The following is a 144,179-nucleotide window of genomic DNA, read 5'->3' on the forward strand; positions in this document are numbered from 1 at the left end:
TGGGGTGGCAGGAACAACAAGATTGGGTGGGAGGAGGGGGAGCATCAAGAAGAACAGCTAATGGATGCTGGGCTTAATACCTTGGTGATGGCATGAGCTGTGCAGCAAACCACCATGTTACATGTTTACTTACGTAACAAACCCGCACATCCTGCACATGTACCCTTGAACTTAAAATAAAAGTTGAAGGAAAAAAAAGAAGACTTACTCCTATTGTTCTAGAGAAAGAAAGAGTGAGAGTTGCAAGCAGCCGATTTCAACCCAAGGTAAGTCAATTCAATTCAATAAGTATTTATGATGTCTAGTATTTGCCAGAAATGTTTTCCGGCACTGGAGATAAAGCAGTGACCAAAATGGACAAAAGTTCTCCTCTCATTGAGTTTACATTAATGCAAGAGAGATAAACAATAATACATAAATATATAATATGTCAAGTGTTGAGGTGATGATGTACCCTGAGAAGAAAAATACAGCAAAGTACCAGCAACAGTGAATTGAGAATAAAATTTTTTAAAGATGCCAAATAAAATTGCATCAAAAAGCATCAAATATCTAAGAATAAATCCAGCAAAATATGTGCAAGACTTCTACACAGAAAATTGTATAAAGCATTAGTGAGAGAAATTAAAGAATACTTAAATAAATAGAAGGCTATACTGTGTTTGCAGATTGGAACTCTAAATATTATCAGGATATCCATTTTCTCCAACAATCGACCTATAGATTCAATGTAATTCCCCAAAATTAAGGGGGAGTGTGTGTGTGTGTGTGTGTGTGTGCTGATCAGATGATTCTAAAAATGTATATGAAAGTAAATGGCCATGGAGAGGCAAGGTGATCTTAAAGAAGAATAAAGTTAGAGAACTTATTGTACCAGATTTCAAGACTCATTGTAAAGCCACAATAAATAAGACAGTGTGATATTTCGGCAAAAGAACAGACAAACAGGCTGATAGGATACAATAAAGAGTAAAGAAACAGACCCACATGTATACTGGTACTTTATTTATGACAAGGGTGACACAGAGCTGTAGAGAAAGGTGGATATTTTTAATAAATGGTGCCAAGTCAATTGGATATTCATTGGAAAAAAATGAAACTTCACCCATACAAAAATCAATTCCAGGTCGATTTTAGATCTTAATGTAAAAGGCAAAATAATAAGGCTTTTAAAAGATAACATTGGAGAATATATTCCTGACTTGATGTAGACAAAGTTTTCTTAAGCAGGACTAAAACACACTAACCATCAAGGAAAAGATGAATAAATTGGACTACACTAAAAATAAGAACTTCTGTTCATAAAAAGGCATATTAAGACAGTAAAAAGGCAAATCACAGAAATGGAAATGATGTTTGCAATATCTATAGTCTTAGTAATTAAAGGATAAATTTTAAATGTTTTCACCACAAAAAATGTTAAGTATCTGAGATGATGAATATGTTAACTAGCTGACTTAATTACACACATTGTATTAGTAAATTATAAAATCACTTTGTACCCCATAATTTATATAATTATAAATTGGCAATTTACAATAAAAAATCTATACTTGACAAATAACCTATGCCTAAAATATAAAAGGAACACTTACATATTAGTTTTTTAAAAGAGAAATAACCCAATTTTTTTAAAGGAAGGAGAGAAGGAAAGACAGGCTTTTCATTGAAGAGACTATCCAAATAGTCAATAAACATTGAAAAAGGAATTCAGCTTCACTAATCATCAGGGAAACACAAATTAAAACCGCAGTGAGATACCGCTTTACACCAGCCAGAGTTATAAATAATTTTTTTTTGTTTTTTTGTTTTTTTGTTTTTGACGGAGTTTCACTCTTGTTGCCCAGGCTGGAGTGCAGCAATGGCACGATCTCGGCTCACCACAACCTCCGCCTCCTGAGTTCGAGCAATTCTCCTGCCTCAGCCTCCCGAGTAGCTGTGATTACAGGCATGCACCACCACACCTGGCTGATTTTTTTGTATTTTTAGTGGAGACGGGGTTTCTCCATGTTGGTCAGGCTAGTCTCGAACTCCTGACCTCAGATGATCCATCTGCCTCGGCCTCCCAAAGTGCTGGGATTACAGGCATGAGCCACTGCGCCTGGCCATAAATAATCATTTTTTAAAAGATTATACCAAGTGTTGGTAAGGAAATGGATACGTAAGAACTGTCATTTGCTACTGGTGGAAACGTAAATGAGTATGACCACTTTGGAAAATTCTTTGGTAATATCCTCTAAAGCTAAACATGCATACCTTTTGACCCAGTAGTTCTACTGCCATATATTGCTCAACAGAAATGCAAGCACAGGCACACCAAGAAGTAGCTACAAGAATGTTGATAGCAGCATTGTTCGTAATAGCTTAAAACTGGAAGCAAACTTGAATGTTCATCAAGAGTAAAACGGTTCAATAAATTGTGATAGTCATACAACAGAATATTATATAGCAATGAAAAGGAAAAAAACTACTGCAAAATATGGTTGAATCTCACCAACATTGTTGAAAGAAGCTAGACCAAATGAGTATTTAATAAATAGTTCTATTAATACAAATATAAATGATATAAAGTGTTATAAATCAGGTTAGTGGTTACTCTGTGGGTTTCACAGAATGAAAAAGGCTATGGAGGGTTTCTATAGTGCTATTCAAGTTGTACAGATTTCTAAATGTGTGCTATATTTCAATAAAATAAGTACACTAAAACAAAACCGAAAATAGGCTGGCACCTGAGTTTCTTAGAGTAATCCAAGATGAGTTAGGGCTGTGGGTGAAAGATTGAGAAAACACTACACTTATGAGACAAGAGACTGGGAATCCAGGAGGAAAGATAGTCAAGGAGAAATTCACAGTAGCTGGATTGCCTAAAGGTTTTTAAAGAACAGAGTATTTAATGTTCACTTTAAAATTGTGTTCTATTATGCCTGTAATCCCAGCACTTTGGGATGCCGAGGCGGGTGGATCACGAAGTCAGGAGATCAAGACCATCCTGGCTAACACGGTGAAACCCCATCTCTACTAAAAATATAAAACATTAGCCGGGCGTGGTGGCGGACACCTGTAGTCCCAGCTACTCAGGAGGCTAAGGCAGGAGAATGGCGTGAACCCGGGAGGCAGAGCTTGCAGTGAGCCGAGATTACGCCACTGCACTCCAGCCTGGGCAACAGAGCAAGACTCCATCTCAAAAAAAGAAATACAAAAAAATAGCCAGGCATGGTGGTGCGTGCCTGTAATCCCAGTTACTCAGGAGGCTGAGGCAGGATAATAGCTTGAACCCAGGAGGTGGAGGTTGCAGTGAGCCAAGATTGTGTCACTGCACTCCAGCCTGGGCCACAGAGTGAGACTCCATCTAAAAAAAATAACAAAACAAAATTTAAAAATTAAATAAAATTGTTTTCGATGCTACAATTTGCTCTAACCACTCTGTGACTCCATCTCCACCACCAATTTTATTGTTCTCAAGCCATCAGTAAAGTTTACAACACCCCAAAAACGCAGGGTAAGGAAACAGTGATGGAGTAAGATGAAAGAGGGGCTATGTCATTTATGAGATAGGAAAGCCAAAGGAATACCTCTCTGAATAGAGAGCAAAAGAAGGGAGGGATCACAAGGTCAGGAGTTCGAGACAAGCCTGACCAACATGGTGAAACCCCATCTCTACTAAAAATACAAAAATTAACCAGGCATAGTGGCACGCACCTGTAATCCCAGCTACTCAGAAGGCTGAGGCAGGAGAATCGCTTGAACCTGGGAGTCAGAGGTTGCAGTTAGCCAAGACTGTGTCACTGCACTCCAGCCTGGGTGACAGAACAAGACTCAGTCTCCAAAAAAAAAAAAAAAAAAAAGAGGGAGAAGAGAGCCCCAGACTGAGAGAAGGAAATGCAAAGGTCCAACACAGGGTATGCTGGGCACATCCAAAGACCAGCAAGGAAACCAGTATGTGTGAAGACAAGGAGGCTGGTAGAGAGATCAGAGACATAGCCAGGACCCACATGATGATGGCCTTAATGGGCCATGAATTTTACTGAATTTCACTCTGAGACAGGAATCCATTACAGACATGGTTTTGAGCAGGGAAATGACCGAATCCAATTTTATTTTTAAATGTGTCATTGCAGTTGCTTTGGGAAGAACAGCCTGTAGGAAGGCAAGGTCAGTGCAGGAAAACCAGATAGGAGGTCTTCTAAGAGAAAGATGATGCCAGCTTGGATAGGGCTGGTAGTGGTGGAGGTAGGAAAAAGAGGTTGAGTCTGGATGTATTTTGAAAGTCAATCCATCAGGACTTGTAGATGGGTTGGAGATAGTAAGTGAGGAAAAGAGAGGCATCAGAGGTGTCTCAGGAAAGAATTTCCTAATCCAATCGAACAAGCTTCCCCTGATGTAGCTCCTCCAGTGGAAGCATTTAGTCCTTTCACTGGACTGTCTGAATGGTCTTTTCCCTCCAGCTTATCTGCCCAATAGGTTCCCAAGTGGCTTTCTGTTCGTAGCAGTCAGGGGCCCAGGTGATGTCTACTCACCAAATATTCTAGAACCATAAGGCAATCATATTATGGTTTTGTACATTATGGATTTTCAGACTTTATGGTTTCAAAATAAATTTCCTATACCAAAGATACTTTTTAACTGCTGGGGACCCTATAAACCCTTTTTTCCCCACACATCCATTTTAATACTGGTCCAAAGGGTTAAAAAAATAGCAAGGGGAGCTGCCTTAGGGGAAACAGAGGCCACACGATATGGAATTTGGGGATGGGAAATGCTGGAACATGAAAGGAAGGAGGAACAGCCCCATCATCTTGGCCCTCGGGGATGTTAGGAATAGAGGGTATACCAGAAGAAGGTGTAAGGGAGTAAATGATTGAAGTGTAAACCTCCCAAATGTTGTCTCTTTCAAAAGTTACCTTAGAGAGAATCTGCTAATGCTCTGTTAATTATACCATGGTCACAGAGGTGCTGCTATTGTTCTGAGCTTACTTGGAACCCTTTTTTGGGATCTGTCCAAAAGGAGTGAATGTAACTTGCTCCAAAATCTGTGTTTCTAGAGGTTAGATACCTGAGAAGCCCTGCTGTCAAGAATCCCAGATTCTCCTGGTTGGCAGGAACTTTAAAGCTTCTAGCCATAGCGTTTGAGCTCCCAAGGCTGTCCTTCAGCATCTTCCCAGGCAGCCCTGATTCATTGTGGACTGAAACCTGCCTGTCATTCCTTCTATCCACTGGTCATAATAGAGTATGGGCTTGTATTTCCAAAATGTAAATATCACTGGTCCTATTAGTTCTTTTAGATCTTTCTTTCAAGTTGTTCATTTTTCTCACATAAGAAAATTTACCTTAAATGGAAACCACATCACTTTGTCAGTGGAAAACTATGTCAATTGGAACTGAACTGCATAAGAAATAATAACAGATGGAAGAGAAAGCGATGATATTAAATTCTACTTAGGAGCTGCTGCCTAGCAAAGGTTCTGAGTGAGAGGCAAGCTCTGTCTTTGTTAAAACAGGAGATTAGCAAGTGTTACAGAGGGGTGCAAAGACAAATACTACAAAAATGATACTCCTTCCTTGACATAATCCATAGGAACAAAAGAAGTAAAAAGGGCATATCTTTTTTCACCTTGCGATCCACTGTTATCTAATTGTATTGTCTGTGTACCACCCAATACCATGCTTCCAATCTCTACTGGAAGATGTACACACTGGGACACACTGGTAAAGTGATCAAGCACCAGGACTGTAAGTCAAGCTGATCAGGTTCAGCTCTTGGCTCTGCCAACTCCTAGCCACCCAACCCTAAATACCTGAAACTGTATGCATCAGTTTCTTCGTCTTTAAAATGGAAGCAATAATAGATCTTCAGAGTAATACTTTCTTAAAGATAGTGCCCAAATTTGGACATTATGCCCAGGTGTAATCCGACCAGTGAAGAGCATCAGTTCAGCCTAAGATTGCAGCCTCATTCGGGTTTTGAACTGAACTCATTCAGCCTTTGGGTGTTCACAAAGCTGTACTTGTAGCCAACTAAAATAAAATCTAAGGTATTTTGATAGGCACCACTACTGAGCCACATCCTCCATTACTTACATTGCTGGGTGTTTCGGCCTGAGGGAGGACTTCACGTTTATTCCTATTAACCAGATTTTGCCCCTTCACTGGTGCTTTAGCATTTGCTCAGCTCCTTCTCCTACCCTGTATTTGAGGGAAAGGAAGCCAAATGGGCAGAACTGGGCCATAATGAGGATGTGTTTGACATGCTAGATTTGAGTCTGTGTTCCATTGAAGAAAAGAAATGGAAACTTTGTTGAGTATCCATTCTATACAGGGCACTTTCCTTGACTATTTCATTTAACACTCCAAGGACCCCTTGAGGTAGATGTTATCGCCATTTTGCAGAGAAGAAATCTGCATTTTTATTTGAAGTTCTTAAACATGGTAAACGACCCAATTTTCTGCTTTTTGCTTAACAATATTTTGCAAACATTTTATCATGTTACTTCATGTTTTCCTTTTTTTTGCTTTATAAATAAATACATACTCCCTCCTTATTCTAAAAAGAATTTGAAACACTTCTGTCTTGATGTTTATCATTTTAACGGTTGTATAATGTCCCATTAAGTCACCCTAATTTATTCAACCAATTTCCTACTGTTGACAGTTTGGCTCTGTTTGCTTTTTGTGGTTTTTAAAATTATTTTCTGTAACAAATGATCCTGCTAAAAAAAAAATCTCCGCACGAATATTATTTTGTTCTGGAAATTTCCGCAAGGGTGGAATACTGCATTAAAGGGGATAATATTTTTGGTGTTTCTTTATAGAGCCTAGCAAATTGCCCACCCAAAGGAGTATGTTTTATTTGAGAGTAAAAAGCCGAAAACAAACAAACACATACAAAAAAACTGGTTTTCTACAAAAGAAATTAATTTTCTACTTATTCATAAAATATTCTAGTGCTGTGATGGGTGGCAGGCACCGTGCCAGGGGCTAGGGACAAGGATAAGCAAGGCCAGGTCCGGGCCTCCAAGCAGCGCGCTGTGGAGTCGGGTAGAGTAGACCAAGTGCAACAGGCACCTGGCTGCAGCCAGGAAGGACCGCGCGCCCTTTCGCGCAGGAGAGTGGAAGGAGGGAGCTGTTTGCCAGCACCGAGGTCTTGCGGCACAGGCAACGCTTGACCTGAGTCTTGCAGAATGAGTAAGAGTTTGGGCACGCGATTTGTATTTATTTTACTGTGAATCTCTGGCCTTATATCAGAAAAAAAAAAAAAATTGTGCCACCCTCGGCACAGAGAACGTTGGTGGCGTCGTAAGCGCCCTAAGCTTCTTTCCATCGCCAAGGAGTAGGGGTCAGGGAAGAGGACAGCGGGAACAGGATTTGAGAGCCGGGAACCCCTGGCTCGGCACGGGAGAGGGCAGGAGAGGACCTAAGCGCGGGGCTCGCCGTCTGCTGGGGACCCGAGCCGGCGTGTGGCCCTCGGGGAACCGAAGACGCGCCCTCAGCGACCCTGAAGAGTCAGCTAAGCTCTCTGCGGGCTAAGGAGACGGTGAAGGAACCGGGACTAACTGGTGTAGGGGTTAGAGGGCAGCCCGCGAGTGGGCTACGACGGGAGCTGGGCTCGGCAGTCGGGGACCCCGAGGGGGCAAGCGGGCGGGGAGCAGGAGAGGGGCGGAGCTCCGGGGCTGGGGCCGGGGCCGCCGCGGCCGCCCAGAGGGTCTGCGGGGGCTGCTGTGGCCGGACCCGAAGGCGGGCGCCGGGAGCGCAGCGAGCCAGACGCGCCTCTCCAAGACCGTGACCTTGGCATAGGGAGCGGGGTCTGCGCGCCGTCCTGAGATCAGACCCGAACCCATCCTCGTGGAGACCCACGGCCGAGGGGCCGGAGCTGCCTCTGTGCGAGGGAGCCCTGGCCGCGGCGCAGGTAGGACCGGGGAACCCAAGGAGGGCGGGAGGAAAGCGCCCCTGGTGGGGGAGGGGCCCTGGCGGGGTCTGGGGGCCAAGGGCTCGGGGCCGAACGAGGGGCACACGCCGGAGCAGCTCCAGCCTGGGAGCATTGGGCGTGAACGTGGGGGAAAGTAGGGACCAGATTACAGGATCGAGGCTTTCCCCGGCTCAGAACTGGATTGTTCAGTGCCCCTAGAAGGGGCAGCGGGTCGCCCACGCGAATGAACGGGAGCGCGCACCAAAACGCCTGCTGTTGGTAGTTTCTTGTGCCTCTGCCTTGTTTCTGCCTGTGATATAGTCAGAAAGGACTCGCTTGCCACGTGTTAACAAGGGGACAGGTAGCTTTTACAGAGTGTATGAATATGGAGGGGAGGGCCACAGAGTCAGCTTTGGCCCCAGGGGCCGTCAGTGCCCCCACAGGATTCCTGGTCCAAGCTACCAGCTGTCTTGGGAACTTTGCTTCAGTGGCATCAAATTAGATTGTCAGTTCCCGGGGCCTGAGCACCAGCCTCCATGTGTATTTCCTGGGGAGAAAAAAAAAAAGGCATACCAGACTGATGGAGTCTTATCATTATTTTAACATTATAGCTTTCAATAGATAACATGCATATGTTTCTTTTTTAAAGTCAAATAATACAAACATTTATCTTCTAGAAGCAATGCGTGCACTAGCATGTGTGTCTATTGCTGTCTCCTTTCTACACCCATAGCCTTTCCCACTCTACGTGTTCTGTCGCCGTCTTTTGATTCTTTATCCAGAAAATGATGTCACCACCACTGCCCACATCCCTTAATCTCCAGTGTTCCTTCTTGCAACGCCTCTCTTGTCCTCAAATATTTTTCACAAGGTGATCCTCAGGGTAGGGAGCCCACTAACGAGAGGACATTTCGTTTACTTGCTTCAGTTATCCCAGAGATTTGAAGAAAAGGCACATTGGGGAAAAGTCCATGTCAAGTTCTAAACACGCTTATCTTTCCCCTTAAACTGGATCTTCCAAGTGCAGTTTAGGTAGTCTGTTACTGAGAGAAATCATGCAGGCTGTTTTCTGAAATGCTCTGGATTTCCAGAACTTAACACCACAGTAGTTCCTATTCCTTAAAACAGAACTTCATCAGTCACACCTTGCTGTTGCTTTTCCCATCTCCACTCCAGGATTCCCTAACTGGCATGCCTAGGATTTTTCCTCTGTAGGAACCTGGGAGAGCAGGTGCTTTATACCTGCCTCCCAGGTGTCCAATGAAGGGGCTGAGGGACAAAGCTTTGTGGTGGACAAAAGGGGAGGGGAAGATGTAGGAGAAGTTGGAGGGGAAGTAGGAAGGAAGAAGCAGGCCAAGACCCTTGAGTAGAGAAGACTCCTCAAGCACAGAGCCCTGTCATTTGGGAACAGTCTCCATATAATTTCTAAGAGACCACACATGCGAGTTACTTCCTGCCAATAATCAGCACAGTCAGCTCTGTTCCAAGACTTCTTCTATGCTAGACCAAAACATAGTAAGTGAAAAAAAATCAGCAAATCAACCAGTTTTTGTCTCTATGATAAAACAGAGTGGTTGAAATTAAATTAGCTAAAAATTTTCTTTTTTACTGAATTAGCAGGTTCTTTAGGAGCTGTGTCCATTGTTTAAAATCACCTAATAGGTACTCCAGTATCCACATTTTTCCTTTATTTTGTTTATCTTTTCATATTGCATAACCTTGAACTGGATCCCAACCATGTCAGAAAGTTCAGGCTGATTAGAAGCTGCCACTTCTAAGACTTTTTGGTGGAAGAGAGTGGGGAGGAGAGGGTGAGAAAATAATGATTGATCCTTGTGATAGGGTAGGGGTATAATGAAGAGGAAGAAGTTAACTACAAGTTTGAGACTGGTGAGGAGTTGCATATAATTCTTAAGATAACACGGCAATAAGAGGTAAAAAAATCGTTCATCATTCATCATTCAAAATGTTTATAGAGTGCCTGGCTATGTGCCAGTCACTGGGAACTAACTGGTATATAAAACCAGGTGAGGTCCCTGCTCTCCTGGAGCTTACAGATGCTTTGGGGTGGCAGCTGTTAGGAAAATAAATATTGACTGTATGTTATTACAAACTAAGATAAACTGTCTAAAGGAAAGAAACGAAGTTCTTTGAGGGTGTATACAGACTGAACTGTGAGACCAGGGAAGCCTTTCTCAAGGAGATCTCCCTTGAGCCAAGATTCAAAGATGGAGAGGAAGGTTGAGGATATATTTGTTGTTGACATAGGACCAGAATGTATCCACTAGGAATGGTGTTTGGCTGCTAGTCATTAAGAAGACTAACTGCCATGTGACATTTGCTGTACTACATGAGCACATGTGCCAACTTGGCATTTTTGGCACTTTGGGAAAGAATGCTTTGTTATCACAGTATCAGTTGCATTGTCTTCAGTTGGTCATGGTTTGCCATTGCTGTATTCTTGCTTTATAATTAAATGTTTCAATTAACTTTATGCTTATCCACGTATTTTATTGTGTACAATAAAATGTGTGCATTGCAGTTCAAATGTGAATCATCCATATTCCCATTAATAAGGTAAATATATATATAACCCTGTTACCAAATGTGGTTTATACACTGACTGTTCAATGTTATCACTAAATAGATTCTTTAGTAGGTGAAAATAGGTGTGGCAGGTGGGCTGTAATATCTTCGTTCCATCCCTAGCCACTGCTCTAATTGGGAGGATGCCAGAATTTTTCAATTATTCTAAAGCTGCATGATCCTTTTCAAAGATTCATATACAGCTCTTTAGTAAAGAAAAAAAATCACCAATTGCACTGAAGCAACATATTTAACATTCAAACAAATATTTTTATTCATTCGACAGTGTTTACAGTAAACCTTGTATGTGCCCAGAGCTGTGCTAGACAGTATAATTAAAACTGATTACTAGGACAGAGTCCCAACATTTAAGGAGTTAATAGAAGTCTGAGAGGGAGTCATGCTCATCCATGTGCAGGTAGTATTGTGTTCATTACAATGAAAGCATAATCAGGGTACGCTGATGTATAAGGGAAGGGAGTGGTCAATTCTACCAAAGGAGGAAGGGTCAGGGAAAGGTTCTTGGAGGAGGTAACGCTTGAGTTGAATCTTGAAAGATGAGGAGTGACACCAGGTAGACAAAAGAAGAAGGTATAATGGGAGAGAGATTCATGTGCAAAAACAAGCAATTAACAACTACTAAACCAGAGGCATGAAACACCATGACAAGTTCTAGGACCTGCAAGTGGTTCAAGGAGCTGAAGCATAAGGAGCCATGAGGTAGGGAGGCTAGCAAAGTGGCTAAAGTATGCATGATGGGGTCACAGAAACAAAGGTTTGAGTCGTGGTTCTGCCACTTTCTAGCTGTGGGACCTCAGTTAAGTAATTTAGCCACAGTAATTAATGGTAATAAAGGTAATACTTCCCTCATAGGATTGCTGCAAAGATTCAGATAAGATATGCACAGATTATGTACACAGGAATTGTTGGCTATTCATTATTTATTCTAGGGCAAAGGAAGCTGCTGGAGGGTTTTACATAGAGGAGTGACTCGTGAGCATTTTTGCAATCACTCTGGCTGCATGTGGATGCTGAGTTGAAGGGGGGTCATTTGGAACAAAGTAAATATTTAGAGACATTATAACCATTTAGATAATGGTAATAATGGCCTGAACCATGGCGGTCATGGCAGCAACCATGGAGAAGACTAGCTAAATGCTTGAGATATCGTCAAAGTAGACTCCACCACAGAACTAAGTTACTCATTAGATGTGGTCAGTGAGGGAGAGGATTTGAAGAGGTGAAGCCTGAGATTCTGGTCTGTTATCCTTTGACTCTGTCATTCAAGTGATCTTGGGATAGAAAAAAAGCAGTGAGTATCAACCAGGACTGGGGATCAGGAATCTGGGAAGTGCTTGTATACAGAGAACTTCATGATCGGTACCAAAAAAAATGCTATCTCTGATTCAGAAGAGCCCTTGACCATTTCTGTGTCTGAACATAAAATAGGATCAGTTAATCCATACCAAATATAATATCCATCTTCTCTCTCTCTCTTTTTCTCTCTCTATTTCTGGGAGCCTTTCAGTTCAAAGTGGGTGGACATTAGACTTCACCTATTTGTCATTGCCTTGAAGTGACACATGTACCCTCACTCATGCCTGGTACTGTTGGTTCAACTCTTGCCTGACACCAGCCTGATTCACTTTTTTCTCCTTTTTCTCATGTCTTCTCATATACAATAAGCACTAACTGAGGTGTCCACATGGACTTTATTAAAGTCCATGAGAATTAGAGGATTCAGGAAGTTCCTATTTCATCATGCAATGCAGTCTTGGTAACAACAGTATCCATTCATAAGGCAGGAAACAATACAGACATGTGTGATAGTGTTTGTTGAAAAGCTGCCGAGAGCTTTATTACTGTTTCCACCAAAGGTGGATACTAGGAAGTGCTGATTAAGGGTGTGCTTTTGGATTCAGTTGCTCAAACAACTGTATTATTACTCAAAGCCACAGAAATGAACATTATAATTAGGCAGAGCCAAATGAGTGAGATGGTCAAATATGAAATGAGGAAAACAAGGTCAGCCTCTGCCGTGGACAGTCTAGTTTGGTGGAAAGTGGGCTTTCTATCTCTGACCTTCAGCATGACATTAACCTAGCTGAGCCTCAGTTTTTAGTGGTGGACCTCCCTTTGAGATCTGTGAAGCTAAGGTAATGTCTCCTTCACAGGGCGGTTGTGAAGTTTAAATGAGTTAAATGTGCTAAACACAATGTGTGGCGTATGGTGGGTGCTTAGCTAGCTCATATCCTTTGGCTCAGTTAATCCCCAGGGTCTTTCCTCACATTGAAAAAGCAGGAAGCGTGCAGATTTCTTGGGTTAAGTAACCTGAATTAATTTGTTTTAATGTGTTTTTCATCTATGATTGATTTTTTTTCCCTGGGAACCAGGGTGGAAACCTGTTTTCCTCCACCCTCAGTGAATGCTTATCAGTGATGATGGGGCAAAGGTAATATGATACCTGCAGAGAGGAAACTAATTTTAGCCATTCTTCCTTCAACAAGTCTGTCACACACATGCAAGTAAAATTACTAACAAATAGAAAAATTGAGTAATTTGACTTCTTCCTCCCATATTTTCTGTTGGTAGAGTTCCTATTAAGCATATTTTTTGTTTATCTTTTGTTTTTCATGTAGGTAGAAAGAAGCAGGCTCAAAGAAATTGCAGTTGTACCCCTCAATAATTGTTTGTCCTTAGGAACAAAGTTTTGCTTTTCTCCTCTTGACAGAAGTTGATGGTTGAAAGAATTATCATATTTTTCATATAGTTTTTCTAAATATTCTATAATTTGACATAAGCTTTTAGTTTAGTTTTGTTCACCAGTTGGGTCCCAACTGCATGTCAGATGTTGAGTTGGCACTGTGTACTCAGAGACACCAGCTGTGGTGCCCAGATCTCCAGTCTGGTAGCCCTTGTGAGAGAGACTGGGTAGGAAGAGAAGTGGGGTGGAGGGTGCAAGCTGATCTTAAACAGCTGATGGTGGTGGCGGTGACACTCAGGCTGAGGCTCTCTACCACAGCTTCAGGCTTCCAGTCCATCCAATCATGCACTCCTTTGGGTCAGGATCTGGGTCTACTCATCCCAGTGCCCCAAGCCCCTGCCAGTTAGAGCCCTTATGTGCTAAGTGCTTGTCAATTAAGAGATTCGGGGAAAGGTAGTGAGGAGGCTAGGTAATCTTCTCTTTTCACACTCTTAAAAATGAAAATAGTCCAAGTAAAGTTTATACTCCATGCAATTATCAACCAATTTCCATTCATCCTCATCTTTTGAGAGGCAGCACCCTGCAGTGGTAATAGCCTAGGGCCAGGAATTAGACTACCCGAGCTTGTATCTCAGTTTGACAGCTCACTAGTTTCATGACCTTGGGCAGGTTGTCCAACCTCTCTATGCCCCATTTTCCTTATCTGTAAACTGCAGTTATTAACACTACTTACCTCTTTGGTTGTTAAAAGACTTATATGAGCTAATACACGTTGTTCAAGCTCATCAAGCATAGACAGCGTGTCTTATTCAACATTGAAACTCCAGAATCCATCATAGTGCCTGGTACACTGGAGGAGCTGAATGAATCAATGAATGAATGAATGAATGAACAAATGAATGAGTGACTTAGTGAATGAACAAATCTCAGTATATAGACTGGTATAACAGTCAGCAATTGACAAAGCACCCTCTTAATATTAATTCATTTGATTCCCAGAACATGTCAGGAGATAAATAAGGCAGCTGAGCAGGGAAGGTATTATCTCCATTTTACAAATTAGGAAACCAGGGTACTGAAAGGTTGGCTTGCCAAAGAAAGCGCAACTATAAGTAAAAGATCTGGTTAACGTTGCTGATTCTACTTACTCCTAGCTCTCTGCTCTTCTCAAGACTCAGCTGCCTCTCCACCTTATACAGATTTCACAGAACTCAAAGGATATCCACCAGCAAAAATGAACACACATAGCTTATTTAGGTTTCTGAAGAAATGAGTTTCTTACTGTAAATACACTCAGTCAAGTTAAAACTTAAAGTTGCAACTTGAAGTTTGGAATGTTTTTATTTTTTGGAGAGGGGAGCAGTGGATATTTTGTAAGAATGAGGAAGTTCTTTCTGAGTATAAAAGTAGCAGAGAATCATGAAGGAAAATATTGATAGATTTCATTACATAAACATTTAAAATACTTGGGTTTTTTTGTTTTTTGTTTCGTTTTGTTTTTTTGAGATGGAGCCTCACTCTGCCACCCAGGCTGGAGTGCAATGGTGCGATCTTGGCTCACTGCAACTTCCGCCTTCCGGGTTCAAGCAATTCTCCTGCCTCAGCCTCCCAAGTAGCTGGGATTACAGGCGCACACCACCATGCCTGGCTAATTTTTGTGTTTTTAGTAGAGACGGAGTTTTACCATGTTGCCCAGGCTGGTCATGAACTCCTGACCTCAGGTGATCCACCCACCTCAGCCTCCCAAAGTGCTGGGATTACAGGCATGAGCCACCATGCCTGGCCAACATTTAAAATACTTGTATATAAAAGGTTATAATTAAATTAAAATGAAAATAAACTCAAAAAATTTTGCAACAAATATGCCAAAAGGTTCAAATTTGTGAATATAAAGAACTCATAGAATTTAATAGGAAGAACATTAAGACCATGGTTTCAAAAAAGTAGCCAAAGGATGTAATGGTTTTCAAATGAAGACAATCACATGGGTGGTGAAACGTACAAATATTTTAACTTTTCTTGAATAAGGGAAGCATTTTTACAATGATATACCAATTTCCTTATCAGGAACATTAAGATGTTGAAGATAATGCTAGTGGAGTGGGGCACAGTGGAAACTGTCATAACAAATTACCTGGAAAACAATTGCCTTAAAACTGTTCACAGCCTTTGACCAAAGAATTTCATTTTGGGGATTGTATCATTAAGAAATTATCAGAAATATGGTTAAAGACTTATGCCCAATGATGTTCTTCACAGTGAGTATTTGAAACTGAAACACAAGAAAAAGCCTATGAGTCCAATAATAAGGGAATGGTTAAATACAGTGTGGTGGATAGGAAGCAGCATAGGCTAGCAGCTAAAAGCATGATTTTGAGTCTTACCACCTGGATTCAAATTCTGGCTCTGTCATGTAACTGTCATGTAACTCTGCCCTGTAACTCTGGAACCTCTCCAGGCCCTACTTTTTTCATCTGTACAAAGGGGACGATAAGAGTATCTAACATATAGGGCTGTTATGTGGCTTAAATGGGTTCATACAGGTCTACACTTCCAAAATCCTCAAAGCTCTAAACACCTAAAGGTTTTATGTAACTTAAATAGCAACAAAACATCAGTGAACTGACACAGATCTACTTTATTCCATTTACTGTGACTGTATTTGGCAGATATAACCAATGTTAATCCCTTTCCATAGTTTTACCTTTCTTGCAGAATCTCCAAGATTCTCTTTATGAATTAATAACAATCTTACGCATTTGAAAAGACTAATTTTGAAGTCAAAGCTAACTAGAGAGCAGGTATATGTATTTTGAACTAATCTCTTGGCCAAGAAACTTTCCCAAATCTTCCATCCCAGGGCTCTCAAACTTTAAGATGGGGAATATTCTTAATGCGTAGATTACCAATGTCTATCCCCTAGAAAATCTGATTAAGCGGGTCTGGAGTGGGGGCCAAATGTATATAGTTCCTGCGAGCTCCCAGGCAATGATGGTAAGGCTGATCCATGGATCACCTCTTTTCTCTGCTCTTCTCACGATCCAGCTGCCTCTCCAGCTTATACAGATTTCATGGAACTCCTGTCCACCAGCAAAAATGAACACACATAGCTTATTTAGCTTTCTGAAGAAGTGAACTTCTTACTATAAATATGCTCAGTCAAGTTAAAATGTAAAGTTACAACTTGAAGTTTGGAAAGTTTTTAACTTTCGGAGAGGGGAGCAGGTAGCCGCACTCTAATCCACTCCTCCTTTAATTTTCATCACCCCTCACATTGTATCTTTTTATTTGAACCTTTTCATTTCCGAAAATCTTCTACCTTTTTTTTTTCATATTATCATTCTCCTATTCTTTCATTTATGGTTTTTTTTCGTTTGTGTTTGTTTGTTTGTTTGTTTTTTGAGTCTCACTCACTCTGTCACCCAGTCTATAGTGCCGTGGGGCGATCTCAGCTCACTGCAACCTCCACCTCCTGGGTTCAAGCAATTCTCCTGCCTCAGCCTCCCAAGTAGCTGAGATTACAGGCACGCACCACCACGCCTGGCTGATTTTTGTATTTTTGATAGAGACAGGATTTCACCATGTTGGCCAGGCTGGTCTCAAACTCCTGACCTCAAGTGATCCACCTGTCTTGGCCTCCCAAAGTGCTGGGATTACAGGCATGAGCCACCGTACCTGGCCCTATCCTCTCATTTCTATGGGGTGCTTTTATTCCTAGAAATAGTAATGTAATAAAATTATTTATCAGTTTCTGAGTACCTACCATGTGCCAGTAACACAGTTAAAAGTGGAAAGTTTCTTGGCCAAGAGATTAGTTCAAAATACATATACCTGCTCTCTAGTTAGCTTTGACTTCAAAATTAGTCTTTTCAAATGTGTAAGATTGTTATTAATTCATAATGAGAATCTTGGAGATTCTGCAAGAAAGGTAAAACTATGGAAAGGGATTAACATTGATTATATCTGCCAAATCTAGTCACAGTAAAGTAACACAGTTACTACAGTTACTTTATTTTTTTTATCCTTCTGACAACCCTGAAAGGAGGATTATTGGAAGGGTTTTTATACTTTATCCTTTTTATCCTGGAAGGGATAAAAACCCTCCCAATAACCCTCATTTAAGTGATGAGAAGACTCAGGTCCTAGGCCTGAGGGTTTGTAGGTGGTGGAAACTAGTCATCTTGGCCCCAAAGCCTAAGCTCTTTTCGTTTTACTGTCCTGCCCATTTCACATGGTGGTACACATCCCGTGCTCTCCAATCTACACGCCTTCTCATTCCTGCCTCCACTACTTAATTCCTGCAGAGTCCCCAGCTTGGAACCCCCTATCTCCTTATCACCTATTCAGGTACCAATCTAGGCCTTCTATAACATGAAGTGTCCCCAAATATACTTGCACAGCCCACACTCAGCTGCATCTGTTGTTCCTAGTTGGCCTTTTATCATATATGCATTTGTTTTTTTTCACCAAGGGATTTTTGTCTTCCTAACTGGATTTAGAGCTCCTTGAAAACAGGGCCCATCTCATGCATCTCTGGGTCCCCCTTGGAACAGCCATGGTGAGGACTGATTGCCTCCTTCACCCCCGCACTTTCTACTCTTCTTCCTTCCTGTCCCCCTACCCACCACTTGTCCCTTCCTATCTTGGTGAAATCAAGCCACACCAACAAGAAGGCAAAAAAAATAGGCCAGGTTTCACCCTTCCTAATCTCCCTCCCTGTGTGCGGTTTGTTAGTGTTTGTCTTGTGGTTCCACAATGTCATGAGAAGGAAGTCTTTTTATGAGAAGGAGCTTTTCTCATCAATGTTATGAGAAGGAACTTTTCCCCTACTTGGCAGAGAGGTACTAGCCATGTCTTATAACCCTTGGCCCTCTTGAGGGTTTCCAGAACTCCCTTCTTTCCATGTTTATTCAAATTCCATTTTCATTATCGTACTTCCCAGTTTCACCCAACATCCACGTTATCACCCAAGTATATGCCAAGAGTCCTTGCCTGCCCATTCCCAGTTTATACATCTATGGAGCTACTTTCTGCAGTGAGATCTGTTGGGAGCAGCATGGCCAACACATTCATTTGGTCCGTACGCTTTAGTTGTATTCTTCCCTGCCACCTCCCTTCCTCTTCCTCCTCCTTTCTTCTTCTTACTTTTTCCTCCTCCTCCTCCTACTTCCTGCTCCTCCTCCTCCTCCTTTTTCCTCCTCCCTCTCTTTCTTCACTTCCCTCCATCCCTCCCTTCTCCATCTTTCTGAGGTTATTACTCCTATTATTAGTTGGGCAGTGTTATCAACCCACTATGACAGCACTCAACACTCAACTTACACATCCCAGAGCTTGTAATCCTCCTTTTGTAATTTTCCCACAACTTGCCATTTCCTTGTAACAGGGCTACAGAGCAGCTGGGCCTCCCAGCAAAAGGGTGAGATTTCCTGTGGTGCTTTCACTTCATCCCCATCCATTTAGTTCAAAAGTGCTGGTTGTGTTTGTGTTACAGGTTCATGTAGCTACACTGCTACACTGACACCACCACTACTGCAAAATTTCAGATTGAATTAATTTTCTTGTTCAAACGGGTTTTTTCTGACCCATATTTATGAACCAGCTTTGTGGTGTTCTTGATGGTTTCCTTTGGTGTGTTCTGTAATCTGAATTTCTTCTCTTTGGTGCCTCATTCCATGCGCTATTCTTGGTAGTTTTCATAGTGGAACACTAGGGGAAAAAATTATCCCGAGGAATATCATTTACTGTTTATTTAGTGTTGACAATGCGTTAGGCATTATGCTAAAGATTTTATACATTGCTTCGTTTAATCCTATCAAAAATTTTAGGTAGTTATTATCCCAGTACACATGGGGAAACTGAACTTTAGTCAGGTTAAGTGATTTGTATGAGGTCTCATGGCCAGTAAGTGGAACAACCTAAATTCAAAATCAGTTCATATCATTCCAAAGCCCATAGTCAAAAATGTAGTTTATGGAATCTTTTAACTCACCTTTTAAAAATGTAATGAGTTTTTCAATAGCTCTTTCATACCCTGCTGCGAGAGTATAAATGAATACACCCTTTCTGGAGGGCAATTTAGCAATACATATAAAAAGCTTTTTAAAATATTCTTATCCTTTAATCTAACAATTCCCATGCCTGAGTTTATGCTAAGGAAATAATCGTTGATATGTTCAAAGATTTTACCCTAAGGAAATTCAGGATGGCCATATTCATAATATGAAAAATTTGAAACAGGTTCTATGTCCAATAAAAGAGAATTGGCTAAATAAAGCATGATACATAATCAATGAAATACCAAGTAGTAATTATAAATAATGTGGAAAAAGACTATGTAGTGACATAGAAATGTGTTCATGACAACTATCTGATCTTTGACAAACCTGAGAAAAACAAGCAATGGGGAAAGGATTCCCTATTTAATAAATGGTGCTGGGAAAACTGGCTAGCCATATGTAGAAAGCTGAAACTGGATCCCTTCCTTACACCTTATACAAAAACAAATTCAAGATGGATTAAAGATTTAAACATTAGACCTAAAACCATAAAAACCCTAGAAGAAAACCTAGGCATTACCATTCAGGACATAGGTGTGGGCAAGGACTTCATGTCCAAAACACCAAAAGCAATGGCAACAAAAGACAAAATTGACAAATGGGATCTAATTAAACTAAAGAGCTTCTGCACAGCAAAAGAAACTACCATCAGAGTGAACAGGCAACCTACAACATGGGAGAAAATTTTCGCAACCTACTCATCTGACAAAGGGCTAATATCCAGAATCTACAATGAACTCAAACAAATTTACAAGAAAAAAACAAACAACCCCATCAAAAAGTGGGCAAAGGACATGAACAGACACTTCTCAAAAGAAGACATTTATGCAGCCAAAAAACACATGAAAAAATGCTCATCATCACTGGCCATCAGAGAAATGCAAATCAAAACCACTATGAGATATCATCTCACACCAGTTAGAATGGCAATCATTAAAAAGTCAGGAAACAACAGGTGCTGGAGAGGATGTGGAGAAATAGGAACACTTTTACACTGTTGGTGGGACTGTAAACTAGTTCAACCATTGTGGAAGTCAGTGTGGCGATTCCTCAGGGATCTAGAACTAGAAATACCATTTGACCCAGTCATCCCATTACTGGGTATATACCCAAAGGACTATAAATCATGCTGCTATAAAGACACATGCACATGTATGTTTATTGCTGCATTATTCACAATAGCAAAGACTTGGAACCAACCCAAATGTCCAACAATGATAGACTGGATTAAGAAAATGTGGCACATATACACCATGGAATACTATGCAGCCATAAAAAAGGATGAGTTCATGTCCTTTGTAGGGACATGGATGAAATTGGAAACCATCATTCTCAGTAAACTATCGCAAGAACAAAAAACCAAACACCGCATATTCTCACTCATAGGTGGGAATTGAACAATGAGATCACATGGACACAGGAAGGGGAATATCACACTCTGGGGACTGTGGTGGGGTGGGGGGAGGGGGGAGGGATAGCATTGGGAGATATACCTAATACTAGATGACGAGTTAGTGGGTGCAGCGCACCAGCATGGCACATGTATACATATGTAACTAACCTGCACAATGTGCACATGTACCCTAAAACTTAAAGTATAATAAAATAAATAAATAAATAAATAAAAAATAAAACTGCTAACAAGAAAAAAAAAAAAAAGAAATGTGTTCATGATATAAACACATGGTACGGTATGGTAAATAACATAAATATATAGTATGGTAAATAACATATACAACATATGGTATGGTAAATAACATACCATAGGATTTCAGATTCAATCAATTTTTAAAAAATAGATACTACGAAATAAACTCAAAGAGAAATGATATCAAACTAGGACATGAATATGTAACATATATCTAAAAATGTGAAAAGCTGTGAGATGAAGTAAGGTGCTGGAATTAAGACTAATTTTTATTCTTTTATCTTTTTTACTATGTAATAATTAATTTTTAGTTGACATTTACTTTTTTTTAACTTTTTGGTTTTGGTTTTTGGGGTTTGTTTTTTTGTTTGTTTGTTTTGTTTTTGAGGCAGGGTCTCGCTCTGTCACCCAGGCTGGAGTGCCGTGGTGAAATCACAGCTCACTGCAGCCTTGACCTCCCCAGGCTCAAGTGATCCTCCCACCTCAGCCTCCCAAGTAGCTGGGACTACAGGCGTGCCCCACCATGCCCAGCAAATGTTTGTATTTTTTGTAGAGATGGGGTTTCACCATGTTGCCCAGGATGGTGGTTATTTTTTTAATAGGAAAATTGTCTGCATGTTGTCCCCTTTGCTACCCCCAGTTTTACTGAGGTATAATTGACAAATAAAATTGTATATGTTTAAGATGTATAATGTGATGATTTGACATATGTAAATATTGTGAAATGATTACTACAATCAAGCTAGTTAGCATATCCATCACCTCACCTCAGTTACCTTTTTTTTGTATGTGTGGTCACAACGTTAAAGATCTACTCTCTTTGCCAATTTCAAGTGTACAATACAGTATTATTAACCACAACCAAGATGCTGTACATTAGAGCACCAGAATTTATTCATCTTAGAGCTGAAAGTGTGTACCCTTTGACCAACATCTCTTTGGACTTCCATCTTGGGCATTTCCTCTGTTGGTGTTTTTATGCTAACTCCTTGGTCATTTTTTTGCCCACCAACCTGGTGGGCTGAGCTTGAGAGCTAATCATTTGGCCTGGAAATATTGGCACAAAACTGAACTTTTGTCTGGTGCTGTGTATCCTTGTGTGGCTCCAGTGGGAAATTCATAACTTGTTTGAGCAAAGCAAGCTAACTAATTAAATGTCCTTTCCACCTCCCTCTACTAGTTTTGTGAACCCCAGCAGCCCTTATTTTTTCCTCTAGAGTTTAGTAGCTATCTTTCTTTACCCTCACTCACATTGTGAAGGAAATTCTGTACTTTTTTAAAAATTACAAGACCTTTGACCAATATTCATATTTATCAGTGTTCCCATTTTATATTTATAATTTCCCCCATAACCAAATAAGCATTTCTGTAGACACAACATTCTGTCTCCTCAGTTTCTTTAATAACTCTTTTTTTCTTAATTTGGGTTTTCATTTGTTTTTCTTCTCTTTTGACTCAGGGTGTTTTGTTTGATCCAGTGTCAGGACTAGGCCACTTCCCAACTGCCTTGTGCTGTTGATTCATATCGATCTCCTAAACTCATCACATCGCCTCCCCTTCTTTCAGGCTTCAAGATGTCCTTGCAGAGTGCCCCATTCCTTCTTCAGGTTTTCTTTCTGCTGTCATCACTTTGATCATCTGCCTGCCAGCTTTGGCTTCCTTCATTGACCCCCTTTCATTCCTCGCCTATAAAGTCCACCTATCAGTCTCTCATCCATTTTTATTCTTCATTGAGTATTTCAACTGCTAGTCCTGAGTCTAATCATTTAAGCCTTTGATTTGAGCCTTCCCTGAAGCATTTTTTCAGATCTTTTAAAAAATGTCTCACAACTCTGACTTCTCAGAGCTCTGCAGAGCTTTCTGACTCATGCTTTTTTCTTTAGGTCATAATTGATTATAGAAGGAATAATTAACCTCAGGAGATAAAATACTGAAACAACATCAATTAGCATTCCTTCTATTAAAAAAGTTTAGATGAAAAGCAAGTCGTCTTCATAAAGAGCAAATTATCTGTAGCCAACTCAGAGAAAAGGATTTATGACACAGAATTTCCACCTCTCAGAATAAATGCTGAGGAGATGATCAGACAAATGTTAAATAAGTACTTGAAAATAAGTAATTGAAATGTTATTTGTAGTAGTAAAAACTTAAGAAATATCTTAAATGCCCAGCAGTACATGATTGGCTATGTAAATTTTGACTCATGCATACAGTGAATTACTAGGAGTCATTAAATATTATGTTTTTGTGATAATATGTATGTATTTATGATAACAAATATATATTTTGAATAAAAGTTGCAGACCAGAATGTATAATATGATCCCATTTCTGTAAAAATTGTATATGTATGTGTATATATAATCACTGAAATAAGGTCTCTTGGTGATGGGCTTTTTGAGGGAATTTTTATTTTTTGTTTCTTTTTGTTTCTTCTTCCTACTTTTCTACATCATTCGTGTATTTTACAGTTAGGAAATGTTGTTTTTTAGGCAAATAAAACAACTGCTAGTTTCTTAGTGAATTACATAGCTAACTTCATTTTTTGATTGTTCATTTTATATCTTCCTAACATTTTACTATGAAATTACTCAAAAAATTTTTGTCTTTTTATTATAAAATTGTCATTTATACTAGAGATAATATGTTTTATATATACATATATATGAGAGGATATATATATATATGGGGGATAAAGAATAATTATAAAATGGACACCTGTATTCCCAAATTCAGCTTAAGAAAATTAATTCTTTGAAACTTCTTTGTATTCCTAGTCAAATCTTTCCTGCTCTTTCCTCCAAAGAAGTAATCATTCCCAAATTTGAATTTCAAATTCCCTCTTTTTATAGATTTATGATATTTACATATTCAGTTCATTATGCTACTACTTGTGTTACTGTAATGCACATTAGTTCATAAACAATAAGTAAATAAGGGAATTGCGTCAATATACATGGAAGTCACATTGCTTATACATCTTTCCCCATACATAAATGATCTGTACCACCAAGGAACTGCAGCTGCCTGCAGGGTACACTAACACAGCTGAATACAGCAAGCTGTGAATTTCTGTACATGGAACTCATCCACTGCAAGTTCTTCCTCTTGGCTCGCTTTGGCCTTCTATTCAATCTGAGAAGTGCTTATTATATAGTTCTTCCTGATCTTTGGGCATTTTATTCTAAGGTAGCTTCTTCAACCCTTCCTTAAACCTTCTCCTAAGAAATTATCTTCCTTTTTTCTATATGCTGAATTATTGTGTTTGCAGTGGTGTTTATTTAATGTAAATGGAGAAAGTATTTATTAAGAATGTAATTTGCCTTATAATTTTCCCAGTGTTTTATTAGGATTTTTATTGTTTTATTAAGTTCTGGTTACAAAATTATAGAGGATTATTTCTCTTTTTTCTGTATAAAAATAGTCCATAATCTGTTACTTTTAATCCTTAGTTTTGCAGAATGTGAGGGTTTAAAAAAACACATATGTTACCAAAAAGAAAAGACTGATTTCGTAGAAGTAAAATTAGAATAGTGGTTACTATAGAGTAGGAAGGGTGTGGGGGTGGGAGGCGATAACCAGAAGTTGGTTAAGGTATACAAAATTACAACTAGATAGGAAGAGCAAGTTCAAGTGCTCTACAGGACTATACCGTGACTATAACTAACAACAATTTATTGTATATTTTCAAATAGCTAGAAGAACAGTTTTTTTTTGTGGTTTTTTTTTGTTGTTGTTGTTGTTTTTTGTTTGTTTTTTTGAGATGCAGTTTCGCTCTCATTGCCCAGGCTGGAGAGCAATGGTGCAATCTTGGCTCACCGCAACCTCCGCCTCCCCAGTTCAAGCGATTCTCCTGCCTCAGCCTCCCAAGTAGCTGGGATTACAGGCATGAGCCATCACACCTGGCTAATTTTTTGTATTTAGTAGAGATGGGGTTTCATCATGTTGGTCAGGCTGGTCTCAAACTCCTGACCTCAGGTGATCCACCTGCCTTGACCTCTCAAAGTGCTGGGATTACAGGCATGAGCCACTACACCTGGTCGAAGAGCAGATTTTGAAAGCTCCCAACACAAAGAAATGATAAAGTATTGAGGTGATGGATATGCTAATTACCCTGATTTGATCATTACACATTGTATACATGTATTGAAATATCACACAGTACCCTGTAAAATGTATAATTATGTGTCAAATAAAAATCATAATAAAAGCAAAATAGATACACACATACATATATTACCTTATACCAGAAACAGCTGTATCCCTAAACAATATATTGTTTAATGTTGCATTGTTTTGAGTTTTGTACAAATGGAGTCATGCTCTTTGCACTTTTTCAATTTTTTAAAAAATGTATTATATTCGTGAGAGTAATCCATGTTAATGACTATCATTGTAGTTTATTCATTTTTACTGCTGTTTAGAATTTCAGTGTATGAGTATGCCAAAATTTATTTATCTATTCTTCTGTCAGTGGAGCAGTTGGTATTTGTGGTTTCCTGCTGTTATAAAAAATGTTATCAATATTTTCGTATGATTCTTTGGCACATGTACAAAAGTCTCTAGGGAATTATACCTAGGAGTAAAAAACATTTATGTTTATTAGACAATGCAAAATGGATTTCCAAAGTGATTTTACCCATTTAAACTTGTTCATTAGTGTAAGAGAGAGCTCAGCTAAGCACATCCTTGCCAACAGTTGAATCATTGCCAAATTGTTGCGGTTTCAATTCGATTACCAATGAGTATATGCTTCTTCTCTTTGTCCATTCATATTTTTTTCTCCATGTAATGCTTGTGAATATCTTTTGCCCATTGTTTTTCAAGTGGGAGGTTTCTATTTTTCTTTCAATAGGAATGCTATATATTCTGGATACTAATCTTTTGCGTTTACATTGCTGTAACTATCATCTTCCAATTTATGGCTTATTTCACTTTTAGGTTGTTTTTATGAACAGTGCTTCTTAATTTAATGTAATTGAATTTATCATTTTTTCTTTCACCTTTTGTGGTTTTTTTTGCTGTTTAAGAAACCTTTCTTAAGAATAGTTATAAAGACATTCTCCTATAATTTCTTCTAAATTCTTAAAAGTTTTTCCTATCACATTTAAATCTTCAAGGCATTTGCAATTGATTTTTGTGTATGATTTGAGTACAGATCCAAATTAATTTTTTCCACATGGATAACCAGTTGCCTCAATACTGTTATAGAATAGTCTGCCCTTTCTCCTACCAATACACAGTACCATCTGTCGATTATCAAGGTCCCGTGTATGCATGAGTCTGCTTCTGAGCTCTGTTCTGTACTGTTTGTCTTCCCTGCCATTATCAACTATCTCAATTATTCCAGCCAAGTATTAAACTTTGGGAGCAGATAGGGTGAGCCTCCCTTCTGTGTTCTTTTTCTTCTGAGGTATTGACTGTTTCCAGCTCTTTGCTTGTCCACATAACTTATAAGAATCAACTAGCCAAGTTGTGCATTTGCGACACACACATACACCTATTGAGATTTTTTATTAGAACTGCAGTGAATTTGGACAGAGCTGACATTCCAACAATATTGAGCCTTCCTATCTGTATGAACACAGGAGAGACAGTCATGGGTTGCTTTACAATGGGGATATGTTCTGAAAAATGCATTGTTAGGTGATTTCATTATTGTTCGAACATCACAGAGTACACCTACCCAAACCTAGATGGTATAGCCTACTTACACCTAGCTATATGGGTATAGCCAATTGCTCCTAGGCTACAAACCTGTACAGCATGTGCCTGTATTGAATTCTTGTGGGCAGTTGTAACACAGTGATAACTATTTGTCTGTCTAAACATATAGAAACATAGAAAAGGTACAGTAAAACATGGTATAAAAGGCCAAAAAAAGGGTACACGTGTATAATAAGGTATTTACCATGAATGGGACTTGCAGGACTGGAAATTGCTCTGGGTGAGTCAGTGAGCAAGTGATGAGTGAATGTGAAGGCCTAGGACTCACTGTGCACTACTGTAGACTTTATAAACACTGTACACTTAGGCTATACTAAATTTATCTTTAAAAATAAAGTAATTGTACTATGATGTTGGGATAGGTAAGATGTCACTATGTGATAGGAATTTTTTAGCTCCATCATAATTTTATGGGACCACCATGGTATATGCAGTTTGTAGTGTATGACTATATTTAGATTTTCTTTAATGTCTTTCAGCATTTGAATTTTTCCCCATAAAGTTCTTGTACATCTTTAGTTTATTTTCCATTTTTTCATTTTTTTAATTGATGAATAATAGGCATACATAGTTTGTGGATACCTATGATAATTTAATACATTCATGTATCTTGTACAGATGAAATCAGTGTTCTTGGGATATCCATCACCTTAAATACTTGTCATTTTTTAGGCTAGGACCATTCCAATTCTTCTCTTCTAGCTATTTTGAAATATACAATAGATTATTGTAAACTAAAGTCACCCTGCTGATCTATCTAAACACTCTCTTATTTATTTTATCAAACCTTGTATTTGTACCCATTAATCAAGTTCTCTTCATCTCCCAAGCCTCTGGTGACCACTAGTCTCCTCTCTGTTTTCATGAGATCCACTTTTTAGCTCCTATATGTAAATGAGAACATGCGATATTTGTCTTTCTATGCTTGGCTTATTTTACTTACTATAATGATCTCTAGTTCCATCCACGTTACAATAAATGACAGGACTTCATTCTTTTTTATGGTTGAATAATATTCCATTGTGGACAGGCCCCATATTTTCTTAATTTATTCATCCATTGATGGGCACTTCAGGTTGATTCCATATTTTGGCTATTGTGAGCAGTGCTGCAATAAACATAAGAGTGCAAATATCTTCTTGATATATTGACTTTTTTAGATATCTGTCCAGTAGTGGAATTGTTAGATCATATGGTAGTTCTATTTTTCATTTTTTGAGGAACCTCCAAGCTATTCTCCATAGTGGCTATACTAATTTACATCCTCACCAACAGTGTATGAAGGTTCGCCTTTCTCCTCATTCTCACTAACATTTATTATTGCCTGTCTTTTTTATAAAAACCGATTTAACTGGGCTAAGATAATATCATGTTATAGTATGATTTGCATGTCTCTGATGATACATGATGTTGAGTATTTTTTCATATACTTGTCAACCATTTGTATGTCTTCTTTTGAGAAATGTCTATTCAGATCTTTTGCCCATTTTTTAATTGCATTATTCATTTTTTTGCTATTGAGTTGTTTTGAGTTCCTTATATATTCTGGTTATTAATCCCTTGTCAGATGGGCAGTTTGTATGTATTTTCTCCCATTCTGTGGGTTGTCTCTCCACTTTGTTGATTGTTTCTTTTGATGTAAAGAAGCTTTTTAGTTTGATGTAATCCCGTTTTTCTATTTTTCCTTTTTGTTATTTGTGCTTATGAAGTCTTACCCAAAAAAATCCTTGCCCAGACCAATGTCCCAAAGCATTTCCCGAGTGCTTTCTTCTGTTAATTTCATAGTTTCGGGTCTTATATTTTTAAATCAATTTTGACTTGATTTTGGTGTATGGTGAGAGACAGGAGTCTAGTTTCATTCTTCTGCATATGGGAAGTTACCAGTTTTCCCAGCACCACTTATTGAAGAGACTATGATTTCCCCATTGTATGTTTGTGGCACCTTTATCAAAGCTGAGTTGGCTGTAAATGCATGGATTTCTATCTGGGTTCTCTCTTCTGTTCCATTGTTCTACATGTCTGTTTTTTTATGCCATTATGCTGATTTTGTTACTATAGCTTTGTAGTAAATTTTAAAGTCAAGTAGTGTGATGCCTCCGGCTTTGTTCTTTGCTCTTTGGCTATTCAGGGTCTTTTGTAGTTCCTTGTAAATTTTAGGATTTTATTTTCTATTTCTGTGAAGAATGTCATTGGTCCTTTGATAGGGATTGCATTGAATCCGTAAGTTGCTTTGGGTACTATTGTCACTTTAACAATAACAATTCTTCTAATCCATGAGCATGGAATAGCTTTTCATTTTTTGCGTGTGTCCTCTTCAATTTCTTTTATCAGTGTTTTATAGCTTTCCTTATATAGATTTTTCACTTATTTGATTAAATTTATTCCTAGATATTTTATATTCTTTGTAGCTATTATAAATAGGATTTTTTTTATGATTTCTTTTTCAGATTGTTCACTGGTGGTGTATATAAATGTTACTGATTTTTGAGTGTTGATTTTTGTATCCTGCAGCTTTACTGAATTCATTTGTCAGTTCTAATAGTTTTTTGGTGGAGTCTTTAGGTTTTTCTCATTATAAGATCATGTTGTCTGTAGACAAGGCTAATTTGACTTCTTCCTTTCCTATTTGGATGTTCTTTATTTCTTTCTTTTGCCTAATTATTCTAGCCAAGGACTTCCAGTACTGAATGAGTACTTCCAGTACTGCATTCCAGTGGTATAAATAGTCATCCTTGTTTTCTTCCATATTGTAAAGGAAAGTCCTTTAATTTTTCTCCATTCACTATGATGTTAGGTGTGGCTTTGTCATGTATGGTCTTTATTGTTTTAGAGGTATGATCCTTCTATGCCCAGTTTGATGAGGGTTTTTTTTTAATCATAAAGGTATGTTGAATTTTATCAAATGCCCTTTAAATATCTATTAAAATCATACAGTTTTTGTTGTTGGTTCTGTTAATGTGATGTATCACGGTTATTGATTTGAGTATGTGGAACCATCCTTGCATCCCTGGGATGAATCCTACTTAATCATGGTGAATGATTTTTTTAATGTGTCATTGCATTCATTGTGCTAGTATTTTGTTGAGAATTTTTACATCTATGTCTATCAGGAATAGTGGCCTGTAAGTTTTCTTTTTTTGCTGTGTCCTCATCTGGTTTTGGTATCAGGATAACGCTGACCTCGAACAATGAGTTTGTAAGTATTCTCTCTTCTTTAATTTTTTTGAAGTGTTTGGGTAGAGTTGGTATTAATTCTTCTTTAAACATTTGATGGAATTCATCAGTGAAGCATCAGGTCCTGGGCTTTTCTTTGATGAGAGACTTTTGTTATGGCTTCTATTTCATTACTCAATATTGGTTTATTGAGGTTTTGGATTTCCTCATGTTTCAACCTTTGTAGGTTGTATGTGTCCAGGAATTTATCCATTTCTTCTAGATTTTCCAGTTTGTTGGCATAATAGTCATAGCAGTCTCTAATGATTCTTTGTAATTCTTCAGTCTCAATTGTTATGTTTCCTTTTTTTGCTTCTGATAGTATTTAGTTGGGTCTTCTCTTTTTTTCTTATTTACTCTAGTCAAAAGTTTGTGAATTTTGTTTATCTTTTCAAAAAAATAATTTTTCATTTTGTCGACCCATTTTTTAAGTCTCAATTTCATTTATATATGCTCTAATTTTATTATTTCTTTCCATTAATTTGGGGTTTGGTTTGTTCTTGCTTTTGTAGTTCCGTGAGGTGCATATTAGCAAATATTAATAGCTCTAAAGGGAGAGATAGACTGCAATACAATAGTATTGTATTGCAAAGTCCCCTACAACAAGTAGAGGACTTTAACCTCATGCTCAGTAATGGACAGATCAGACAGAAAATCAACAGGAAAACATCAGAGTTAAACTACACAACACACCTAATAGGCCTAACTGACATTTATAGAACATTTCACCCAACTGCTGTAGAATACACATTATTTTCATCAGCACATGAAGCATTCTCCAAATAGACCATATCTTAGGCCACAAAACAAGTGCAAACAAATTTTTTAAAAAATAGAAATTATATCAAGTATCTTTTCTGACTACTATGAAATAAAACTAGAAATCAATGAGAAGAGGAACTTCAGAAACTTCACAAACACATGGAAATTAAACACTATGTTTCTGAACACCAATGAGTCAATGAAGAAATTAAGAAGGACATTTTAAAATGTCTTGAAATGAATGAAAATGGAAATGCAACATAGTAAAATCTATGGGATACAACAAAAGCAGTACTAAGAAGGAGGTTCACAGCAATAAATATGCTTATATCAAAAAAGTAGAAAGACTTCAATGGTTCATTTTATTTTTCAGAAAATTACTTTTCGCTACTGTTGTAAGTAGCAACTACTTATAATAAACTTCCTTCCTAAGAATAACTTCTTTGCTGAGAAGGAAGTAAATAAACTTCCTTCCTGAAAAGGAAGTTCATAGCATTAACTCTGATGTTTCCCTGTTGATTTTCTCTGTGAATGATTGGTCCGTTACTGAGAGTGGGTGTGAAAGTCCCCTACTATTACTGTATTGCAGTCTATCTCTCCCTTTAGGTATAATAATAACAAAATGTGTTATTATTATAGCAAAAGTAGTACTAAGAAGGGAGTTCATAGCAATAAATGAATATCTCAAAAAAGTGGAAAAACTTGAATAGTTCATGTTATTTTTGAGAAACTTTTTATTTTAAGTAGTATCTACTTACAAAGAATATATTTCACTTATCAATTATTAATGGAAATACAAATGATTCTTTTATACTTTATATCAAGCAACTTTGCTAAATTCTCTCTTTGTTTTTTCTTTAGACGGGTCTCACTATACTGCTTAAGCTGGGCTCAAGTGATTCTCCCACCTTAGCCTCTTGAGCAGCTAGGAATACAGTCACCACACCCAGCCTAAATTTTCTTATTAATTCTAATTATTTGTATGTAGATGTTAAGATTATCATGTTTTCTGTAATTAATGATCTTTTTTTCTAAACCTTACATGCTTGATATATTTTTGTTATATTACTAAGCTGGCTGAAACCTCTGGGAAAATGATAAAGAGAAGTGATGATGGAGCATCCTTGTCTTGCTCTTGATTTTTAAAGGGAAGACTTTTAAGATTTTTGTCAGTAAATGTGGTATTGGGCATAGATTTTTTTAATGATCACTGTTTATTACATTAATGATATTTCCTTCAACTCCCAGCTTGCTAAGGTCTTCCCTTGAAAGGATGTTGAATTTTATCAATTTTATCTTTCTCCCCATGGGAGCAGACATCTGAGACTAATGAGTTGGCCTCTGGAGACCTGGAATGTGTGGAAAGCATGTCTGGCTTCTTTCCCTCCAGCACTGAATGGCTATGTATTTTGGAACATGCCTTCCTCATACTGATTAGAAAGAGTGAACCTGAAGTTTAGCCTTGGAGAAAAAGGAAAGAGTGCATGCCTTAGATGTAGATTATTTACGCTAACGTAGTGGAGGAAAAAGATCTTTTGTGTAGTTCACTCTCAGTCACTAGAGTTCGACATTGGGGCTTGGGGGTCTCAGCTAATATTCTCAGTATATACCATTTCCCCTGAAACCTTGAGGGCAGGATTTCTAAGTCCCCAGCCAAAAACCACCTCCTAATGCAGTAGTACTTAAACTCAAGTGTGTATCAGAGTCACACATTGTTGGGCTCCACCCCAGAGTTTACGTGACTCAGTAGGTCTGAAAATTTGCCTTTCTAAGAAGTTTCCAGTTGATGCTGATACTGCTGGTCCTGGAGTCCACACTTTGAAGAACACTGCCCTAAAGCAGTCTCTCTGAAACATCCTCACACCAAAAAAAAAGCCCAGGACCAGAAGGATTTACAGCTGAATTCTACCAGAGGTACAAAGAGGAGCTGGTACCATTTCTTCTGAAACTATTCCAAACAATTGAAAAGGAGGGATGTGTTAGTCCGTTTTCACACTGCTGATAAAGACTGGGCAATTTACAAAAGAAAGAGGTTTAATTGGACTTACAGTTCCATGTGGCTGGGGAAGCCTCACAATCATGGCAGAAGGCAAGGAGGAGCAGGTCGCATCTTATGTGGATGGTGTCAGACAAAGAGAGCTTGTGCAGGAAAATTCTGCCTTATGAAGCCATCGGATCTCATGAGACTTATTCACTGTCACAAGAACAGCACAGGAAAGACCTGCCCCCATGATTCAATTATCTCCCACAAGGTCCCTCCCACAACACGTGGGAACTATGGGAGTACAATTCAAGATGAGATTTGGGTGGGGACACAGAGCCAAACCATATCAAGGGACTTCTCCCTAACTCATTTTATGAGGCCAACATCATCCTGATACCAAAACCTGGCAGAGATACAACAAAAAAAGAAAACTTCAGTCCAATATCCCTGATGAACATCAATACAAAAATTAATAAAATACTGGCAAACTGAAGCCAGCAGCACATCAAAAAGCTTATCCACCATACTCAAGTGGGCTTCATCCCCAGGATGCAAGGCTGGTTCAAATTACACAAATAAATCAATGTAATTCATCATATAAACAGAACTAAAGACAAAAACCACATGATTATCTCAATAGACACATAAAAGGCCTTTGATAAAATTCAATATCCCTTCATGTTAAAAACTCTCGATAAACTAGGTATTGATGGAACATACCTCAAAAGAATAAGAGCTATTTATGGCAAACCCACAGCCAATATCATACTGAATGGGCAGAAGTTGGAAACATTCCCCTTGAAAATTGGCACAAGACAAGGATGCCATTTCTCATCACTCCTATTTAACATAGCATTGGAAGTTCTGGCCAGGGCAATCAGGCAAGAGAAAGAAATAAAATCATCCAAATAGGAAGAGAGGAAGTCAAACTGTTTCTGTTTGCAGATGACATGATCCTATATCTAGAAAACCCCATTGTCCCATCCCAAAAGCTTCTTAAGCTGATAAGCAACTTCAGCAAAGTCTCAGGATACAAAAATCAGTATGTAAAAATCACAGACATTTCTATACACCAGCAATATACAAGCAGAGAACCAAATCATGAATGAACTCCCATTAACAATTGCTACAAACAGAGTAAAATACCTAGGAATATAGCTAACAAGGGAAGTGAAGGACCTCTTCAAGGAGAACTACAAACCACTGCTCAAGGAAATCAGAGAGGACACAAACAAATGTAAAAACATTCCATGCTCATGAATAGGAAGAATCAATATCATGAAAATGGCCTTACTGCACAAAGTAATTTGTAGATTCAATGCTATTCCCATTAAACTATTGACATTCTTCACAGAATTAGAAAAAACTACTTTAGGCCGGGCGCGGTGGCTCACGCCTGTAATCCCAGCACTTTGGGAGGCCGAGGTGGGCGGATCACGAGGTCAGGAGATCGAGACCACGGTGAAACCCCATCTCTACTAAAAATACAAAAAATTAGCCGGGCGCAGTGGCGGGCGCCTGTAGTCCCAGCTACTCGGGAGGCTGAGGCAGGAGAATGGCGTGAACCCGGGAGGCGGAGCTTGCAGTGAGCCGAGATTGCACCACTGCACTCCAGCCTGGGCTACAGAGCGAGACTCCGTCTCAAAAAAAAAAAAAAAAAAAAAAAAAAGAAAAAACTACTTTAAAATTTATATGGAGCCAAAAAAAAGAGCCCATATAGCCAAAATAATCCTAAGCAAAAAGAACAAAGCTGGAGGCATCATGCTACCCAACTTCAAACTGTGCTACAAGTCTATAGTAGCCAAAACAGGAGGGTATTGGTACAAAAACAGACACGTAGACCAATGGAACAGAATAGTGTACTCAGAAATATGACTGCACATCTATGACCATCAGATCTTTGACAAATGTGACAAGAACAAGCAATGGGGAAAGGATTCTCTGTTTAATAAATGGTGTTGGGAGAATGGGCTAGCCATATGCAGAAAGTTGAAACTGGATCCTTTCCTTACACCTTATACAAAAATTAACTCAAGATGGATTAAATACTTAAATTTAAAACCTAAAACTATCAAAACCCTAGAAGAAAATCTAGGCAATACCATTCAGGACATAGGCACGGGCAAAGATTTCATGACAAAAATGTCAAAAGCAATTGCAACAAAAGCAAAAACTGACAAATGGGATCTAATTAAACTAAAGAGCTTCTGCACAGCAAAAGAAACTATCATCAGAGTGAACAGACAACTTACAGAATGGGAGAAAACTTTTGCAATCTATCCATCTGACAAAGGCCTGATATCCAGAATCTACAAGGAACTTAAACAAATTTACAAGAAAAAAACAACCCCATTAAAAAGTAGGCAAAGGGGCCAGGCACAGGGGCTCACACATGTAATCCCAGCATGTTGGAAGGCCAAGGCAGGTGGATCACTTGAGGCCAAGAGTTCAATACCAGTCTGGCCAGCATGGCAAAACCCTGTCTCTACTAAAAATAAAAAAACTAGCTGGGCGTGGTGGCACACCCCTGTAGTCCCAGCTGCTCGGGAGGCTGAGACACAAGAAGTGCCTGAGCCTGGGATGTGGAGGTTGCAGTGAGCCTAGATCGCACCACTGCCCTCCAGCCTGGGTAACAGAGTGAGACCTTGTCCTCTGCCACCAAAAAATAAAAATAAATAAAAATAAAGTGGGCAAAGGACATGAACAGACACTTCTCAAAATAAAACATTTATGCGGCCAATAAACATGAAAAAAAGTTCAACATCACTGATCATTAGAGAAACACGAAACAAACCCACAATGAGATATTATCTCATGCCAGTCAGAATGGTGATTATTAAAAAGTAAAGAAACAACAGATGCTGATGAGGCTGTGGAGAAATAGGAATGCTTTTACATTGTTAGTGTAATGCAAATTAGTTCAACCATTGTGGAAGACAGTGTGGCAATCCCTCAAAGACCTAGAACGATAAATAGCATTTGACCCAGCAATCCCATTACTGAGTATATACCCAAAGGAATATAAATCATTGTATTATAAACATACATGCACACTTATGTTCATTGCAGCACTGCGCACAATAACAAAGACATAGAATCAACCCAAATGCCCATCAATGTTAGACTAGATAAAGAAAATGTGGTACGTATACACCATGGAATATTATGCACCCATAAAAAGAAACCAGATCATGTCCTTTGCAGGGACATGGATGGAGCTGGAAGCCATTATCCTCAGCAAACTAACTCAGGAACAGAAACCCAAACACGGTATGTTCTCACTTATAAGTGGGAGCTGAACGATGAGAACACATGGACACAGGGAGGGGAATAACACACACTGGGGCCTGTGGAAGTTGGGGTCAGGGAGCACATCAGGATAAATAGCTAATGCATGCTGGGCTTAATACCTAGGTGATGGGTTGATAGGTGCAGCAAACCACCACGACACATGTTTACTTGTGTAACAAACCTGCACATCCTGCACATGTATCCCGGAACTTAAAATAAAATTAAATAATTTTTTTAAAAAAAGAAATCAATGAGAATTATATCCCTAGGAGGAGTTTTGATTCCAGATTTTCTACAATTTTTTTTTTTTTTTTTGAGACAGAGTTTTCCTCTTGTTGCCCAGGCTGAAGTGTAATGGCGCGATCTCGGCTCACCGCAACCTCCGCTTCCCAAGTTCAAGCAATTCTCCTGCCTCAGCTTCCCGAGTAGCTGGGATTACAGGCATGTGCCACCATGCGTGGCTAATTTTTGTATTTTTAGTAGAGACGGGGTTTCTCCATGTTGGTCAGGCTGGTCTCGAACTCCTGACCTCAGGTGATCCACTTGCCTCGGCCTCCGAAAGTGCTAGAATTACAGGCATGAGCCACAGTGCCTGGCCGATTTTCTACAATTTTTAAGCAAGTTACTTCATTGTTCTGGGATGCATTTACTCTTGTGAGACTCAAGGTAAAATTACCTAAGCGCCCAGAAAGCAAGGTACAATATAGTTCAAGATAGTTCTTAGAATTGCAGATTCTTCAAGTGGGACATGCAGATCTCACGTCCACACATAGCCAGGGCCAGATGCCCTCTTGGCCTCCCTCAGAGATGATCATTCAGCCTCTTTTTGAATGCTTTTACACCATCACATGTATTTCCATTGTTGCACAGTCCTCATTGTTGGAAGAAGGACATTTTTCTCGTGCTGTTTTGAAAACCTAGTGCATTATTGTACAGATCTCATGGTTAGAAAATTCTTCCTTACATCACATCAAAGTCTGTCTCCCTTTAATTTGTGCCTGCAGCCCTATTGTCCATACCCACCCAGGAAAACACTAAGACCTCTTTCAGCATCCTGCAGACCCCAATCATGTCCTGACTAGAGTTCTCCAGGCAAACTCTCAGAGTTAGTTCCCATAATTGTTTCCTCTTTATGGCTTCATTACCAAGCTTTCATTTTCCAGCTTGGACAAACACTGGCTCGTTTGGGTCCTCTCTCTAAGACTGAAATATGCATACTTGGCACCATACCCCATATGAATTCTGGGCCAAGGCTGAGTATGATACATCTCTTGGTCCTCCTGGTCCTTGTTAATAACCCACTTTAGTAGTTACCTGGACCCTGTGGCTCATATATTGCCTATGTATAATCCAGACTCTTCTATAGTTTTGCGTACTATTTGGGTACAATTACTAAGCCAGTGTCAAAAAACCTAGCCGAATTACTGAAATCAACATCGTTTCAGTGACCATGGCAAAGAGAAGGCAAGGATGATCTGAGATGACTTACTCATACTGGCTCCTGACTATTGCAGCTGTGGTTGCTGAGAGGGACAGCCCTCCACCTGAGAATAGGTTTCTCATTTCTTCCACATGATTGTCTCTTCTAACCAGGATCTGCCATTGTTCTGGACCCATATCAGTGTCTTGTCTGCCAATGTTTAGCTCCTCAACACTTGACCCTGTGTCATGTCCTCTTCCTGAAAACTCCAAGGTGACTGCTGAAAGTGCCTGGGTTTTTGTTGTTGTTGCTTACTATCTCTTTGTCTCTTTGTCCTGCTAATCTCTGTGCCAGATCCTGTCATTGGCTCTTTTAGGTTTGTTGATTCTACTTTATGGCCCTGATTTCTTTTTTTCTACATACAGTATCCGTTTGAAGATTCTTTAATGGAGCGTATCCATTTTTCTCATTAAAGACTTTAATTTATGCTGTCTTGTAAAGGAAAAACAAAGGGCATTCTTCAGAACTTCTTTTAAAATATGCCACAGTGGCTATATAGTATCTCAAGGTGGCGGGGGTAGGGGGCAGTATAGACAAACAATTGCAGAGCTGAAGAGGACCCAGTCCTCCTAATCCGCAGTCCAGAACCATGGAACTAACTCTATGCAGACTATCTCTTCTATGGCTCAGACAGGATAATGAAGGGATGACATTGTTGTTCTCTTAGTTCTGAAGGCGTAAACCTCAGTGAGGAGGTGGGATGGATACAGAAGCAGGCAGATCACTGAGATCATTTAATGCCACATTCTGAACATATCTAAGTCCCAACTCTGATCCAACAGGGAAAGATGTACTACTATTCAGGTAAACTCAATTGTCATTCATTTTGTACATAAACTGTATAGGTACACTTTACAGCCTAGACTCTAATGGCTAGAATTTAGCCAAATAAAATCTCTCCTGGCTGCTAAGGAGTCCTTGGACTGAAAGTGACTAAAAAAAGACCATGTCCCCTAACTGGACACGTGGCAGCAGGGTAGTAAGGCAAATTCCTTGTTTGAAAGCATTCATAGCACAGTATTTTTTCATTGACTGGACAAAGGGTCACATGAAAGCCCATGATAAATGACTTGCTTTTCTTCAGTCATTTATTAACCACAGAAGTGTGGAATGCATCACTGAGAGACTAATCCATGCCACACATTCAAGGGGCTTAAAGCAGAGTTTTCCAGACTGCTAAGGAAGTAGGTAGAAGAAGGAAGGAGGCAGGTCTATCCTTGCTTTTGCTGCCATCTCGAACATAACTGCCTCTAGCATCTTGAATAACAGACGGAGAAAGTCTTTGCCTATGCACTTGAGAAAACTGGGCCATACCATGATTACGGCCCTCTGCCTCCGTGGGTGAACTAAGGGCACAGCTGGACAGCTGGGCTTTGTATGAGGCAAACAATCTGCTGATTTATTTTAAACCATTATGCTGGTATGTGCACGACCAAATGAATGAGGTCCCCTTTTAAGTAAAGCCCCTTGAAAAGCTTTCTGCTTATCCCATGATGCTTCCACGTCACTCAAGAGATTCTTAGGGAGTTGAGTGCAGGAATGCACAAAAAAAGATGACAGCCATCTATCTACATCCACAACTCATAATTAGCTACTGTAAATATTTTGGCCTATTTGCTTCCAACATTTTTCTTTATTTAAGAAACCTCTTTCTATTGTTTCTTATTAAAGTGAAGCACAGATTATTACAGAGATCTCAAATCATGCAGAAAAGAACACAAATTTAAAGGTTTTTTTTAAAAGCACCTGAAAGTTCATCATTAATATTTGGTGAACATTATTCAGGGTAGGTTTCTATATATCCCACTTTTTGGAATATCATCAGTTTTGTCAAAGTTTCCACCTTGGAAAAAGGATTTGATTTTTCAAAATAGGTCAGAGTTGCCAGGAGCCATTGAAGTCCAGTGAATAAGGTAATGATTAAGCCGTGTGACAAGATTTTGGTGCCAAGTCAGGTATAATTGGTTTTCTTGGACAGCTCAGAAATTGCCATGAGAGGCACCCATGTCAGAAGTGACCAACAAGACCTGCCCTCAGAGAGACTGTATCTGAAGGACAGGTGCATGAGGTTGCAGAAGTGTTGGGGATCATAACCACTAGAACTGAGCCAAGGCTGTTTCTTGAGGGCTGTGGACCTCAGTTAGGTCCTTACCCTCACAGAGCCTGTGTTTGCTCATCTTTAATGGGGTGTTCATAATGTCCACTTTTCACAAGCTGTTATGAGACTCAAATTAGGTCAGGGACATGAAAGCTCTTTTGCAAATGATTAAGCCCTATACAAATGTTAGGCATTACTGCTTAAGTATATTTGTCAAATTAATCTTGTTTCTTGATGGGTACACCTCCTACAGACTGTCAGTTCACAGACAGCCACATCATCGAATCCTAACTGGGTGGGGGCTCTTCTTTCCCCTTGTACTCTCCTTGGGCTGCAGGTTTGTCCCTTCAGGGCTACCTTGTCCTTGATGTGATGTCCATTTTACCTGACTTTTCCAGTACTTGATCATGGGCAAGGGAAATCATAGAAGGCAGGGAGGACACAGTTTGAATCACTACCACCATTGTTTCTAGCTTCCTGCAACCTGTGTGGCAAATGACTTCAGTCTGGGGTGTCTATGGAATTTTAGAAGGATCTGGTCAGTTTCCTTAGTTACCTGGAAGTTCTTTTGACATTTAACTTATCAACTCATTTTTCACCAAACAGAGGAGTCTGAGATCTGGAAGGTTTCTCAGAAGTTCTTATGCTGCATAAATAGGGAATAAGGACTAAAAACTATAGTTATCTGTACAAACGAGAGTAATAACTATACCATTCTAATAGTGGTTGAAAGGACTAAACTTCAGGTATTTAGTATAGCCGGGCACATAAAAATGCTCATTAAATGTTAGCTATTATTTTGGGTGTTATTATTATTAATACAAGGACTAGAACTTCTAGGCTCTGTAAGTTAGAAAGATAGTAGCTTATATGTCATGAGTGACTTTTGACACATGAAAGAGTGCCTCATCAACAGTGAGATACTGTTAATCATGCATAATTTACAAATGTAATTTTGCCATTTGGAATGTCTACTTTTTGATTTGTATCCATTCATTCAACATATATTTATTGAGTGCTTACTATATGCCAGGCATTGTGCTGTGCATTGAACATACAATGGTGAACTACACAGACATCATCCACGTGGAGCTGACTGTCTAACAAAGGAGACAAACAGTAAACAAATAACTATAGCAATGAATATTTGTCTAGAACTTGTTTGGAGTGCAGTGAAGGGAAAGTAAAATTTTTTTTTTTTTTTTTTTTGAGACAGGGTCTGGCTCTGTCACCCATGCAGGAGGGCAGCGACATGATCTCAGCTCACTGCAACCTCCATCTCCCGGGCTCAAGCCATCTTCCCACTCCTGAGTAGCTGGGACTACAGGCACATGCCACCATGCCCAGTTAAGTTTTTTGAAGTTTGTTGTAGTTTTTTGTAGAGACAGGGTCTTTCTTTGTTGCCCAGGCTGGTTCAAACTCTTGAGTTCAAGCAATCTGCCTACCTCGGCCTCCCAAGGTGCTGGGATTACAGGTGTGAGCCACCACGCCTGGCCGGGAAAATACAATTCTATGAGGTTATGTAGCTGATGGTACCCAATCTTGTGTGATAGATGGGAAAGGGGCAAGGAAGATTCAGGATGTTTCCCTAAAGTAATTGACGTGTGAGTTGAAATCCAATGAACGAGTAGGAATAATCGAACAACGATTGAGGAGAAGCAGATTCCCAAGAGAAGGAACATGTGCAAAGGCCTTGAGGCTGGATTTTGACATTCAGCTTATCAGCTCATCTTACACCGAACAGAGAAATCTGAGATCTGGAAGGTTTCTCAGAAGTTCTCATGCTGCATAAAAAGGGAAGAAGTACTAAAAACTATAGTTATCTGTACAAATGAAAGTAATAACTGTACCATTCTGATAGTGGTTGAAAGGACAAAATTTCAGGTACTTAGCATAGCCTGGCACAGAAAAAAAATGTTCAATAAATGTTAGCTATTATTTTTGGTGTTATTAATACAAGGACTAGAATTTCTAGGCTCTATACGTTAGAAAGATATTGGCATAGGCATAGTCACATCTAAGCAGAGTGAGGGGGTGTGGAGCAGAAAATGAGGTTGGGGGTTGTAGGAGACTAAACAAGGCAGGCATGGTCTCATCGCAGACCCTGTTAAGAATTGTGCTCTTCACTCTAACAGCAAAGGAAGTCCATTGAAGTGATTCAAACAAGATGAACAGATTTCTGTATTCAAAGATCCTGCCACTGCAAGGAGAATAATGGATTGGAGGGGGGCCCAAGTGGATGCAGGTAGTTAAGTGTAGGAGGCTGTCACAGCAGGCCGTGGGAGAGTTGATGGTAGCTTAACACAGGGCCATAGTGGTAGAGCTGAAAAGAATCAAAAATCATTTACGGGCCAAGCATGGTAGCTCATGCCTGTAATCCCAGCACTTTGGGAGGCTGAGGCAGGCGGATCATGAGGTCAGGAGATCAAGACCAGCCTGGCCAACATGGTGAAACCCCACCTCTACTAAAATACAAAAAATTAGCCAGGCGGTGTGGCAGGAGCCTGTAGTCCCAGCTACTCGGGAGGCTGAGGCAGGAGAATCGCTTGAACCAGGGAGGCAGAGGTTGCAGCAAGCCGAGATCATGCCACTGCACTCCAGCGACAGAGTTCTGGCAACAGAGCGAGACTCTGTCTCAAAAAAAAAAAAAAAGAAAAAAGTTATTTACAAGGTAAAATCCACAAGATCTGGTGGTGAACTGGATAAAGGAGGTAGAAGAAGAAGATGAGGAGAATCCATTTATTCATTCAGCAAGTATTTATTGAGCCCCAGATGCTCTGCTAGGTACTGAGGATTAAACTGTGAACAAAACAGAAAAGTCTCTGCCCTCAATAGGTTACAGTTTGGAGGGGATTGGAACTGAAGAGTTGACAATATGCAAGTAAACAAATAGTGATGTGTTTGCATTGCAAATTATGATTACATATTACAGTGTGGGTGATTACAGATAAGTACTACAACAAAAAAATAAGGGACATGTCAGAGAGAGTAACTCAGGAGGAGGTGACACTTAAGGTAAGACCTGAAGGATGAGAAAGACAGCCAAGAGAGCCAGTGAAAGAGCATTCTGGGTAGAGGAAACAGTAAGTTCAAAGATCTTGATGTATTCCAGGAATAGGTGGGAAATTAGGGTGGCCGGAAATAGTGAGCAAGGAGGAATTGTACAAAACGGGGTGGTAGGTCATTTGTAGGTCATACTGAAGATTTTGGATTTTTTTAAATACAGCAGCTAGAATAACCTGACTGATGTTTAAAAGATTACTCTGTTGTGTGAAAAATGGGGAAAAATTAATTATTTCACACCAAGAGTAAAAGCAGGGAGAACAGTTAGAAGCCAGTCATTCAGGTGATAGAGGATGATAACTTGCACTGGGACTGTGATGGTGGATCAGGGAAAGAGAAACAGATATCAGAGGGATTTTAACAAACTGGCCTCACTGAAGATCCAGATGACCCCTAAAGAAGTGGTGGCATGATTCCGTTGCATAAGTTGACAGCCTGGTGTAACCTACCTATGATTCATCTCACCAGACCCAGCCCAGATCAGGGTTCAGGGACCAAACCCAGCAACAGAGTAGCTGGGATCAGGGCCAGGGGTCATCAAGACCGGGGTCACCAAAGTCACATCAGGGTCTGTAGCAGCTCACAGTGAAGGGAGGAATCTGTTGAGCTGGGTTTCTATCAGTGCTGTTTGCCTGGGGCCAGAAGTGGTAACCAGTTCAGAACCTGGGTGAGGGTAGAGCTGGGTCAACAGTGGAGGTTAAAGTGGCAAAGCTGCCAGTTCAAGGTTACAGGGATGGAGATATGCCACCTATGACACCATTGGATGAGACATTTGGTGGATGAGTCAGACAATGGAGATTTATTTGTGGAATACCAAGCAGTGCAATCTCAGTGTTCTCTAGCTCCTTATGATTTAGACAAGAGGGATCCCTGCCTTGCAGATTTAGTTTGATCTAGAGTGGGAGGCTTTTTGGTAGCCTTACCAGTAAAATACTTGCCTTCTTGATCGTGTCTATTTCTCTGCCATTTCAACATTATTTTCCACATGAGGTAAAATATTCAGGATTCTGTGACAAGTTTCAGCTCAGTTGCTGCTGTGTGGGTATGCCTGCATGCACATATATGTAAGCACATGTTGTGTCTACTGCGATGAGCGTGTGTGGCAGCTGGAGTGTCAGTAATGGTACATCAGGGCATGTTAACCTGCAGGGCCACAAGCATCTCCATTTTTTAAAAAGAGAGAAGAGAAGAGACACCTGATCCCAAGATAGAGACAACAAAGAAGGATGATCCATTCTGGTGTCAGTTACAAAAAACAGCAGCATACCTCTTCCTGAAACTTGTTTGTGTCTGACCACTTCATCCTGCTCTTCCTCCAGTCTCAATCCCCAGCCAATGCTGATTTCTACTCAACAACACCTAGAAGAATTTGGCAATTTATCCCAACAATAAGCGAAGAGACAGTGATATGTCTGAGAGTACTAATTATTTCCAAATATTGGGAATCCAGCTTTACACAGACTGAAAATTTCTGAAGAAATACAGAGCAGCTTCTCTGTTGCCGTATGTCATTACCAGCATCCTTGATAACAGTTTACCACAATGCATTAAATAAATCATAGAACACCAAGGATTTACAGCTTTTTGAGCTTGATATCCAGAAAAAGAGAAGACAGAGTTAAGAAAAGTAACGATATTATTTTTGTCTTCTAAACTCTCTGCTTTGGTTGCTGGGTCCTCTTCTTGGTGATTCAACAAAGTACATTAAAATATTAAGGACTTTGTGCTGGGCATGGTGGCTTACACCTGTAATTCCAGCACTTTGCGAGGCCGAGGTGGATGGATCACATGAGGTCAGGAGTTTGAAACCAGCCTGGCCAACATGGTGAAACCCCGTCTCTACTAAAAATACAAAAATTAGCTGGCTGTGGTGGCAGGCACCTGTAATCCCAGCTACTTGAGAGGCTGAGGCAGGAAAATCACTTGAACCCAGGAAGCAGAGGTTGCAATGAGCCGAGATCGCGCCACTGCATTCCAGCCTGGGCGACAGAGAAAACCCCATCTCAAAGAAAAACGACTTTGATAAATGTTTGTTTATGTCTGACCACTTCATCTTGCCTTCCTCCAGTCTCAATTCCCAGCCAATGCTAATTTCTACCCAACAACACCTAAAAGTTGGCAGTTTATCCCAACAATAAGCCAGGAGCCAGTGATATGTCTGATAGTACTAATTATTTCCAAATATTGGGAATCCAGCATGATGCAGAGTGTAGAAAGAGACATTGAGTTTTATTTAACTGAATTTTTCCATATATTTTTGATCAAGAACACTTTGGGAAATGCTACTTTAAGATTACCATTCATTTTCTTTTCCCCTCACCCCCTTCCTTGGAGAATCATCAATGCTCACTGTTCCAGCTGCCATCTTAGTGCTAAAGTCTCTCTTGTCTCAGCGCAAGCCCCTCTCTACCCCAGCTCTACGACACCCCTGCCCATAGCACACCTTCACCTAGATGGCTCACAGTGGGGCAGAGTAGGAATCTATAGAGGTTCAGAGGAAGTTCTGAATTCATTAATTCTTCATTCAACAAATATGAAAAAATGAAACTGATGGAATGGAAGAGGCTCTACTTCTGCAATTTTTATTAAACCACCTTGAGAACTGAACCCCAAACTCAGTGAATCTTTGGTTCCTAAAGGTGTAGAATCTTTACTGATCTATTGCCACTAGAAAGATAGTAACAACAACAACACAAATCTCTAGTACACCAGTGAACAATGAAATCCCAGTACACCTGGGAATAATGCAATCTAGGTTTAAATAATCCCCCCATCATTTATTACAGCATGACTTGGACAAGTTGCTTCACCTCTCTGAGTCTCACAAAGTTCATCTTGTGAGTAGCGATAGTATCTGTGGAGATTATTGGGAAGATTTAATGAACAACTATGGCAAATGTATAATACCTTTTACCTATTGCTCACCTCCCTCTTATTTCTCCATTTAACTCCCATCCTCTCCCATTTCTTTTTATATCCATTAAGCCAGCACAGTCTCCATAAAAACAACTGAATCTACACATCTATTCAAAGCCTTCCTCCCTGCCCTAGCATATTGACTATAATTCTACCCAAAAGAGAGAACTGGCTGACAGCTTTCTGCCAATATTGGAGTAGGCTGATCTTTTTCTGGAATAGCCTCTAAAAGACAATAGCATTATTTTTTAGTAGATTCTACAAAACAAGATAAAGGGGACTGGAAGAGGCCCTTTGCCCTTGGGAGGGTCCATTTCTAGCTGGGGGTAAAGGTAATTATCTCTGACTTTTGGTCTTCTCATCTGCTAAATAAGTCCTGAGATATCCACCACTTTTAATAGCCTGTGTACTCTGGGTGTATGCATAGAGTGCCTAGCAGCTTGCCTATACCTCTTTATCCATGAAAGATTCAAGAAGAGGGAGGATATCCGTTGAGCACACTACTGCATCATTTATTAGAGAAAAAAATTTCCTATTTGGGGGTTACTAGTCTTATATCACATACAACAGACTTTAAACCAACAACAATCAAAAAGGTCAATAATAATAATAATCCTTTCTTAGTAGTAGTAATAATAAAGGATTCAATTCAACAAGAAGTCTTAATGGAGCACCCAGATTCATAAAACAAGTTCTTAGAGATCTATGAAGAGATTTAGATAACCACGCGATAATAGTGGGAGACTCCAACACCCCACTGACAGGATTAGACAGATCATCAAGGCAGTATCTAACAAACATATTTTGGACGTAAACTCAACACTTGACCAATTGGACCTAATAGACATGTACAGAACACTACACCCAAAAACAACAGAATATACATTCTTCTCATCTGCACATGGCACATACTCTAAATCAACCACATGCTTGCCCATAAAGCAAGTCTCAACAAATTTAAAAAAAAATAGAAATCATGCCAACCACACTATTGGACCACGGAGCAATAAAAATAGAAATCAATACCAAGAAGATCTGTCAAAACCATACAATTACATGGTAGTTTAACAACCTGCTCCTGAATGACTTTTGAGTAAACAATGAAATTAAGGCAGACATCAAAAAATTATTTGAAACTAATAAGACCAGATATACAACATACCAGAATCTTTGGGACACAACTAAAGCAGTGTTAAGAGGAAAGTTTAGAGTGCTGAATGCCTACATCAAGAAGTTAGAAATATCTTAAATTAACAACCTAACATCACACCAAGAAGAACTAGAAAAACAATAGGAAACCAACCCCAAAGCTAGCAGAAGAAAGAAATAACCAAAGTCATAGCTGAACTTGATGAAATTGAGATGTGAAAATCCAGACAAAAGCTGGTTCTTCAAAAAATTAAGTGAGATGGATAGGCCACTAGCTAGATTAATAAAGAAAAAAGAGAAGATCCAAATAAACACAATTGGAAATGACAAAAGTGACATTACAACCAACCGCACAGACATACAAAAAATCCTTAGTGAATATTATCAAAACCTCTATGCACACAAACTAGAAAACCTAGAAGAAATGGATAAAATCCTGGAAATCCAAGCCTCTCAAGATTGAAACAGGAAAAAATTGAAACCTCGAACAGACCAATAATGAGCTCCAAAACTGTATCAGTAAGAAAAAGCCAACCAACCAATAAAAGCCCAGAGCCAGATGGATTCACAGCCAAATTCTACCAGATGTAAAATTATTCCAATCCTACTGAAATTATTCCAAAAAATTGAGGAGGAGGAGATTCCATCCTAACTCATTCTATGAACCCAGCATCATTCTGACACCACAACCTGGCAAAGACACAACCAAAAAAGAAAACTTCAGACAATATTCCTGATGAACATCGATGCAAAAATCTTCAACAAAATACTAACAAACCTAATCCAGCAGCACATCAAAAAGTTAACCCACCACAATCAAATAGGCTTTATTCCTGGAATGCAAAGTTGGTTCAACATATGCAAATCAATAAATGCAATTTCCCACATAAACAGAATTAAAAATGAAAACTGCATAATTATCTCAATAGATGTAGAAAAGACTTTTGATAAAATTCAACATTCCTTCATATTAAAAAACCCTCACCAAATTAGACATCAAAGGAACATACTTCAAAATAGTAAGAGCCATCTGTGACAAACCCACAGCCAACATCATACTGAATGGGCAAAAGCTGTAAGCATTTTCTCTTGAGAACTGGAACAAGACAAGGATGTCCACTCTCACCACTCCTATTCAGCATAATACTGGAAATCCTAGCCAGTGCAATCAGGCAAGAGAAAGAAATAAAAGGCATCTAAATAGGAAGAAAGGAAGTCAAGGTTTCTCTCTTCACAAACAATATGATTCTATACCTAGAAACCCCCAAAGACTCTGCAAAAAGGCTCAGAGAACTGGTAAACAACTTTAGTAAAGCTTTAGGATACAAAATCAATGTACGAAATTCAGTAGCATTACTATATACCAATAACATTTAAACTGAGAGCCAAATGAAGAACACAATTCCACGTACAATAGCCACAAAAAGAAGAAAATGCCTAGGAATACAGCTAACCAAGGAGGTAAAAGTTCTCAACAACAAAAATTACAAAACACTGCCGAAAGAAATCAGAGAAGACACAAACAAATGGAGAAACATTCCGTGCTCATGGACAGGAAGCATCAATATCATTAAAATGTCCACACTGCTCAAAGCAATTTACAGAGTTAATGCTATTCCTATCAAACCACCACCATTATTTCTCACAGAACCAGAAAAGACTATTCTAAAATTCACGTAGAACCAAAAAAGACCCTGAATAGCCAAAATAATCCTAAGCAAAAAGAACAAAGCTGGAGGCATCACACTCCCTGACTTCAAACTATACTAAAGGCTACAGTAACCAAAACATCATTGTGCTGGTACAAAAACAGACACATAGACCAATGGAACAGGATAGAGAACCTAGACATAAAGCCACATACCTCCAACCACCTGACCTTTGACAAAATCAACAATACCAAGCAGTGGGGAAAGGACTCCCCATATGATCATCTCAGAATCATTTACTATTCAGCAAATGGTGCTGGGTTAACTGGCTCGCATAGGCAGAAGATTGAAACTGGATCCCTTCCTTTCACCATATACAAAAATTATCTCAAGTTGGATTAAAGACTTAAATATAAGACCTAAAACTGTAAAAATGTTAGTAGAAAACCTAGGAAATAACATTCTGGACATCAGCCTTGGGAAATAATTTATGACTAAGTCCCCAAAAGCAATTGCAACAAAAACAAAAATTGATGAGAGAGACCTAATTAAGGGAAGAGCTGCTTTCTGCACACCAAACAAAACTATCAACAGAGTAAACAGACAACCTACAGAATAGGACAAAATATTCACAAACTACCCATCCAACAAAGGTCTAATATCCAGAATTTGTAAGGAACTTAAACAATTGAACAGAAAAAAAAAAGAAAAAAAAAATTTAAAAAGGACATGAACAGACACTTCTCTAAAGAAGACACACATGTGGCCAAATGTATGGAAAAATGTTCATCATCACTAATCATTAGGGAAATGCAAATCAAAACCACAATAAGATACCATCTCACACCAATCAGAATGGCTATTACTAAAAAGTCCAAAAAAAAAAAAAAAAAACAGATGTTGGGGAGTTTGCAGAGAAAAGGGAACACTTATGCACTGTTGGTGAGAATGTAAATTAATTTAGTCACTGTGGAAAGTGGTGTGGAGTTTCCTCAAACAACTTAAAATAGAACTACCATTTGACCCAGCAATCCCACTACTGGGTATACACCCAAAAGAAAATAAATCATTCTACCAAAAGGACATATGCACTCATGTGTTCATTGCAGCAGTATTCACAAGAGCAAAGACATGGAGTCAACCAAGATGCCCATCAGTGGTGGACTGGATAAAGAAAATGTGGCAAATATATGCTACAGAATACTATGCAGCCATAAAAAGGAACAAAACCATATCCTTTGCAGCAACATGGATGCAGCTAGAGGCCTTTATCCTAAGCAAACTAATGCAGAAACAGAAAACCAAATACTTCATGTTCTCACTGATAAGCAGGAGCTAAACATTGAATTCACATGGGCACAAACATGGGAACAAAAGCCACTTGGGCCTACATTAAGGGGGAAGATGGGGGGGTAGTGTGTCTGGAATTGGTGGGTTCTTGGTCTCACTGACCAAGAATGAAGCCACGGACCCTCACGGTGAGTGTTACAGTTCTTAAAGGCGGCGTGTCTGGAGTTTGTTCCTTCTGATGTTCGGATGTGTTCGGAGTTTCTTCCTTCTGGTGGGTTCGTGGTCCTGCTGGCTCAGGAGTGAAGCTGCAGACCTTCGCAGTGAGTGTTACAGCTCTTAAGGCAGCGCATCTGGAGTTGTTCGTTCCTCCCGGTGGGTTCATGGTCTCGATGGCTTCAGGAGTGAAGCTGCAGACCTTCGCAGTGAGTGTTACAGCTCATAAAGGCAGTGTGGACCCAAAGAGTGAGCAGTAGCAAGATTTATTGCAAAGAGCGAAAGAACAAAGCTTCCACAGTGTGGAAGGGGACCCGAGCGGGTTGCCACTGCTGTCTCGGGCAGCCTGCTTTTATTCTCTTATCTGGCCCCACCCACATCCTGCTGATTAGTCCATTTTGACAGGGTGCTGATTGGTGCATTTACAATCCCTGAGCTAGACGCAAAAGTTCTCCATGTCCACACTAGATTAGCTAGATACAGAGTGTCAATTGGTGTATTTACAAATCCTGAGCTAGACACAGAGTGCTGATTGGTGCATTTACAAACCTTGAGCTAGATACAGAGTGCCAATTGGTGCATTCACAATCCCTTAGCTAGACATAAAGATTCTCCAAGTCCCCACCAGACTAACTAGATACAGAGTGCCTATTGGTGCATTCACACACCCTGAGCTAGACACAGGGTGCTGATTGGTGTGTCCACAATCCTTGAGCTAGATACAGAGTGCTGACTGGTGCATTTACAATCCCTCAGCTAGACATAAAGGTTCTCCAAGTGCCCACCAGACTAACTAGATACAGAGTGCCGATTGGTGTATTCACAAACACTGAGCTAGACACAGGGTGCTGATTGGTGTGTTTACAAACCTTGAGCTAGACACAGAGTGCCGATTGGTGTACCTACAATCCCTTAGCTAGACACAAAGCTTCTCCAAGTCTCCACCAGACTCAGGAGCCCAGCCTCCTCACCCAGTGGATCCCGCACCGGGACCACAGGTGGAGCTGCCTGCCAGTCCAGCCGTGTGCCCACACTCCCCAGCCCTTGGGCAGTCGGTGAGACTGGGCTCCGTGGAGCAGGGGGCGGTGCTCATTGGGGAGGCTTCCGCCACGCAGGAGCCCATGGTGGGGGGTTGGGGTGGGGAGGGCTCAGGCGTGGTGGGCTGCAGGTCCCAAGCCCTGCCCCGCGGGGAGGCAGCTAAGACCCGTGAGAAGTCGAGCACAGCAGCTGCTGGCCCAGGTGCTAAGCCCCTCACTGCCCGGGGCTTGCGGGCCAGCCAGCTGCTCCAAGTGCAGGGCCGCTGAGCCCACGGTCACCCAGAACTCGCGCTGGCCTGCAAGCACCGTGCGCAGCCCCAGTTCCCACCCGCGCCTCTCCCTCCACACCTCCCTGCGAGCTGAGCGAACAGGCTCTAGCCTTGGCCAGCCCAGAAAGGGGCTCCCACAGCGCAGCGGTGACCTTAAAGGCTCCTCAAGCACGGCCACAGTGGGCGCCAAGGCCGAGGAGGCACCAAGAGTGAGTGAGGGCTGCGAGGGCTGCCAGCACACTGTCACCTCTCAGTAGGAGCACTGGGGTTGAAAGCTGCCTATAGTATACTATGCTCACTACCTGGGTGACAAGATCATTCGTACACCAAACCTCAGCATCATGCAATTTACCCATGTAACAAACCTGTATGTGTACTCCCTGAACCTAAAATGAAAGCCAAGATAAAAACTAGTTAAAAATAAATAAATAAATAAATCCCTATTTTCTAAGGATATCTAAATGACTGTGCTCATGTCAGTATGGCTACTTCAAAATAATATGTCCTTCCTGAGATGTATATGCCTGTGAAGGACACCAGCAGTCTGAGGGAGGAGCGGATTTGAATGGTCCAGTGGAAGAACATTGAATTGGGGATCTGAGAACTGGTTCCAGCTTAAGCTTTGCCAGTTACCAGTTGTTTAGTATTGGACAAGTCACTTAAGTCCCTGACTCTCAGGTAGTTTTGTTGCTGTTGTTGTTTAAGTATCATGGGGCTAACACTAGTAATCTCTTCTTGGTCTAATAGTGCTCCATCTTTTCTTCCTAGGTCTAGTCATATTTTGAAAACAAATTAGTTTCACTGTACATGCTATTTCATAAATTTGTTTTTTAATTTATTTAAATTATCAGCATATAATGAGCATTTTCCTATGTCTTTAGGTAGTTTTATGACATGTTCTTAAAGATTACGTTGTATTCTGTTATGAGACTATACTATCTTTGCACACCAAGCCTCACTTGTGGAACATGGAAATGCCTTTATTTCCTATTAGAAATAGTATTAACCAGGTGCAGATAAAAGGAATTAATCTGGACTTCTTCAATTGAGATTACACCTCATGTGTTTCAGCTACATAGACCCATCTGTCTCTGGCTGGAATTAGGAGCCTAAAAAGAGAAGGGGCTGAAGGACTGCTCACTTAGAAGAGTAGAAGGGGCTGAACAGGACAGGAGGTGCATATGTTTATTGAGGGCTGACATGCCACACACTTACATGTGTTAGTACAACAACCCTGTGAGGTAAGGCTTATCCCCCATTACATTTGCTGTACGAGCTGAACTGAATCCATGCTCACAGCTACCATGTTGAAAGGGGAAGCTGAGAAGGGCCCAGAACCACCGCTGTGCCACCACCCCTGAGACTCCACCATCCTCTCCTCCACACCATGACACCTGACCCTCTCCTTTGCCTGTCCACACTTACCATCTCAATGCCCCACTCTTCTCAAATGCATCCCTCAGATATTCACTGATTTATCCTTTCAGGACTTCTCAATCATGTATTTACCATCTTATTATAAATGATCTGATGCTCAGATTCTTAGGGTTACAACAGTTGGTTTACATAGCCTTGCCTATGTGCAGTTAAGTCACTTCAAGATGGAAAACTCCATGATTAAACTTAAAATGTAGTAATCCCACAACATGAATACTCTGGACTAAGTATATATTTTATTGTAAACAGTCTTAAATAAAATATATACATTGTTTAAATTTGCTAAACACTTTTTACCAACGTCTATACGCTTCCCACCCACCTCCACCCACCCTCAAAATCAGGCCACTCTTCTTGTAGCAAAATTCTCTACTTTCCTACCAGAGTGTGTAGCGTTCATTTGCATTTCTATTTAGGTGAGTTTATTTCATAACAGTCATGGCAGTGGGCAGAGCCCACAGAAGTCTATACCCTTCTCTGCCCCTAAACAGTCATGAACAAATGAAGTGAGTTAGATGACTTCTAATATCCTTTCCAAATTTAAAATTCTGCATAATTTGGCCATATCTTAATGTTCCAATAAAATGCATCTTTCCAATGTGGTTTAGTTTACTGTGTTAAAAGTTTGCACACTAAAAATTAGAAGTAAGAAGGCTCAGCCAAGTATGGTGGCTGACACCTGTAATCCCAGCATTTTGAGAGGCCAAGGCAGGTGGATCAGTTGAAGCCAGAAGTTCGAGACGAGCCTGGCCAACATGGTGAAACCCCACCTCTACTAAAAATACAAAAATTAGCTGGGCATGGTGGCACACACCTGTAATCTCAGCTACTCGGGAGGCTGAGGCAGGAGAATTGCTTGAACCTGGGAGGTGGAAGCCACAGTGAGCCAAGATTGTGCCACTGCATTCTAGCCTGGGTGGGCAACAGAGTGAGACTCTGTTTTAAATAAATAAATAAAAAAGGAAGCCTCCCATTCCTAACCAAGTAAACTATGAAATAATGAGAGACTGTACATTTCTGTTCTACTGCTAACACTACTAGTGTGTGGCCTGTGACTTGGCAAGCTGCTTCCTGTTTCTGAGCCACAGTTTACCTATTTGTAAAATGGAAGATTTATACTAAACATATTCTGAGATGCCTTCTTGGCCCCGGCATTACAGTATTGGATTCTAATCATGTATTCATTCTGCTCAGAAATGTTTGTGCTGTTTCTGGTCTTAAGTTATCAATAACCCCTGGTAGAGTCTGGGACATTGGGACGAGATCCTGCAAGCTCAGCCCAGGCTTGCCGGCAGCTGTTTGAAGGAGTCACTCGCATGGACCAGTAAAGCAAAGGCAGCGATGACGCCTCGCGGTGAGGGCCAGAACCCAAGTCCAGGGAAAACGCTCCTTTAGCGCCACGCATTACAAAACAACCTCTCCTCCTTGCTGACGCTGCCGCCACATCCGGGATGAAAATCGAGCCTAGATCTTTCTGCTCCAGCACAGCCTGGCCTGCAGCGGATGCGGGCGTGAGGGGGACGCAGGAGCAGGGGGGGCGGGGGTGCTGCTGACCGTGGAGAAAGTAACCTCCTTCCCTGAGGGGCTTCCCCTCTCTGCGCCACCATCCCCCACCCCCTGCAACAGGGCAGTGGCTGAACTCATCTCTGTAGGTGGGAGGTGGGATGGGAGGGAGGAGGAAGCCCTCTCACCTGAGCAGGACTTGGAAAGGAAACAGGAAGAGAGCCCACTTCCAAATCCAGTCTCTTCCACTGAGGTTCCACCTGCATAGAAGGGGCTTCCTGGGACCCACCAAGCCCGTGATACCACTTGGTCATCTTACAAGAGAAGACACCAAAGCCCAGAGAAGGAAGCAGCTGTCCCAAGGAGGAGCAGCTAGGTGGGGACTAGAACCACCATCTCCTGGCACCTTCTAGTTCTCTGTCCCCTCCACTAGACTTCTTCAGCCAAAGGGGGTTTCTCTTTTTTTAGTTTCTTTGCAAACCTGCTTCGAAATATTTGCATTGATCTATCGGATTGATACTTAAAGAATCAGGGATTTGTGCATTTGACACCTGAAACTCATCTGTCCCCCAAGGACCTTCTTGTGTGTTCTGCTTACCATCCACTCAGAATTTTTGCAGCTTTTTGAGGGTCATCATCCACCTGCAGTCACTTTAGAGACATCAGAAAGTGTCATGATCATGATCCCCTTGTAGAGGTGAGAAGTGTGTCCTGCAGCTAATCCCATCCACCATGCAGACAGGATGCTAACCAGTCTCAGAGGACACCATTCCTCTGGCCCACCTGTTGGGTGGCTTACCTGACTTTCTGCCCCAGTCCTGTCTCAGCATCATACACTTGCTGTTTGAAGGTGGCCATCCCACAAGTGGGCTAAACTAGGCATTCTAGGACTGGTCAGGAGGTGGCAAGTCATCATGCTGATCAATTCAATTAGTAAAGGCACTGTTTGGGAAGAGAGAGGGGGACACTATCATCATCATACGAAGAGCTAATGTTTTTTGAGCATTTACTATGTGGTAGACTTTATGCTGAATTCTTACAAGTATTGTTTTAATATAATCCTTACAGCAACCGTACTATTGTTATTCCTGTGTGGACACTGAGGAGACAGAGGCACATAAGGAAAAGGTTACTAAATGGGGAATAAGGAAACTCATCTTCCATTCTTCCTCTATCTCTCTGTAATCTCGTGCTAGTCACTTAACCTTGCCTTTCTGGTACATGAAACATCTGAATTGGAAGAAATTATATGCATATGTGCATTTTTCTGGAAAGAGCAGCCACAATTTTCATCAGCATCTCAAAGACACCCATTACCCCCCTCCCACTCACAAAAAAAAAATTCAAAGAACTCTCAGGACTATCTCATTTTATAGCCTTTTTCACACTAAACAATTTACCTTGCATTCTCTTCTAACATTGTAAATACCGACGGGCTTGAGCAGTACTGATAGGCAGATTCAGATTACAGTCACCCCTGAGCCAAAGACCTCTCTGTGATTCAGGGGTGTGAAGGGCTCCTGGCTGTGCACTGGCCTTTCCAGCACACCCGCATGTCCAGATAGCCATCGCAGGAAGGACGACGTGGGGATGGGATCATCAGATTCACCCTCCAGCTACTTGCAACACCTCAGCAGTTTTACTTCAGCTTGTTGTATTCTTTACTTGCAACTGGACTCTAAGTTTATATTGCAACCCCAAGAAAAGATTCACAATCCCTTTTTTTTATTGTACTATAAAAAGATTCTAGTGATAGAACCTCCACAGGGCTTGAAGTAAAGCAGCCATTCATTAAGTGTCTGCTGTGTCCTGAGTATGCCAGCAATGAACAAGACAGACCAGGTCCCTGGCTGCATAAAGAGCAAGAGGGACTGTGGCAGGGAAGTGCCACGCAGATGCAGAGAGCACGAGAGTGAGGCCTGGAGAACCAGGAGGGGCTTCCTTGAGAAGTGGTGTTTGAGCCACTGAAGGATCCCTGAAGAATGCCTCATCCCTGATGGATGAAGAGAAATGAATTAAGCAAGAGGCACAGGTCAGAGGGGTGGAAGAGCATTCTGAGAGGGATGGGAAGGGCCCAAGGCAATAAAGAACTTGGCCACTGGAGGAACTGAAGGGAGGGCAGGCTAAGTGCCAAGAGAGGGAGAGTGGTGTGGGAGACGCAGCCGGAGAGGAGGCAGGGCCAGTGTATGCAGGGCCCAGGAATCGCCAGGTGGGATGCTAACTGGCTGTGGGCTGTTGGCAAGGCAGGTAACAGCTCACATGTTCCATTTCCTTATCTTCAAGGTGAGAGTCTTCAATTAGATGATCTCGAAAGCCCTTTCTGACTCTACTATCCTGTGATATTGTGACTTCAAAGAAAGTGAAGTGATTGCTGAGAAAGAGAAAAGTGGCCCCTGACAACCTGGATCTGGGTGGTCCCATAAGCTAGGCCTTGGTGTTCTCCTGTTAAACATAAACAACTTCACAGAACATCAACAGCAGGCAAGATGTCTCTGTGACCATGATAAAGACAAAAATAAGACCACTCCACAATCATGTCTGAACACAGACAAAAAACATTAACATTGTCCAAACCATGGAACTAACCAAACATTTCCCTATTCTGGCTCGGAGGAGTGACTGCTACTCCTTTACCCTTATAGCTTCAGTCTCACTTAGTCTTCCTCCCTTCTAGACAAGATTTATTAAGATATGGAATCATAGAATTTACCCCTGCTTCTGATAGCATGCAAAGCTCCACTTCCTTAAACCGTCCCCAAAATCGCCTACCACAAACCCCACTCCTGTAAGTCCTTTCTAACACCCTGTTGGTGAGACACCCCACCGTTCTCCTTCTCTGCTATGTCCTGTCCAAGCACAGGGTGTTCCTCATGCAAGTGCAGGGCTGGCCATGAGAAGCAATGCCACCCTACACTTTGCTCTCCTGGTGTCTCTCTTGTCTCACCGGTTCCAGCCCAGTCCTGGGGGTCTTTGGCTGGATGGGGTTGACATCAGTCCCCTCCCCTGCTCTTCTCTAATCTCACCACACGTACCCTGCTCTGGGCCTCGGGGTGTTGGGGAGTAGAGCTGGGAAGTAGCGGAGGAGAAAATGAGGAAGAGAAATGCAAGAGGGCGACTTCACAGGGGAATTTTGTCCACCTGATGATGTGGGAACGGAATTAAAACTGTCTCCAGAGCGAATGTTTCTTCTCTCGCTTGAAGTCTGGGCTTCCTCCTTTTATGTCTATGCCCCACCCAGATTACGCATGGGCTACTTGGGCGGTTGTGGTATTTCTGTTTCCCAACCAAACGCCACCACCCCCCTTTAAAGCCATCTTCACAGGAAGGTAACCAGCTCCCAGTGGAACTGACCCATTTGACAGTATCTAAGGGGAACAAAAATTGTTGCTGCTGCTGATTCAGATTCACAGCTTGGACTTCCCACCCTTAGCTAAAAGTTTTTCACTGGGGGGAGTCCCCACCACACAACCTACTCTATTCATGTGAGCCAGTGGTAAACAAACCAGACTCCTGGTGCCTCCTGAGTCAGATGATAACCAAGGGAAAGAAGTGACCTCTATCTCTGGACACAAAACAAACTAGAGGACCCTTACTCCTCTGATTGAGAAAGCTGGTGAAGTCAGCTCCTTTCAACTTGGAGAAGCCATTGCTCACATCAGGCACATAACTGTTTCCAAAGTCATGGAAATGTCCAGTTCATGGCAAAAGTAGGGTTTTCTTTGTGCTCAGTTTCATGAAGAGGTCAATCAACTTTTTCAGTAAAAGGCCAAATAGTAACTATTTCAAGCTTTGTGGGCCAATCTTTGGCATAACTACTCAAATCTACCCTTGCAGCACAAAAGCAACCATAGATATAATGCAAGTGATTAGGCATGACTGTATTTCAGCAAAACTTTATTTATAAAAACAAGCACACCAGATTTGGCCCATGGAATGTAGTTGGCTGGCCCCTGGTGTAATGTAACCAACACGTGGGCACAGCTGAATAAGAAGAGGAATAATAACCTTTGCCCATTACTTTCTAAAGAGCTTACTTCTCATTAGACAGATTGAGAGGTTTAAAATCAGTTTGGAAACTGCTGGAGGATGGAGGAAAAAGAGGGAGAGAAGAAAGAAGAAAGCAAACATGAGAGGATGGGATTTTATTTATTTCAAATGGAATTTGGTTATTTCAAATAAGTAATGGAAGAATCAGAGTGGAAAGAGTTATTTGTAAGGCCTCTGTATAGCAGGCTGACCCTAGTCATCTCTTACCCTGACCAGCTGGACAGGAGTCACTCACTGAGGCTCAGGCTATGTGGACTAATCCAACTTCAAAGTCAGGTTTATAGAAACATGTGTGGGCTTCTTTGGGGAAAGTTTATCTGAGACAGTCTTCCTCCGGACCAGCTTCGGGTGTCATTAGCAACAGAGAATCTTCTCATAGAGACAACTGAATGTAGTATGTTCCAGGATTTATTTTTGAAATGCTGGTTCCTGATTCTTCTGGGCAAAGCCGAAGAAGGCAGAGAGACACTGAGAGTGCACTGCATCAGCACAGATTGTGGAATGTTTAGGACCATTTCAGTTCCCGAAGAAAGAGCCCCTGAAGAGCTCATAGAAAGGGCTCGCAGGAGAGTAAAGAAGGACCAGGGAGTGCTGGACTCTTCTAACAGTCACAGGTGCTGTGACTTCTAACAGTTGCAGGTAAACAGGGTCCCAGACCTTCCCATCTGGGACTGATGGATTGGTTGTGAAGAATATATACTCATTCCACAAATTTAAAAAGGGAATTAATAATGAAAGACTTAAGTGTAAAGTAGAGCACCCAAGACTCTGCTCGGAAAGGTAGACGCAAATGATAACCACATAGGTAAATCCCCTGCATGTGGCTGGGAAGAAAGGGTGAGATGTAGTCTATCTATGGTTAGTGGCCATTTTCTCTAGTTCACAGACCATGCATATTGATTATAGATTCAGAAAGTTACCCTAACTTTACAGCAATGACTTCTGAACTGTGCTTTCCTGGAATACTGGTTTCATAAGATGTTAGCAGTTATTTTGCAGGAGAAAGGTTTCAGGGAAACTGAAGAATGAATTGACATTGACAGGAAACTGTTGTGTATTCCATTCAAAATACATTTTTGTTTGGCTGTGCTGTCCTTGGAGAAAAGTAATAGTATCAGAAGAATCCTGGGCAATACAGCAAGGTCCTGTCTCTACAAAATTTTTTAAAAAATAGCCTGGGGTAGTGGCATGTTCCTATAGTTTTAGTTACTCAGGAATCTGAGGCAGGAGGATCACGAGCCCAGGAGTTCTAGACTGCGGTGAGCTATGATCATGGCACTGCACTCCAACCTGGGCAACATAGTGAGACCATGTCTCTAAAAATAATAATACATAAATAAAATTAAATTTAAACAATCATTCTTAGGAAACACATTTGTTAGAGCTCAGAACAGAATATGACCCTGGACAGATGCATATAAAAGACGGTCTAGCAATGGCTTTCAAACTTATTAAAACACAGGTTGCTGGCCCCACACCCAGAGTTTCTTGATTCAGTAGGCTGGGATGGGATTCGTGTTTCTAACAAGTTCCCAAGTGATGGTGTTGATGCTGGTCCAAGGACCACAATTTAAGACTCACTGCCCTGCACCCGGCCCCATGCCCAACAAATAGGAGGCTCTTTTTACAGTAACAAGAAGTTTCTTTCTGAGGGTTACCACATTAAAAGAAATCAATTGAATGGGTTTCCACCATGTGTGAGGATATATTGGCTGACCCAGCATCAAAGTCAGGGTTAGAAACATCCGTGGGCTTATTTGGGGAAAGTTTATTCCAGACAGTCTTCCTCCAGAACAGCTTCAGGTGTCCTTAGCAATGGAGAATCTTCTCATAGAGGCAACTGAATGTAGCATGTTCCAAAATTCATTTTTTAAATGCTGGTTCATGATTCTTCTGGGCAAAGCTGAAGGGGCCAGCTAATAAATCAACACATATTTCCTGACATTTCCTGACAGGGAGACATGTTCCTTCAAAAATGGGAACAAAATTCAAAATGAATTTAGTGGGGAGGCATAGTTCTTCAAAAATAAAATTCAGTTTGAACAATTTCAATCTGAGATATTTGGGGATTAAAAAAACAGATGTAGGTTCTGAAGGGACTACTCAAGCAAATGTATATTAGGAAATCAAGGAGGCCCTAGAAGGCCAGAATATAGACATGAGTCAGCCAAATTGTGGAGTTATGGACAAAAGGTAACAAACACATCTTGAAATCTCCAGTGGGACACAAATTCTTTTAACCTCAGGTCAACTCCAAATCATGGTACCAATTTCTGTTAACATGCTCTAAAAAATGACATGAAGAACTTAGAATAGGTTCTTGGCATATTAACAAGTATATCTAGAAAAATATGAAGTAGTCCTAAGCAGAAAGGTTTGAAAGAAATTTGGATAGTTAAGCCTGAAAAAAAGTGAAGGTGATTCTATCTTTAAATTAACGAAAATTTTTGTCTCTGGCCTTTCATTGCAGTGGTAAATTAGGCAAGAATAAATGACCTTAATTTTAAAATAGATGTGATTTTAGTTAACTGTGAGGTAAAATCTTCTTTAAAATGGGGTAATGAAACACTGGAGGCTTGTTATTTTGGGCCTGGAAATTTGTAGAGATGCTAATTGTAGCTAACAGTACTTATGCTTTTTTTTTTTTTTTTTTGACAGAGTCTTGCTCTGTCACCAAGCTGGAGTGCAGTGGTGTGATCTCGGCTCACTGCAACCTCCACCACCCGGGTTCAAGCGATTCTTCTGCCTCAGCCTCCCAAGTAGCTGGGATTACAGGAGTGCACCACCACGCCCGGCTAATTTTTGTATTTTTAGTAGAGATGGAGTTTCATCATGTTGGCCAGGATAGTGTCAATCTCCTGACCTCATGATCCACCCACCTCAGCCTCCCACCTTGGGATTATAGGCATGAGCCACCACACCTGGCCGAAGTGTCTTTAAAATTCCACAGAGCTCTTCCTTGGTTCCTGCACAATCTCAAAGCCAATTGAAAGAATTGCCATACTATTGAAAAAGTCCAAATGCCCACCAATGGGAAAATGAATAAATTGTGATATATTCACACAGTGGAATATTATACAGCAGTTAAAATCATGGATTATAGTAAAATACAACAATATAGATGAATTTTATTAATACGATATTAAGTGAAAGAAGCTCAGATTACATATAGTATGATACCCTTTTATGAAGCTTAAAACAACTAAAATTTTAAATACATTTTGGGAACATAGGTAGATACAATATAATCATATAAAAGGAAGACAAGCAATGACCACAATGAAAAAGACTGGCAGTGCCAAGGGTGGACAAGGACATGGAGTGATAGAACTCTCATAGAGTGCAGTGGGAAGATAAATTGGTACAACACTTTGGAAAACTTTTTGGTAGTATCTACTAAAACTAAAGATACACAAATTCTATGATGTAGCAACTCCACTTCTAGGTATATATTCAACATACATTCACAAAAAGGCATGTTTAAGAAAGCTTATAGCTGAGGGTGGAGCAAGATATCTGAACAGAAGCCTCCACTGATGGATCCCCCCTGCAGGAACACCACATTTTAACAACTAACTACACAAAAAAGCACCATCAAAAGAAGTAAAAATCAGGTGAACAATCACAGCACCCGGTGTTAATTTCATATTGCTCAAAGAGGCACTGAGGAGGGTAGGAAAGACAGCCTTGAATCGCTGATACCACCCCTCCCCTATCCCCCCAGCAGTGGCTGTGTGGTGCAAGAGAAAATCTGTGCACTTTGGGGAAGGAGAGCACAGCGACTGGGCCACTTGGCATTGAACTCAGTGCTGACCTGTCACAGCAGAGAGAAAAGCTGTGCTGGGCTCAGCTGGCATTCGCTGAGGAGGAGGGAGCATTTGGACCAGCCCTAGCCAGAGGGCAATCACCCACCTAAGCAGTCGGAACTTGAGTTTCTGCAAGCCTCACCACCACGTGTTAAAGTGCTCTGGGGTCTTACATAAGCTTGAAAAGCGGTCTAGGACAAAAGGACTGTAATTCCTAACTAAGCAATTCCTAGTGCTGGGCTAGGCTTAACACTAGAGCCAGTGGACTAGGGCAGCAGGTGACCTAGGGAGACACCAGCCAGGGTGGCTAAGGGAGTGCTTGTTCCACCCATCTCCCAACCCCAGGTAACACAGCTCACAGCAACTAAAGTGACTCCTTCCTTCTGCTTAAGGAGAGAAGAGCAAAGAGTAAAGAAGACTTTGTCTTGCACCTTGGATACCAGCTCAGCCAAGGTAGGATAGGGCACCAGGCAGAGTCATAAGGCCTCCATTCCAGGCCCTAGTTCCTTGACAACATTTCTAGACATGCCCTGGGCCAGAAGGGAACTCACTGCCTTGAAAGGAATGAGCTAGTCCTGACAGAATATATCACCTGCTGACTAAAGAGCCCTTGGGCCCTGAATAACCAACGGTGATACCCAGCTAGTGTGCCATGGGCTTTGGGTGAGACTCTGAGACATGCTGGTTTCAGGTGTGACTTACTACCTTCCCAGCTGGGGTGGCAATGGCAAAAGATTCCTTCTGCTTGAGAAAAGTAAAGGGGATATTTTCTTGCTGGTACCTTAGGTACCAGTTCAGCCACAAGGGTGTGGAGCACCAAGCGGGCTCTTGGGTCCCGAGCCCAGGTGTAGGCTCCTAGACAGCATTTCTGGACCTGCCATGGGCCAGAGGGGAGCCCATTGCCTTGAAGGGTGAGTCCCAAGCCTGGCAGCATTCACCACAACCTGAGGTGCCCCTGGGCTTTAAATGAACATCTGCAGTGGCCAGGCAGAACTCCCCCTGAGCTAGTGGTGGTGGTGGCCACCAGGAGGGGCTCCTCTGCCTGTGGAAAGGTGAGGGAACAGTGAGAAGGACTTTGTCTTGTGGTTTAAGGGCCAGCTTAGATGCAGTAGAATAGAATGCCAGGTAGATTTCTAAGGTTGTTGGCTCAAATCCTGGCTCCCAACTGTGTCTCTGGACCCACCCAATGCCTGGGGGAACTCACTGCCCTTAAGGGAAGAACACAAGCCTGGTTGGCTTCTTCACTGCTGATGGCAGAGCCCTAGGGCACTGAGGTAGAACATAGATGGTAGCCAGGTAGTGGTTACTGCAGGCCTGGGGCAAGACCCAGTGCTGTGACGGCTTCAGGCCTAACCCAGCACAGTCCCAGTGGTAGTGGCCACAGGGAAGCTTGTGTCACCGCACCCCCAGCTCCAGGAACCTCAGCACAGAAAGAAAGGCTGTGTTTGTTTTGGAGGAAGTAAGGAGGGGAACGAGAGTCTCTGCCTGGTACTATAGAGAATTCTCCTGGGTCTTATCCAAGACCGCTATTTGGAAATACACAGTCAGAGGAGACAAAAGAAAAAAGAACAAAAAAGAATGAAGCACACCTAGAAGATCAAGAGAATGCCCTCAAAGGGACAAATCTAAGAGTTGCTGGTCTTAAAAAACAGGTAGAGAAATAGATAGGGGTAGAAAGTTTATTCAAAGGGATAATATCAGAGAACTTCCCAAGCCTAGAGAAAGACATCAGCATTCAAGAACAAGAAGGTAATAGAACATCAAGCAAATTTAACCCGAAGAAGACTACCTCAAGGCATTTAATAATCAAACTCCTGAAAGTCAAGGATAAAAAAGGATACTAAAAGAGCAACAGGAAAGAAGCATATAACATACAACAGAGTTCCAATATGTCTGGCAGAAGACTTTTCAGTGGAAACCTTATAAGCCAGGAGAGAGTGCCATGACATGTTTAAAGTGCTGAAGAAACAAGACCCAGTGATCTGTTGCCTATAAGAAACACATTTCACCTATAAAGATACACACAGGCTGAAAATAAAGGGATGGAAAAAGGTATTCCATGCCAATGGAAACCAAAAAAGAGCAGGACTAGCTATACTTATATCACATGAAATGATTTCAAGACAAAAATTGTAAGAAGAGATGAAGAAGGTCATTATATAATGATAAAGGGATCAATTCAGAAAGAGGGTATAACAATTTTAAATATATATGCAGCCAACACTGGAGCACCCAGATATACAAATCAATATTATTAGAGCTAAAGAAAGAGACCACAATACAATAATAGCTACAGACTTCAACACCCCACTTTCAGCGTTGGACTGATCTTCCAGACAGAAAGTCAGCAAAGAAACATCAGACTTAATCTGCAGTATGAAACAAATGGACCTAATAGATATTTACAGAACATTTCATCTAACAGCTACAGAATACACATTCTTCTCCTCAGCATGTGGATCATTCTCAAGTATAAACCGTATGTTGAGTCACAAAACAAGTCTTAAGGCATTCAAAAAATTGAAATAATATCAAGCATTGTCTTTGACCACAATGAAATAAAACTAGAAATCAATAACAAGAGGAAGTTTGGAAACTATACAGTCACGTGGAATTTAAACAACATGTTCTTGAATGACCAGTGGGTCAGTGAAAAAATTAAGAAGGAAATTTAAAAATCTCTTGAAGCAGATGATAATAGAAACATAACATACCAAAACCTATGCAATATAGTGAAAGCAGTACTCACAGGAAAATTGAAAGATATAAGTGCCTACATCAAAAAAGAAGAAAAACTTGCAATAAATAACCTAATGATGCATCTTAAAGAACTAGAAAAGCAAGAGCAAACCAAACTCAAAATTAGTAGAAGAAAAGAAATAATAAAGATCAGAGCAGAAATAAATGAAATTGAAATGAATAAAACAATAAAAAAAGATCAATTAAATGAAAGGTGGGTGTTTTGAAAAAACAAATAAAATTGACAAACCTTTAGCCAGACTAGGAAAAAATGAGAGAAGACCCAAATAAATAAAATCAGAGATGAAAAAGGAGACATTACAACTGATACCACAGAAATTCAAAGGAACATTAGAGGCTATTGTGAGCAAATATATGCCAATAAATTGGAAAACTTATAAGAAATTGATAAATTAATTGAAACATACAACCTACCAAGAGTGAACCATCAGGAAATCCAAAACCTGAACAGACCAATAAAAAGTAATGAAAACAAGGTCACAATAAAAAGTCTCCCAGTAAACACTGGGACCCAATGGCTTTACTGCTGAATTCTACCAAACATTTAAAGAAGAATGAATACCAGTCCTACTCAAACTATTCCAAAAAACAGAGGAGGAAGGAATACTTCCAAACTCATTGTATGAGGCCAGTAGTACCCTGATACCAAAACCAGACAAAGACACACACACACAAAAAAGAAAACTACAGGCCAACATCTCTGATGAATATTGATGCAAAAATCCTTTAAAAAATACTAACAAACCAAATTCAACAATACATTAAAAATATCATTCATCATGACCAAGTGGGATCTATCCTGTGGAAGCAAGGATAGTTCAACATACACAAATCAATCAGTGTGATACATCATAACAACAGAACGAAGGACAAAAATCGTATAATCGTTTTCAATTGACACTGAAAAAGCATTGGATAAAGTTCAACATCACTTTATGAGAAAAGCTCTCAAAAACCTGGGCATACCTGGACGTAATTCAACGTAATAAAAGCCATATAAAACAAACCCACAGCTAGTATCATACTGATTGTGAAAAAAATCTGGAAGCCTTTCCTCTAAGATCTGGAAGAGGACAAGGATGCCCACTTTCACCACTGTTATTAACATAGTACAGGAGTTCCTAGCTAGAGCAATCAGACAAGAGAAAGAAAGAAAGGTCATCCACATTAGAAAGAAAGAAGCCAAATTATCCTTGTTTGCAGAAGATATGATCTTATATTTAGAAAAACCTATAGACTCCACCAAAAAAACTATTAGAACCGATAAACAAATTCAGTAAAGTTGCAGGATACAAAATCAACATACGAAAACTAGTAGCATTTCTATATGCCAACAGTGAACAACTTAAAAAATAAATCAAAAAAGTAGTCCCACTTACAATAGTCACAAGTAAAATTAAATACCTAGGAATTAATCAAAGAAGTGAAAGATCTCTACAATGAAAACTATAAAACACTGATGAAAGAAATTGCAGAGGACACAAAAAAAGGAAATATATTCCATATTCATGGATTGGAAGAATCAGTATTGTTAAAATGTTCATACTGCCCAAAGCAATAAAAGATTTAAGGCAACTCCTATCAAAATACCAATAACATTCTTCACAGAAATAGAAAAAACAATCCTAAAATTTATATGGAACCACAAAAGACCCAGAATAGCCAAAGCTATGCTGAGCAAAAAGAATAAACCTGAGGAATCACATTATCGACTTTCATATTATGCTACAGAAGTATGGTAACCAAAACAGCGTGGTACTGGAATAACAACAGACACATAGCTCAGTGGAACAGAATAGAGAACCCAGAAACAAATCCACACACCTACAGTGAACTCGTTTTTGACAAAGGTGCCAAGAACATGCATTGGAGAAAAGACTGTCTCTTCAATAAATGGTGCTGAGAAAATTGGATATCCAAATGCAGAAGAATGAAACTAGACCTCTGTCTCTCACCATATACAAAAATCAAATCAAAATGGACTAGATACTTAAATATAAGACCTCAAACTATGAAACTACTAAACAAAAACATTGGGGAAGCTCTCCAGAACATTGTAGTGGGCAAAAATTTCTTGAGTAACACTCCAGAAGCACAGGCAGCCAAAGCAAAACTGGATAAATGGGATCACATCCAGTTAAAAACCTTCTGCACAGCAAAAGAAACAATCAACAAAGTGAAGAGACAACCCACAGAATGGGGGAAAATATTCGCAAACTAGCCATCTGACAAGGGATTAATAACCAGAATATTACAAGCTCTAACAGCTCTATAGGAAAAACATCTAATAATCTGATTTAAAATGGGTAAAAGATCTGAATAGACCTTTCTCAAAAGAAGACATACAAATGGCAAACAGGAATATGAAAAGGTGCTCAACATCACTGATCATCAATGAAATGCAAATCAAAACTACAGTGAGATATCATCTCACCCCAGTTAAAATGGCTTTTATCCAAAAGACAGGCAATAATGAATGCTGGCAAGGATGTGAAGAAAAGGGAACTTTCATACGCTGTTGGTGGGAATGAAAATCACTATAAGCACTATGCAGAACTGTTTGGAGGCCCCTCAAAAAACTAAAAATAGAGCTACCATACAATCCAGTAATCCCACTGCTAGGTATATATACCCCAAAGAAAGGAAATCAGTATATCAAAGGGATATCTGCACTTCCATGTTTGTTGCAGCATTATTCACAAAAGCCAAGATTTGGATGCAACCTAAGTGTCCATCGAAAAATGAGTGGATACAAAAAATGTGTTACATAAACACAATGGAGTACTATTCCATCATAAAAAAAAAATGAGATCCTGTCATTTGCAGCAACATGAATGGAACTGGAGATCATTATGTTAAGTGAAGCAAGCCAGGAAGATGGACTTTGCATGTTCTAACTTATTTGTGAGAGCTAAAAATTAAAACAATTGAACTCATGAACATTGAGAGTAGAAAGATGGTTACCAGAGGCTGGAGAGGGTAGTCGGGGAGTGGGGAGGAAGCAGGGGTGGTTAATGGGTACAAAAAGTAGTTAGAAAGAATGAATAAGACCTAGTATTTGATAGTACAACGGGATGACTATAGTCAATAATAATTTAATTATACATTTTTAAATAACTAAAAGAATATAATTGGATTGTTTGTAACACAAAAGATAAATGCTTGAGGGGATGGATACCCCATTTACCATGATGTAACTATTACAAATTACATGCCTTTATCAAAATATCTCAGGTACCCCAGAAATATATATACCTGCTGTGTACCCACAAAAATTTAAAATTAAAAAAAGAAAGTTCATAGCAGCACTGTTCATTAAAACCCCAAAGTGTTCATTAGCAGGAGAATGGATAGGTAATGTGTGGTAGAATCATAGGAAAATACTATACAATAATGAGAAAAAACAAACTATGGTTACATACAATATAGATGAATCTTGCAAGTATGTTGGACAAAAGAAGCCAGATACTACATAATTCCACTTATATAAATTTCAAAAACAGGAAAATCCCATCTTTGATGGTAGAAGTCAGAGTACTGGTCATCTTTGGGGAAGGTAATGACTCTAGGGAGGCATGAGTGGGGGCTCCGGAGTTCTGGTTCTGTTTTTTGATTTGGATGCTGGTTACATGAATGTTTACATTGTGGAAATTCTTGTATGATTTGTGCATATCTGATGTCTATCATACTTCAATTAAAATTTTATTTTAAGAGTGAGAGAAAGATAAGGGAGATAAAGATAAGGGAGTAAAAATAGATAATAACAAAAAGGTTGGAAGATAAGTATCAATAAGCATAGTTTTCAAAATATATTTCAAAGGATATACAGTATGAATAGGTGGTAAAATCTAAGTAAAATCTTTTTTGCAATGTTTTTCATGTTTAACGTTTATGTCCATTCATATAGCCATTGTTTTAATAACATTCTACCACATATTTTCTGGTTTAAAAGTAATATACTTGTCTGAGTGTATCCATGGAGGATTGGTTCAGGACCCCCTCAGATACCAAAATCTGCAGATGCTCAAGTCTCTTATATAAAATGGCATAGTATTTGCCTATAACTTATCCGCATCCTCCTGTATATTTTAAATTATCTCTAGATTACTTACAATATCTAATATAATGTGAATGCTCCATAAATAGTTGTTATACTCTATTGTCTAGGGACTAATGACAAGAAAAAAAGTCTGTACATGTTCAGTATGGATACAGCCATTCATCTTTTCCAAATATTTTCAATCTGCAGTTGACTGAATCCATGGCTGCAGAACCCACATGTATGGAGGACCAAGTGTACATGTTTATTTTATTAAATTTCAAAAACAAAAAATAAAACAGGGAAGAAACCAGAATTCCATCAATGAGATCTAATCATCCTTAACATTTCGGTGTGTATCCTACCAGTCTTTCTGTCTTATGATTTATGAAGTTTTTAAAAGGATGGGGTGAGGAGAGAAGCAAGGAATGATCGGCATGTGGTTGAGGGTAATGGCTTCTTTAGTGCCAACATGGCACATGTATACATATGTAACAAACCTGCACGTTGTGCCAATGTACCCTAGAACTTAAAGTATAATAATAAAAAAAAAGATGCACAAGAACAGGATGTAATACAGGAACCCACCGGTAGGTTACTATGGGTGTTTTTTGTTTTAGGTGGTAGATTAATTATTAAAAATAACTTAGGAAATAAAAGTGGGCCAGGTCTGGACCAAGAATGAGGATGTATCACCAACAAAGGATTATGATTAATCCAATTTTGTGCACCTGCGGTCCAATTAAAACTAAAAGAATTCTCATAATAAATAGATTCTGTGCTGTAATTGAAAGTAAGTTTAGTCCTCTGAAGTCCTAAACTGACATTTTAAAGACAAACTGTGCACTGACAAATCAGGGGGAAAAAAATTACTTCCCTTTTCAGTAAGAAGAAGCTTGCCCTTTGATTACTAAACCTCACATAGTTTTACAATGATTTGTGAATTCCAGCTCCTGTTCATGATAACATTGGCCATAATGATTCAAACGTTCATGTGTCAGAACGTTTCAATGTAAACCAGATAAACTTCCCAGGTCCCTTCTATCTCTAAAATTCTGTATTTTAGATTAATGACCTGATGTGTCTACCCACTCAATTAATAAAGCAAGAATGACTTTTCCAGACCCTTTCCTGTTAATTACACAGAGAGTTTCAACTGGGGACAGTTCTTATTGCTCACAGCAAAAATCCAGATTTATTGGTTTGTTTTCGTGTTTATATCCCTGTTGCTCTTAATAAAAATGAAAGGTTTAATGTGGTGAGGAAATCAGGGTAAAATATGTGCAAGAATTTAAAATAATGCACATGTAATGTTAGAACACTAAAATGCATGCTTTTGGTTTCTATTTTAGCTACAGCGGAGCCACAGATTTGGCTTACAGCTTCCTAACACTCAAAGAAGGAAACAGGAGAAGAGAGAAGATTTGTAATGCCTATAAAATAATTTTGGCCAGGTTTTCCAAAGAAAACCAGAATTTCCATGTGCTTAGAAAGATGTCCCCATGATGTGCTAGAACAGGCTTCTATCGGCTCTTGAGAGCCGATGGTTAAATATTCAGAATTTTTACAAATATGTTGTTAAACCATTGGTAGCTTGAAACTGACCATGGTGGAACTATTTAGCATACACCACAAGTCAGGTCTTGTTTTTCTTTTAGAAGCTAGATTATCAGCACACCACCACATGTCCCCAGTGGTCCTCAGACAGAGACACTGTGTGAGGTCAGGAGAGTTGCAAGTGGATGGGGAAAGGCTCAGTGTACAACTTTCTATGTACAATAGAAACCCATCCCTCAGGAGTAGCAGAGAACAGAAACATATGCCTGAGACCAGAGAATGACTTCAAAGTTACATCAGCAGTCACCCACCCCACCTGAGTCCTTCTTTCCAATAATACCCTTTGGAATTTCATACCTGGGATTACAAAACCTGCTATGCCCTTTGAGGGGCAGACATATCTCCCCATTCAAAGATACACCTAAACAAATGCGAGAATCTCAGATTACAAACTTTATGCTTTCCACTCAGTCAGCACTTCCAAGCCCATGTTTCACGGCATCATGAAAAGTGTCCTTCCGGGAAGAAAAAAAGTGTCCCATAACAAAATGAGCAATAATCTTTATTGCAGGACTTCTCAGAGCCTTTAAGGAGGCATATGTGCTCCTGTGGCAGAGTGTACATTAGTTCCCAATCTTGTTTTACCCCAGAACACTTCCTAGTGACACATCTTGGGACATCAGACTGACAAACGCCACCCTGGGTAGTCAGGGTTCCTTATGATTTGGAGAGGCAATCCCAGGATGTTATTCCACAGAAATGTTTCTTTTATGTAGGACTTGAGGCTCTGGCATTTTTCTTTATGAAAACATGAGTTGCATATCTTCGCTTTTCAAATGAACCATTTCATTAACTCTGTTGGTGTTCATACATCCATCAGCAGAGCTGACTTAAGGCATAAAGGAAACAGTTCAGGACAAGAAGTTTCTTAACTTCCTGTGGGCTATGTCGCCAGAAACTCACTCAGTCCTATGTGGACACAGAGTTTGTTATGTTGCGGGCAGTACACACGAGTATGCACCCACTCAACCATCATCATGGAGCCCCTCCATGTTCCAGGCCGTGGATGGGACAGACCTGGCCCTGTCTTCAAGGAGCTCAGGATGCAGCATTAATGAATGTCAGCTTCCTCTATTTACAGCCTTTCTTTGCTTTGTCTAGGCTTCTGTCTCCCCACTTTGCTCTGTGCCCTGTGCTGCTCCTCACCACTCTTGTTCATCCTTTTCCCTCCCTTCCCTGATAGCTTTTTCCAATGACTCACAAGAACCCACCCAGCTCAGCTGCTTTTCATTATGCTCCTGTCTTTGCATTTTTCCAACTCAATTAAGCCATTACCAGAACTAAATGAGGCATGGACTCCCCAAAAGTCACACCTGTTGTCAGGGAGATGGAGGGCAAGACCGTGTGCAGCTGGCAGGCAGACAGCAGAAGCCGGGCTTGGGCTTGCGGGAGGCAGCCAAGGGTGACCGGACAATTTGTGTTTCCCCCAGTGCCGAAAGAGGGCCCTCATTTTAAAACAACATGTGCCTTGCTTTGGTACAGAAGGAATGAAGTCTGATATAGAACTAGGGATGGCCGTATTGGTGATGGCAGGTAAGAGTCCCTAATTCTTTGGCAAATGTGCACCAGCTGTGTATAGAAACCCACATTGTGGATGTCTCTTCAGCAAGAGGTAAAGGAAGCTGCAACTACAGCCAGGCACATGAGTTTGGTGATTATTGATTAAACTTTTTCAGGTTTATTTTTCCTGTTCACCCTCATTAAAACATACACATTTCACCTTTCTGCAATAGTGGCATCAAACCCTACTGTTAGTATCCTTACGATCATTGTGACGAAAGAGAGTAAAGATTACAGTACAATAAACCAGAGACATAGCAGTGTACTCACGTTATGGAGATAAATTCTATTGGAAATCAAATTTGGTCTTATAATTCTCTTTTTTCTAGGCAACCTAGAATTTTTTTTTTTTTTTTTGCCATCTAGGAATTCAAAAATAGTAGCTTTTGAGCTTGCTGTGCCTTTAATTTACTGAGTGATTTTATGTTCAGAAGGTCTGCGCCTGGGTTTTCTCTGTTTGAAATGTGAGCAAAATCATTCTGCTCTAGAGATTCACAATTTCCAGAAATGTTGAGGCCAAGAGGTGAGAGTAGGGGTGGTTTTTATTTGGAAAAAAATTGAAATGTGGCAGTGTTCACTCTTGACATTGTTTTGCTATCCTCTGTTAACTTGTCTTGACTCCGGAACTTGGATTAGCCACATAGCTACTCTTTGGACAACAAGTTCAACAGACATTTTTAGAGCATCCATTTAGTACCAGGTTCTTTGTTTGATGCTGAGGATGCAGCTATGATCATGGAGAAGCCTCTGCCTACAGGAACCATCAGTCTCGTGGGGTGACCCCTTCCTTGTCCTGTCCAGGAATTGCCCAACCAGCCTCTGGTCTTTACTGTGTACACTTCATACATTTGTTCAACGAATATTTGTGAATCATTTGTGCCAGGTGCTGTGCTGGGTGCTAGGCAACAATGGTGAAGAAAAGAGACAGGCCTTGGCCTCATGAAGTTTCTGGTCCCCACCTTGACTTAATTCTCTTTCCCAGCAATCACCAGAGAATATCACTATTTGCTCTGTGCTCCCTCAACACTTAAACCATGCCTCTTTATAACATTTAGATCACCGTCCTTATAATGCGCCTTTCTGTCTCTTTTTAAACCTTGAGCACCTTGAAGGCAAAAATTTCAACTTTCTTTCCCTAGTGTCTTGCACTCCCTGGTATCTAGCACATAGAGAGCTCAATAAATGTTTTTTGAATGAGTAAATCATTGCACGAATTTATAACTTCATGAACCCATGGAACCCATTGACTGGTCTGCCCTCATCTCCAATCCTTGGCTGAAAAGCCTAACAAGCCATTATCTGTCCGTACTGAAACACTCCTCCTGATGTCAAGAACCTTCTAAACATAAAACCACCTGGTGCACGGATCATTTCTTCTTCCAAGATGTATCTGCCATTGAGAGAAAGAACAAATACTAGCTTCAGCTTTGTTTGTAATACTCATTTGCAGGAAGGCAAACATGATTATATATGATTTAAATGGAATAAATGTATAGTAAGGAGAACAAATGAGTTTATTTGTGATTCTTTGCTAGATACTGTTGGAGATAACTACAGTAAGAAAAAATATATATAATAACAGTAGTTTAAACCAGCCAGAAGCCTTTTTTCTCTGTCAGGCAAAAGTCCAGGAATAGTTCAATATTAAGGTTCTGCTCTATGAAAAGCTTAGCTCATGGCACCATCATTTCCTAGGTTGTAGCTCCTTGTTCAAGATGGTCTCTAGCTGTCATATCCACCTCCGTGCAGCAGAATAGAGGAAGCGGGGAGAAGGGATAAGGGGCAACCAGGAGTCAAGTACAAAGAAAGTAAAGCTTTTACAACATGGAAGGTGGAAGGTGATGGGAGCTGGACAAAGGCACTGGCCACAGGAGTGTGTAGGAGAAGGCATAGTGGGAAGCAATGGCAGAATCACAGGACCAGGAGACTGGATGTTGGAGGACAGGGAGATGGAGGATCTAGAATGACCCTCAGCTTTGGAAGCAAATTCGACCCTGACAACTGAACTCAAAAGGGTGGTTTGAAGAATATGTTAGACTGAGAGAGTTAACTGCTACAAATTGACCCCAAATCTCTCCTTCCTCTATTCCTTATTGCCATTAATTTTCTGTTGAATGAACTAATTAAGTTAATAAACTCCAAGTAGTTAATATTTCACAGGAAAAATTTAACAGGTCTCAGTGACTAACCCTAGCCAGTTATAATGTTCTCTCTCCTACCTAATTTAGTCCATGGGACTCCTTAAAATTCTGAGTTCTTAAGGCATTCTTAAGTCAAGTGCCAAAACTGCTCACTCGAGTAAGCTGAATATACAAAGAATCTATTTCCCTATCTAGAAAGTGGACTTGGTATTACCCTCATTACAAAATTGTTGTGAAGTTCAAAATACATAGAATGTTTAAGGGATCTGGCACAATGCCTGGATCAATAAATGCTAGTTTCTGTCTCTTTCCAAAGTACTTTCTTTTTTAATGCTTTTATTCGATAAACATTTATTCAGCATTTACTATTTCAGACACTGTACGAAGTAAGTGCTGCAGGGCAAAGTTGAATTTAGAAAAAAAGTTACTTTTTTTTTTTCCACTTCTGAGTGTTAAGGTAAATTCTGATCATTTAGCCCAGCATGTCTACCCCCTGGACTGAGAGCTCCTGAGGATATAAACATGCATGTGTGTGTCGCCTTTATATTCCCAGCACATGTACTTATTAAATGTATGAGTGAACATATGACCAGGGTCCAAGGAATGAGGCCAAAAATCTAAAAGCAGGACTGTCGCCTTTATATTCCCAGCACATGTACTTATTAAATGTATGAGTGAACATATGACCAGGGTCCAAGGAATGAGGCCAAAAATCTAAAAGCAGGACTAGGGTCAGAAAACTGGGATGGTCATGGATGTTCAGACATTACAGGAGGAGATTCCATGAAAACTGAGCGTCTGCTGGGGTCATCCTTCCACCTGAGGCCCAGCACACGCTGCTAGGAATGCTGTTGGAGGAGAAGGTGGAATTCCTAAGGAGCAAGAGGCACCATATGACAATGATTAAGAGATTGAGCTCTGGAATCAGACATTTATGAACATAACTGTAATAAAGTGTGATGAACCTTCCAAGAGGGAAGCTCCAAGATCCAAGACATAAGAGACTATGTTCTTACAGGTGGACCTCCCTCACCTAAGGGTTCAGGGAAGTCCTCCTTCAAGAGCCTTGCAAATTGCTTACTGCACAACTGAGGGGTTAATGTGGGCTGAAATCCAACCTGTGTTCCACTAAAGCTGTGCACGTTGACTCAAAGCCATGTGCTCCCCAGAAGGAGCTCTTTTCCTCATTCACCCGAAGGCCTACAGTTCACCCAGAAATGCCCTGCAATTAAGGACATCTGAAAGCTCAAAGATAAGTAGATGTTTTCCAGGCCAAGTTTAGGCCAGAGGGACCAAGGAGGGGAACAGCAAGTGTGAGATCTGAGCATTTTAAAAGCCTGATGTACTTGAGGAACTGAAAGAAGTTCAGCAAGGTTGGAGTGTGACATACAAAGAGAAGACTAACAAGAGTGGAAGGCTATTCATTAAAGCCAGTATTTTCTATGAGTTTACTAGTTACATTGTGCTAATGGCTCTCCGTGCATTATTTTGTTTAGATCACAGACATTAAGTGACTTGCCCAAAGTCATATTAGAAAGTAGTGGAACTATGATTCAAAGCCAGGTGTGAATCCAGAGCCTGTGCTCCAAAGCACTTGTCCTGTGGCATCCAAAGATTTGCAAATTGCAAAAGAGCAAAACTGGAGATGAGAATGCCAGTTAAGAAATAGCTGCAGAAATCCAGGTTAAAAATGACGGCAGGGCCAGGCATGGTGGCTCACACCTGCAACCCTAGCATTTTGAGAGGCCAAGGTGGGAGGATCACTTGAGCCTAGGAGTTCAAGGCCAGCTGTGGACAACAGAGTGAGACCCATCTCTATAAAAAAAAAAAACATTTAGCCAGGTGTGGGTAGCATGTGTTTGTAGTCCCAGCCACTCAAGAGGCAGAGGTGAGAGGACTGCTTGAGTCCGGGAGGTTGAGGTTGTAGTGAGCTGTGATGGCGCCACTGCATTCCAGCCTGGGCGACAGAGCCAGATTCTGTCAGAAAGAAATAGAAAAAGAAAGAGAGAAAGAAAGAAAGAGAGAGAGAGAAAGAAAGAAGAAAGAAAGAAGGAAGGAAGGAAGGAAAGAGAAAGAAAGAAAGAAAGAAAGAAAGAAAGAAAGAAAGAAAGAAAGAAAGAAAGAAAGAAAGAAAAGAAGGGAGGGAGGGAGGCAAGGAAGGAAGGGAAAGAGAGAGAGAGAAGAAAGAAGGCGGGGAGGGGAGGGGAGAGGGACAAAGAAAAAGAAAAACAAATAAATGATGGTGGACTAAAAATCGTCTTGGAAATGGCGAGGAGTAAATGGATTCCAGAGAGAATTAAGAAGCAGAATCTACAGGACTTAGGGATTGTGTAAATATGAAGGACAATGATGAGAACAGAAAGGAGGAAAAGATGGCTCCTTATTTTGTGTCTCTGTGGATGGCATGTAATCTTCTAAGATAGAAAACAGTGAAGGAGAAACAAGTCCGGTAGGGAGGTAAGTTTAGGGCCTGTTAAATTCAAAGAATCTGTGGAACATTCATGTGGCAGTGTCCAGTTGGCAGTCCAGTGCTTGGCCCTGAGCCTCAAGACAGGCTGGATATTTAGCCCCATTAACCTGTAATTGGTAATTGACTCACAGGGTGAGTGAGATAGGGTGCAGAGTGAGAAGAGCAGAGTTTCTACTCTACTAATCATAGTATAGCAGGAGGGCTTTCTCCTATATCCAGCTGTTGATCTTTGTAAAACACAATCTAATCCATGATTTCTCTGAATTTTGTATAAGAACTGTTCTTAAAAGGCTTACAGAGTGTCATATTACAAACTGAAACCAGAGACCTGCACAAAAAAAGGAGACTATCATAAAAAATAAAGAATAAGTGGTCTTTTCCAACATTTTTGTTTGGTTCAAAGTCAGATTTAAGCTTAAATATGACTCATTCTCTATTTTCTTTCTTTTTTTCTGAGACAGAGTTTCACTCTTGTTGCCCAGTCTGAAGTGCAATGGCACAATCTCGGCTCACTGCAACCTCCACCTCTCAGATTCAAGCAATTCTCCTGCCTCAGCCTCCCAAGTAGCTGGGATTACAGGCGTATGCCACCACGTCCAGCTAATTTTGTATTTTTTTAGTACAGACAGGGTTTCACCATGTTGGTCAAGCTGATCTTGAACTCCTGACCTCAGGTTATCCACCTGCCTCAGCTTCCCATAGTGCTAGGATTACAGGCGTGAGCCATTGCACCCAGCTTCATTCTATATTTTCTATAAGAACTTACATGCTGAATAAAATATCGCTAATATTATTATAACAAAAGGAGTTGCTGCTACTAATAGGCCAAATTTATGCCTCATTCACACAGGAAAATGAATGGATTAAAATCCAGCATCAGCACCAGTGGAGGTCTTAGGTTATCAAGGGCCTCTTTAAAATTTGACCTCTCATAACCTAACATAGTTCTTCCCCAATATGGGCAATTGACGTTTCCTGTATTTTACATGAAGTGCTATAAAAATGTGACTCCAAGCCAGGCCTTTTCAGTCTGCCACCCCTAGGCCCCTCTAAATGGAAATTCTGAGCCACCTTGGTTGCAGTGGTCATAACAAGATGGGATTGAGGTTTAGCTGAATCCATTTTGTCTTTCTTTTCTTTTAGAAGGCATCACAGGAGGCCTCTGCATGATGTGGCTTCCAAAGACTCAAGGACCACCCACATTACAAGTCTGGATTGAGGAAGGCAGAAATGGAGATTCAAACACCACGTCTTCTATTATTTTATTAATCAATCTGTAGACATGTGTCCCCACTGCAGGGAGTGAACTGCTCCAAGGGAGAAACTTCTGGGAGCCTCCAAACTCCTAGCTGTCTCATCCCTTGCCCTGGAGAGACAGCAGAACCATGGCATTTTATAGCTGCTGCTGGGTCCTCTTGGCACTCACCTGGCACACCTCTGCCTATGGGCCAGACCAGCGAGCCCAAAAGAAAGGGGACATTATCCTTGGGGGGCTCTTTCCTATTCATTTTGGAGTAGCAGCTAAAGATCAAGATCTCAAATCAAGGCCGGAGTCTGTGGAATGTATCAGGTAAGAAGAGGGGCCTAATCTGCCAGTCTCTTCTCTTCTGAGTGGTTGGAGAAAAGCTGCACCAAACCCAAAATAATTTTTTCAAACTTTGTCCTATCTTTTCAAGAATAGTGATTGATTGGTAATCATGCTGAAGCTTATTGCCCCCACAACCTGCCTTTTTTTTCCTGAAGACTTCTTTTTAAATAAAATGTCAATGATATTAAGTAGAAAATCCATGCATGGCCTGTTAAAGCACCTGGTGGTCATTTGGTGACCAAGTTATCATCGTTCACCTGGCAGCAGTGTTGCTTAATGGAAGACTAAGTACCTAGAAGGAAATTTATTGTAGGTCTTGCAAACCCGAGTACTAAAATCCCCCATTGACCTTACATGCTCCAATGGATAGTAATACCTGAGTGCTGGCTGCCTCGCTCTTTTTCTTTTTTTCTTTCTTTTTTTTAAGGCATTTAAGTTGAAAGAAACCACAGTAGTCAGCATGACCCAGGCATCTTCAAACTGTAAAATGTAGTCCATAGCATTTTGGAACTACTGCCATCAAAAAGTCTTTTGCATAGGAAGGTTATCCCCCCTCGCCACCCTCCCCACCCCCCATCCACCCTGCCAAGAATGCATCTCACTCTCTCAATAGATTCTCTTTGCAGCCACTTGAAGAGAGCTAATATGTCTCATCAAATATTTTCTTCTCCAAGCCACATAGTCTGTTTTATCATCATTTTTCTCCATGATATGCTTTCCAGACCCGTCATCATCCTGGTTGTCCTCCATCTGATGCCCCCTAATTTACTGCGACCCTTTTAGAATATAGTCTCCAGGGTGAGGCACATCTCTTTAAATGGGATCTGACTTCTGCAGAATATGGTTGGGACTGTTTATCACCTCCCCTAATCTACACTGGAGACTGACTGTGCTCCAAATCTTGACCCATCTTCTAGAGAGACTTGCAACTTCCAGAAGGGATCCAGCACTTTTCCTTGCTCTTCCCAATAGCTGGAAAAATGAAAATGAAAACTAGGATTGTTCCAATAAAACTGGATTTCTGTTCATGTTCTAATGAGAGCTAGTAAATTGATAATATTTTCACATTTTTCTTATGAATGCAGGAAATCTAAGTGCAGAATTGCACTGGTGCTGATGATATCCTTCACATAACCCATGTGGACAAATACTCTGTTGTACCCTGCTGCACAGAGCTGTACATGTGCCATGTGTATACAGACCTAAGATCAAGCAAAAGGCTTGCCCTAAAATAATATATATTTTTAAATTATGTTAAAGATAATAAAATTAGCTTAGCAGCATAGATGTTTAATGTAAAAAAATCTGTAATATTTCATAATAACTTTGTAGATTTAAAACAGTTAAACAAACATGAAGGAAACTTAAAGAAAATGGTAACAGAAAACATCACATTAAAAGTTAGACCAAGAGCTTAGGGAACCTAACAATACAATGGAGTATAAAAGATTGTATATCTTACCTCCTGTCACTGTCACTGAGTTCAAGTAGTGAAACTCACAATATAAAGGAAGAACCTGGTGAGTTGTTTTTTCCTCTAGACACAAATACACTGATTCAGCACATTTACTGAGCCCTGACTCTGAGCAAAGTGCTAGGGAAGTGAAAACTATGTCACTGACCCTATTTCTCTTGTTAACTTGTTTGATTTTTATTTAAAGTGTTCTTCTTTGAAAAGCAATGCATGTTCATTTTTTAGATATAAAGTATAAATAAGCCAAAAATACATAATTTTAAAACTCAGCATTCCACCTCCCAGAAATAACCACTGTTGTACACCCCAGACTGTCTGTGTATGGCCTTCATAGGTTTGTTATTTGTTTACAAAAATGAGATCATTCACGTCCCTTTCCCCTTGACCTTCAGGAATGTCATAGTCTAAACTTATGACTCTGCAAATCTGATCTGAGGTTATTTTTAGGCACCCACATATTAATATCCTAATGTATTTATGTTTTCCTGGTCCTTTTCTTGTACCTCTACATATTGCTTTTATCTAAGTACCTCATATCAGCTACTTCAAATTCGTTACTGCAGAAGACAGATATAAATTATTCAATGAATTACAAATAGCAATCTTTTATTCTTCTTTTTATTTTTATTATTGTCATTATTGCTCTCTGTCTCTGTGTGAGGCACCATGCTGAAGATTTTGCATAATTAGCTCATGTCATCATCTTCACAGTCACCCTATGAGGCAAGTGTCATCCTCCTTTTATTTTTATTTATTTATTTATTTTTGAGATGGAGTCTCACGCTATCACCCAGGCTGGAGTGCAGTGGCACAATCTCAGCTCACTGCAACTTCCATCTCCCAGATTCAAGCAATTCTCCTGCCTCAGCCTCCCCTGTAGCTGGGATTACAGACACCTGCCACCACACCTAGCTAATTTTTGTATTTTTCATAGAGATGGGGTTTCGCCATGTTTTTGGCCAGGCTGGTTTTGAACTCTGGACCTCAAGTGGTCCACCCGCCTCGGCCTCCCGAAGTGCTGGGATTACAGGCGTGAGCCACCACGCCCGGCCGTGTCATCCCCATTTTAACAGAGAGGGCTCTGTACAGAGCATGCCATGAAGCCAGAGAGTAGTAACAGTTCGATGATTCAAACCCAGCTTTGCCCGGTCTTTACTCTAAAGTCGTTGACTAGAAAGCTTCCCATTTTCTTCCACTTCTTCTTTCTTCCAGGTATAATTTCCGTGGGTTTCGCTGGTTACAGGCTATGATATTTGCCATAGAGGAGATAAACAGCAGCCCAGCCCTTCTTCCCAACTTGACGCTGGGATACAGGATATTTGACACTTGCAACACCGTTTCTAAGGCCTTGGAAGCCACCCTGAGTTTTGTTGCTCAAAACAAAATTGATTCTTTGAACCTTGATGAGTTCTGCAACTGCTCAGAGCACATTCCCTCTACGATTGCTGTGGTGGGAGCAACTGGCTCAGGCGTCTCCACGGCAGTGGCAAATCTGCTGGGGCTCTTCTACATTCCCCAGGTACTCAAGCCTTCTCAGACGGGGCACTGGGAGCAGGATCAGAAGAAGCAGGCTTGGGGGTGCCATGCCCAATATCCATACGGTTTACCATATTCCCATCTCTGGCACAAAAGACCTATGATTTAGTTGATATGCTGTATCATGACCATTTGGGATTTCTGAAACTCCAGTGTCCACAATGTCAATGATACCTTCACTATGCTTCCAAAATTCTTTTAAATGTACCTTGCATAAAACTGTGTCTTTTTTTAAAAAGAGGCATTCAGTTATTTATTTCCCACTCTATTCCTTTAGTAAATGTTTTTTTCCTTCTGCTTTTACTAAAAGGAATCAGAGCATATGAGGTAAATCCCACCTCTCAAATCCAAAATATCTGTCCCGAATTCCATTTCCTGAAAAGTCTCGCTGCTCCGCTGTCTGATTGAAACTTTAGCTCAGAGGGAAGCAGAGCATATTTTCTCACAAAACAGGAACTTAATCATTGTGTTGCACATTCCAGAAATGGAGAAAATTCTATTTCATTCAAAAAATATTTATTGAGTATATATGTATAAGCAGTCTCCACTTTGCAGGAACTTAGCCTAGGTGGAGAGATGGTTGCGTTTCCATTTACTAACAGTTTATTGAAGCAAGTGCTTTAATAAACATTCAGTGGTGCATTTTTTTCACCAAAAAAAGATAACAAATGTGAAATGCCATTTTATAACCTGACATTTTCCTTCTTAACGCTATAGAGCAAAGCATTTTTCAGTTTAATATTTATAAATCTATGACATCATTTTATAATAGTGAAAAAATGGAAACAACCTAAATGTCTGTGGGTGGGAGAATTAGCTCAATTGTGATGCATCCTTACATTAAGTTTGAAATTAAACTATAAACTACACCTTAAATTAATTTTTTGAATGTTTAATATTTAAAATTTGTAAGAGTACCTTTGATAAATTTACATTTCTATGTTGGGAGGGCTCCTTTTTTTTTTTTTTTTTTTTGGTGATTGCCATTATCTCTTTATATACATGAGACAAGAGATAGTTTTGTCATCATTTACGGAATCCTTACTTGAGGGAATTAAAGGTGTTTCCCATGGGGAAGCCCTGGCTTTGTAACTTTTGTGCCAAAGTGATCTGACAAAGCCTGTATCAGTAAATGTGCTGCGTATATTCAAACTTAGATACACAGTTAAAGTAAGTTATTGTTACCCCATGGCCAACAGGCTAAGATGTCAAGTAAAGAAAGAACATGAAAAGGGGAGGGGCGTGTTAATTCTTTGTGCTTTGGATGAAAGATAAGGTTAAGTTGAGTTTGAATTATAAAAGTGCTTTGATTATCAATCAAACCAATACAAGTCTATCTACAGTAGGGGTTCTCTGCCATGTCTGCCATGGCTACCTATTGGAATCACTTAGAAAGCTTTAAAAATACTGGTGCCTAAGTCCCACTCCGCAAAGATCAAGGTTTAATTGAGCTGAGATGCAGCCTAGGTGTCGGGAGGTTTTAACACTCTGGAAGTGATTCTAATGTGCAGCTGGGCTGGGAACCACTGCCCTGCCGGGTGGGGTCATGGACCCAGGGCTATTTCGTATGCCAGCCACGCCACCAAGTGGATGGAACAAGCAGACCAGCTAGACAAATTGCGGTTGGAACAGTTTTCTGAATCATTCTTGAAATTCTCCCCTCTTACAATAAAAAAAAGTTTTGTGTGTTTCTGAGGGGTTTTTTGGGGGGTTGGGGCACAAAATGGTATTTACCCCACTTTAGAGTTGCTTTTTAAAAACTTGGTAAACATTATAAATACATTCCTTAAGAGAACATATCCATGAGGAATATTATTGTTTTTGATTTTTATTCCATTAAAGCCCTTTTGACCTATTTTTGAAAAAATCAAGAAGCAAGCAATAATGGATGGATTTTTTTAAATGGTAGGTTTTGTGTTTGCAAAAATCTGATTCAGAGGCCTATTGTTTGGGTCTGCTAACAGAATTCTCTGAAAACAATAACATCTAAACAAATTACTTAATTTAACCACCTGCCTCATAAGTTCTGTGGTATTTCGAGAATACCTTATTCTGATAAAGGAAAAAATAATCAATTTTATACTATAACATAAAATAAAAGCTCTTGTCAGAAAACAGTCATACTTGCTTTTTAGTCAAGTTGGCCTAATTTTTTTACAGACCAACGCCTTTTATGTTTCTAATGTAGAAACTATCCATCAATAAGAAGAAACACATTGGAAATTTTTTCTTTTTTTTTTTTTTTTGAGATGGAGTCTGGCTCTGTCACCCAGGCTGGAGTGCAGTGGCACAATCTCAGCTCACTGCAAGCTCCGCCTCCCGGGTTCACGCCATTCTCCTGCCTCAGCCTCCCGAGTAGCTGGGACTACAGGTGCCCGCCACTACGCCCGGCTAACTTTTTGTATTTTTAGTAGAGACGGGGTTTCACCGTGTTAACCAGGATGGTCTGGAAATTTTTACTTAAAAATATTGGACATGGAAAATTAATTGTTTTAAATGGTGAGAGATATTAAAAAGGCATTCTCCCAAATACCTTTGACTTGTTTTCTTAAGAAGTTTAAAATCTCTCTGGAAAAACTAGAGAACACAAGATATTAAGCTACTTCATTTCCTAGAAGAAATTCCATTTGTGTAAAAATGTTTCGTTCTTCAGAAAAAATGGTCCCATAACTTGGAACTTCCTAAGTGGTGAGCCATGATGACACAGAGTGCTGCAAATGAGCTGAAGCCGGCCTCATCAAAGATGTGGATCTCCTCAAGTGTTGGGGTGACCAGGTGGGGCCTGAGTGGTCAGAGCACTCCCACCAGGGTTGATCAGCTTCCTCTGTTTGCTCCATGTGTTGCCATAGTGTGAAAAGAAGTGGGAAAGCTCTGCACTAACTAATGCTTTACATGGTATTTGGCTACTTCTTCAAGCAACGATCTCTTAACATCAAGGGCAAGACTTTCTTCCCTTGGTAGTCCACACCCTTGCTCAGATTCAGAAGTGGCTATGTCTTAGAGAGTGCAAACATGTCAAGACAGCTTCTCCAGGGTTCCTGTTCAGCCTCTTAAGATTTTCAAGACCCACATCAAAAGCCTGTCAAGCAGGCTCAGCCATCACCTATAACTGAATAAAGGAAAGGGCTCTGGAAGGTGCTTCCCAATGGAAGATTCTTCACAATGCTACCTTCAAAAGTGGGTCTGCTAACGATGAGTTAATGGGTGCAGCACACTAACATGGCACATGTATACGTATGTAACAAACCTGCACGTTGTGCACAAGTACCCTAGAACTTAAAGTATAATGAAAAAAAAAAAAGTGGGTCTGGCCATAAAATCAATCCAACAATAGTGGGATGGAGAGGGAGGGAGGTTTTTCTGATGATATTTAATTACATACGTCATTGTTATTGTGATACAGGGGGATTGAGCCTAGTGGTCTTAGTGGTCTAATTGAGCCTAAAAGAAACAGTTCTCAGAAGTGACTGCAATTAAGGTTAGTTTTTTCTAAAGTACTGGGGTGCAGGGAGGAGAGGGGGGAGGAGGAATAACCAGAGGAGGGGAAGAGAGAAATTAGGCAGAATAAGAAAAGGGAATTCCCGGGGACTCCTCTGAAGAGCCTTAAGTTTATAATCCATGGGGAACCTGATTCCTTCCGGAGGAAAATTATGAACAAAGTGTTTATTGCAGTAAAGGGAAGTTAAACTCTTCAGATCAGAAGCTGAGCCCAACAAGCCAAAGTTGTGTACATGGATATATTATAACCAATGAGTCAGCACAGAGGAGGTTAGAGAAAACATGAAACGGTGCATAAAGACTCTTCTTGAAAGGCTAAGTACATCCCACTATTGTTGGGTTGATTTTATGGCCAGACCCAGTTTTGAAGTTAGCATTGTGAAGAATCATCCATTGGGAATTGGGATGCTCCCTCATAGACTGAAAGGTGCTTAAGTGCTCACTCTGGAGTGGAACAGATGCTGCTTTTCCTTACCCTTTCTTTCATCCTGTACACAGTGAACAGCATAGTTGATAAATGAGACCAAGGCATGCTCAGAAAGCCACCTCCACAACAGTCTGGAGGCTCACTCAGCACCTCTTCACTCACTCACTCACTCATTCACCATGTTCTTGGTTCTCTCCAGGTCAGTTATGCCTCCTCCAGCAGACTCCTCAGCAACAAGAATCAATTCAAGTCTTTCCTCCGAACCATCCCCAATGATGAGCACCAGGCCACTGCCATGGCAGACATCATCGAGTATTTCCGCTGGAACTGGGTGGGCACAATTGCAGCGGATGATGACTATGGGCGGCCGGGGATTGAGAAGTTCCGAGAGGAAGCTGAGGAAAGGGATATCTGCATCGACTTCAGTGAACTCATCTCCCAGTACTCTGATGAGGAAGAGATCCAGCATGTGGTGGAGGTGATTCAAAATTCCACGGCCAAAGTCATCGTGGTTTTCTCCAGTGGCCCAGATCTTGAGCCCCTCATCAAGGAGATTGTCCGGCGCAATATCACAGGCAAGATCTGGCTGGCCAGCGAGGCCTGGGCCAGCTCCTCCCTGATCGCCATGCCTCAGTACTTCCACGTGGTTGGAGGCACCATTGGATTCGCTCTGAAGGCTGGGCAGATCCCAGGCTTCCGGGAATTCCTGAAGAAGGTCCATCCCAGGAAGTCTGTCCACAATGGTTTTGCCAAGGAGTTTTGGGAAGAAACATTTAACTGCCACCTCCAAGAAGGTGCAAAAGGACCTTTACCTGTGGACACCTTTCTGAGAGGTCACGAAGAAAGTGGCGACAGGTTTAGCAACAGCTCGACAGCCTTCCGACCCCTCTGTACAGGGGATGAGAACATCAGCAGTGTCGAGACCCCTTACATAGATTACACGCATTTACGGATATCCTACAATGTGTACTTAGCAGTCTACTCCATTGCCCACGCCTTGCAAGATATATATACCTGCTTACCTGGGAGAGGGCTCTTCACCAATGGCTCCTGTGCAGACATCAAGAAAGTTGAGGCGTGGCAGGTGCGTCCTTCACTTATATAGCAATTTGCTATATAATAAAGCAGAGTTGGGCTGCAACTCCAGGCAAGAAAAATAGTGGTCACTTGAAAAGGGCAATATTTAAATGAGGCCACTAAATGGAGCTTTGGATTCAAAGTACCTTTTTTAAATCTTGAGCAACTGATTTGAGCAAAATTGATAGTAATTTGATTATCTATTTAAAGCCTTGAGTCAACTGTTCTTTAGTCCAGTGATTCAGAATAACTGAAGTATGGTCCCCAAAAGTTTTCAAATATCCCAGAACAGATTTAGTAATGAGTGGGGTATTTTTCTAATGTCTAAATTATCAATATTGTTCCCTTGTGAGTAAGAAGTATTTTTTGAGTACCTATTATATTCCATATACTAAGTGGCATAAAGCTAGTATTATTGTGTTTAGCCACCACTTTTGCCATTACATTACTGACAGCCTATACCAAGCCACCCAGCAGGTCAGCTAAGCACAGCTTAGGACAAAAGCAAATCAAAGGCACAGAAAACAAAAACTCTTTGTAAAAAGATTTGATATTGAGTGTTTCAAAAAGAAGCACTGAAGTCATTATCATAGAAAAAATCAGAACTTAAGAGGAGTTCCCACACTTGTTTAGCCTTGTTTTGTATTTTTGAATTACACACAGGAGAGACATCATAATCTTTTTCATTTCAAGAGTTTATATCCTAAATAGCTGTTCGGGTCTTGCATATGTGCCTTATGTTTTTCAATCAGACCATGTTTTACACTCCTTTTGTATTTTCCTTAGTTCCAAACTGACCTATCAGAGAGATTGCATGACAATGGAGAGGGCGGGAATTCCTGAATTTGAATGGAATGTCCCAGCCTCCAGCTCCCCCATTTCCTAGCTGTGTGATCTTAGGCAAACCATGGCTGTAAGTCACAGTGTCTCCATCTGTGACACAGACTTAATGTCTAGCTTACTTTCCACTCAATGTTCTTTTGACTTAGGTTCATGACATTAAATGACATGATATATGTAAAAGCAATTTGTAAACTTTCAAGCTCTAAACAGATGTGTGATTATTATAGTAGGATTTCAGTACATCTCTAATTAATCCATGAATTAGGTAAAAAGGATAACTAGAACACCTTTGTATACAGAACCCAACCACCACAAACCCTTTGGGAAGAATACCAAGAAGCAAAAAGCACACAACTTGTATCAGTCACTGTAGAGATTCTCATGAAAGACAAGGAGTGACTGTCTAAGTTGGTCAAATAGGCCAGAATCTTCAAGTTCTCAGCCCTTCTTATATGGGAACCTCTTACCCAACCATCACTGTTGGCTAAAATTTCTAACTTCTGTGGGGTACTCAGAGCTTCTTTCTTCACACGGAACCCCTACCTTGCCAAGATAGAGGTGCTGTAATAAAGGTCCGGCACTCTAAAGTCTTCAGGAGTGATGATGCTAAGGTATGGGGTTTTAAGTAGGAGGAGTAAGGGGGCAATCTTCTAGGTGGTTGTCACTATCGTCTTTTCTTTCTTACCGCTCACGTCCAATGCAAGGAGGACCTCAGCTCTTGAAAAAACTGCAAGACGAGAGTAGGGTTGAAGGAAAAACAGGCTTCAAGGGGGGAAACTTGGCAGTTCTACTCTTCAATGGCTCTTCTTCCAGATAAGGAAATAAAACACAGATGGTCAAGACCAGACCTTGGACCTGTGAGAAAAAAAAAAAAAAAAAGCAATGACAGGCTACAGTCACAACTGGGACTTTTAGTTGTGTAATAGAAAGCCCTAACCAAATTGGCATAAACAAAAAAAGAGGAAATGTAGTGAATGGGTCATGTTACTAAAAATCGCAGAAGTGTTCCAGGTACAGCTAGGTATTTTCATCTCATCTTTCTGTTCTTCATTCCCCAGGGTTAGCAATTTTCAGCTTCTGTAGCAGCTTGAAGCTAGGATCTCCTTACTTCCCAAGATATCCTGTAAAAGTTCCAGAAACCACGTTTATTGACCATTCCTAAGTCATGGATCCATCCCTGATGCTAGCAGTCCTCCAGACTACATAGACTTAGAGTAAGGGGGGAGTGAATCCCCAATGGGAAGTCAGGATGCCATTACCAAAAGGAGGAAGAAATAGAAAGAAGCAAAGCAGCCAACATTCAAAATGTCCACTACACAGACACTTCACCCAACCATGGCCCAGGTAAAGATATGTTCTCCTGACTCTTACATGGTCTGGAAAAATCTCCCCAGGAGACAGCACAGATAGGAAAATGGGATCAGAACTCTAGGGAGGAATAACATGGGATATTGGCCAAAATGTCCTGAGTGCTTGGTGTGAGTCTCCTTTGAGCCTCAGGAACCCAGGCTGTTGGGTGGGCATTCCAGAATTTGAGATCTTGGCCAGGAGATGAACTAGCAATTATTCATTCTCATTATTAAGACCTATATCTTCATCAGGAAATCAACTAGCAATTATTCATTCATTCTCAATATTAAGATCTATATGGAAACTTATCACCTATAATCTAATCCAAGTCTCCATCTGGAACTCCATGTCTGCCTTCTCTCAGTTCTTCCCCTATAAGCCAACCTGCATGACACCTCCTCACAAATCACTCATTAGTTTTTGGCACAGCATCTTTGCATAGGCCATAGCCCACACCAGAAGGGCCATCAATTTTTATCTCTGCTGTCATTTTCCACCATGGACATTTAAATTGTTTTCAAAATCCACTTTCCCCCGGAAGTCTTTTCAAATCGTATTCCCACAACACATTTTCTGATCATTCTTGCTTCCTCATTTTTGATGTTTATATACCCAGCTTAAGCTTCCACAGCTCTTTAATTGACTGAAATAGACACTTATTAGTTAAAATTCTGGTTATAAGGGTCAATCACAATTTTTTTCCTTTCTTTCTCCCCAAAAAAATATGTATCAATCAACTCATATGCCTCAAAAGTAGCACTAGCAGGTGATTTATGAGCATACAACTCACAATTGCCTCCTGACCTCTTCTTGGAGACCCCCAAGCCCTCCTCACATCCCTTCCCAGCTCTCTCTTCACTACTCCTTTGCTGTACTCTAAGCTACATAAGATCAGGAACCACGCCTGTATTGTTCAGTACTATGTTCAGAATGCCTGGTGCTGGAATATTCATAGAATGAATGAATGAGTGAATAGCAGTCTAGTTGATTTGACCTGTCAACACTACCTATAGGCCTTTGCAGGGAACCGTTTGAGCCAACAACCCATTCTTGAATCAATCACTGTGGCCAAGGTATTCTAGGCTCTGTTTGGACAAGCTTTGGTCACGTGCCCACTATCAAGTTTGAGTGGAACATCATGTAAGTATGAAATCACCTTTCTTCTCTCAGGATGATCATGCACAAGGTGTGCTTCCTACTCTCCTGCACCTCACACCAACACTCACTAGTCAAAAAACAGGCATGCAGCCATGGTGAAGATGGAAGTCAGATGGAGCTGATCTTTCTAGGAATTGCTGGTACTGCTGGAAGTTGGGGAATGGGGGATAAATTGTGAGGACAGCCAGAGAAGATGGAAGGGAGATAAGAAAACATGGCTGGCGTTAGAGAAGGGAATTGGGCCTGGATCTTCCCCATGCTCTTACCACAGGAACTGGGCAAGATAATGAACTTCATTATCTTGTTCATTATCTGTGTGACCTGGCCCTCATTATCTGTATAAGAGCTGGAAGTCCTAGACCAGAGTGGGGGGGTTTCTAGTCTCTAATGTTCAGTTTAATTCAATTGACGCTACTAAGAATGTGTGCCAAGAGGTGATTTCCATTTATGCTTATAATGAGCAACCGTTTGACTTTAAAATCTTTTAGGGGAAATACCCTAAAAGACCACAAGATGGGAATATTATGGCATAAAAGAGTGTGTTAGCTTCTAAGTGCATGCATGTCCTGTATTTGCCCCTCTTTTAGATCTATGTGTCTTTCTTGGTGGTGTTTTCTTTGTGAGCCTATAAGTCTCTTTGTGTCTGTATGTTATGTTCTATGTTCAGATCTTTTTGTTTGTTTGTGTTTTGTTTTTTTGAGGCAGAGTCTTGCTCTGTCACCCAGGCTGGAATGCAGCGGCCCGATCTCGGCTCACTGCAACCTCCGCCTCCCAGGTTCAAGCAGTTCTCCTATGTTCGGATCTTTCTACTAGCTTTTTTTGTTTCTCTTCCCCTTCGTTTATTCTTTTTCCTCATATTACTCCCCAAATAAAATAAATAATTTGGAAGCATATAATATTGGATAATAATCTCAAGTAAAATTTTATATTTCATTTTAAAAGGAACTGTCAGTTCCTTTTTAAAAGCAAAAGAAGCCAGGGGCAGTGGCTCACACCTATAGTCTCAACACTTTGGGAGGCCACAGTGGGTGGATCATGAGGTCAGAAGTTCGAGACCAGCCTCGGTAACGTGGTGAAACCCTGTCTCTACTAAAAATACAAAAAATTAGCTGGGTGTGGTGGCAGGCACCTGTAGTCCCAGCTGCTCAGGAGGCTGAGGCAGGAGAATCACTTGAACCTAGGAAGCATAAATTGCAGTGAGCCAAGATCGCACCACTGCACTCCAGCCTGGGCAACAGAGCGAGACTCCGTCTCAAAATAAATAAATAAATAATAAAAAGAGTGTTCTCTCTCGGGCAGATATCTAAATTATCTTCTAACTTACGTTGCTTTTTTTGTGGATCAATCATTATCAATTTAAAGATTCCCTGTCATTGCTCTCAGGAGTGAAATGGTTTTCATCTCCATCTTCCCTGTTATGTGAATTAAAGGCAAGATATTATGCAGAAAATAAAACGCCCAAATGCCAAACTTGCAAGTCAGCCTGCCAAAAGAAATATTAAAGATGTTTAAAGAGGTGACTTAGAGATATGACTTGGTAAGCATAATAATTTATTGATTATAAGTGGATAACGTACAAATTTTGAGTAGAAAATATTACACACTCATGTGATTTTATTTATATATCTGCTGTGAGGACATAGTACAATACAATTCAGGTTAGGATTTGAAGTAAGGAAAAAAAAACATATCATTTGAGACGAGTCTTGAAGGGTGGATAGAATTTGTGGATACGGAGAAGGATCTACTCCTTGGAGGAAAGGTCACAAAATGTCCTGCTAAGCAAAAGAATACTGACTAAAAAAAAATAGTACATAGTGTATGATTTCATTTATGCGATACTCTGTCTCTACTGACAGAAAGAAAGCAGATCAGTGGTGGCCTAAGGCTGCGAGTGGGTAGAGGTTGACTTTCAGGGACACCACAGAACCTTTTGGGAAGGTGGCAGTGGTAGTTACCAAGCATATACATTTGCCCAAATTCAGAACTATACACTTAAAATGAGTGTATATAAACTATACCTCAAAAAAGTTGATAAAAAAAATCACGGAAGGTCCCCAGGTGGGGAAGTCCTGGCTACGCATGGAGATGAGGATGTCATTCAGGTTAGACCATTTTCCCACTTATGGCCCCTCATGTTGCCACAAGCATTACACATCTCTACCATTTCATTTTTAAAATATGTCCATTTTCTCAACCTACATTTTATACCAGTTAACCTGTTGTAACTAGAGATAGACAACTTAATAGATGTCTAATTTCACTCCTGCATGTGAGTAGGTAGTATAGTGTAATGGTTAACAGTTTGGAATCTCAAGCCAGACTGAGGTGATTTAAATTTTAATTGCCACGTAATTGCCTTATGACCTTGGGCAGTCACTTAGTGTCCTTGTGCCTCACTTTTCTCTCTCACCTGAGAAATAGAGATCATGAAACTTGTTAAGTTTATTATGAGGATACCATTACTTAATATGCACAGAGTGCTTAGGATAGTGCCTATGTACTATGTGCAGTAAATATTAGTCTTGAGTATTATTCTTTTGTAGGTGAGGAGGGTAAGACCCAGAGAAGTCAGAATGATTTTCCTAAAGTAATATATCTAGCTAGTAAAAAAGCTACATCTGCTCCAGGTGATCTGTTCCCCAAAGAGGCCAAAGGAGTTGCTAGAAGAATGACTTGTGCCCTCGGGGCACCACATGCCTTCTAGCTCCTGAGAGGCTGCCAGATCAGCCAGCGGTTTCCAAGTGAAGACACTGGTCCACTGCCTTGAACCCTGGGTGTTCAACAATTGTCCTGACACCTCGGTCCTTACACAAAGAGAAAGTATAGTGTGCAAATAATTGAGAGTGCACACAGCCAACCAGGTTGGAGTCTATTAGACATCTCTGTCCGTCTTGAATATTACTGTATTTCTTCTTTCTAAAACAGTGCCTGCTTGGCCAGTAGTGGTCCCTCAATAAATACTTGTTGAATAAACAAATGAATAAAGAAAGAAAATGGGACAAAAATAACTCCTGAGAGGACAGTGGAGGACAGTAACACAGTACCTAGATACAGGCACAGATAAGGGAGGTCAGTGATCTCAGAGAAGTGGTCGGAAAACTCTCATACAAGAAACCACAGTAATGCTGACTTCCTAAACTGGGGCTGGAACTTAGCTCTGCACTATTAACAAAGTAAATTACATGAAGGAAAGCATGTTTTGGTAAGGATTTTAAGAGTATAAACAGGGTTATTGAGGCATAAAGATCCAGAAACCATTAAATTTTAAATTATTCTTGTATTTTTAACTGATGTAGGCCTCCTAAGAATCTTTATCAGGAACAATTTATTAGCCTAATTTGTACTAATAAATATGCCTAAAAGAAGAAAAGAAGCAACTTTAAAAAAATTATTTTGGCCTTTTTATTTGTTTGCTTGTTTTTGTTTATTTCAGTTTAGAATTTAGATCATATTTTCAGTCTTACTCGGCCTGATTCAGCCCAACTGAACTGGTTAGAACTCCCAGTATAATCTTGTATAGATATAGTGAGGACAGACATTACTGTCTGCATCTGATCAGGGAGAAAGCATTCAGTCTTTTACCACTGAGTATGATGTTAACATTCATAGATCCCCTTTATAGAGTTGAGAAAGTTCCCTTTTATTCCTGTATTGCCGAGAGCTTTTATCAGGAATGGAGGTTGGATGTCATCAGTGCTTTTTCTGTATCTATTCAGAAAATCATGTGGTTTTTCTTTTGTAGTATGTTATTGTAGTTGACCATCAAACCAACCTTTCGTTCCTGGGATTAATCCTACTTGGTCATAATGTATATTCCTTTTTGTACATGTATTTGTGTGTTTGATTTACTAAAATTTGGTTAAGAAATTTTGCTTCTATGTTCATGAGGACTATTGGTCTATAGTTTTATTTTCTTGTAATATCTTTGTCTGGTTTTGTTGTCTGAGTAATGATGACCTCAGAATGAGTTTGGCAGTATTGACTTCTTTTTTGATGTTCTATAAGACTTTTGTAAAATTGGTATTAATTCTTCCTTAAATCTTTGGTAGAACTCATCAGTGAAGCCACCTTTAGTTGGTTTTCTTTGTGGGATTGTTTTGTTTTGTTTTGAGATGGAGTCTCGCTCTGTCGCCCAGGATGGAGTAAAGTGGCATGATCTTGGCTCACTGCAACCTCCGCCTCCCAGGTTCAAGAGATTCTTCTGCCTCAGCCTCCCGAGTAGCTGGGATTACAGGCATGCACCACCACCACCAGCTAATTTTTGTATGTTTAGTAGAGATGGGGTTTCACCATGTTGACCAGGCTCGTCTCTAACTCCTGGCCTCAAGTGATCCACCCACCTCGGCTTCCCAAAGTGCTGGGATTACAGGCATGAGCCACTGTCCATGGCCTGTGGGAAAATTTTGAACTGAAAATTCAATTTATTTAATGGATAGAATGCTATTTAGGTATATATGAGTCAGCTTTGATAGTTTGTCTTTCAAAGACTTTGTCCACATCGTCTAATTTGCCAAATTTACTGGCATAACTTTATTTATAATATTGTTTACAATGTTCTCAGACTATAATTATAATGTCTGCAGCATCTGTAGTGTTGTCACTTCTCGAATTTATCGTATTGTAAATATGCATCTTCTCCCTTTTTTCTGATCAGTCTGGCTAGAGATCCATCAACTTTATTAATCTTCTCAAAGAATCAGCTTTTGGCTTTAGTGATTTTTCTCTATATTTTTGTTGTCTATTTCATTTATTTCTATTCTGATCTTTGTCATCTCCTGTCTTCTGATTTATTTCAGTTTAATTTGCTCTTCTTTTTGTAGTTACTTATTTGGAAACTGAAGTCATTGATTTAAAAACCTTTCTTTTCTTATAATATAGACATTTACTGCTATAAATTTCACTATAAATATTGTATTAGCTGCATCCCTCAAATTTTGATATGCTGTGTTTTCATTTTAATTCAGTTTAAAATACGTTCCAACTTTCCTTTTGATTTCTTCTTTGGCTCTCAGGTTTAGAAGTGTGTTATTTGGTTTCCAAGTTTCCAGTGATTTTTCCAAACATTTTTCTGTTATTTGTTTTTAATTTAATTCCATTGGAGTCAACATATTTTGTTTGATTTTAATATTTTTAAATTTATTGAAACTTGCTTTATAATCCAGAATATGGTTTATCTTTATAAATATTTTGTGTTCTTGAAAATAATGTATATTCTGTTGTTGGGATGACTGTTCTGTAAATATCAATTAGATCAAGTTGGTTGATAGTACTGTCCAAGTCTTTTAAGTCTTTTATATTTTTATTGATTTTCTGCCTACTTCTTTCAGCTAATACGGATGCCCTATTGACCTTATTTTTCTCATTTATCCTCAGACTGATAAAAACCTCATCATGGGCACGACTTGTCCACATAGTCATGCTGGACACCTACAGGTTTAATATCTGTTCTATTAATTATGCACTCAAAAGACAAGGTTTGAGTATCCACTAAAATCTAGGCCCTACAAACCACTGGAGATACAGAAGGAAATAAGACAGTTCCTGCTTTAGAGAAGTTTGGTCTAATGAAGTGTGGGTACAACATTCCTAGCCACAAAGATTCCAGAGTGCTTCCTTCTCCAGATAAGATGTTTACATTGCCATCTCTTCCCTCCTGCCTGCTCTTTATCTCCCTGCCACATCCGAAGTTGGACTTGCCATGTCTCATTACTCAACTCGCTACACCAAGTATCCTAGAGGCTACCTTGTTATCAAGGTTCCTGCCAACTACAAATGTCGGTTTCACTAATTAATTCATATTTGGATTTTTAAAGTCCTTTTCCATGCCTTCTTTTTTTGCAACAGCTTTATAAGATGTAATTCACATGCCATACAATTCAGTCATTTAAAGTATACAATTAAGTGGCTTTTAATACATTCACAGTTATGCAACCATAACCACAGTCAATTTTAGAACATTTTCACCACATCAAAAAGCAACTGTCACTCCCTAGGCCCCCAAAGCCCCAGTCTTAGACAAACACTGATCTACTTTCTGCTTCTATACATTTGGACTTTCCTGGATATTTCATATAAATAAAATCATAAAACATATGATCTTTTGTGACTGGCTTCTTCTTCCATATTGTAACATGTATCAGTACTTCATTCCTTTTTACAGCCAAATAGTATCCCATTGTGTGGGTATACCACATTTTATTTATCTGTTTACCCAATTGATGAACATTTGGATTGTTCCCACCTTTGGTTGTTATGAGTAATGTTGCTATGAACATTTATGTACAAATGTTTATGTGGACATATATTTTCATTTCTCCTAGGAATGTACAAACACACACACACACACACACACACGAGTAGGATTGTTGGGTCAAATGATAACTCTATGTTTAACTTTTTAAGGAACTGCCAGACGTTTTTTCCAACGTGGCTGCACAAGTTTACATCCCCACCAGCAGTCTATGGAGGACCCCAAGTTCTCTACGTTTCAATCAGCCCTGTTTCTTATCTAATCCAATACTTTTTAATGTGAAATCTAGCCTCTTTTTTGCCTTGGCTCCTCTTTACTTATCTTCTGTATTTCCCCTTGTTCTCTAGTACATACATGATTCTTGAGAAATTGATCTCTTTACTGGCCCCATAACACATCATGTTTATTCCTAATGTGATATCTTTGCCCATGCTGTTCCACTGTTTTTAACACCTTCCCTCCCTCTGTCCTTTGCCAGCCAAAATATGCCTGAAACCTGCATTGATCATTTCAGCCCTTTTTAATTTCTATCTCCCCTAAGTTTCTCTGTACTTAGAGATGATACCCCATCAGTTAGCAGTTAACTATATTTTATCTTGCACTGTTTACTGCTTCATTGAATATTTATGTCGTGCATTTTATCCCCTAATCCATATGAAAACTCCATGAGGATGGGATGACCATATCTTGTAGTTCTGCAGCCCAGTTCAGAACACACAGTGGATACTCTGTAAATATTTCCTGGTTGATTGATTCCAATATTATAAAATTCCAGTCTTGTATTTATCATGAGTTTTTTAATGACTACTTAGAAACTTTAAGAAAATGATTTTTGATTGTTTCTCCTTTGAAGTTAGGATTATGGTGGAAATCTCCAGCCCATGCCAACAATAATGCAGAAGACTTGTAGCCAGGGATGAGCTTTAAGTCACTTGTCTGACCAGTGTGAAAGATGACCAGCTAATTATGAAAGGATCTTGTGCAGTTCCCCTCCCCACTTCTACCCTGATGCTGGGAGAGTTCCACTGCAGAGAACTAGTGGACAAAGGAGAGAAGCAGCTTGTTGCCTGGCATGTTAAGAACCAAGGAACTGAAACCTAAATAGGAAGAAGAAATGTATGCTAACTACTAGAGCTTTACCACTATATATGCATTTCAATAAGGATGTATTACTGACCTCTAACAAATATTTGCCATGGACACTGTAAGCAATTTATATTAGAGGTGTAGGATGATGTTGTAGAAAAGCCATGTTTAACCCATAGCTCCAGCATTTAGTGGCTATGTGACTTTTGCAAGTTTCTTGACCTTTCTATGCTTCCGTTTCATCATCTAGAAAATGAAGATACTAATAGTTCTGATCCATAGAGGTGTTGTGAGGATTAAGTGATGTAGTATGTATTAAGTATTAGAACAGGGACTGGCACATAGGAAGTACAAATAAGAGGTAGTTTCCTACCTCTTCACTTTTCTCATCTCCTTTTCCACACACACAGACCTGGCATGGCATGTGGACAGGATAGTGGAAACTCTATGATTAGGATGAAACATTTGCACTGACAAGTCATGGTAGGTACATGGGACCAAAGTATGGAGGGCTTTGGAAGCTACCTGGATAAGTTTGAAGCACATTTCATCTGAGTCATGGTAGGTCCCCAGCAGGAAGTGGGAGGGGCACGATTACAGCATGGAGAAGGATGATGGCCATGTCAGAAAGGCCCCCAAACTGCTAAGAGCAAGGTTTCGAGCAATGTGGGAGTGGGGGCAGTATTAAAGAGCAGAAGAACTGCATGTTCTGAGTTGAAAGTCAGGGCAGTCAGGGCCTGCCAATGGAGCAGCGTTCACAGACTGCAGGTTAGGGGAGGCGCCCAGGGTGGTATGCCTGTGAGCACACATAGTCTATCATGGACTCTGCCCCCAAGCTACTTATGGATAAATCCAAGTGACTCCTCTCTTGTATTTAATATTCCTTACTATAAATAAATGTTTGTCTAAAAAAAGTTAATACAGATATCAATTGTTAAGAAGCAGTGCCATCTCTGGAGTGGAGTGGGACAGGAGAGGTACTGGCTCAGTCCACATGTTTGTCACACATATAAGAATAATTTGGCCTCAGAAAGGCCTATTAAGGCCATTCATTAGATGGACTCAGCCCAAATGTTGTCCCAGTGTGAGATTAGACGTTGGATTTTAAGTACCTTAAAAACAATGATAAATGGCTGGGCGCAGCGGCTCATGCCTGTAACTCCAGCACTTTGGGAGGCTGAAGCAGGATGGTCGATTGAGCCCAGGAGTTTGAGACCAGCGTAGGCAACATAGTGAGACCTTGTCTCTACAAAACCAAAAAAAAATTAGCTCAGAATGGGAGACTACTGGAGATTCAGGAGGTGCAGTGGAAGGTGTACCCTACACTCACAGGCTGGACCCTGCTTTACTCTCACGTGGTGTCACAGTGACACAAGGCTGGCCTCACATGAAAGATAAGTGGCTGAGTGCCCACTGCCTCCTCTTGACTGATGTCAGGAGCATGTGAGGAAGCAGAGCCAGGAGCCCAGCGATGCTGCAGTAGAGTACAGCAATTAAGAGCGCAGGATTGTGACCCCGGATGAGATACTTAAAGTTTTCAGTGCCTCCGTTTCCCCAGAAATAAAATAAGCTTAATACTATTTGTTGTGAGGATTTGATTAGATAATGGATATAAAGTACTTAGGGTCGTGCCTCAGTGGTAGTAAAATGACTGATATCTAAAATGTTTACATGACAACATGTGATATGTGTTAGTAATTATTATGATGACTTTTTTGTGCAAAGGCTTTGTGACATATAAAACCTTATAAAAATTCAAGGATTTGCCATGACTCTGACAACAATAATGGCTGGGCTTTGCCCACAGCTTCATCTCTTTCTTCCTTCACCCCACTCTGTGAATCTTGGCAGCAAAGCACTTCCACAGCAGCAGGACCATAGGAAAGGAAAGTGCAGAGAATAAGAGCACTCAGTCATTTCTCCTGTCCTTCCCCAATGCCCAGCTCAGAAGATGCCAGGGAGGGACTCTGGCTTATAAATCCTGCCCCTCCTGGGGCACCACCAGGTGATGGCACACCTGCAGAATCTTTGACCTGGCCAGTTGCCAGGTGAGATGTCTCCCTTTCCTTTCCCCATCTTCAAGAAAGTGTTTCCTACCCTAATTATAATTTGAATAATAATTAAAGCCCATGGCTTAACAGGGCTGCTGCTAACACAGGCAAGTACTTTGGTGTGAATTAGAAAAAGCTGTCTCTTCCTTAAGTCACGTTCCTCCCACTTTGTTGGAACAAGATAGTCTACCGTTGTTGTGCAGGGCACAGCCTACCTAATTGGTTCTATGTGGCAGCCCTGGGGCTTGTACTCATTCTTTGCTCCTCTTTAGGTCCTGAAGCACCTACGGCATCTAAACTTTACAAACAATATGGGGGAGCAGGTGACCTTTGATGAGTGTGGTGACCTGGTGGGGAACTATTCCATCATCAACTGGCACCTCTCCCCAGAGGATGGCTCCATCGTGTTTAAGGAAGTCGGGTATTACAACGTCTATGCCAAGAAGGGAGAAAGACTCTTCATCAACGAGGAGAAAATCCTGTGGAGTGGGTTCTCCAGGGAGGTAGGTGCTCTCCATCAGAAAACCAGATGTCTCCACCAGGGGCAGGAAACTGTGCTGGGCTTTGGGAGGGCCTTTGGTTTCCCCACTGGACTTCCAAAATAAAGAGTCCACTTCCCTGCACTCTCTGGCCTTTGCAATCTTGGGGCTCCCTGCGAAATCCATAGTGTTTAGTGTAAAGAGAAGAATCTCCAGAACCTAAGCCCCATGCCTTCCTACTGTATTGAAACAGTTTCATTTTTCACAAATATGACTCCCTAGCTAGTCACAAAGTTTCCTTGGCTAAAACTTTCCCTAACCAGAGCAAAATATTTAAGCAAATGTAAACATCGGTCAAGTCAGTGGCTCTCAGCTCGGCCAAGGGCAGGGGAGACAAGTTTTAGAGTGGAGGGGACTGCTTTTGGGTTGTCACAACGACCAGGAAGTATTAATGGCCTTCAGCACTTGGGATCCAGGGATACTAAGTGTCCAGCATGTGTGGGACAAGCTTACATGACAAAGAATTGATCCCACCTCAATGGCCAGTAACAGCCATTGAAAGACACTGGAGCCCAAAATGGAGCTGGATGTTTTCACCTGAGTCATTTGGTGTTGTCACCACCCTCACAGCCTGGACAGTTCACACAGAGGTAGTGTGACAGCCCGGGCTGCTGAACTGTAAATCAAAAGAACAATTTATTTCTCTTCCTCCAGGAGACCTGTAACAAAGAGGAGGATGCTTGTGTGTCTGAGTATCACTGCAGCTAGAAGCCTGTTAATAACCAGAAGCCCACCCCTCAGTCAATTTGCACTTAAGGAAGAGAAACGTGATACACTGGAATGACGACCATTCTATGATGTTTGTGTCCTAGAATATAGCAGGCTGCTAAGAATCCAGGTCCTCTGTAAGAACACAGATCCTAGACAGGGCATCCTCTTAACTCTCCCAGGAAGCCTGGATAAGACCCACCACATTTCTATTTGCATTTGCCTTTTTATTATCACCTTTGAGCATCTTGGACAACTTTTCTTTTTTTTTTTTTTTGAGATGGGGTCTGGCTCTGTTGCCTAGGCTGGAGTGCAGTGGCACAATCTCGGCTCACTGAAGCCTCTGCCTCCCAGGTTCAAGCAATTCTCCCACCTCACCCTCCCAAGTACCTGGAATTACAGGCGCACCACCACACCCAGCTAATTGTTGTATTTTTAGTAGAGACGGGGTTTCACTATGTTGGCCAGGCTGGTCACGAACTCCTGACCTCAGGTGATCCACCCTCCTCAGCCTCCCAAAGTGCTCGGATGACAGACGTGAGCCACCACGCCCAGCCATCTTGGACCACTTTTTATAACATAACCAAAGATTCACTTCGTCTTCTTATCAAATGCTTCTTAGGTTGACAGGTTCCTGATGAGATGCTACAATTTCACTGTTACCCAGTATGTAGATGGATTACCACTGGGAAGGTCTCCCATAGACAGTGAATCTCATCCACAGTGTGCCGTTTTTAATAGCTTACACCTCAGAGGGTGGGTTCTTAATTATAAATATGTCATGACTTTTCCAGATGGCGATTTGGGGGGTTCCAGATGTTATATTCCTCTGTCCACTAATTATACCTTTGTCTAATTTATCACATATTTTCACTGACTGCAGTCTAAATTGATCAGCTATACTGCCACCTGTTTACCCCTGTTGGATCATCCAGTTTATCTTTCACCCCCATTAATGCATAGAATTGAATTCTCTAATGGCACATGTCTCTCCACTGCAGCAGGGAGCTATCTCCTGTACAGTTCTCCATAGCCCTAACTGTCCTCTCCCAGGCTATGTACATCATGGGCTTAAACATTGATAGATGAATAACACAGGGAATTCTCATTAATTCAGTCACTTATATTCTTGGAATAGTTGACACAGTTATAAGTTAAATCTAATTTTTTTCCATAGAAACATTACCTCAAACGTAGCACACAATGGATACTCAACAAATCTTAGGATCTACTCTATTATTTTCTGTACTGTTGTGGAAATGACCACAAAAATACCACCTATATTTAACTATAAATTATATATTAATAACTTCCCTACGTATTTCACAAAGTTGTTATTGAGATCAAATGAGATCAAGGATGAAAAGCATATGATAAACTGAATCATACTACTAATATATAAATGCAAAGTATTATTAATATGGCATTATACTTAACTGATGTTCTCAATTTTCTTACAAATGTAGCACTAAATTTAGAGCTAGATAGATCTTTAAAGATCCTTGTATCCAAGCTTCCAATTTGAAGTTGATGACACTGAGGTTTTAGGATGCAAAGGTGACTTCTCAGGCCAAACAGATGGTCAGTATAAAAGCTGAGACTAGACCCCAAGGGCCCTAACTTAGACCTCAGTGCTCCATTCCCTACATTATGCTGCCAATAATTCTTTCCTTGTTTTGCTGCAACAAATAAGTAGTAAAAGAGACACCTTAATTAGGGTCTTGGAATTCAGATGAGCTTCCTTGGCCAGAATTGGACAGGCATCTTTAATAAGACTGTTGAGGAGGCTTGGAGATACTTGACTGCATTTTGGAAAAATGGATCTTTCTGGTGGCTACCTCAGCCCACTCCTGTGTTGATAGGATTTCTCTTTAGCTCATGGTTGCTGAAGGATGCAGTAAGCGGACCCAGATGCAGACATTCTTCTAAGCCTTGACTGGTATAAAGCAGAGTTTGGTGTAGTGAAAAGTACAGACTTTGAAGACTGACCTGAGCGTGAATCTCAGCTCTCCAGTCAAGCCATTGTGTGACCTTCAGCCTGTTCCTTAACCATTAAGAAGAAGAGAAAAAGAGGCAAGGCAGACATTCCTATAGGCCCTCATTATTCATACTCCTCTTCTCCTTTAAAAATAGAACTCTATTTTAGCTGGACACATGACTACCCAGATTCAAGATGACATTTTTCAGCCTTCATTTCTACTAAGTGCGGCCCCGTGACTAAATCCTGGAGAATGGGATGTAAGTGGCAGTGTTGTGGGATGGCTTCTGGGAACCTTCTTTAAGAAAGTGCTTGCAAGTATCCTTTGCTCTCTTCTTCATCCCTTCCTCTATCTTGCCTCCTGGAAACCAAATGCCACTATCAAGGACTATGAGGCAAAGACAAACATGTCAGAACCCCCAGGTAGAAAGAGTCTAGGTGTCCAACATTATGGAGTGCTATATCACTCTAGACCACATCCCTAGACATTTATACGAGAGAGAAATACAGTTCAATCTTGTTGGGAGTTATTATTTTGAGATTTTTGTCACTCACAGCCTAGCAGAAACCAAGAAGGAAAGCTACTAAATTTATTTTGTGATGATAATATAATCTTGATACCAAAAACAGATAGAACAATACAAGCAAAGACAATTATAGGACAATATTGTTTATATACGTAGATGCTCAAATCCTAAATAAAATATCACCAAACAGACAAGCAATGTATAAAATAAACATCATCTGCTAGTAGAGTTAGCGGTGAATGTACAGGAATGTAATGATAGCCAAACTTTACAAAGTTCATAAATGTAGCTTATTACATTAGCAGAATAAAAGGTAAAAGTTCTGCAATGTCAGTAGACACAGAAAAAGTATCTATTAACATTCAACACCCTCTCAGGTTAAAAACAAAAATTTCATTAATCTAGGAATAGAAGGGAACCTCACTTTACCTTGATAAAGGATACAGCAACCATCATTCTTTTTTCATTGTATTTCTTTTAAGTTCTGGGGTACATGTGCAGGATGTGCAGGTTTATTACATAGGTAAATGTGTGCCATGGTAGTTTGCTGCACTTGCCAACCCATCACCTGGGTATTAAACCCAGCATGCACTAGCTCTTTTCCCTAATGCTCTCCACCCCACTACCCTTTCCCAGCAGGCCCCAGTGTTGTTCTCCACCCTGTGTCCATGTGTTCCCATTGTTCAGCTCCCACTTATAAGTGGGAACATGGGGTGTTTGGTTTTCCGTTCCTGCAAAATGTAATTCATCACATAAACAGAACTAAAAACAAAAACCACATGACTATCTCAATAGACACAGAAAAGGCCTTCGATAAAATTCAACATCCCTTCATGTTAAAAACTCTAAATAAACTAGGTGTTGAAGGAACATACCTCAAAATAATAAAAGCCATTTATGAAAAACCCACAGCCAATATCATACTGAAAAGGCAAAAGCTGGAAACATTCCCCTTGAAAACTGGCACAAGGATGCCCGCTCTCACCACTCTTATTCAACATAATATTGGAAGTTCTGGCCAGGGCAATCAGGCAAGAGAAAGAAATAAAGGGTATTCAAGTAGGAAGAGAGGAAGCAACCATCATTCTTTAATGGGGAAAATTTAGAAGCATTCCTAGTGTGGGTTTGGAAAACAGGGCCTTTAGCTTTCATTGAGGGATCAAATGGGTTGGCAACTCAAGGACTGAGAGCACATCTCTGAGGATACCTTGTCACCATAGTTGAAGATGATAATGTGAGTTGTCCTTTTCCCTCCCCTCCCCTTCCCTTCCCTTCCCTGGGTCATGAGAGTGTTGGCAATCATCAGGTCCATTACTGCCTTTCCATTCCTCATTCATTAGAAGATACTGTCAATCATCTTCTGTTCAAGTTTTTTTTAACTCCTTTGTCAAGCCAGTCATTTCTGCTAGAAACAACGACAGTTACTTTACTGCTTTCTGTGTTTGTAAGACATCTTACAAAGTAGTAGGTAGAGGGGAGACCCATTAAATAGACATTATAGAAATAGTAAGAGCCCTACTATGTATTAAGCATTACTCCAGGCTTTGTACCTGGGGTTACAAAGATGAGTGAGAAGTGCTCTCTACCTTTAAGATACATATGCTGTTGCAAAACGGACTTCATTCTTATGATACATTTCTTGTCTTTGAAACATATAGATTGTTAGATAGTAAATGACTAATAAATTTCTAGAATGAATACTCAATTAGCTGGTGCAAAGAATGAGATAGAAGCAGGACTTCTTGAAATGGTGAAGCAATGATAAAATTGGACAAAACTGGACAAAAACCACTGAAGAACCTGGAAGTTAACCAGAAGCACACAACAAAAGGTGAAGGGTTTTGTTTGTTTGTTTTGTTTTGTTTTGTTTTTAACAAAAACTAATGAAATTCTGGTAAGAACACTGGTAGTCTATGGCATTTTAGGCTGGGCCTGCTCTTCAGTTGTTTCTAATAATTCGGTTGTTCTTTTGGGTTTTCTTTATGGCAACCATATCATCTGCAAATAACTACAGTTTTATTTGGTCCTTTTCAAAATGTATGCACTTATTTTTCTTGTCTGATTCCACTAGCTAAGACCTCCAGTGCAAAGTTAAAGAGTAGTGGTGATAGTGGATATCCTTGTTTTAAATGGAAATACTTTTAATGTTTTCTCTATATGAATGATGTTTACTCTAAGAGGTTTTTTGTTACCCTTTTTCCAGTTAAAGATATTTCTTCCCACTCCTTTTTTACTAAGCTTTTATCAATAGTTTCTGTTGGATTTCATCAAATGCTTTTTATTTATCTGTTGGTGATCATATGATTTTTTTCTCCATTAATTTGCTAATGCAGTGAATAATACTTATAGATTTGTCTAATATTAGACTTTTTTGCACTCCTGAGCATAAACCCACCATGGTCATGATGCATTTTCTTTCTTATGTCCTTTGAGTCTGTTGCCTAGTGTTTTAGTATTTTTCATCTGTTTTCAAGTAGTAGAAAGTAGTGGCGCTTTTCCCAGATCATCATAGAATCCCATGGGTGTGTGTGTGTGTGTGTGTGTATGTGTGCATGCACATGTGTGTGTGTGTGTGTGTGCATGTATACACACACACTTTCCCATAGTCATCTGTCCCTTTCACAGATATCAGAACCAAGGACTTCTGGACCTCCCTTTGCCTGGAATGGGCCCAGCGTCTGTCACACTGATTCTTGTGCCCAAACTCCTCCCTCTTACATGTTTTGAAGAGACAGTAGGGCTGGCCCCTGACCCTACAACTACAGCCACTCACCTTTGTGCTGTCTGTCCTCCAGGTGCCCTTCTCCAACTGCAGCCGAGACTGCCTGGCAGGGACCAGGAAAGGGATCATTGAGGGGGAGCCCACCTGCTGCTTTGAGTGTGTGGAGTGTCCTGATGGGGAGTATAGTGATGAGACAGGTAAGGGAACCCCTCTTGGGCACTGTGCAGGGCTTGGTCCACTTCGGAGGCCTGGGGTCAGTGAAGCCCATGGAAGGGCTGGGCTGAGATGGTGCTTTGCACAGTTTCTCATTTAACAAAGGTATGTCTGAGCATCACAAAATGTTGGGCATGGAGGTGGAATAGAAAAAGAATGTTAGATGTTCTTTAAATACTGTAAAAGATAACAATACCTATTACACATCTTTCTCTTACTTCATATTGTCGGCCAATATATTTCCTTTTTGTTAGAGTTTAGTGGCCCTGAATGGACAAAATTCTGTCTGCTCCAGACTCCAGAGTTAATAGGCCATCATAGAATTGCCTGCTGGGTGCCTGGCACTGAATTTGCTATCTTACTTGTGTTTTTCCTGTTTCTCAGGTTATTTTTAGGTGGGAATAATAATTAAACCTATCCTATAGAATTTTGAGAATTAGATGATTAATATTGGTAATGCACATGGTAAGTTCTAGATAAATATTTGTTAAATAAAACTTTGGCATATTAGAAGTACTCTATAAATATTAACTATAGTTGATATTATCTCATGTTATCCTCACCCCAGTAATGGGGTTATTGCTGCTCCCATTTTATAAATTAGGAAACTGAGGCTCTGAGAGGTTAAGAAGCTTGACCAAAGTCACATCACTAGTAAGTTGTATGGCCGGGATTCCATCCAGATCTCTAACTCTAAAACCCATGCTCCCTTCACTGCCCAAAACTGCATACTGCCTGGGAGTTAGCAGAGACTTAGTAAACAGTTGTCAATTGAATGAGTCTGCAGCCTCCCTCATCAAAAAGCTGTGGATGTGGAGTGAGGAAAGCACAGGTCATGTGCATGGGATACTCTGCCTTGATCTAAAAGGAAGTCTGCTCTGGCATGTCTACAAAGCCCATCCATATATCCAAAATAAATCACTCTCCATGTGAGATGTCAGATATCTTCATTTGCCTCACTAGAGTAGCCAGTTTACTGCCCATATGTATCCCACAACATCATGTTGTAAACCTCAAATATTACCCAATAATATTTAAATAAATAAATCAGGCTAAGCTCAAATCATTCTGCGAAGAGCTGATGGACCATGCTAGACCTCTGGTGTGCAGGGCAGCCACCTGTCCAGCAAGGTTGATCATTCCCTGCCATCAGCAGGTAGTGTTAAGTGAAACAAGGGCCTCACCCATGTCATGTGCAAAGGGAAAACAAACTAACAATAGAACCATCAGAGTTACATGAAATTAACCATGTTATTAAACATGTCGGGGTTCCGCATATTTTTGATAATGTAAAAATCAGAATGATTTCATCAAAATGGAGAAAATATGTAGTGACCACCTCCAAAAAACTATGTATTCCCACCACCACATGTACACTCACACATTTTAGTCTGTGCCACACAATAACTCACTCTTCACTGGGACGTTTTACAGATGCCAGTGCCTGTAACAAGTGCCCAGATGACTTCTGGTCCAATGAGAACCACACCTCCTGCATTGCCAAGGAGATCGAGTTTCTGTCGTGGACGGAGCCCTTTGGGATCGCACTCACCCTCTTTGCTGTGCTGGGCATTTTCCTGACAGCCTTTGTGCTGGGTGTGTTTATCAAGTTCCGCAACACACCCATTGTCAAGGCCACCAACCGAGAGCTCTCCTACCTCCTCCTCTTCTCCCTGCTCTGCTGCTTCTCCAGCTCCCTGTTCTTCATCGGGGAGCCCCAGGACTGGACGTGCCGCCTGCGCCAGCCGGCCTTTGGCATCAGCTTCGTGCTCTGCATCTCATGCATCCTGGTGAAAACCAACCGTGTCCTCCTGGTATTTGAGGCCAAGATCCCCACCAGCTTCCACCGCAAGTGGTGGGGGCTCAACCTGCAGTTCCTGCTGGTTTTCCTCTGCACCTTCATGCAGATTGTCATCTGTGTGATCTGGCTCTACACCGCGCCCCCCTCAAGCTACCGCAACCACGAGCTGGAGGATGAGATCATCTTCATCACGTGCCACGAGGGCTCGCTCATGGCCCTGGGCTTCCTGATCGGCTACACCTGCCTGCTGGCTGCCATCTGCTTCTTCTTTGCCTTCAAGTCCCGGAAACTGCCGGAGAACTTCAATGAAGCCAAGTTCATCACCTTCAGCATGCTCATCTTCTTCATCGTCTGGATCTCCTTCATTCCAGCCTATGCCAGCACCTATGGCAAGTTTGTCTCTGCCGTGGAGGTGATTGCCATCCTGGCAGCCAGCTTTGGCTTGCTGGCATGCATCTTCTTCAACAAGATCTACATCATTCTCTTCAAGCCATCCCGCAACACCATCGAGGAGGTGCGTTGCAGCACCGCAGCTCACGCTTTCAAGGTGGCTGCCCGGGCCACACTGCGCCGCAGCAACGTCTCCCGCAAGCGGTCCAGCAGCCTTGGAGGCTCCACGGGATCCACCCCCTCCTCCTCCATCAGCAGCAAGAGCAACAGCGAAGACCCATTCCCACAGCCCGAGAGGCAGAAGCAGCAGCAGCCGCTGGCTCTAGCCCAGCAAGAGCAGCAGCAGCAGCCCCTGACCCTCCCACAGCAGCAACAATCTCAGCAGCAGCCCAGATGCAAGCAGAAGGTCATCTTCGGCAGCGGCACGGTCACCTTCTCACTGAGCTTTGATGAGCCTCAGAAGAACGCCATGGCCCACAGGAATTCTACGCACCAGAACTCCCTGGAGGCCCAGAAAAGCAGCGATACGCTGACCCGACACCAGCCATTACTCCCGCTGCAGTGCGGGGAAACGGATTTAGATCTGACCGTCCAGGAAACAGGTCTGCAGGGACCTGTGGGTGGAGACCAGCGGCCAGAGGTGGAGGACCCTGAAGAGTTGTCCCCAGCACTTGTAGTGTCCAGTTCACAGAGCTTTGTCATCAGTGGTGGAGGCAGCACTGTTACAGAAAACGTATTGAATTCATAAAATGGAAGGAGAAGACTGGTCTAGGGAGAATGCAGACAGGTTTCTTGGGGTCCCAGGGATGAGGAATCGCCCCAGACTCCTTTCCTCTGAGGAAGAAGGGATAATAGACACATCAAATGCCCCGAATTTAGTCACACCATTTTAAATGACAGTGAATTGACCCATGTTCCCCTTAAAATTAAAAAAAAGAAGAGCCTTGTGTTTCTGTGGTTGCATTTGTCAAAGCGTTGAGATCTCCACGGTCAGATTTGCTGTTCACCCACATCTAATGTCTCTTCCTCTGTTCTATCCCACCCAACAGCTCAGAGATGAAACTATGGCTTTAAACTACCCTCCAGAGTGTGCAGACTGATGGGACATCAAATTTGCCACCACCAGAGCTGAGAGTCTGAAAGACAGAATGTCACCAGTCCTGCCCAATGCCTTGACAACTGACTGAATTTTAAATGTTCACAACATAAGGAGAATGTATCTCCTCCTATTTATGAAAACCATATGATATTTTGTCTCCTACCTGCTGCTGCTATTATGTAACATCCAGAAGGTTTGCACCCCTCCTATACCATATGTCTGGTTCTGTCCAGGACATGATACTGATGCCATGTTTAGATTCCAGGATCACAAGAATCACCTCAAATTGTTAGGAAGGGACTGCATAAACCAATGAGCTGTATCTGTAATTAATATTCCTATATGTAGCTTTATCCTTAGGAAAATGCTTCTGTTGTAACAGTCCATGGACAATATAAGCTGAAAAATGTCAGTCTGGTTTATATAAGGCAGTATTATTGAGCTCTATTTCCCCACCCCACTATCCTCACTCCCATAAGCTAAGCCTTATGTGAGCCCCTTCAGGGACTCAAGGGTCCAGAAGTCCCTCCCGTCTCTACCCCAAAGAATTCCTGAAGCCAGATCCACCCTGTCCCTGTACAGAGTAAGTTCTCAATTATTGGCCTGCTAATAGCTGCTAGGGTAGGAAAGCGTGGTTCCAAGAAAGATCCACCCTCAAATGTCAGAGCTATGTTCCCTCCAGCAGTGGTGTTAATACTGCCGGTCACCCAGGCTCTGGAGCCAGAGAGACAGACCGGGGTTCAAGCCATGGCTTGGTCATCTGCAAGCTGAGTGACTGTAGGCAGGGAACCTTAACCTCTCTAAGCCACAGCTTCTTCATCTTTAAAATAAGGATAATAATCATGCTTTCCCCTCAGAGCTCTTATGTGGATTAAACAAGATAATGTATATAAAGTACTTTAGCCTGGTACCTAGCACACAATAAGCATTCAATAAATATTAGTTAATATTATTACTGATACTGTAATAATTATTTTTTCCCTTACTTCAAATACAAAGCAAAACATACATATTAACCATTCAGATTGTACTGCCTAGCCCACTGATCACAATCACTTTCTCTGTAATAAGCCCAAGAGCTCTGGGGCCAACACATGGGGTCAGCCCTAGTATCACTGGCTCATGGTGAGGAAGCCAGAAAGCTGGTCAGCCCCTCAGGTGGCCCAATGCCCTGTCTCCGCAGTGTCAGGGCCTGGACCTCCAGCATCCAGGGAAGACCATCACCAGTCTAGCAGGAGGTTCTAAGCTGAGGCCAAACCATTGCAATTAAATCTCCTGAAGCCTCAAATTTTACAGCTCTTGGCGACTTCTTCCCCTGACCACTTTCTTCCAAAGGGGCGCCTTTCAGTGATTTGTAGGGCAAATTGGTGGACTTGATAGTTGTTAAGATTATAATGAGAAACCATTAGAGGGCACCATGTGGGAGCGCGACTGTGAGCAGAAGGTGGTGACTCAGGATGACCCAAGTGAGGTGCCTGCTCCCCACCTAGGAAGGGCACCGGCCCCCACCCAGCCTGCGCCCTCCTGCAGCCATGCCTCTGAGCAAGGCACCGAGCTGAGTGGGGATTTATATTTAACATTTTACTTGGTCTTAAAAGAAATGCTGAAAATATGATGGTTTCAAAATAACTGTGAGGGAACAGCCTAAACAGAATGTGACATACTTCTCCCTCCAGGGTTTGACTTCAATGTCCATGTCACCCAAGGGGCTTTAGGAGGAAAACATAGGTTTACAGTGAGCTTTCATTTCACCAAGTGCTTGCAGATAAGGAGTCTCTCCCAATGCTGTTGTCAGAAAGGCAGATACAGCAACACTGTCCCAATTTATACTTGGCAGGCACAACTCAGCACAAAATCAGGGGTGTGAAATATGAACTTGCATTGTTTTTCTACAACAACTTAATTTCTATCTCAAATTCCCCTCCAGCCTAGTGACAGAAACTTCATCTTAGTCGAATCGGGGTTTTCACAGTAACCTCAGTGTTTTCTGAGCCAATTTAGATGTTTGGGGATCAATTCAGAGGTTGTTCCTTCTCCCTTCCAGGAGGGTTTTTGTAATGTTGGGGTGGGCCTCCTCAGTCATCAGCAGCTCCCTCGTGACATTGCTGAAAGCAATCTTATCTGGCCTTCGCTGGCGTGCTCTGAGGCATTGTATCCTCATCTGGTCCCATCATGGGATTCGTGGTGGTTTTCACGCATGCCTCACTGTCCTAACCAGTCGGTCCCTGTGGGGCCTGCTAGCTCTTGCAGCTACCTCCATGCTCATCCCTGAGGCCCAGAAACTGGCAGCCTCACTTCCACGTCTACTTGACTGCTGTCTCCCCATGACAGTACACAGAGCTTATGGAGGCTAACAAAGCTTCCAGGGTACCAGAGAAGAAACAGGGTGCATGTCTCCAAACCTGAATAGACTTCGTAGTGGGCAAATAATGGTCACCCAAAGATGCCCACATCCTCATCTCTAGAACCTATGGCTATGTTGTTACATGGCAAGGGTGAATTAAAGTATAGTGGAATTAAGATTGCTAATCAGCTGACCTTGAGATAGGAAGAGTGTCCCAAGTTATCCAGGTGGGTCCAGTGGAATCCCAAGGGCCCTTAAATGTGGACGAAGCAGAAGAGTCAGTGTGAGAGCAATACAGTATGAGAAAAACACCACTGGCCTGTACTGCCTTTGCGTAGGGAAGTGGGCATGAGCTGAGGAAGGCAGGCTGCTTCTAGAAGCTGGCAAATGCCAGAAAACCGATTCTCCCCTAAAACATCCAGAAAGGAATGCAGCCCTGCCAACATCTTGATTTTAGCCCAGTGACACCCTTGTAGGACTTTGGATCTCCAGATCTGTAAGATAATACATTTGTGTTGTTTTAAGCCATGAAGTTTGTAGTAATTTGTTTCAGCAGCAACAGAAAACAAATACATTTGTATTGTTATCTCCTTCCCTGAGTTTTGGCAGCCAGAGCCTGTCTCAGAGATCTATTCCTGTTCTCACTGTGGTCCTCTTCCCTCCACCTGGCTCACTCCTTCCCCTCTAATATTCTATTCCTCTACATCTGCTTGGGAAAGTATAAACCTCATATTCTAAGTCTTTGCTGGCTTTGGTTATAGAAAATACACAGCCATGTTGTCTCATTCTATTATCTGTCAGTAGCAGAAACCTGAAATTGCTAGCTTCAACAAACTAGTGTTTGCTTTTCTCTTGAATAAAGGAAGTCAGGAGGCAAATATATGATCACCTTTTAATTACTTTTTAAAATATTTCTTAGGTTTTGTTAACAATGGGAAACTGCTTACATTTCTTTTGAAAATTAAAATGAATTATAAAGTTAAAAAGATTTTCACTCAAATGAAAGTGTCCTAGAAGATTTTAAGAATTTAGGTTGGAAATTTAGAGGTGACGATCAGCATATAACATCAATACCCTGCAAGTCCCTATGATCGTCACACGTTGTCTAATTGCATTAATTTTGATTTTGGGGAAGTTGGGGCTACCCTACCTCTGTCTCCAAAAGGCACATTTCAAGGCAATGTTGTCTGTCGTTTTGCTCTGGCTGAAATCACATAGCTACGGGCTGGTTCTGCCCAGCCAGAGCTTCCCTTTGCTCATCTGCTGCATTTGAAATAATTATTGCTAGAAGAATAATGGAACATCAATAAGGGGTGCTAATCACCGGAGGAGGTGGCCCTCATTTGTCTGAGCCTGAGTGGTCATTTTAGGAGTCCACTGGAGACAAGAACACTCCCAAAGGTGGGTGGAATTAGGGTAGGTGGGAGGAAGTTGCCACAGTGAGATCACAGCCTCTGGGAGATGCTGGTTTTCCTGGCCCAGATCATGGAAAAAAAACATCAAGACTTGGATGACAACTTTGAGTGACTTTGCTATTATGCAAGGAGTGAGGCAGGGGTCAGGGAAACAACAAGCACAGGGTAGAACCTGTCACAGGAATAAAGGTGCATTCCAAGGATCCAAAGAAGAGTCTTAGCCTTGAGAGGAAAAGCTCAGCAAGTGGTATGAGAAATGGAGAACTGCTAGGTGAAGGCCAACAGGGCAGGAAGCTGGGCAGAGCCAGCATGAAGGTGCCTCTGGGAACTGGAGGGACAACTGTGACTCTAGCACCGAGTGGGACTAGGGGAACCTTCTCCTCTGTTAGGAATAACCACCACATTCATCCCCTCCCCTGACCCCTGGACAAGAGTGGAGGACACTTGGAGTGGAGACAAGCAGGGGTACCCGTTTAAATCAACAGCTGAGGCCAGATGCAGAGGCTCATGCCTGCAATCCCAGCACTTTGGGAGGCTGAGGTGGGAGGATCACTTGAGCCCCAAGAGTTGAAGACCAGCCTGGGCAACATGGCAAAACCCCATCTCTACAAACAATCAAAAAAAAAACAGCTGGACATGGTGGCATGCGCCTGTAGTGGCAGATAACTCAGGAGGCTGAGGTGGGAGGATCTGCTTGAGCCCAGGAGGTGAAGGCTGCATTGAGCTGTGATTGCACCACTGCACTCCAGCCTGGGTGACAGAGCAAGACCCTGCCAAAAAAAAAAAAAAGAAGAAGAAGAAAAACAGTTTTATTGGTAGAGGCGGGGGGAATAATAGAGATACAGCACCAGCTCCCTGCCTCTAAAATGTGGGCACCTGGGTAACTAGATAGCACAGGAAGTTAGAACAAATAAAAGCAGCAAACTCTGTGACTGAAGTTTCAGCCCATGGATGGCAAATATTTTCAAGTTTGGTGAAAATAGGTAAGAGATCAAAGCCCAAGAATAAACCCTGGGGTCATTACAGGATTTCCTGTAAAGGCATCAGGAAATGTTTTTGGAAGAATGTGATTGTCTTCGTTGATATCAACCCAAAGATGTGGTTATTGTTCAGAATGTCTTGATTTTCTTTAAATGTTTTGTTTCTATCTGACCTCTCATTATAAATGAGAAACTTATAAATTATAAATATACACTCATTATAAATGAAGATTGCTTGGTAATGGACTAATGGATGATTGTTTCTGCTTCTTTAGGATGTTCTAAATTTTTCCCAAGTTTTGTACATTAAGCACAAAATTATAACAGGAAAATAAAGAAAAGAATTTAAAATAAACATGCAACCAAATTTTAAACAGATAAGTGTATCATATTAGATAGGAATCACCATACTGGGTCAGTCACCCCTCCTACAAATTTTTCTTTATTCTTTTTTTTTATTATACTTTAAGTTTTAGGGTACATGTGCACAACGTGCAGGTTTGTTACATATGTATACATGTGCCATGTTGGTGTGCTGCACCCATTAACTCGTCATTTACCATTAGGTATATCTCCTCATGCTATCTCTCCCCCCTCCCCCCACCCCACAATAGGCCCTGGTGTGTGATGTTCCCCTTCCTGTGTCCATGTGTTCTCATTGTTCGATTCCCACCTATGAGTGAGAATACGTGGTGTTTGGTTTTTCGTCCTTGCGTTAGTTTGCTGAGAATGATGGTTTCCAGCTTCATCCATATCCCTACAAAGGACATGAACTCATCATTTTTTATGGCTGCATAGTATTCCATGGTGTATATGTGCCACATCTTCTTAATCCAGTCTATCATTGTTGGATATTTGGGTTGGTTCCAAGTCTTTGCTATTGTGAATAGTGCCGCAATAAACATATGTGTGCATGTGTCTTTATAGCAGCATGATTTATAATCCTTTGGGTATATACCCAGTAATGGGATGGCTGGGTCAAATGGTATTTCTAGTTCTAGATCCCTGAGGAATCGCCACACTGACTTCCACAATGGTTGAACTAGTTTACAGTCCCACCAACAGTGTAAAAGTGTTCCTATTTCTCCACATCCTCTCCAGCACCTGTTGTTTCCTGACTTTTTAATGATTGCCATTCTATCTGGTGTGAGATGGTATCTCATTGTGGTTTTGATTTGCATTTCTCTGATGGCCAGTGATGATGAGCATTATAAATGAAGATTGCTTGGTAGTGGACTAATGGATAATTGTTTATGCTTCTTTAGGATTTTCTAAATTTTTCCCAAGTTTTGTATATTAAGCACAAAATTATAACAGGAAAATAAAGAAAAGAATTTAAAATAAACATGCAACCAAATTTTAAACAGATAAGCATATCATATTAGATAGGAATCACCATATTGGGTCAGTCACCCCTCCTACAAATTTTTCTAGAGCTCTAATTAGCTCCCAAAACTTTCATGGGACTTTTAAATTTCTGAACGGGCCGAGGACATAGAATAGTGGAAAAGAGGGGGATTCTAGGCAGTATGACAGATAAGTTACATGTCTTTGGATGAGGCACTTAAGCTTTCTTTGTCTCAGTTTCCACTATGAAAAGTACATAGGCCAGGCATGGTAGCTCATGCCTGTAATCCCAGCACTTTAGGAGGCCAAGGCAGGTGGATCATTTGAGGTCAGGAGTGTGAGACAAGCCTGGGCAACATGGTGAAACCTCATCTGTACAAAAAATACAAAAAATTAGCTGGGCATGGTGGCATGCACCTGTAATCCCAGCTACTTGGGAGGCTGAGGTGCAAGGCTCCCTTTGGTCCAGGAGGCAGAGGTTGCAATGAAGCAAGATGTAGCCACTGTACTCCAGCCTGGGCAACAGAGCCAGACTTTGTCTCAAAAAAAGAAAAGTAGATAGACTATTACCTGCCATAATTACCAACTATGGTTGTTTGCCAAATAAAACAAGTGATTTGAAAGGAACTTCAGGAATATAGGCAAAATATAAATAATTATTAAAACCATGGGTGACTGAAGCTTAGAGGATTTGCTTTTGAAATCTCAGGAAGTACCATGGAATGCAATGATTTCTTCTGTCAGGTTTCTTAGTTGGAGGCAATAGAATTCACTCTAACTAGTTCAAGCAGAAAGGTACTTGTTATATGGTATTAGGAAGCTTATAACATTTTGGGAGGCTCAGTGATCCAAATTTAGTTGCTATACAATCAGGATCAATTCACCCAGGAGAAATACCTAATCCCCCTATGAGGGTGTTCTGGCAAAAGCTTCATAACCTCCCCTGCCTTCCACTTAGCACCAAGACACAGAGAACAAGACACTGGAACCTTCACTGAAGCTGGAGGAACCAAATCCCTCTGCCTGTGCTTGGCCCCACTCACACCAACTTTCCAAGTCTCATATCAGCCACATGCAGAGCCCTGGCTGTCAAGGAGTCTGGAAATGTAGCATTTGTTTCCCAGCCTCTATAGTGGAGGAAGACCTGCTAGAAGAGCGTCAGAGTGGCTACTGAACAAGCCCGTCCGCAGTGTCTACCACCCCAAAACAAAGATTTTTAAGATCAAACACAACATGAAAAACACACTCTCTTAAGAAAAATATAAGCAAAATATGATTTATTTTTATCTCCACAGCTGTGGTAGATCCACAAGATGCTGTGCTGGAGGCTGAACTACACCTGGCATTTTACCATGAGGGAGAACCTGCTGGCAGAGGAGATGGAAAGACAGCGGGAACTTGCACTGCAGGGGAGGGTGCTACAGGGGAGGGTGGCAACAAGTGTGTTTTGTTATAAGCCAATTAGTACTATTTGTCTTTTTAAATAACACACATATATTTGTATGTGTGTCTTTGTGTGTGTTGGTGTTGTATGGTAACCAGACCTGATAGTAATAAGTTAACAAGAAATGAGGGTTTCCAGATGGAGGTTGCTGGGGGGAGAGTGCTAAGTGAACATGCTATGTGAACTGCATGCTTTTTACAAACGGTTGAGGTTCTCCCATCCAGTCCACCACCACTGGACTGCCCTGTATTTAAGTCCCCTTCAGGAAACCCTATGCCTGCTTTGCTGGCTCCAGGTCTCTTCTTCAGCCTCTTGAACCTGGTGCCATCCCTACTGCAGTTAATACGGGTCTGGTACAACAAGTGTCTATTTAGTAGCCTGGAGAAAATGCATAATGATTTAATAGTGATTATGTCTGGGTGTTAGAATTATTAGTGATTTGTATTTTCTTTGTAATATTTTTCTGGGCTTTTGTTCCTTAATTTCTTTCCATGAGCGTAATGTATCGTAAAACAAGAAAAATCTGTCACTTGAGTTCTCAGATAGGACAATATTATGGTCATGTTTTTGGTTTGTTCATTGGTTTAAGCTTTTATTTGGACATAATTTCAGACTTACAGAAAATTTGCCAAAGTAAAAGTAGTACAAAGAACACTTGAATCCCCACTGCCCAGATTCAGTTACTGTTTACATTTTAGCCCATTTGCTTTGTCCTTTGTGCCATGGTCATTCAACAAAATGTGATGCGCATTAAGTATTTATGGATGAAATCATATGATGTCTGGGATTTGCCTTAAAATACTAGAATGGGGAGGAAAAAAGGAATAAGGGAGAAAAATAAAACAGGAAGAGCAGAAAATTATGGTCATTGAAGCTGGGTGACAGGTAAAGGAAGGTTCGTTTTTCTATTTCCCTTTTTTTTTTTTTAGTTTTAAATTTTTTTCCATAATAAAAAATGTTAAAAAGCAGTGGAAGGATAAAAAATACCATTAGTCAAAAAAAAAAAAATCACACAAAAGAATTTCACTGATTTGACTGGTTCAATTAGCCACAAGAAAATTTGTCAAACACTCACAAAAAAGAGAACCTGAAAGTCTGCCAGGCAGCTAAAATTGTAGATGGAAAGCAAAAAATTTAAAATCAAATTAAGACTTTTACAACAAGGTTAAAAAGTAATTCTTTGGACTATATCAGAAAGGCCTTCCTGGAGCTTAATGAAAAACAAGTCCCCTGGATCTTCTAACATTTCATCCATTTATGATCTTATCCTTAGATGAACCAACTCTTGGCTGGTTCACATTTTTTATCGTCTTCTGGCAAAATGTTAAAAATTTCTTAACAGATCCTTCTTAGCCTTTGTGCCAGAAATTTCTCTTTTATGCATAGTCCCAAGTAAATAATCCAACAGGCAGCAAAATTAATTAGTTACCAACGTGTTCAGGCTAAAAGAGAACCTGTCTGGGCCGTATTGAGGGTAGGCCTGCACCCGGGGAGCACTGGCAACTGCTGACGTCCTGTGAGAAAAACAGGAGGGGATCCAGCGCCCAACACCCAGGCTAAGGAAATTATGCTGTAATTCCATGTCAGGGGAGCCCACAGACATTAGCTATGCAAACATGTGGACTATGTCAAAACACAATCAAGTTCAAGAAATGATGTTTAGGAAAGAACAGGACACAGAATAGGATATCCACACAGGATAACATGAATACAATTTCACTGAAAAGCAAAACGAGGGAATAGGATGGAGGAAACTGAGTTTATTGTTCATTTGCTTTTTTTTTGTAAAGTTACATAACTTTGCTGTAAAAAGGAAGGAGAGAGGGAAGGAAGGAAGAAAAGAAGGGAGGACAGAAGAAAGCCTTATCTGAGATCTGAGATATATATTTTAACTGTGATTTAAGGGCTAAGAAAGCCAAGATTCTAGGAGACAGGAGATTAGAGGAAGTCAGTTTTGGGCTCTTGAGATAAATCCAGCAGAATTATTGACTGGATAGGCTATGGAGAGTGCTAATTCATTTCCCACACTCTGGTCAATATTAGGTGACCTGTGATAAGGTGGAAGACAAAACATTCAAAGAACAATTTTTTAACATCACTTTGTTATGCAACCAAACACAAAACAGACAAAATGTTATCAGCATTGCTCAATGTCTCCTCTTTCTGTGCCTCATCATCCTCCTCCACCTCCCACCATGCTAATGAAGGTCCCAGACATCTCCAGCCTGGACCATCACAACAGTCACAATCTTATTGAGCAAGCAAAGCTCTTGGGATAGAATCCTAAAGTAACTTCATTTTTGTACAATTTCATGTGATAGTCAAAACTCTGAACACAGTTTCATTTGGGCCTCTTCCCCTTCCTCAGCTCAGGCCTCCTGCAGATGAACAAGCCTGTAGTCAGAGAAGAGGGTGTGGTTAGCCGTTTCCCCCTTCACCCCATTTGTGCCGTGCCCTTTCCTCTGTGCACACATGGTTAACCCCTCCGAAACTGGGGCACAGGGAGGAAGGAAAGTAAGTTACAGCTGACTCTTTTGCTTGTGGGTACTTTCATGTGTTCTTTGGAGCCTTCTTCCATTGCTGGAGACCTGTCTCCTCCAGGTTCCTTAATGGGGGTGATATACTCTCCTCACCTGGAAGCATCCTCTGATATACCTAGTTTCTGTTTGCCCCTCCAGGCAACCCTCTTGACCAGGACCTAAGAACATGCAAAAGAATAAACTCTAAATTCCTATTGCCCTGGGGTTCTTTTCCAGGAAGCAAGGGCCACTGGATAAAATAAATGACGCAATGCAGATACACAGAAACACTCCATTTACTCCCCCTGACAGCCACTTCCGTGGAAGATTCAACACAGCTGAAAGGCCCAAAAATGTTCTTGAGTTCACAGGTGTGAATAATAACAGGGACAAAGACTCTTTCCTTTGACCAAAACTTTAGTCAAGCTCCTCTGAGTGCTCCTCATAACTAGGCCCAACCTTGGGCTTCCCTCCCTGTCCTTGTTGAATCAAATGTGAGCAAGAATCCTGTTAAGTCAGGTTAGGGAAAATCCCCCACTCTAGGTATCTGACCACCCTCAATATCTTATCACCCTGGCCTGCCTGCAGCAAGAATCCTATCAAGTTAGTTTAGCCAGACACCCCTTATCCCTGATGTTTCCTCTTAGTCATTTTCCACCCACAGTCACCACCCTGCTCCTTCGCTACAAATCCCCACTTGTCCTGGTTGGGGTCAGAGTTAAATCTGATTGGCAAGACCCTGTTGCAGTGGTCCCTACACCTATTGCCATGGTCCCCTCCAGTAAAATCTGCCTGACCATCTTGCCTAGTGCTTGGGTAATCTTTTTTTAACAACCATTATTTCAAATTCAAAATCATGCCCTCAAGATCACTTCCTTGGTCCCAAGCCCCCTCCCAAACTCCTTCCAGACATTCCCTTAAGGTGGGAGCTGTGGCTTTTTTCATCGTAATACCCTTAAGGAGTCAGCCACATAATCAGGACACCCAAGAGTAGAGATTTCAAAGTTCAACTGAATCCCTCGACACATTTGGTTTTGACTCTAGCTATTTTCTTGGCTCAACTCCCTGTTCTGTTATATAGGCAAGATTCTGTAGTTTCTTCCTTCCTATCTTGTCTGACTCCCCCCAGTAAGTGATCTAAAACCACTAACTTAAAACATTTCACTTCTGTTAACTAAAACCTCATAATTCACCCTTCCCAATAAACTGGATTTTCCTACTTGATCAACAATATTCAATGAGTTTCATTTGCCACTTCAGAAAAACCCCACCAACATGAATGAGACATATTCTATTGCATTTCATGGGACATCAATGAGTGTGATCTGGAGAAAATATTTATTTAAGCCAGAAACAAAAATTTTGATCTGGAGAAAATATTTATTCGAGCCCGAAACAAAAATTTCTTTGCAACATTGGCAGTTATAGAAATTATCCTAACAAGAGTCAACCCCACAGAGCCTTGTGGACTTTGAAAGGATCTAAGACCACGGCAGAGACTCACCTTTTAGTAAAGCAGTAAGTCTTGACATCGCGTGAGTTTGGACATTGATGGATGATCCTCTTGGATTTGATTTGAGCAGATAACCCACAAAAGGTGTGTATGCCTCTCCTACATTTTTGGATTCTTTCACTGTGCTTGATAAAAGAAGGCAAATAGAATTTAGGATGTCAAGTTGAAGTTAATAGTAAGATTCAAGTGATTTGGATTCTCTAATTATAGTCAAAGAAAACACTCAGCTTCCTTAACAAAACTAGCGGGTAAAACGATCTGACTTCAGATACATCAGATACACAAATTAGCACTATCCTCCAAAACCAAACTGCATCCACCTGGTTATAACAATCTCATTCTAAATCCCAGCAGTTTGGGAGGCCGACGTGGGGGGATCACGAGGTTAGGAGATCGAGACCATCCTGGCTAACACAGTGAAACCCCGTCTCTACTTTAAAAAAATACAAAAAAGTAGCCTGGCGTGGTGGCGGGCGCCTGCAGTCCCAGCTACTCCGGAGGCTGAGGCAGGAGAATGGCGTGAACTCGGGAGGCGGAGCTTGCAGTGAGCGGAGATAGCACCACTGCACTCCAGCCTGGGCGACAGAGCAAGAGTCCGTCCAGAGCAAGGCTCCGTCTCAAAAAAAATGCCATTCTATAAGACAAAAATCCCTTTAATGCCTCTTTTATTAAACTCTCTTGAACAGGGTTCAATATAGTATCACCTTTTACCAAATTCCAGTGCAAAAAAACAAACATTTCAGATGGCAGTGTACTAAAGGATTCTTGCGAGTAACTCGCAGTATAATTTTTGTCAGGTCACTTACTGTGGTAGGCAGAATAATGGCCCCTAAATATGTCTATGTCCTAATCCCTGGAACCTGTAAATATGTTCTGTGGCAAAGGGGGATTAGGTTGCACATGGAATTATGATCACTAATCAGATGACCTTGAGATAGGAAAAGTATCCAGGTGGGCTGGATCACAAGGGTCCTTATAAGTGGAAGAGGGAGGCAGGAGAGTCAGGGTCAGAGTCAGAGAGAGATTTTAAGATGGTAGAAGTGACGAGAAGCCAAGGAACACAGGTGGCCTCTGAAAGCTAGAAACAGCAAGGAGCAGATTTTCCCTTAAACTTTCCAGAAAGAAATGCCAATACCTTTAACCCAGTGAGATCCATTTTGGACTTCCAACCTCCAGAACTATAAGGTAACAAATTTGTTTGTTTTAAGCCACTAATTTGCAGTCATTTGTTACAATAGCAATAGAACAGACACCTTCACACTTGCCCTTTCTAGGCCTCAGTTTTCTAATGTGTCCACTGGCGGAGGCAGGGGTGGTTCTGCTCTGACATTCTATGGTTGCGAGTCTTCCTGAACCATGAAAGAATCAGGTCTTTCTCAGACCACAAAGATTTTGTGTGTTCAAACCACTGCAACTTCTGAAAACTTTCACATGGTAATAGGAATTGGTTGTCATAAAATTCATCTGACAATATGATGTTAGGATTAAATGACACTACAGAGAAAAATTAGACAAATCCAACATACTGAAATTCTATAGGACAACTGTTCTGGTCTCATCAAAAGGTCAGTATCTAGGTAAATAGATAGATAGATAGATAGATAGATAGATAGATAGATAGATAGATAGATAGATAGATAGATAGATACACACACACATACACATACATGGCACACATATATGGCATTTCTAATACCCAAGTCTAAAGAGATATAGCAACCAAATGTAACTATAACATTTGAATTAAAGAAAAGTTTGGGAAATGTGAATTTGAACTGATTTTTAGATAAAATAGAGGAAGTATTGTTAGTTTTCCTACGGGTGATAATGTGGTTATGTAACAAAATGTCCTTATATTTAGGGGATGAATGCCAAACAGTTTTGAGGTAACTGGTCACAATATCTGCAACTCAATTTTAAATGTTTTATACAAAAAAATAGACACAGATATATGTTAAAATATATGGCAAGATGCTCATAATTATGTAATCTGAGTGGTGATATAGAGGTGTTTGCTACACTGTTTCTGAATGTTTAGAAATTTGGTAACAAAAAGTTGGGGGATTTGTTTTTAAAAACTCTTTACAAATGTTTGTTAAACTCTTGCTCAGAAACTTTACATTTTGGATTCAAGATGCTCCCTTTGTATAGAACTGTTTAAAACTATTTTGTAGCAACTCAGATTTGTGGCAAGATAACTACCACCTTATGTAAAATAGTTTAGATAAGTTTCCAGTCAAAAAGCTCATGGGAAAAAAAGTGATGTTCTTCTATGAATCAGTGGGAAATTACTGCCCTCTCATTGAAGAAAGCCTCACTTGGTGGAATGGGGATTTTTAGTCCGAGCAGGTCAGAGATTTTCGTTTCTTGATTTTGCCAACAGAAGGGATAAAAGTGAAACTCTGAATATGATAAATAGAAAATTATTGCCAAGTAAAAGAAGGCAGGCACAAAAATTATTCCCTAAACACCAACATCCTACAACCAGTAGCAGAAGGAGGCTGCAAGAAATGTGTGCTTCTGAGTCTGACTAAAGTCCCAGAGCTGTGCCAGTCATTTTCTACGGACATACAAGAGAACACCAGAGAAAAAATTAAACAGTATCATTCTAGTAAGCCCAGAGACAAGAACAGGATTAGCTAGAGATAGAATGAAAAATACTTTTATATAGTTTGCCTTTTTGACTGGAGAAAATATGACTAGTCAATACTGATTTCTATTTATATTAAAATAATTCTTAATATAAATATATTAGATATTAAGTATTAAAATAAGTAATATAAATATATTAGATATTAAGTACTAAAATAATACTTAATGATTAAAAGTTTTTATTAAAATGGTTAGTTTTTAATTTTTATTTGAAAATATATAGTTTAAATCTACAATGGAATTCATACAGAAAATTATAATTTGATCATATTGTGGATGACAGAGCCAAGATATCTGCTACCACCTGGTGGAGCATAACTGAATTGCTGTAAAAGCCTGAGATGAGAGGGTAGGAGAGATTGTCAACATCTAGCTTAAAGAAATCCCACCTAGGCCGGGTGCAGTGGCTCACGCCTGTAATCCCAACACTTTGGAAGGCCGAGTTGGGCGGATCACCTGAGGTCAAGAGTTCGAGACCAACCTGGCCAAAATGGTGAACCCCCGTCTCTACTAAAAAAAAATCAAAAAAATTAGCCGGACATGGTAGCAGGTGTTCGTAATCCCAGCTACTCAGGAGGCTGAGGCAGGAGAGTTGCTTGAACCTCGGAGGCGGAGGTTGCAGGGAGCCAAGGTCGCACCACTGCACTCTAGCCTGGGCGACAGAGTGAGACTCCATCTCAAAAATAAATAAATAAATAAAAATCCCACCTAAGTCTTCATTCCAGAATCTTTATTTCTTATATTAATGCACAAAAATTTGACGTCTTCCATTATGGTTACCAAATATATCCAGTTTATTGAACATTGTGGGCTACAAACTCAAATAGTTTTACTTTCCTCCAGTTACTGCCTTTGACCAGGCTTTGCCAAATCTTTCTTCCCATCCCTTACCAGAATTTCGGGTAGAACCTACATCTTTCCAGTCATTTTCACTTATTAAAAAGTCTTGTCTAGTTTAAAACTTGAGTTTTTGAGACTGAGTCTCGCTCTGTCACCCAGGCTGCAGTGCAGTTGCATGATCTTGGCTCACTGCAACCTCTGACTCCTGGGTTCAAGCAATTCAGCCTCCCAAGTAGCTGGGATTACAGGGGTGTGCCACCACACCCTGCTCCCCACTAATTTTTTTTTTTTTATTAGAGACAAGTTTTTGCCATGTTTCCTAGGCTCATCTCAAACTCCTGGACTCAAGCAATCCTTCCTGCCCCCCGCCTGCCTTGGCCTCCCAATGTGCTGGGATTACAAGGTGTGAGCCACCATGCCCAGCCAAAACTTGAGTTTCTAATCCAATTTAAGGCTTACATTTTCTCCTCCCCATCACTCCGTCAAGAAAACTTTCTCTTAAGAGACTTAAGTGAGGAATGGCCAGGGTCTGTTTTTTCACTCATACCCACTTCCTTTTTCTGGGTCTGAAAGATGAAAGTGTCTCTAATTTATCTGGCCCCTTTTATAGGCCTCTCTTGGCTGCCTTTGCTTCTCTGGCTAAGACCAACAGGTTGCTAACATCGAATGACCAAGTGACGTACACAGCAGCCAACTATTCACAAAGACAGGTTATTGCCTTTACCCCTGCCTATGTAGACAAAGAGTCAGAAACAAAGAAAGACCTGGTTGTTTGCTCAAGTTTCTGGTCACCTAAAGAGTGAGACTAAGTCCTCAGGCCTCCCTGTTAGCTGGTCCCAGTTCCCTTTCTTAACAGTTTTTGTGGTAAGTAAATATAGATCATAGTAAATATAGATCATGAGTAAAGATAATAGGCAAAATAGAATAATGTTACTTGAAATCAATTATTTGGCTCTGATGTAAAAAAGACAAAACTAAACACTATTAACTTAGATGATTTATTTAAAAAGCATTATCCCAATAATGTATGTCATTAATGTACATCATTGGTAACTGAACCAACATATAATTTTAGAAAGTTTTTTTGAGAATATGAAAATATCCCATAGTTCTATATGCCATTCCCTATTAAAAGGAACCAGGACTTCTTAGAGAAATTATCGATTCCATGGCTGTGGTAGGAAATATACAAGCTGAATCTATGATATGTTATTGTGCCAAAAAACAAAGAAGCTATCAAAGTCCACTGTAATTATATCAAAAACACGTAAGAGCCAACTTGAGGGGCTTCTATAAGCCTAAGATGGAATAATATGAGCATCAGTAAAAGAACATGATTGTAATTGATTGAAAACTTTTTTAACTTTTAAGTTCAGGAGTACATGTGCAGGTTTGTTATATAGGTAAACTCATGTCATGGGGGTTTGTTGTTCTGTTTATTTCATCACCCAGATACTAAGCCTAGTACCCATTAGTTATTTTTCCTGACCCTCTTCCTCCTTCCACCCTCCACCCTTTAGTAGGCCTCAGTTTCTATTATTCCCCTCTATGTATCCATGTGTTCTCATTATTTAGCTCCCACTTATAAGTAAGAACATGTGGTATTTGGTTTTCTGTTCCTGCATGACTTTGCTAAAGATAATGGCCTCCAGCTCCATCCATGTTCCCGCAAAGGACATGATCTTGTTCTTTTTATGGCTGCACAGTATTCCATGGTGTATATGTACCATATTTTCTTTATGCAATCTACCATTGATGAGCATTTAGGTTGATTCCATGTGTCTGCTGTTGTGAAGAGTGCTGCAATGAACATACACATGCAAGTTCTTTATGACAGAATGATTTCTGTTCCTTTCGGGATATACCCAGCAATGGAATTTCTGGGTCAAACGGTAGTTCTGTTTTTAGGTCTTTGAGGAATCACCACACTGTTTTCCACAATGGCTGCATTAATTTACACTCCCATCAACAGTGTATAAGCATTCCTTTTTCTCCACAACCATGGCTGTACCTGTTATTTTTTGACTTTTTAATAATAGCCATTCTTACTGGTGTGAAATGGTATCTCATTGTGGTTTTGATTTGCATTTCTCTAATGATCAGTGATGTTGAGCTTTTTTTTCATATGCTTGTTGGCTGCATGTATGTCTCTTGAAAAGTGCCTGTTCTTGTCCTTTGCTCACTTTTTAATGAGGTTGTTTGTTTTTTCTTGTAGATTTAAGTTCCTTATAGATGCTGGATATGAGACCTTTGTCAGATGCATAGTTTGCAAAAATTTTCTCCCATTCTGTAGGTTGTCTGAAACATTTTAAATATAAAAAAATGCATTAGTTCATAATACCACTCTCTTAAACCCCATCCTCCCAAAAAAAGAATTTTTTAAAAACTTAATTCTCACGATTGGAAGTTTCAGGGCAATAAGTTATTATTTGTTCATTGATAAATTAAGAGAAAGAAGTAAGCATTTAGCCTTCCTTTCTCTACTTGAACTGTATTTCAGGGTAATCAAATCATTGATGATGGAAAATTCTTCTTTACATAAGTATTCAGTTAATATACAGAATTTAGTAACAGACTACCTAATAACCTATCTAGCTATATAAGTATGTCAAAACTAATTAAATTGTATGCTTTAAATAGGTGTATTGTACATCAATTATATACCACAATAAAACTGTCAAAAACTAAATATAACAACGTGCACAAATAGCAAAAGTAATGACAGGACTAGAAAAATCACCATTCCACTACAACTGATGAAGCAATGCTGTCAAAAAAGCACTCAAGAATGTAGGAATTAATGTATTTTTTTATTAATGTAATAAAATATATACACCTCAGTCCTAAAGCTAGCAATTTACAGATGACATAATATTTGTAAAATCTTAGAAAAACAAAGTAAAACTAACAAAGCAATTAAAAAATTCTAAAGTTAGCAGGATATAAAACTAACATAACAGAAATCAACAGCCTTTAGAAACACTAACAGTAACCAATCAGAAAATAAAATAGAGGAGAAAGTCCTATTGACAATAACAACAAAAAAAAGATGAATTCTAAGGAATAAATTTAACAAGACATGTGCAAAATCGGTATGAAGAAAATTTCGAAACACTCCTAAAATACCAAAAACTAGACTTGAATGAATGCAAAGATGTTCTTGAATAGGATCACGTTCAAAAGATGTCTGTTCTTCCCAAGTCGATTCACAATTAAATATATCAAGAAGATTTTTTGAAACTAGATAAGTTGATACTAAAGTTCATGTGAAAAAATAAATGTGCGAGAACAGCTTTAAAACAAAAAACTGAAAAAGAACCATAAGGCCAGTGGTCAGGTGGGTAGAAAAAAGAAAAAGAAGAACTATAAGGGAAAAGTAGCACTACCAGACATTAAAATATATTTTAAAATCTCCAGCCAGGTGTGAAGGCTCACACCTGTAATCCCAGCACTTTGGGAGGCTGAGGCGGGTGGATCACCTGAGGTCAGGAGTTCGAGACCAGCCTGGCCAACATGGCGAAACCCTGTCTCTACTAAAAATACAAAAAATTAGCCGGGCGTGGTGGGGGGGCACCTGTAGTCCCAGCTACTTGGGAGGCTGAAGCAGGAGAATTGCTTGAACCCAGGAGGTGGAGGTTGCAGTGAGTGCCATTGTACTCCAGCCTGGGCAACAGAACAAGACTCTGTCTCAAAAATAAATAAATTAATTAAATTAAATAAAAAATAAAAAGCAAAGCTCCATAATGAAAGTTTGGTATTGGCACATACATAGATAGATCTGTGTAAATGAATTCAAAGTCCAGAATTAAACCTAAATATAAATGTAAATTTAAAATATGGTAGAAAAAAATCATATGGCATCTAAAAAAATCACTGGGGCAAATATGACTATTTAATATATGGTGGGAAGACAACGTGATAGCCATTTTGAGAAAGATAAAATTGAATCCACACTCTAAACTATACATAAGAATAAATTCTGCTGGGCTTAGTCGCTCACGCCTGTAATCCCAGCACTTTGGGAGGCCAAGGTGGGCTGATCGCTTTAGCTCAGGAGTTCCAGACCATCCTGGGAAACATAGTGAGACCCCCGCTCTCTACAAAAATACAAAAATTACTCAGGCATGATAGCACGCACATGTACTCCCAGTTATTCAGGAGGCTGAAGTGGGAGGATTGCTTGAGCCTAGGAGACAGAAGTTGCAGTGAGCCGACATTGCTCCACTGCACTCCAGGCTGGACAACAGAGAGAGACCCCATCTCAAAAAAAAATAATAATAAATAAGAAGAATAAGAATAACCTCATAATAGATCAGAGATCTAAACTTAAAAGATGATGCTGGCCAGGCATGGTGGCTCACGCCTGTAATCCCAGCACTTTGGGAGATAACGAGGTCAGGAGTTCAAGACCAGCCTGGCCAATATGTTGAAACCCCATCTCTACTAAAAATACAAAAATTAGCCGGGCATGGGGGCGCGTGCCTGTAGTCCCAGCTACTCAGGAGGCTGAGGCCGGAGAATCACTTGAACCCAGGAGGGAGAGGTTGCAGTGAGCCGAGATCATGCCACTGCACTCTGGCCTGGGCGACAGAGCGAGACTCTGTCTCAAAAAAAAAAAAAAAAAAAAAAAAAAAGCAGCAGCTAAACCATATAAATACTAGGAGAAAGCAATGATGAATTATTAACCTGAGGAAAGACTTTCTAACTGTGACTCCAAATCCAGATTCAGTAAAAGAAAATACTTATTGATAAATTTGACTATGTAAAAATAAAAAAATTGGCACATCACAAAAAAGAGCACCAAAGGCAAAGTCAAACTGAGAGAAAAATATTTGCAACATCTGTCATAGGTGATGGGCAGTACCCCAAACCTCAATATAAAAATGGGCGAAAGACACGAACACACCATTACATGAGGTTAAGAAAAAGGCTGTGAAGGTGAGCAGGCTCTTGTCCTGATAGGTTATAAGCAAAGTTAGCACCATTTCTCTTCTAATAAAAAGAGAAATAATCAGGCTGCAAGGGCTTTTATGTCAGATTGTTTTAAGACACCTCTGAGGGATACTTAACTGAAAATAACCAATTGAGTTAGGAAGCTGCTACATAGCCTGACAACAGGGTTAGTTTTATCAATGATTAATAACAGTTGAAGTCTCAGGATAACACCAAATCTTATTTGTGAGTTTGCATTTCTTTCTATCTGGCTTTAAAAGTGACTAAGTAAGAATGTATGCTTAACTTTGAAAAAACAACTCTTTCTATTTCTAACACTTGACCAGACAGCATAATGATCTCTTTAAGCAACAATTCCTTGTTAAGCGGCTGGAGTTAAGATTCCCTCCAACCACTAGATCCTGTGAAACTATGATAATTCTGTGATAGCCCAGTGGAGAAAGCATAACAGAGGTGCCATTGGCCACTTGGTGGCAATACATCCTAATTGCGTGTAAAGTTCTTAAACAGTAATAAACAGCATGCTAACAGACTTGGAAGCTAATTTATGCAGACATTTCAAGCAGTTTACAGGTGCCTTAGTTGGAAAGGTCAGCTAAATGCTTAATATCCTTTAAAGGTGCATTAGAAGCAAAGCAAAACATACCTTGTGTTTGCCGAAAGTATTTGTGGGTACTCTCTAGGAAATTCTATTAGGAAATATCTTTGGAGCTAGAAAAGATTCAGAGGGAAAGTAAAACTGCTGACACAGTAGCAATAACCAAAAAATACGTAGACTGTAAAGAGATTTCATTAATAATATTAAGAACCTACCACTGTGTGTAGTCATCTGAGCTTGAACAAATCAGTTAAACTTTCAGGGCTTCAATTTCTTTGCCTGAACTGTGAGCTAGCTCAGAGGTCAGCAAATGTTTTCTGTAAAGTACCAGGTAAAACCTTGCAGGCCAGCAGGGTGCAGTGGCTGGCACTGTAATCCCAGCTACTCAGCAAGCTGAGGTGGCAGGCTTGCTTGAGTCCAGGAGTTGGAGCCTGCAGTGAGGTATGATTGTCCCACTCCACTCTAGCCTGGGCAACAGAATGAGACTCTGTCTCTGAAAACAACATTTTTAAATGAAAAAACTTTGCAGGCCATATGTTGTTTGTTGCAACTTCTCAACTCTGTCATTGTAGCATGAAAGCAGCAATTGACAATACATGGCTGTGTTCCAACAAAACTTTATTGGTGGACACTGAAATTTGAATTTTGCGTAGTTTTCACACATTATGAAATACTATTCTTCTAATTTCTTTTTCAAACACTTAAAAATGTAAAAACCATTGTTTGAGGGCTATTTAAAACAAAATAAAACAAGCAGCTGGACTAGATTTGACTCACGGAGCTGTAGTTTGCAAACCACTGGGCTAGATGTTCTCTAAACTCCAGCTTTGTGTCTCTGTTGATTAAACTGGTATTGATTCCTTATTTAGCTAACACTAGGTTTATACTTCTTTTACACTATCTTGCACCTTTTTCTACAGCCTAAAGCAGTTTCTCAAACTTTATTTACTTACATCCCCATTAAACAAGAATTTGAAAGATGTCACATCTTTTATACAGCTCATATTATTTGAAAAGTAATCTTTGTTCTTCCAAATACGTATGTGGGTTTCCAAATTTTACATGTCCTTCTCCCTGCTTCCCTTCACCACAGATTCTCAGAGTTATCCTCATGTGTCTAAGAATCACTGCCTTACTGTTGTTTAGACATGAAAATTCCCAACTAGGAAGCCCCCAGAAAACCTCACTTCTCTTTTCTACTGTTAAAAAAAAAAAAATAGTTTTCCACTAACTCTGCTGTAAATGAGAATGGCTAACTTAGACTTACTTCATGGAACAGCGAGTTCCAGGTAAGAGCTCTACTTGACCTTCTGTTAGTCCTTTCTTCCACACAGTCAGAATCTGAAGTATGAGCCAAAACAGGAATCCATGCATTCATTCTTCTCCCCTGTTCACCCGTGAGAACACTCATCTTTCCACCAAGATCTGATCAGCTTGATGGCCACATAACTGGTTCTAATAGCTACAAGAATACAGTGTTGGAAATGTATACTTGTGGTCAGTCTGTGCAAAAATGCCTGTAAATGGTAGAGAAGAGAAAGAAGATAGCTGCTTTTAGACCCATACCTGGTGACAGGCAGCCTTAAGGCAACTCCTAGAAGGAGACAGCGATTATAAAATGCCCCATCTCCATAAATAAGTCTTTCAAGGTTAAGGAGCTTCACTGCTAAAGAGGAGAAGCCCTGGGGGGATGCACATTGAGTGCCCTCAGTAAGCCGGTAGCCGTGCTGCATTTGGTCACAGCATCTCTCCTATGTGAAGTCAGTGGGGACTATTAACACCTTTGGGACAGCTGAGGAATCATCTTCCTGGACACAGCTGGAAGCAACTTCACCTTTGGAGTTTTACTACCACCCTCCTTTGCTCCAGGCCTCAGAGTTCTCTGTGCATTTATTTCCTTCCACTTAGATGGGACAATATTCTCAAGTCTTACTTCCATTACATGCAGACATCTTCTCTACACTCTCTCCATTCTAGAATTTCATGTCTTAAAAACAGAAAACAGAAAGTCTTGCAGACTTCTGCTTTCTAACATGCAACATCTCCTTCCTGTGACAATGAGGACAGACTGACCACTAGCTTTAATGGAGGAAAGGCCAGGGAGAAGTTTAAGAAGAATAAAAGTGCAGGTAAATGCCTGAAATATTATCCAGCCACATGTTTATTTTTCAGTATTTATATAGGTTCTTAGATGACTTGCTTGCACAATTTCATATTTATAATCATCACCCCATCTACTGAAATTAATTGGCAAATACACTTTCTACTTCTAACACCATTTTCCTCAACTGAGTACTTCTCTCTACTGTGGCCCTATGATTCCATATTAGAGTAAGATCACTTGAAAAATTTTATGCAACGGTTAAATGTCACATTGAGGAAGAATATGTGATAATATTCACTATAAAAATGATAAAGGTGTGTGCAATAATAAAGGAACTGTGCAATCACAATTTTATAATGTATATACTTAAATATAGCCTTTAAAAAAAGGTTGCAAAATTCCTCACCAGAATTTTAAAAGGTATCTCTCAGTGGTGAAATTACAAGTGGGATTATTGGTAATAATGATTTTCTTTTCATATGTTTGAATATTTCTGAAACTGCCTTTACAGAATTATAACTGAGAAAATTATGACAGTGAAAGAAATCAGACCTAACCGACTCTACCTCGCTTCTAACCTTTAAGTTGTCCTTGTTCATTCTTAAGCATAGGCCAAATTAACGGAAGGAATTCAGTTCATGGCTTGACTCTGAAACAAAATTGATAATAGCCCTTTCTGAAAAGACCCTCTCCTGGTCTGGGGACCAGTCTGTCTTTGTAGGACTAACAAAGTAACTACAAGATTAGAAATTACAGTTTAGGGGTCATGTAGTCTCTGGCACTAAGAGTCTGAACCTCCCCAAATTGTTCCTAGGGATAATATCATTATTGTAAAACCTAAGATCAGTACTTGAGATATTTCGGAGACCCTGCACTCGACTAATCAGGCGACACTAACCAGACCGGCAATCTGGCTCAATTCTGGGTGCTGCCCTCCCACCCAGAAACAAAACAGCAAGAAAAATTCACTTCGAACCCCTATGATTCCATCTCCAACCTGACCAATCAGCACTCCCCACTTCCCAAGCCTCTACCCACCAAATTATCCTTAAAAACTCTGATCTTGGGCAGGCGCGGTGACTCACGCCTGTAATCTCAGCACTTTGGGAGGCCAAGACGGGCGGATCACAAGGTCAAGAGATCAAGACCATCCTGGCCAACATGGTGAAACCCCATCTCTACTAAAAATACAAGAATTAGCCAGGCATGGTGGTGTGTGCCTGTAGTCCCAGCCACTCGGGAGGCTGAGGCAAGAGAATTGTTTGAACCCAGGAGGCAGAGGTTGCAGTGAGCGGAGATCATGCCACTGCACTCCAGCTTGGCAACAGAGAAAGACTCCATCTCAAAAAACAAAAGACAATATTTATCAAAGTTTAATGTGTGTAGGACTCACCTGGGGAAACTTTATTGCAGGGTGTGGTGGCTCATGCCTGTAATCCCAGCACTTTGGGAGGCCGAGGCAGGCAGATCACCTGAGGTCGGGAGTTCGAGACCAGCCTGACCAACATGGAGAAAGCCCGTCTCTACTGAAAATAGAAAAATTAGCTGGGCGTGGTGGCACGTGCCGGAGGCTGAGGCAGGAGAATTGCTTGAACACAGGAGGCAGAGGTTGCGGTGAGTCGAGATCGCGCCATTGCACTCCCGCCTGGGCAACAAAAGCGAAACTCCATCTCAAAAAAAAAAAAAACCTCTGATCCCCAAATGCTCAGAGAGACTGGTTTGAGTAATAATAAAATCCTGGTCTCCTACACAGCCGACTTTATGTGAATTACTCTTTCTCCATTACAATTTCCCTGTCTTGATAGGGCTCTGTCTAGACAGCGGGCAAGGTGAACCCATTGGGCAGGTACATTTCTACAATGCACATGTGTTATTTTTATAATTAGAGAAATATTTTTAAAACTAAAAGCATTTATTGAAGTATGATTTGTACACTATGTGTATGCTGTACTTCAAAAAATGGTCTTAAAAAAACAAGAGCAGGGATCTTCAATGACGAGAATAATAAAGAAAAGAAAGCTTCCCTGAAATTATCTCAGTCTCTGGTTGGGCTTTCTTGCTCACCAAGGAAATTGTTTATACTAATTAAATTTCCTGTCTGTCCCATGGAAAATGTACTATCTTATTGTTTTAATTCTCAGATATTAATGTGCTTAATAAAAATATTTTTCAAATCATACGTATACTAATTACTGATCCAAAGAGAAGACTGTACTATGATTGTACTATCGCCCCACAAATGACTACAGAACCAGGAAGTAACCTTGCTATGTCATATAGTTGATGAATATCCTGGCTCACAGGTTCAGTCATGAAGAACCTGTTGTGTAAACATCTGGTCTAACTACTTGTCCTAGACTTCGTAACTGCTAACCCCACCCTCTCTCTTCAGGCTCTGCTCTGTCTCATTTATTTCAGGAGAAATCTGACAGCCTCACCTTCTCACATAGGCTTGTAGGTCAGATAAGGTAGAGGAAGGGTATCAGAAGTAGGAACAGCACTGGTCTTAGGCATAACTAGTGAAAAATTTTGAATGTGATGAAGAAGAGCTACCCTGTCATTGCCAAATCTGGGCACACAAATACGGTCACACTGTGAGGTACTGTGAGTTAGAACTTCAACATATGAATTTAGGTGGGGACACAGTTCAAACCATAACAGGCATGAAGGATCAATAGAAATCAGGCTGGCAAACGGAAGCAAAAGGAAGTGTTTCCAACCTAAGCAAAGAAGCAAGAGGAATAGGGCAGCTTAGGAGAACTTGACAGGAGCCAGGTCAGAGAGGGCTGTGCTAAAGACTGAGAAGTACACTCTAAGGATAATGGAAAACTATTGAAGGACTTTCATTAAGGAAGCAATACAATTGGCTTTGCTTTCTAGAAGAAATATTTGGATATTGTGTGTAGAAAGAGGAGCATGGTTGCAGGAGGAGGCCAGGGGAAGCTATTGCTGTTCTTCAGCGGTGAGATAACCATGGCCTGAGCCAGGGTAGTGCAGGCCAGATGGACAGAAGTGAGGGGAGTCGATGTAACTGACAAGCACTGGGAATTCCTGGATGAGAGAGCTGAGCATGAAAGAAGACTGGAGGATAACACCCATCTTTCTGACTTGGGAAATGAGAAGACCAAGGCATGGACTGTGAAAGGATGACAATATACAGGAGAAGGTAAAGGAGTCAGTCGGAAGTAGACCCTGTAACCAAGAGACCACCCAATATTATCCACCCAACATCTCTACTAAGTGCCACATTTTACATTATGAAAGGAAAGAAGAAAAATACTTAGGTATCCAACCTGGCTTGGTTATAGTGATGAGACTTTTATCTCTTCTATTTCAAATATTGAAAAATTAACCCAAAAATCGAAATGCATCCTTCTATCCTGTTTTACTTTCTTCATCTCCCTTTATATTTCTAGACCCTTCACAATGCAGCTGAGGACAAAAAAACGTAAGGATGGTTGCTATAGTTTATAAGATGTCTGGAAACAAAAATATGTTTCCATTTAGGAACACTAACTACACATATACCAGACACGGAGTTAAATTTTCTACATACATTTTCCATTTAATTCTCACAACCCTGTGAGGTAGTTATTATTATCTCCATTTTACAGACAAGGAAACAGATGCTCAGAAAGGTGAAGTCACCTGCCCAGGTTTACACAGCTGTGCAGATTATTGAATTCAGCTGTCCCTCACTCCAAAGCCCATGCTGTTAACTGCTGTGGTACTCTACCTCCAGCAAGCCCTCTTTTGAAAATTGGGATGAAGTTAAAGCCATTCCACAAAAGCCTTCTTTTTTTCATACCTTTTTTTACTGAAAAATAATAAAATATTCTTAGTAAAACATCCCACGAACTTGAGCTCCATTTTAGAATACAGTATGAATAATGCTCCTGGAACTGTGCAACCCAGCAGGTCCATAACTGTGCTGGCTGGGATCAAACTACCAGGCCTCAGGCTTAATTCAGGCCATGTATAGAGACTGCCAACCAACTCACTTATACAAACAGACTTGTTAAGTTACTGATCAAACTGTCCAAGCATCTGGGCCATCCCTTGGCCAGCAATGCACAGAAACTGGAGCCCTGTGATCATCAGGGAATATAACCTTGAACTCCTGGCTGTTCTGTTGTATTTTCTTTACTTTGGATCTTTTCTTTTTTTTTTTTTTTGACGAAGTCTCACTCTGTTGCCCAAGCTGGAGTGCAGTGGCGTGATCTTGGCTCACTACAATCTCCACCTCCCAAGTTCAAGCGATTCTTCTGCTTCAGCCTCCTGAGTAGCTGAGACTACAGGCAGGCGCCACCGTGCCCGGCTAATTTTTGTATTTTTAGTAGAGACGGGATTTCACTATGTTGGCCAGGCAGGTCTTGAACTCCTGATCTCATGATCCACCCGCCTCAGCCTCCCAAAGTGCTGGGATTACAGGCGTGAGCCACCGCGCCTATCCTAAAACTTGACCAAGACATGTTTATCCAATGCCCTTCAAGGACTCCAGAAGTCCATGTTGGCTGGTTGCCCTCTTCTCCCAATGAGAAAGTGGTGAGATCTATGAATTTGTTCACATATTTGCTGGGCAGCTGCTGTGTTTCATAATCTGGGAGATGTGATGTCTAACAATCAAGACAACAGTTTCTGCCATGGAAGAGATTATAATCAGATCAGCAAGAAGATAAACAGAAAATATATGTGTAATAACTGAGATAACAGGAATATGTAGTACAAACCAAGAACTAGAGGAAACCACAGAAGGCTTTGGGTAGTGTGGTTTTCAAAAGCAGTATTGCATGTAGATTAATGGAGAACAGAAGGAATGACATCCTTTTCAAGGGGCATTGTATGAACAAGGAGACAGGAGCAAGAATGAGAATGAGAAAGAGGTGCAAGAGGATCTAAGAGGACCCAGCTAGAGAGAAACTCTGAGAGAGAATCTGGTTCAGGAAGACCTGTGAGTACTTGGAGGCTATTCTTAAAATTGTAAATGAATTTGGTAGACGACAGGAAGTACCCAAGTTAGGAAGCTATATTTTTTCAGTGTATGAGAAAGAGCTTGGTTTTCAGGAGAAACTAGAAGGGTAGGATCCAACCAGAGAGTGTCAACAATAAGCCAATAAGAGGGTGATGAAAGCTTTAAGGGAGTGATAGCTATGAAAACAGCAAGGAAGGGTGAATTTGAAAGATGTTGCAAAGTCATCACCGCCAGTATGTTTGCATAATTCCTGGCAATATTCGCTCTCAGTTTCTATGCAATGAGCTTTTAAGTTGTAAATTGCCAACATCTTAGAAGTATTATGCCAAGACCTCATTTGTTTAGTTTAATGTAAGGTTTGGGTTGCTAATACGCTATTTCAGTCTTTAAAACTTCCTCTGTAAGAATCCAGTGTTTCTAAATATCAATGGATACAAATAAATAGAAGTTTTAAAGTTTAACTCTCCCTTCCCTTCTCTCCCAGGTGGCTGTGTCAGTGCAGGGGAAAAGGAACACTAGAAGGATCCAAGTGGAAATGACATAGAAGATAATGACACTCCCATGAAGTGGTGAAGCTATAGCCACCACCTGTCCCTGTTGATTAAAGAGCTCCACCTGCCTAGGCACAGCATCCTCAGCTAGGATTGGGGGTAGGCCACTGGGCTAGGACAAAACTTTGCAGGACTGACACGTTATAGGCCCCCATGTAGTATATACTAGATGTGCTGCAACAGGAACCCAGAATCCACCTGCACCCACCTCAATATGAATAGCACGTGTTGCCAACATCTGCTTTGGCTCTTTCTTCAGCTGTTTTCACGTGTTTTCTCTTTGTAAAAATGTTTTCCACCTAGCAGTGGACTACTCTTCCAGATTTCCACCTTTTCACCTCCCTCCTGCCTCTATAAACTTAGGACACCAACATTGTAAGTTACTAGGCTTCTAAATGTAATGCATATGAGAATCACCTGGGAGCTCTTTTTGAAATGCAGACTCTAGAGCCCACCCTCAAGAGATTGTAATTTAATGAATCTAGGAAAGGGACTCAGGAATCTGCACTGCACAGGCATCCCAGCTGACTCTGGTGTGGGTGGTTCCCAGCCCAACTTACCAGAGCACTGCTAAGTTGAACCTAGCAGCATAATTAATCCATGCTAAAACCAAACTCATAAATTAACATTCATCAAGAAGCCTTTGAGAGCTTGGTTCTATGATTATGTATGAGTCTTAGGGCTCATTTTTCCTAGGGCGTAAACTGATACTAAGTCACACTGGGAGAGCCTATGATCCGTGTATATTTCTGGCAGGGCAGAATTTTCTCTATGTTGACAGGCACAGCAACATTGATTGTATAACATTACTCCACCCTGGAATTTACTATTAGTCATAAAAACTGAGGCAACTCCAGTATTGCTGGTTCATTTGATGAGTATTCAGGGTGGGTAGGCCTCTACGACAACTTCTTTCTCCCCTAAAGGGCAAAAACGCAACTCAACTCACAATCCAGGCTACTGAGCAAAGGTTTGAATGACCCCTGAGCCCATACAAGCTTCTCTACATTGTTCTGAGAGGACCCAAAAGCCACTGGGATTGTTGAGACCACTGGTTTCTTTGTCCTGAAGAGAAGAGAGAGGGAAACGATTGCTGCTACACTCACTTTGAAGTGAGAAAAGTTGCGGGTGGCTGAAAATTTTACTCTGAAAAGATGTTGGGTAGCTCTTTGTTCCTACAGCCCTGCAAACTATGCTCCTGATACAGAGTGGGGCAAGTGGGGCGGGAAAGTGCTGGGAAGGGAAAGGCGTAGTCCCTCGCTGGGGATCCAGCCCCAGACCTGTGCCCATAGACCTTGTTGAGGATGGGTATTTCTGTTCTCATGCCCAAATATTGCATTTCCCACGACCACCCTGGGCTGCCATGCCCCCATCTTGTGCCTATAAAAACTCCAAGATCCTAGCGGGCACACACACAAGCAGCTGGACATCAAGAGGAACACACCAATGGCTGAGGACACAAGCGGCTGGAAATTGAGAGGAACACACCCGCCTAAGAGCACACAGGCAGGGACCGGCAGATGCTGGAAAGGAACACACCAGCGTAAGAGCACACCCACAGGCACTGACAGACTTCGGCAGGCCATCGACTGGTGGAACAATGCAGAGTTTGGCTGGGGTGGTCGGAGAAGAGCCCAGCTGCCCGGAAGCCCGATTGCAGGGGAAAACCACCTTCCCACTCCAGCCCCCTTCTGGCCTTCCCATCTACCTCGCTGAGAGCTACCACTCAATAAAAATCCTTACACTCATTCCCCAAGCCACATGTGATCTAGTTCTTCTGGTACACCAAGGCAAAAACCCCGGGATACAGAACGCCCTCTGTCCTTATAAGGCAGAGGGTCTAATAGAGCTGATTGACACAAGCCACCTGCAGACAGCAAAGCTAAAAGAGCACTCTGTAACACACACCCACTGGGGCTTCAGGAGCTGTAAGCATTCAGCCCTAGATGCTGCTGTGGGGTCGGAGCCCCACAACCTACCCTTCTGCATGCTCCCCCTAGAGGTTTGAGCAGCTGGGCACTGAAGAAGTGAGCCACTCCCCCTGTCACACGCCTGTGAGGGGGACAAGGGAACTTTTCCCGTTTCACTCCCACCGCTCACCCTCTATGTCCTGGCACCCACAGGGGAGCCCTAGGGCAGGCACACCCCCAGCCTTGTTGGCTTTAATGTTCATCCCATCTTCCATCTTCATTCTCAGTGCATCTGCGTAAGCCTCATTGAAGTTAGCCAAGTCCAGGACCGTAGAAGCACATATGGGTTAAATAATCCCCTCACATTCCAATCCCAGCCTTCCTTTCGCCTAAAGCTTCTCCATCCCTAATTCACTGCAAAGTACTAACCTCTAACTCACGGAGGCTCAGAACTCACCTTCTGGGGATCTCCTTATGGCCTCACTCCCTGGCTGTTATTGACAACCAGCCCCAGTGGAAAGCCAGAGCACTCTGTGGCCAGAATGAGTTTTTTAAATTTGCCTTGTCTTGGCTACAATTTTTGTTACTTTTTACAATAAAAAAGTTTTTCCTGTACTTTTAGGAATTTTCTACAGCCAGAGAAGTCAAGGATGGCCAAGAAACTCCAAGTGGCTAGAATACCATGACCCCAATAATTAGTATGTGGTTAGCTAAGAGATGTAAATTCATGTGTACATTATACTTTTTGAGAAATAACTATCAGCTCAATTAAAGATAATCATTAAAGAAAATTTAATGCAGACTGTGTATACGTATTTGAGACAGGGTCTCACTCTGTTGCCCAGGCTGCAGTGCAGTGGTGTGATCATAGCTCACTGTAACCTTGAACTCTTGGGCTCAAACGATCCTCCCACCTCAGCCTCCTGCAGAGCTGGGACTTACAGGTATGCACCACCATGACCGGCTTACTTTTTTTGTTTGTTTTTTGTAGAGACAGGGTCTCACTGAGTTGCCCAGGCTGGTCTCAAACTCCTGCCCTCAAGCGACCCTGCCACTCTGGCCCCCTAAAGTGCTGGGATTATAGGTATGAGCCCCTGCTCCTAGATGAACTGTATATTTAAAAAGTTTATAATCTAGAGAAAATGTAAGTAAATATAAATAGTTATGTTTAGATACATTTTTATTAAGTTCTCAACACTTCTCTAGAATTATTTACTCCAACATTATTTTTCCCATATTATAAAACTTCCTCCTGCCTTGTGCAGCAACTTCTGAACTGCCACCCTTGCCAACTTCAGGCTGTTGAAATGGATACAGGCAGGTTCCTAGAGAAGTATGGGAGTAGAATAGACTCTTGTGTTTTAACAAATCAGAACAAGTTTTTAAATCAAAGAAACACCAGTTTTACAGGTAAACTGAGAGGTGATCATCTAATTGATGTGATGCATAGATGCTATAAACCACCTTACTTCCCAAAATGTATTTGGTCACCTCATCCATAAAATTTCACCATTCTATTTCTTCATCTTAAAGCACTTAGTCCGTCAAAATGTAGATACCCATAAGATTTTTTTATGTGTACCGTTTTGCAAAAGATTTGCAGTCTTTTCTAAGAGTTCATTCTGGTTTTTTTTTTTCATATCCTTTAGACTCAGTAAGAGTCCATTTTAATAGATGACATAGGAAAAGTAGAAGAGGACAGATACATCTATGGGGATTGGGGAAAGGATGGAAATCTGAGAGCCTGATGGTTTTGGCTTCAGCAATCCATAAATTCATTAAGCCTGGAACTGCTTTACCAACAGAAGAATTATATACACAGATTCATCCATTAGCTAAATCTTTTATGACAATGGACACCGCCGAAAAAGCATAAAGTCTCTCTTCCCACTGCTGTCATGTCAAAGTCAGAGTCTCCTAAAGAACCCAAACAGCTGCAGACGCTCTTCATCTGAGAGTTGAGCTTTGAAACAACCGACGAGACTCTGAAGAGCCGTTCTGAGCAATGGGGACAATTACCACACACCAACTGTGTGGTAATAAGAGATCCCAACACCAAACACTCCAGGGGCTTTGGGTTTGTCACATATGCCCTTATGGAGGAAGTGGATGCAGCCATGAATGCAAGGCCACACAAGGAGGATGGAAGAGTTGTGGAACCAAAGAGAGCTGTCTCAAGAGAAGATTCTCAGAGACTAGGTGCCCACTTAACTCTGAAAAAGATATTTGTTGGTGGCATTAAAGAAGACACTGAAGAACATCACCTAAGAGATTACTTTGAAGAGTATGGGAAGAATTGAAGTGATTGAAATCATGACTGGACGAGACAGTGGCAAAAAGAGGGGCATTGTTTTTGTAACCTTTGGCAAAAAGAGGGACTTTGTTTTTGTAATCATGGCTCCGTAGATAAGACTGTCATTCAGAAATACCATACTGTGAATGGCCACCACTGTGAAGTAAAGAAAGCCCTGTAGTAGCAAGAGATGGCTAGTTTTTTGTTCAGCCAAAGAGGCTGCAGTGGTTCTGGAAACTTTGGTGGTGGTCATGGAGGTGGTTTTGGTGGGAATGACAACTTTGGTCACAGAGGAAACTTCAGTGTTGTGGTGCCTGCCTTTGGTGGCAGCTGTGGTGATGGTGGATATGGTGGCAATAAGGATGGCTATAATGGATTTGGTAGTGATAGTGGTTATGAAGGAGGCAGCCCTAGTTACTCTGGAGGAAGCAGAGGCTATGGAAGTGGTGGACAGGATTCTGGAAACCAGGGCAGTGGCTATGATGGGGGTGGCAGCCATGACAGCTATAACAATGGAGTAGGCGTAAGTGACTTTGGTGGTGAGAGTGGAAGCAGTTTGGGAGGGGGTGGAAGCTACAGTGATTTCTGAAAAAACAACAATCAATCTTAAAATTTGGACTCATGTAGGGAGGGAACTTTGGAGGCAGAATCTCTGGCCCCTATGGTGGTGGAGACCAATACTTTGCCAAACCACAAAACCAAGGTGGCTATGGCAGCTCCAGCAACAGCAGTAGCTATGGCAATGGCAGAAGACTTCAATTCCTGCCAGGAAACACAGCTTAGCAGGAGAGGAGAGCCAGAGAAGTGACAGGGAGTTTACAGGTTACAATAGATTTGTGAACTTAGCCAAGCATAGTGGTGGCAGGGCCTAGCTGCTACAAAGAAGGCATATTTTAGACAATACTCATGTGCATCAGCAAAAAAAACCTCAAGGAGTGTATTTGTGACTAATTGTATAGCAGGTTATTCTAGTTTGTGTTCTGTGGAAAGTAGAAAACATTCCAACAAAAGGTTTTAATGTACATTTCTTAATTAATCCATTTATTGTTACACCCATGCTGTTGATTGCTAAGTATAATAGTCCAATCATGATGCTGAATAAATGTGTCAAAGAAGAAGAAGAAGAAGAAGAGAAGAAAAAAAGAAGAAGAAGATAGTCGCCAACTTACGGTGGTTCAACTTGAGCTTTTTCAACTTTAAGATGGGTTTATCAGAGTATTAAATGCATTTTTGACTTATATTTTTGATTTATGGGATGGGTTTATCAGGACATAACCTCATTTTAAGTTCAGGAACATCAGGACTTACAGTGGTTTAACTTACAATTTTTTGACTTTACAATGGGCTTATTGAGGGCATTAAATGCATATTTGATTTATGATATTTTTGACTTATGATGGGTTTATCAGGACATAACCCATCATAAGTCAAGGTGCATCTGTACAAAATAGGAATATTGTTCTTAAGAGCAAGGAAAGACAAATGTAACAACCATATAACGTATGCTTCCACATGCCTTTCTGTTGATCTAGACTTCCTTGGAATGATACCTGAAATGTACTGCCTGTTTCCCCTTTCTCTTGGCTTATCAGGCTTTGGAGGGGAAAGGCACTTGATAATACTAAGTGCATATGCCTTTGTTGAAAATAAATTTTTGTATAAAATAAATGTTTTCAACAAAGGCATTGAAAAAATTCAGTGTGAAAGAAAGGATTATTGTTGTTTTTTTCCAGTAAGTAATGTTGCAGCAACTAGCTATCCGTAAGAAAAGACAGAAGAAACTTGAATCCCCCAGTCCCTACCTCACACCATATACACCATACAGAAATAAATCTGAGATGGGTCATACATTTAAATGTAAAAGCTAAAACCACAAAGCATCTAAGAGAAAATATAGGAAATATGTTCCTGAACCCTAAGGCAGGCAAAACATATCAGAGGCAATAACCATGAAAGAAAGAAATGGACATCATCATAATTAGAAATTTCTGTTCATCAAAAAACACTCATTATGAAATTAAAAAGGTAAGCTGCAGACTGAGAGAAAATATTAGGTAAGCTACAGACTGAGAGAAAATATTATATATATATGTAATATATAATCTGAAATATATATATATGTATAATCTGACAAAGAACTCACATCCAGAATATATAAAGAACTTTTTCAATATTGAAAAGGTGGGGTGCAAAAGACTTGAATAGGGATTTCATTTTAAAAAATCCAAATGGTCAATAAACACATGAAAATGGGCTAAAAATTATTACTCTTCAGAGAAATGCAAATTAAAACCACCAGACGATATACTGTATACCCACAAGAATGGTTAAAATTAAGTAGTTAAAATTTAAAAGACTGATAATATCAAGTGTTGGAGAGAATGGAGCAACTAGAACTCCTGTGAATTGCTGATGGAGTGTAAAATGATACAACCACATTGGAAAGTGGTAGTTTCTAATAAAGTTCAACGTACACTTTGCCCATGTCCCAAAATTTCCACTCCTAGATATATAGACTAATGACTTGTTGATAGCAGATTTATTAATAGCCAAAAACTAGTATCAATCCAAATGCTATCAGCAGGAGACTGAAGAAACAAACATAGCATGTTATTACACTGGAATACTACACAGCAATAAAAAAGAACAAACTACTAATAAATCTGATAACATGGATGAATATCAAAAACATTATGCTAAGCAGATGAAACAAAAGAGCACCTACATCATACTTCCACTTATATGAAATTTAAAAACAGGCAAAACTAGTGGTTGAGCACATTGTAGTGATGGGAGAGAACTTTCTGGGGTGATGGAATGTTCTACAGCTTATATATGATATATATATATATATATAAAACAATTGTAAAAAATGTGGGAACATATTATGTAGCTGTGCACTTAAAATTCGTGCATTTTACTATGCATAAATTATGCCTCAGTTTTCAAAAAGGAAAAGAAATTCCACCTGGACTCCTAAAATATGTGTAACCCAAATAAGAACTAGGA

The 144,179-nt window shown here is 40.7% G+C and overlaps 1 protein-coding gene and 1 pseudogene across 2 annotated transcripts; both read left to right on the plus strand.

Annotated features, from left to right (window-relative positions):
* The first annotated feature begins 7,037 nt into the window (after window positions 1–7,037).
* On the plus strand, window positions 7,038–114,819 carry CASR (calcium sensing receptor). Of its 2 annotated transcripts, none has more exons than XM_019022903.4 (7): window positions 7,038–7,182; window positions 77,561–77,987; window positions 80,692–80,998; window positions 85,140–86,024; window positions 99,031–99,261; window positions 105,306–105,429; window positions 106,880–114,819. In XM_019022903.4, the coding sequence occupies exons 2-7, from the start codon at window positions 77,803–77,805 to the stop codon at window positions 108,382–108,384; spliced, it is 3,237 nt and encodes a 1,078-aa protein (XP_018878448.1). In that variant the 5' UTR covers window positions 7,038–7,182; window positions 77,561–77,802; the 3' UTR covers window positions 108,385–114,819. The 2 variants fall into 2 exon arrangements, with proteins under 2 accessions (XP_018878448.1, XP_030865742.1); XM_031009882.3 differs by lacking the exon at window positions 7,038–7,182 and adding an exon at window positions 7,700–7,903 and having other exon boundaries at window positions 105,276–105,429.
* Window positions 114,820–140,775: 25,956 nt separating this feature from the next.
* LOC101141970 (heterogeneous nuclear ribonucleoprotein A1-like) lies at window positions 140,776–141,953 on the plus strand (annotated as a pseudogene).
* Window positions 141,954–144,179: the final 2,226 nt, after the last annotated feature.

This window comes from Gorilla gorilla, chromosome 2 (genome assembly GCF_029281585.2).
Source record: "Gorilla gorilla gorilla isolate KB3781 chromosome 2, NHGRI_mGorGor1-v2.1_pri, whole genome shotgun sequence".
NCBI classification, from domain to species: domain Eukaryota; kingdom Metazoa; phylum Chordata; class Mammalia; order Primates; family Hominidae; genus Gorilla; species Gorilla gorilla.

Excerpts from the sequence above, each read along its gene's own strand:
- CASR (XM_031009882.3), top strand. The coding sequence starts at position 77,803 with ATGGCATTTTATAGCTGCTGCTGGGTCCTCTTGGCACTCACCTGGCAC. Across the intron at positions 77,988-80,691 it reads GAGTCTGTGGAATGTATCAG|GTATAATTTCCGTGGGTTTC; the intron begins GTAAGAAGAGGG and ends TCTTTCTTCCAG. Across the intron at positions 80,999-85,139 it reads GGCTCTTCTACATTCCCCAG|GTCAGTTATGCCTCCTCCAG; the intron begins GTACTCAAGCCT and ends GGTTCTCTCCAG.